General features: G+C 38.8%; 10 protein-coding genes and 1 pseudogene across 28 annotated transcripts; 5 read left to right on the plus strand and 6 right to left on the minus strand.

Annotated features, from left to right (window-relative positions):
• Positions 1-2,818: 2,818 nt before the first annotated feature.
• LOC141648464 (coatomer subunit alpha-1-like) lies at positions 2,819-8,997 on the minus strand. Of its 2 annotated transcripts, none has more exons than XM_074457136.1 (4): positions 8,728-8,997; positions 7,699-7,930; positions 6,615-7,109; positions 2,819-5,998 (listed from the first exon to the last, which is right to left on the minus strand). In XM_074457136.1, the coding sequence occupies exons 2-4, from the start codon at positions 7,904-7,906 to the stop codon at positions 3,057-3,059; spliced, it is 3,645 nt and encodes a 1,214-aa protein (XP_074313237.1). In that variant the 5' UTR covers positions 7,907-7,930; positions 8,728-8,997; the 3' UTR covers positions 2,819-3,056. The 2 variants fall into 2 exon arrangements, with proteins under 2 accessions (XP_074313237.1, XP_074313238.1); XM_074457137.1 differs by having other exon boundaries at positions 8,733-8,923.
• Positions 8,998-11,778: 2,781 nt separating this feature from the next.
• On the plus strand, positions 11,779-14,181 carry LOC141648468 (B-box zinc finger protein 20-like). 2 transcript variants are annotated; one of them, XM_074457150.1, is made up of 3 exons: positions 11,779-12,049; positions 12,798-13,226; positions 13,630-14,181. In XM_074457150.1, exons 1-3 carry the CDS (start codon positions 11,864-11,866, stop codon positions 13,801-13,803), a joined length of 789 nt encoding a protein of 262 aa, XP_074313251.1. In that variant the 5' UTR covers positions 11,779-11,863; the 3' UTR covers positions 13,804-14,181. The 2 variants fall into 2 exon arrangements, with proteins under 2 accessions (XP_074313251.1, XP_074313252.1); XM_074457151.1 differs by having other exon boundaries at positions 12,798-13,221.
• Positions 14,182-14,901: 720 nt separating this feature from the next.
• On the minus strand, positions 14,902-25,930 carry LOC141648465 (kinesin-like protein KIN-7D, mitochondrial; annotated as a pseudogene).
• A 1,063-nt stretch (positions 25,931-26,993) lies between these two features.
• LOC141648466 (G-type lectin S-receptor-like serine/threonine-protein kinase At2g19130) lies at positions 26,994-38,384 on the minus strand. 7 transcript variants are annotated; one of them, XM_074457142.1, is made up of 16 exons: positions 37,849-38,383; positions 37,608-37,705; positions 36,501-36,590; positions 36,233-36,285; positions 36,040-36,105; positions 35,727-35,780; positions 35,346-35,405; positions 35,167-35,245; positions 35,007-35,074; positions 33,705-33,761; positions 28,585-28,695; positions 28,301-28,429; positions 28,020-28,080; positions 27,596-27,667; positions 27,398-27,460; positions 26,994-27,305 (listed from the first exon to the last, which is right to left on the minus strand). In XM_074457142.1, exons 3-16 carry the CDS (start codon positions 36,514-36,516, stop codon positions 27,229-27,231), a joined length of 966 nt encoding a protein of 321 aa, XP_074313243.1. In that variant the 5' UTR covers positions 36,517-36,590; positions 37,608-37,705; positions 37,849-38,383; the 3' UTR covers positions 26,994-27,228. The 7 variants fall into 7 exon arrangements, with proteins under 7 accessions (XP_074313243.1, XP_074313242.1, XP_074313244.1 ...); XM_074457141.1 differs by having other exon boundaries at positions 27,990-28,080; XM_074457143.1 differs by lacking the exon at positions 28,585-28,695 and having other exon boundaries at positions 27,990-28,080.
• A 2,025-nt stretch (positions 38,385-40,409) lies between these two features.
• LOC141648467 (G-type lectin S-receptor-like serine/threonine-protein kinase At2g19130) lies at positions 40,410-51,719 on the minus strand. Of its 5 annotated transcripts, XM_074457148.1 has the most exons (16): positions 51,216-51,717; positions 50,975-51,072; positions 49,868-49,957; positions 49,600-49,652; positions 49,407-49,472; positions 49,094-49,147; positions 48,713-48,772; positions 48,534-48,612; positions 48,374-48,441; positions 47,071-47,127; positions 42,005-42,115; positions 41,721-41,849; positions 41,424-41,501; positions 41,011-41,082; positions 40,811-40,873; positions 40,410-40,720 (listed from the first exon to the last, which is right to left on the minus strand). In XM_074457148.1, the coding sequence occupies exons 3-16, from the start codon at positions 49,881-49,883 to the stop codon at positions 40,619-40,621; spliced, it is 1,008 nt and encodes a 335-aa protein (XP_074313249.1). In that variant the 5' UTR covers positions 49,884-49,957; positions 50,975-51,072; positions 51,216-51,717; the 3' UTR covers positions 40,410-40,618. The 5 variants fall into 5 exon arrangements, with proteins under 5 accessions (XP_074313249.1, XP_074313250.1, XP_074313248.1 ...); XM_074457149.1 differs by lacking the exon at positions 42,005-42,115 and having other exon boundaries at positions 51,216-51,716; XM_074457147.1 differs by lacking the exons at positions 40,410-40,720; positions 40,811-40,873; positions 42,005-42,115 and adding an exon at positions 42,670-44,251 and having other exon boundaries at positions 41,028-41,082; positions 51,216-51,719.
• Positions 51,720-64,058: 12,339 nt separating this feature from the next.
• LOC141648469 (protein DETOXIFICATION 46, chloroplastic-like) lies at positions 64,059-69,665 on the minus strand. The gene is made up of 14 exons (XM_074457152.1): positions 69,168-69,665; positions 68,553-68,647; positions 68,336-68,444; positions 67,687-67,742; positions 67,382-67,437; positions 67,158-67,296; positions 66,633-66,770; positions 66,252-66,320; positions 66,055-66,165; positions 65,772-65,900; positions 65,316-65,393; positions 64,663-64,734; positions 64,461-64,523; positions 64,059-64,368 (listed from the first exon to the last, which is right to left on the minus strand). Exons 1-14 carry the CDS (start codon positions 69,565-69,567, stop codon positions 64,267-64,269), a joined length of 1,617 nt encoding a protein of 538 aa, XP_074313253.1. The 5' UTR covers positions 69,568-69,665; the 3' UTR covers positions 64,059-64,266.
• A 10,485-nt stretch (positions 69,666-80,150) lies between these two features.
• Positions 80,151-86,193, plus strand: LOC141648472 (squalene synthase 2-like). Of its 2 annotated transcripts, none has more exons than XM_074457158.1 (14): positions 80,151-80,578; positions 81,570-81,612; positions 82,301-82,390; positions 82,581-82,656; positions 83,053-83,122; positions 83,789-83,932; positions 84,021-84,125; positions 84,252-84,398; positions 84,694-84,769; positions 85,182-85,270; positions 85,371-85,462; positions 85,600-85,645; positions 85,724-85,800; positions 85,946-86,193. In XM_074457158.1, exons 1-13 carry the CDS (start codon positions 80,384-80,386, stop codon positions 85,793-85,795), a joined length of 1,245 nt encoding a protein of 414 aa, XP_074313259.1. In that variant the 5' UTR covers positions 80,151-80,383; the 3' UTR covers positions 85,796-85,800; positions 85,946-86,193. The 2 variants fall into 2 exon arrangements, with proteins under 2 accessions (XP_074313259.1, XP_074313260.1); XM_074457159.1 differs by lacking the exon at positions 80,151-80,578 and adding an exon at positions 80,600-81,255.
• Positions 86,194-86,345: 152 nt separating this feature from the next.
• LOC141648471 (squalene synthase 2-like) lies at positions 86,346-91,065 on the plus strand. Its single transcript, XM_074457157.1, has 14 exons — positions 86,346-87,221; positions 88,057-88,099; positions 88,383-88,472; positions 88,595-88,670; positions 88,844-88,913; positions 88,992-89,135; positions 89,251-89,355; positions 89,446-89,592; positions 89,683-89,758; positions 89,919-90,007; positions 90,119-90,210; positions 90,457-90,502; positions 90,587-90,644; positions 90,805-91,065. The coding sequence occupies exons 1-14, from the start codon at positions 87,027-87,029 to the stop codon at positions 90,828-90,830; spliced, it is 1,257 nt and encodes a 418-aa protein (XP_074313258.1). The 5' UTR covers positions 86,346-87,026; the 3' UTR covers positions 90,831-91,065.
• Positions 91,066-91,751: 686 nt separating this feature from the next.
• LOC141648470 (squalene synthase 2-like) lies at positions 91,752-104,997 on the plus strand. 4 transcript variants are annotated; one of them, XM_074457153.1, is made up of 14 exons: positions 91,752-92,006; positions 94,409-94,451; positions 94,802-94,891; positions 94,997-95,072; positions 95,148-95,217; positions 95,330-95,473; positions 95,560-95,664; positions 95,788-95,934; positions 96,044-96,119; positions 97,088-97,176; positions 97,261-97,352; positions 97,494-97,533; positions 97,607-97,691; positions 97,781-98,104. In XM_074457153.1, exons 1-14 carry the CDS (start codon positions 91,812-91,814, stop codon positions 97,816-97,818), a joined length of 1,290 nt encoding a protein of 429 aa, XP_074313254.1. In that variant the 5' UTR covers positions 91,752-91,811; the 3' UTR covers positions 97,819-98,104. The 4 variants fall into 4 exon arrangements, with proteins under 4 accessions (XP_074313254.1, XP_074313256.1, XP_074313255.1 ...); XM_074457155.1 differs by lacking the exons at positions 94,802-94,891; positions 94,997-95,072; positions 95,148-95,217; ... (7 more) ...; positions 97,607-97,691; positions 97,781-98,104 and adding exons at positions 101,263-101,352; positions 101,461-101,536; positions 101,724-101,793; ... (7 more) ...; positions 104,322-104,398; positions 104,703-104,997 and having other exon boundaries at positions 91,760-92,006; XM_074457154.1 differs by lacking the exons at positions 91,752-92,006; positions 94,409-94,451; positions 94,802-94,891; ... (9 more) ...; positions 97,607-97,691; positions 97,781-98,104 and adding exons at positions 99,523-99,916; positions 100,666-100,708; positions 101,263-101,352; ... (9 more) ...; positions 104,322-104,398; positions 104,703-104,997.
• Positions 104,998-105,415: 418 nt separating this feature from the next.
• Positions 105,416-112,277, minus strand: LOC141648473 (SH3 domain-containing protein 2). The gene is made up of 10 exons (XM_074457160.1): positions 111,967-112,277; positions 109,383-109,499; positions 109,220-109,289; positions 108,973-109,124; positions 108,000-108,101; positions 107,673-107,873; positions 107,515-107,577; positions 106,811-106,969; positions 106,153-106,227; positions 105,416-105,787 (listed from the first exon to the last, which is right to left on the minus strand). Exons 1-10 carry the CDS (start codon positions 112,024-112,026, stop codon positions 105,671-105,673), a joined length of 1,116 nt encoding a protein of 371 aa, XP_074313261.1. The 5' UTR covers positions 112,027-112,277; the 3' UTR covers positions 105,416-105,670.
• A 4,874-nt stretch (positions 112,278-117,151) lies between these two features.
• On the plus strand, positions 117,152-119,647 carry LOC141648476 (GATA transcription factor 4-like). 3 transcript variants are annotated; one of them, XM_074457163.1, is made up of 3 exons: positions 117,152-117,264; positions 117,750-118,103; positions 118,758-119,647. In XM_074457163.1, the coding sequence occupies exons 2-3, from the start codon at positions 117,762-117,764 to the stop codon at positions 119,409-119,411; spliced, it is 996 nt and encodes a 331-aa protein (XP_074313264.1). In that variant the 5' UTR covers positions 117,152-117,264; positions 117,750-117,761; the 3' UTR covers positions 119,412-119,647. The 3 variants fall into 3 exon arrangements, with proteins under 3 accessions (XP_074313264.1, XP_074313265.1, XP_074313266.1); XM_074457164.1 differs by lacking the exon at positions 117,152-117,264 and adding an exon at positions 117,276-117,458; XM_074457165.1 differs by lacking the exon at positions 117,152-117,264 and adding an exon at positions 117,466-117,633.
• The last annotated feature ends 23,034 nt before the right edge of the window (positions 119,648-142,681 follow it).

Genomic DNA, 142,681 nt, shown 5'->3' on the forward strand with positions numbered 1-142,681 from the left:
ATGTGACACCTATTAGGTCACCAATTGACCTAATATAAGGTCAAGAGCAACCAAAGAGGTCACAAATTGACCTCTTTCACCAAAAGGTCACAAAGAGGTCACGCTAATCTCGTGCTTAATTGTTGATTAAGGCGACCCAACAAGGTCACGACCTCCCTCGTGACCTTACTTGGAGATGGTCTAAGTGTATAAGACGGTCTTACACAAGCATATGGTAAAAAGATTCTTTTGATAGCTGCTCAGTAGCTCAGCTCCTACATTAATACGGAGCACGATTCTCGTCATTTGGATTTGTTTTACATAATCTTTGTGTAGTACAGCCTTACAAAAGACTAACTCAATATTCACATACAATAAGGTCTGAAAATACTTTAATTTGAACTCAACAATCTAAGGGTTATGATAAATACAACAAAGTGGGTTATATTTAAGCAATTAAAAGAGGAAATAAATAGTTAATATATGCATTGATTTATGTGTAATTTACTCTCTAATTTCTAAATTAATGCCAAATATAAAAGGGTATTAAATGCTTAAATACAACCCAGTGGGTTGGTGGGGGCCAAAAATGAAGACGACACATATACGTCCATAACTGAAGACGGGCCAAATACAATACCACATTCCTAATAGGACAAGCAACAAGTGGGGTGGTGGAGGCCAAAAATGTCACCACTTTCAAGCTATTTGACCCGTCTTTAGCTATAGACGGATAGATCCGTCTATAGCAAAACTAGCTGTTTTTTAATACTCCCTCTCAGTCGTTATAATGTTCCCCTTTGATATGGGCACGATACTTAAGGAAAAGTATTAAAATATTAGTAAAAGAGTTGTGTGGGGTTGGTGATAGGAGAGAGGGATAAATTATTAGTAATTAAATAAAGAATTGTGGGGCCAAAACATAAAGGAAAGTAATAAAATAGGAGTAAAAGAGTTGTGTAGGGTTTGGTGATAGGAGAGAAGAATGAATAAAATAAGAGTAAAAGTTTCTAAAAATAGAAAGGGGAACATTAGTTGAATAATCCGTTTTGGGAAAGAGGAAACATTATAGTGACTGGGAGGGAGTATTCCATTACCACGCCAAACCATACTTAATGGTCAACGTCTATTCACAGTTTTCTTTATTTTATTTTTTTTGGTGTCAAATAAGCCACCAGGGGCAAGCATTACAATATAGCACGGGTGGGCCGGTGGGGGATACGAACCTGGAACCTAATAAACACTATACTTTCCATCTTAACCATTAGACTAATGGACATCTCCGATACAATTATTTTTAACGGTTATATCTCCATCTTAACCGGTTAGACTAAGACATCTTCGGTACAGTTTTCTTTATTAGAAAATTTCAGTCTCTAAAATATAGAGGGTGAGGAACTGGTCTATATGGACTTGAAACTAACCGTATAAACCCGCCAAACAAAAATGGTCGGTAAAGCATGACTTCAGCTGCTTATATTAATGCTCAAACAAGAAAACAAGCCTACCACAAACCAACTTAAATTAATACAGTAATACCTTAATTGTAGGCTGATAAATACACTCCATCAATTAGCAACGTTTCTTGATCGCGGCGAGGTTTGATTTGGCATTCATCGGAACACAAAACTTCCCTTCACTTCGGAACACCTTCTATTCTTCTCTGGTTATGTTGTCAGAATCGAAGCACAAAATAAACGATCGCATACTATCTTATAGCAATTCTACCATAGGAAGATTAGGAGCGACCATACTACAATCCAGAATGCTGTTATTCTAAATGTTGAATCATACAATCTCGCTTGCGATTCTAGCAGGTCATGGAGGTAGTGTATATACTAATATCCTGCAATATATATCATCCATGTCCAAAGCAGAAACCGAGAACTGTACTCTCATAAGTATCATTGTTGCTATGACACGGAAAAACTCCATATTTTCGTGGATGTGAAAGGCATCACATGGGAAGTGCGTTACATGTTATAGGATTAATTATTACGAACAATAAATTTGACAAACAAAACCAGACCGAATCGACTCTTGCTTTCCTAATAGAATAATTCGACCCTTATTCTTGTGCCTGGGTTATACCGAATTTTTCTACTGAGATAAGACGGTCCCCTCTGTCTTTGGCACTCAAAGATCAGAGACGTAATATAGAAATATTGTGTGTAGTTTGTTAAACGTTTGTTAATGTTGAAGAATTTTCTGTGTCTGTTTCTTCTCTTCCTCTTTGTTTATATAGAGAGGAAAACAGGGAAGGGAGGGGAGTTATTATGAAGAGTTGCAACTCTTCAAAACCAGGAATACGTTGAATTGATTTCTCTTGAAATTAATTAATTATCTTTTCAGATTAGACACGGAACTCGTAATTCCGTAAATAATTATGCAAGTATACTCTCCGTATTTTCCCGAACTTGCAATTTATTATTCAGAAATTACCCACTAACGAACCAACCTTAATTACGCAAAATGAAACCGGTAATTACTCTTAAATCACCAACATTACACACAAGGAGATGAGATTCGGCCACCTGACTCATCATCCAGACAGACGCTCAATCTCCACCACTAGGCCAAAGTATCAATATTTTCACTTTCATATTATCCTTGGGTTCTCGAACTCGACACCCTTTTCATTAAGAACTGTCCTCTCACACAATGACGTAATAGACGTCAAAAACATGAAATGGCACGACAAGCAGGGAGGGAAAACAGAACTTTTCTAACAAGATCCCTTTCTATCACAAAATTAAGGGGCTAAAAAATTCTAATAAAAATAAGGGGCGAAACCATTTTCAAGTCCCAGAAAATATGATGATTAAGCAAGTCCAAGATATGACCAAATATCTCACATAACAAAACCCAATTGATCATCCCTGATTTCCTGTGTATAAACATCTAACATAAATTACCAAAATGTCAAATTTTCAGAAAACTATTGCACCAGAATTCATGAACAGCTCGAGTAAAGGGGAAGAAGGCATACAAATTCCTGAAATATAAAATTGTTCTAGGCAAATATTCTTACCTTTGGCTAAGGGAATCAACTCTTTCAGATGTGAAAACATATCATCTTATCTTTTCTGAGATGCGGAACAAAGCAAACCAGAAGCATCGGCCCCGATCACAGCAAGCTCACAAACATTACAGATCTGCCCTTCCAGATTTGGTATAAAACGAGCACTACAATAGGGGCAGGACACGTCCTTTTGACCACGGTAAATTGGCACGTATGTGGCCCCACAGACCACAAAAGGGTTCCTGAAATCGTAGTTTAATTCAGTTGCATCAGCTGAGCTCCTCTCGGAGGCATGTATAACTTGACGGGCTTGTCTTGCTTGTTGCTCGCTAGGCGGGTTTGTTTCGAGGAGCCGTCGGGCGAAGGTGGCGGCCGTGGTAACATTCTTGGCCTTGAAGCAAACAGTCATAGCCAAATGGAGGGCAAGCCTCAAATGAGGAGTTTGCAGGTTGCAATGAGTGAAATAAGCAGCAAGCTCTTGTTGACGCTTAGAATCGTCTTTTAACTCTCGTCTCTTAATCTCCATTTTAAGACCCAGGACGTACTCCTTCACTATAATAATTAACTCTTTGACTTCATCAACTTCTCTTCTTGAGTCCACAACTATCAGAGGAATGGTATGTAAGATACCTAGGAAGATGCCAAGAGCTTCTGACAGTTTACCAGCAGTTGTGGACTTGTAACCAGACTTTAGCTTATCTTCTAATTGAGAGAAACTGAAGACCAAAGCAGGTGGACCTCTCACACTGGGGCTTAGAGTCTCGCTCAATTCTCTTTCCAAACCCAGGGATATGACAGGAGCTGATGTCAAGGCACGCAAATAAGTGTGACTTCCAGTGTGAAGATCGAGAAACATGGGTTTCAAAGGAATAAAATTTTTGATCCCGAGTTGTCGACTCAGCAAACGCATAGCAGTATCGAAGTTTCCAGCGGCAGCATGCTCGGCGGCAAGAGATGACTTTTGGGTCCAGATGTGGCTGACGGGCATACCTAGACCTGGTGCCACGAAAACCGAAGAACGGGCACTAACTGAAGCTTTAGGAGTTTCTTCCTCCAGAGGAAGATCCAAATCCTCAAGGTCCCATCCTCCATTTTCTTCACTCTCTTCAGCTCCTTCTATATCAGGATGCTCTTGGGATTCTCCATTTGTTGTCGCCTCGAAATCCTCTAAACTTTCGCCCCAATCAGCTCCAACCTCCTCTTCTTCCTCTTCAGGAGCACCCCGGCCAATCTCAATCCCACCATCAAAGACCCCCTTCATTACTCTCAGCAAAGGCCAATCTCCGGCACACATGACGGGTGGTGGAGGGATAAGGAGAGATGGAATTTTACCTTTAGGCAAAGAAGGTAGGGCATCTCCCAATTTAGAAGCCAGCCTCTCAGAAGCATCAAGAAGGCCATGGACTGAAGCTGTGATGTATGCCAGGGGTAAATGACCGGCATCCTCCAAAATCTTAACACGTTCTTGTACATCACCCAGATAAAGTGCATTATGGAATTGACCCATGATATCATTCTTTACCTCTGCTATTTTCAACATTTTAGATAACTTTTCGATATTCCCAGTAATCAGATAAAGAAATGATAGCCTCTCGAAATTTTTAGTCCTCTGGTAAGCGTATTCCACAATACCGGCATTACCCTGGCGAAGAGCCTCCAACCCTAATTTGTACCAATGATCTTTTTCATCAATCTCTTTAGCTGAAGCAACTGCGATTTGAATGTTTCCACTCTCCAAAGCTAAATTAAACCGAGTCTTTTCATCTTTTACAAAATGCAAAGCAACTTCAGGAAACCCCTTCTGCTGCAAATACGATATCATTGCTTGTCCCACGAGCTGGGAGTTTCGTATCATCGACATAACATGATCGTATCTCTTCCTCAGCAAATTTAGCTTGAATATGTACTCTGTCGCATCGATAACTATAGCCTTGTTTTTTCCATCTCGATCCAAGCAAAAAATTATATTCCCAGAAACTTTAGTAATGTAGACTAGAACATCAAGTGTCTTGATAATGCCATTATCTCCATTGGGGAGGCAGTACTTAATGTGATTCAATGTTGTATAGATGAAAACTCCGTTGTCATCCCATGCTCCACTTTTCACACGAATGGTCTCGTGGAGAGTGCACAAATGTACAAGCTCTTTAGTAGCAATCACAATGGCGTGTTTGCTTAGCAACGCAACACTCTGCATATCATTTGACCACACTACATACTTGACAAAAGGGGTTTGAAGCTCACCGAGAACAATCCTCTGCTGCAAGTCGAAAATAGCAACTCTATCCTCAGCCCTACACAGCAGGTTTCCAGTCCCGGCATAAAATATTGCATCAGTGGCAATAGGTAGAGCACTCTTCTTCACAATCTCATTTTTCAAGTTCTTAACCAATACTTGATTACTGGTTTTGTCAAGCACTGCAAACCTGTTGCGAGCAATAAAAACAGCAGATCCTCCAACTCCTCTTTTTCCCTCTTGTGCTACATCACCTCTACCAAAGGCATCCTTAGGAACAACATAGAGCTCATACGAGCCGCCATCAATATCGGAACATACAAGGACAGCATTCTCTGTAGGGCTATAAGAAAGAGTCCTGGGACCTTGATTTAGGCTTGTTGAGCCAGGTCGACGAATCGGGGCAACTTGAGTGTCTTGTTGAGTGGAAAATTCAAAATATCGCAAGAAACGGTCTTTTGCATAAAACAATGCATCACCACTGACAGAAAATGCTGGTCGTTCTCTCTCCAATTTGAAGACAATTATCCCACTGTCATGGCCGGCAGCTAGGAGATTTAACTCAGGATGAGCTGCAAGTATCCAAAATCTATCATGTTCCCGGCGGAATGTTTGAATGGCAGTCCGCTTTGTCACATCCCATACACGAATGCTTTTGTCCTCTGAATTTGAAACAATGATGTCCTGCTTGGCATGAAACAAGACACTGGAGACATTATTCATGTGCCCCCTCAGTGTGTCCACTTCCCAAGCCTTGGTATCTGAAGACGTATGTAAAATCAAGTCAGTAGTGCACGATAAACGAATAAAATCTGCAGTCATTCAAACCTAAGAGAATACGATCGAAAAAGTTAAATCAGATATCAGCTTAGTCACTCAATAGATAGGATGTCTAATTAATGGTATTCACAGTTCTTCATACAAATACATAAATAGTTCGTTCACTTCTAATTAAGTGGTGAAGAAGCTCTTAACTGTAGCTCATTTACTTATATATCCAGCCAAAACCTCCATCATTCTTATTTTACTATAGAAGAAAGTATAAACACTACCTGTGTCAAAATCATGTCCAGTACAAAAATGAACTACAAATCCAGCCATTAGATGCCCTTCTAACAGGAGAAACTAGCTCACAGAAACAAATTCACTTCTCAAAGAACAGCAATCAGAAGAGAAAATCAAGCCTCTCTCACCCTCGTACAGATTTTAAATGCAAAACAATCTGAATTAAACTCTTTGATATAATGCGAACACCAATAGGCTAGAGCCTCGTGCAAGGATCAACTTATACTACAACTATAAAGTTTGCAAGAATAACTGAAAGAGGGACATCCACCGCAGTTTTATCAAAAATCAAATCTCATACAAAATACTCACCGTTCATCCGCCACAATTTCACTTGGCGATCATCAGCCCCAGAAACAATCAGGGGAAGTGTGGGATGAAATGCCGCCCAGTTAACTCCCCTATCATGGCCTTCTAACACATACTTAACCACAGTATCTATACCCCCAAAAAGATCTGTATTCATTTGACTTAAACCCAATATGTCATCTGCAGGAGATGGACTTTTCTTCCTTAGTGATCCAATATCCCACACACGAATTGTCTGGTCAAGAGAAGCTGACACGAGGAGGTCCTCTTTAGGATGGAAGGCTGCACACATTACATAGTGATTGTGCCCTGTCAAAACAGCTAAACATGTCCGTGACTGCCAGTTCCAGATGCGAATAGTCTGGTCATCACTAGCACTCACAATCCATGGACTCTCATGGTGGAACTGCACAGTGCGAATGTAATCTAGATGTCCAAGTAGTGTAAAAAGACACCTGTGCAGCTTGTAGTTCCAAACTTTAATCTTGTAATCATCACCTGAAAGAAGCAAATAGAATATGATGTTCACACGAGGGAAACTCTATCATTTCCATTACAACTATGCATCAAATCCCAAGGAATATGATAGCTAAATAATCTAATCATGAAAGAAAAAGCCCTCAATAAAAGCATAAAAATATGAGTCACATGCGTTACACATTAGGAAAAGGGAACATATTTTTTTCCCACAAGTTCCAATATTGCAAGTGAGTGCAAAATACTACGATGAGTATCATCAATCCAACTGAAGAGTGTGAGATTACTTAAAGAGGCTCTTCATTGAGTATACGATTAATGAAAAAGACGGATTTTCGAACTAACAGTTGAATCAATTCGTGTCTTTTCAAAAGTGAGTTTCCAAAGTGAGTGAGTAACCTTTATATAAATTACAATGACTACCCATCTCAATGGCCAAGTTAACGACCAACAGTACAATTATGCTGGACGTAATGGGCTACGCACTGTACAGCACCTATGCAACATGCAACGAAACTGGGATAATAATTAAGAATGTTACAAAGCAGATACGTGTCATCAGTTGCACAAGATAGTAAATGAACAATAAACCAGGATGATCATAGCATACCTCCCGACACAAACAGTGGTTGAGAGTTGTGGAAATGAACACCGCGAACAGGGCCATCATGTTCATCAAAGCGATCAATAAGAGTACCCATCCTGTAATCCCATAATTGGATCACACCACTGTGAAGACTGGCTAAAATCCATGGCCTCTTACTATGAAAACTCAGTCCCTTAACTCTATTACTCTTCGTCTCGAACTTTGTCAACATTTTTCAATGCCAGGATATCGCTCACTGTATGATAAGAAAAACATCAATAAGGACACAAAAACAGTTCGCTCATTAATCGCTCACTGTATGGGTCATTTAATACATGCATTTCCAAGAGAAATAATGACAATGCTGGTAAATGGGATTAATCGGCTTCATTTCCCACTTGGGACACATACACAGTTTTAAGTAAAAATTCCTAATCTTCAAAAAAATAAAATAATTGATCAACAATTTCTGAAATTCCACAATCTCTCTATTGCAATTTGCAAATTTGCAAGGTTATCCACAACCTATCTTACTCTGACGCTTCACATTGGTTGTGTGTGCTCTATCCGACATATACGCTCCAATATTTCATTTTAGACCAAAAACATGATACTTTAATTCCCAAAACAAATATGCATATCCGACCCATCGACACCATATCACGTCGAACAGACGAGTCGGAGTAACATAGTCCACAAGCCTCTCATTGCATACAGCACCACATAATTAAAAATTAATCAACTGCGCCGCAATTTCAATCATTTGACCTAATCAAACTAATTGATCATCATTCAAATAGGAAGTAGCTCAATCAACAAGCTAATCAGTAATCAAATCACAAATTATAAATCGGAATTACACATAACATGCAATTCTCAGTTCAAATCAAACTTAAATTGAACAAAATCAAACTCAAATAGCACAGAATGATACATACGAAGCATTAACTATCCAGATTAAATATCGAGCTAAAAAGACATGATTCAAACGTAAACATCAAATTAATTGGAATAAAATTGGGGGAAAACAGCAGAAATTGAAGGAATAATTACCCCACTTTAGATCTAGTACGTGAAATTGAAACGTTGGATCAGGTGAACTCCGCTATTGCATCCAGAATTTTGAGATAAGTTGATTGTTAATAATAACTCATGATCGGCTCGGAATTTTGACTTTGAACTCGGGTTTGGGTCCAAGCTCGTCAAGTCTAAAAAATTGAAGTTTGACCTTGGTTCGTGAGAAGGTCGAGCACCGCTCGAGTTCGGTTTCTCTTTATTTTTTTATGGGTTTAAAATCTTACGGAAAAGCTAAAAAGAGCTGTTAATTTAAGCCTTACTGAGTTTAAAATCGGGTTTGATTTGGTCGAGCTTGGCTCAAGATTAGAGTTGACAGTTGCGGAGCCATAATTTGAACTTAGGGGGCGGATGTGTAATAATATAAGACACATTTGGAAAAAATTCGAAAAATTTAACTAAAAACATCGAAAAACTCAACCGTCAGGAGGCGACCACCCCTGCTAGCCCCCCTAACTCCACCATTGAGAGTTGAGATCTGGTTTGACCGAGTTTGAGGAATATTCTGTGACAACTAGTCTATGAGGAAAAAAAATACTATGCGTAATCTGCGACACTTTTCGTATTAGTTTTCCTATTATTTAGGGGTCTCAAATCGACTTTTCGTATCGTACCTCTCAAATTAATCCGATCCTATGTAGGTTGGTTAAGAGTCTTATGAGAATGAAGAATGAAGAATGAAGAATGAAGAATGATTATCCATATTCCACCCAAAGTACACCATACATATTTATATCCATATCCTATTCTAAAAGTTTTTATATTCCATCCATTTCATTTAGAGTGAATGAATTATTTACCGGCTAAGAGTAAAAGTGTGTAACTCATAATCTTAGTCAAGAAACACCTGACAAAATAGACCTGATCTGAATGACCCGATTCGAATAACCCAACATGTACTAGACCCGACATCCGAGTTGAGAATCCGAACATGACTCGTAACCCGAATGACCTGAAAACATGACTCGACTCGAATGTTTTTTGCTGCATACTTACGGTTATCCATAAAAAACTTGATAATAATAGACTCGAAAATAATCTAGTCTGATCCAAATTCCCATATTAACCCGACCCGAGTGACACAGTTTTCGAGGTTTAGTCAAGACTCATGAGACATGTATAGTACGGACTACGGACTTGAGGCCAATTCCAAGTTGCAGATGAGCACGGAGAACTTGTCCAAGAAAAAAGGGTAGAGGAGACAGCAAATGTAGGTCCAAATTTTGTTATAAAGATGTGCTAATAAGTTTTTGATTGTATTATGTAAATCCAGGGTACCTTGTTCCTTTATTATTTGGGGTCTTTTACAAAAGTACAACCAATATGTATATGTCCCTTTTGTGTCTCTAATGCTTTACTTTAAACACCTAGATCATCCAAATTTCACATGACATTGCCTAATTAATGGTCTATCTATTATCAATTAGTAATGTGGATCGGTCGAATTTAGATAATAAGATACTCCGTATGTGTTATGGTTTGTGCATGATTATCCTGATTATTAGCGATAATTTTCTTAACAATTTGATGATAAAATGGACCACGGTAAGGTAATGATGGTCGCACATAACTACTTAAGTGCCTTGTTGATTCGACTATCATTAAAGACATTCACATTTTCAGTCAAAACTAATAAGAACTAACAATTACTCTGATACAAGTGTATCACTCACTAAAACTACATCAAGTTTTACTCATGCTCATTTCGGCATATTTTGGTTCATCACACTTTGGAATCTAACTACTCGTCTACTTGGGTAGTTATTTGGTCTTCAAAAAAAATTTACCACCATCCAAGCACATTCACATTTTTAGGTCAAGATTAACGAGAACAACTAACAGTCACTCTTAGTACAAATCTATCACTAGCGATCGATCACGCCGTGTTTTATTCACGTTTATTTAATCATGATATTGTTAAAATCATGGCGTATTTTGGTTCACACCACTTTCAAATTTATCTACTTAGGTAATTATTTCCAGTCATGATCGCTTTTCAACTAATTATGCGCAACCCTAGGTACTTCTTAACCGATATGTGACTTTTAGGTCGGGTTTTGTAGTCGGATTAATTTTACCGAGCCTGGGAGTAACTGTTCAACTCATCAACTGTGCAAGGCCATCAACCCATAACCTAATTATAAGCAATAGTGATGGGAGCTGGCAGACTGACGCACTACATTGCCTCATTGTATAGGGAGGGTCCTTTGTAGTTTGTATTACTACCCCAAAACGTGTCCTATTCATTTAGTGATACACACTAGGGACACAATATCAATAAATACAGAAATAAAGAACTTTCCCATACTCCCTTTGTCCCCATATTCTCACAGGACTCTTTTAAAGATTACAACTTATTTTGAGTATGTAGGTAGATATCCCTAAATCTTCATCTTATTGTCTACTTGCTTATTTTTTTTGTCCTTAGCCAATTTCATTCTCATCCAAAAAACTTAAAACTTAGATGATCTGATAAGGAGTTCGAGATATCTTTTCTTATTTTTGGCAGTTCCATACTCAAAATATAATCCCGAGAACTTAGATCATTTGATAAAGAGTTCGAGACCATAGGAATATAGGAGTGTTAAGTTTTATTGCCATTACGGTCTTATAATTAGATCTAGCAAAACTGATCTGGCCTGAATGACTTGACAGTTGACCCTACCCGGCTCGACACCCGTACCGAGGATGTGAGCATGATCCGAAACCTGAATAATTTTGACCCGAGACGAATGTTTATTGTTGTAAACGGACCATTATCCCTAAATAGCTTGATAATAATAGTTTGAAAATGAACTCGAACCGACCCGATCTGACATGGATTCTTACAAACCAGAAAGCGATGACCAGAATTGACCTGACCTAAACTTAACCGTTTGACCCGTTTACCAAGTCTACGGCTATATTCCTACGTGGCTTACATTAAAGAGAAAAGAGCACCAAAAAAGTGGATGTGAACCCCATGTTAGGTTATCTCACTTTCCTTAGCCTTAGACTATATATACTCATAGCATAAGTGTATAACTCACATAAGTTATCACATACTCTTTTCTGAAGCTTCACTTTCATAGTTTATTTATAGCTTTTGGAGGTTAATATACAAAGAAGATAACAAATGAAGATTCAATGTGATGTGTGTGAGAAGCAAGAGGCTTCAGTTTTTTGTGCAGCAGATGAGGCTGCACTGTGTGATGGATGCGATTATAGAGTGCACCATGCTAATATACTTGCTAGCAAGCATCAACGTTTCCCTCTTCTTCTACCTTCTTTCAAGGATGCTCCTCTCTGTGACATTTGCCAAGTAACTTCCTTTCCTCTTCCTATGTTTTTCGGTAATTCTTTCTTTTACGAAAGGTAACGGGATCTGTCTCGAGTAGTCTCTAGAAGATGCGAACAATGGATGAGTTAAGGGGGCTAGTAGAGTCGCTCGTCCTCGCTGATAGATGAAAATTTCAAAGTTTTTTTATTAAAAATTTCCAACTTTTTTCGAAATTTCTTTTTACCAATTCAAATCCTGGATCCTCCACTGAGAACGATGGTGGCGGAATGAGGCTACTAATACGGTAATAGGGGTTGTCACCTCAATTACGATTTTTTCCAAAGATAGTTTTGAATCCTTACTCCGTCACTAATGAGAAACAACCATGGTCACTACAACCACCCTGGCAACCACTTGATTCTCTCTTTTTTCTTCAACTTTTTGTTGATGGAAACTCAATATTTTCAATGGTTGCTTCATGACAAATTAAGTTTAAAGCTGTCTATTAGCTGTATTTCGGAACGAAACATATAGACAACAGTCACAACTCACAAGTCACAAGTCACAACACCACTAGGCACTAGGAGATAAGCTTGTAAGAATGAAAATCATGGTAAGGAATATCAGAATATGTACCAAAACTCCGAGTATCTAAAATGACTTTACGAACTAAACTAACTGGTACCAACAACAGATGTAAAATACGTAAAATTATGCATTAGACTCTTACCATGACGATAAAATTACGATGATTTTGATCTAACATTTGTATGTAAATATGAATCTGCAGGAAAGAAGAGCATTTTTATTCTGCAGAGAAGACAGGGCAATACTATGTAGAGAATGCGACATTCCGATTCATAAAGCAAATGAACATACACAAAGTCACAGTAGATTTCTTCTAACTGGAGTTAGAATCTCAGCTTCATCAGCCGGATATACTAACCCTTCTCCCCTCTCAACCAGTTCAACCGAACAAAACTCGGAAACCCGAAACTCAGTCAATGCTCACAGTTATGACCATGATATGCCTTGCAACCATTCATACTATTCTAGCAAGAACATGTCCAAAACCACTTCATCAACCACAAATTATAACCAAATTACTGAAGACGGCTCGATTTCGACAGATAATACTCTATCAGAATACTTGCTGGAGAGCGTACCTAGTTGGAGATTCGAGGATTTGCTAGACGACTCTTATTCTCCTCATTGTAAGGTTTGCATAAACTAAACCTCTTTGTTAAAAGAGTAGTAGAGATCTATGTTTACTCACTCAGCTGCAAATGTCGGACACGACACATGTCAAGTGTCAGATAATGGTTCAAAATCTTGGCCGAGTTGTATCGGTTTTTCACTTTATCGATACAAGATGTCGCTCGCGGAATCACCAAGAATTACAGTGATTCATCCGCGGCGGCTGATTATACCGCTACCGCGACTATAACCGCTACCGAGATTTTGAACCATGTGTCAAATACGGAAAAATACGGTTATTTTCCGTAAAGTGAAGTGTCGGAGTAAAATAAAGAGACAAATCTTTACTACACTCCAAATTTTACAACAAAATAGATTAAATTTTATAATTATCTTTTATTAATATTATTTGTTTTCTTCTACAGACTTTTGACAACAGTAATGACCAAACTGTAAATAATCCAAACCAGCAAGTTGAAGAAGAAAGCATGGGTTCATTTTCTTCTACAGAAGAGTATTCAAGAATGTGGGAATTTCATAACCAGGGACCATTTGTGCCTTCCCATCTTCCTCCCATCTTCCATGACAGACTGTATTAACATTCGCATTTATGGGCGTCGGACCACAACTTTTGATTTTAAAAAAAGGCGGCTCCATCGGTCTTAAACAGCAAAAAAAAAAACATAATTTTGGCACCCGAAAGAAACAGCTTTCGGAATTGTACATATTTTTGCCCTGTTTTTCCTCCCTCTTTGCTAGCGACAGTGAGCTACTCGTGTTATTTCAACTGACAAAAGAACAAACTGATCCTTTTTCTCTGGAGAAAATTTCATTCTAATTTAGAGAAGTTTATCGATTTCTCATCGATTAGTTATGTTGAATCGAATTTCAACCATGTTTATATATATGTCGAGTTATTTCACCTAGAGAAGATGTTTTGTATCAACAAAAAATCACTCTAGCTTAGCAAAATGTCTTCTATTTCCTACAGTATATTTTAGAAAAGTGCCCAGATAAACTGTTACTATATCTTCCTTATCAGTTAGAATCCCAGATAGAGCAATCGAAATAATTACGACTTACGATCCATTCCGTACCTTGCAAGTTACAAAGTCCACCCTCAAGTTTATTAATAGAATGTTTAATTAGGTAAAATTTGTTGGGTAATGCTAAAAGGGATGACAGTCTGACATAAACCTAATTTACTAACTTAAAACTCAAATGCCACATCCAGAAGGACACAGAAAATAGAACACACTTAATTTATTACAAGTACTACATATAGATAACGAACGTTACGTGTGTCTAGAGTTCGTAATCAAACGCATAAGGACCATAAGAGAATGGTACCCGTAACTGTCAAACAAAAACCCTCTTCAAATGAACAACTGAGTGTACTTATTCTACAGAATCGACACTAGTTGGATAATATATGTGAAATACATGGCCTAACCCTGGGAATGGCTCGGAGCTGCAATTAGAAATTTAGAATAGATAAAAATACAACACAGAAGGATTGATTTAGGAGGCAAAGCGGAGCTCCGGGACCATTAGAAGTTCAAAATGTTTGCCAACTTAGCTCTTAAAGTCATCGAGTAATAGTACTCAAGTCATGGCCTAGGTTTGATACTTGTCTCTATCATAACTATTCTTCGGTGCTCCGAGTTTCATTTACACAAAAAAATTACTCCGTAAAAGAATGTGAATCAAGACCATTATTTCATATTGCGAATCTTGCGCTTAATGTTATGTACAAGTGTACACTTTTACATAATATATATAGTATATCACAACACTCATTTTGTACTTTCTGATGTACATTTCCCCCTCAAATTCACCTTTGTGTGTTTTTAATTTACAACCTTTTGTACCATAAAAGGGAAATTTAAGGATAAATAAAGAAGTTCGATATACCTGGGGAAATACATAGAGGTAAATAATAAAAGAATATATATGCACCAGCTATGTCTCTGAAAATCCGCAAATATGTAAGAAAAACCATGCCCTGCAATAGCAAAGAAAATCTTTAGATTATGACACAAGCATTCATACTAACTTCTGCTGTTATAGTTCCGACGTTACGCAAAAAGGATAAATATATCTGATGAAATAATATCCGGGTACCTTCAAATCACGGGAAACAACGGGCATTGCTATGAAATAAAAGTGAAAATTTGGTCTTCTAATATGAGCGGCATATTGGACACTCTGAAGAAGGTTTACTACTCACTGCAAAGATGATATAATGTCAACCACATAACTAGTATAAAAAAGGACGGGTAAAGAATTCTGAAAGCTCACAAGAAAAATGACAAGGAAGAAGAATTACTGTTGTAGGTGATTCGTAACGGACTTTGAATAGATAGGAATTTGTTTCTCCATTGGTCACGTAGTTCTCTTCTCCTTCATTTCTTGCATCCTTGCCTTAAAAATCAAACAGGAGTACAGGTATGGATTAGTGACTACGAAAAGCCATAGTGAAGAATGAAAAGAGTACATCAACTTGCAATGTACTATCAAAAAGACGACAATCAAGGTAGATGAACATATTACACACTAGCCACCATAACACATACTGCAATAACCGCTTGTGATTTTTAGCAATATGAAACGATGCTGTACTTGAACCTATTTAGCATCTAGTTTATGTCCACGGAAAAAAAAAAAAGAAAAAAAAACACTATCCAAGAAGAGGAGTAAAAGAAAGTTACCTTTAGTCGAGCAACTAAAGGTTCTTCACGGGGAGCATCTTGGATTATTTTGTTGACCTCTAAAGGTTGTGCTTCTTTGTGTAAGCCGTTCTTAACAGAACCATTGGACTCATTTGCATTTAAAATCTCTCCATTACTTGGCATCTCATTAACTACAAACCCGGGATTAGCACCTCCGTCTTTCTTTAACTTTGCAACAAGAACCCACATATTTGCTAGATCATTTTCAAGAGCCGCCTCGCGTTTCTTTGCCTCCTCAATCTTTTTCCGACATTCCTCTTCTACAGACTCCTTTTCAGCCAAAGCAGCTTCAAGAGCTGTCAAACCGTGGCAGTCAAAGTCATCATAAACACCTCCAGAAATATCACTAACTCGACCTGAGTTTTGATTTTTCCTTCCCACCTTCTGACCATTGCGGTTACTAATAGCAATTTGACTTCCCCTGGAGTGATTAAACTCACGTGCAGCCTTGAGTTCTTTTTCTAATATATCATTTTGAAGGGACAGATTTGTCACCTCAACAGCCAATTTTTTTAGCTCAACCGCGGCAGCAGAAGCTAGTTCCGTGGCGTATGAAGCTTCCTCTGAGAATTTTTGTTTCTGCACACGCAGCCCACAATTCTCTTCTACTAGCTCAACACGTTCCAGTTTTAGTTTCTCATTTTCTATCTCCTGCGAAATAGAAGGTAAATAATAAAAATCACATTTTCAACATTTTTGGTTAGTCTAAACTACAAGCTCGATGATTTAAACAACTTTTGGAAAAATCAACGATAAACTCTAGATATTCTGTCATAACCGGCTTAGGAGATTCAAAAAAAGAAAAACAGTTACCTGTAACTGAACTTGCTTTCTCAATTCCTCAATATACTCATCAGTCAGTGCCTTTTCAGACTGAAAAGACGACTTCTCACCACCAACAGAAGCCAGCTGACTCTCCAGGGCATGTATTTGCTCACGTAGTACTTTATTCTCAGAGCACTGAAACAATACATGATTTGGATTTTGAACTAAAGCTTCAGCAAAGAGGTCCACAAATAGACAAAAATCTTTGCATAAGAAAAGCGTCGTACCTTCTCTTCAAGTTGTTCTTGGAGAATCCGGTTATCAGCTGTTTTAATCTGCAAAAGAACAGAACTGTAACCTCATGGGCAAAAAATTGCTAATCACCAAGTCAGAAGTTTTTTTTTATATTCTCAGTTAGACATCATAGTTCTGCCGCGGTAGTTTCTGATGCTAGCTGATCAATTCAGCACAAAATAGGGCAAATAAACAGTAACAATGTTTAATGACTATCAAATATGTGAGATTTGTCCATTGTAAGATAAAAGAGGAGGAAAACAGATGTGCGGAGTGAGTAATGTGGCATTCAACGGAGTTTATAGTGGGAATCAATCCATGGACTTTAACTTGATGCAGTACTGCACTCAAGCTGTTGTGGAAATAATAAGTAAGCAATATGAGTTTCTAGTGAAATCTAGGTGGCGGGATTCACTTAGCTTCCCCCACCTCCCAACAATTTGAAAATTAGTTGTTTTAATGATATCCTCAAGAAACTACTTCAGTGTTGCACGCACCTCTAGCTCAAAATCTTTTTGGCTACAGTCTGCATTCAATCTTCTAACAATCTGTCAAATAATAAAGTACAACCATCAGAAGCTTGAATTGCTAATTAATATAGCTAAAATATGACAACCAAACAAGTAAAAGTAAAAGATAGAATCACAACCTGCTGCATGTCAATCAATGACGCATTAGTCATTGAAGCCTCCCCACTTTGGATAATACGCTGTTCTAGAAGCCTCATTTGATTTCTCTTTTCTTCGATTTCACATTCCAAGTTCTGGATCTGCAACAGACAACAAAACCTGCATGAGAATCAATCAAACATCTAGAGCTTTAAAAAATGACCTGCCGAGAAAATTGGCCATCAACCTGGAATTCTTGATGGTGTCGACGCACGACCCAAAAGACGCGCACATTTTTGTTTAGCTCAAAATTAAACTCAATTTGATTCGGAAGCAGACAGAAATATGCAAAATGTGTGCAACAACATTACCCAAGCCCTAATGCTACTCAAGGACTCCCATAAACGGCGATGTAAACAGGGATTGGAAATACGCAATCTGACCCATTGTTGTTGGGTTTCAGATGTACGCAGCCTCTCAACGTCACAAACTAGCAAGAACGAGAAGAGAGTCATACTTGTGTCTTTGATGCATCAGGATCATTTACAAATTGCTCCACCAACCGCTTGAGTGTGCTGGTACTGAAAGCAATATCTCCACCAAGCATCTTCACTTGTTCCACAATAAGATCCATCTCATCGGACATAGTTATATCATCCTAAGGTCCAGCAAACAATATAGATCAATAAAAAACCGAGAAAGTAGCTTATTCATCTCTAGATCCACTTAGGTCACTGAGATTTTATGTTACTCTAGCTCGGCTGCAACTCTTAAGCAGCAGACACAACAAAGTGTCGGACTTTTTTATTCAGAATAAGTGACAGTACGATTCACTTGTGCCGTAACGGAATGCCAGAGTGTTTAGCATGTGATATGGCAGATATGCAACCAAAGTGAAGAGTTAAAAGTAACATAGGCAATAAGCATACTTAGTTATCAGTACATAGTCCTCACACATTCACAATTCAGAACATTGCAGCAGTACACTTTCAGATTACTAGTTATCAGTCCACTAATTGTCAGAGTTATAAAGAACAAAAATGCACTCTGAGGCACTGGGGTCTTTGGGCCTAGACATTATGTACCAAAGTCACAGAGTTTTACATGCTAATGCATTTAAGCTTTAGATATTAGGATTTGACTCACAAAGATTTACAGAATAATAATGTGGTTACCCTTCAAGTCTTGAATTTTATGAGGTCGAGACATACAAGTGGTCAGTTTGTGCCATGAGCCCACTACCACATGTCTTACGTGGGTTTAAGAATAGTATTGGATGGCAAATAGCAAAACTCTGAGTCACATGAACTTATAGATATAGAAGTTGTCAGTTTGTGCCGTAAGCTCGCTACCACAGTCCACAGTCATGTTCTTACACAGGTTTTAAGAACAGAAACAGCAAAGAAATAAGAGCGGATATTTCTATCAAGTAAGAGTAACAGATCTATCATCTATGAATAAACAGATGCATACATTGGTTAGATTTGAGATACTCATAAGATCACCCGCTTCACTAGATTCTCTGAAAAAGCCACCAGCAGCAGAAAGTTCATTATTCCATTTGCTCAAGGATCTTTTATGTATAGAATCACCAGAAAGATCTGATAAGGCAGATGATGGTGAATCCTTGTTATTTTCAACATCTCCGAGCTCTGATTTCTGATAACCCAACAAGCCAAAAAAAAGGTATGGGATTATTTTCTAGCTTCACTTTCAAATTTAGGTAAAAATGTATTATATATTTTTCAATCAAGTTTTTAGAAGCATCTGGAGCAAGGAGGAAATGACCAGGAAAAGGGAAATATAGAGCAACTGAAGAAGTAATCTAAACTTCACGAACGGAGTTGTTAACACAAAGGATTCGTAGATAAGAACTTACAACATCAGAGTGAGTCCTCTGATGCCCATCACCAATATATGCAATAGGGTTTTTCGAGGAAACGAGAATTAGTTTGGTCAATCGCTGTATTCTACTCATAAGAGCAGACTTTGCCTCTTCTTCTTCCTCCAAGCGTGATTGCATTTTGACTTGGCCTTCTTCCAACTAGATTGAAAGTGGATATAAGTTAAACAATGCAGAAAGTTAATTCAGACATTATGTTGAAGTCAGTTCATGCACAATGAAAATGCACCTTTTGTTTCAATGTCAGTATCTCCTCGTGACTCACTCCTACTAGCATTCCTCTTCTGAGCTGATCAAGTTCTTCTCTAAGAACTGAAATCTCTCGCTGATACTTTTTAATTAAAGACTTCTCATCAATGATCTGGAGGACATAAATATGAATGATTATAAGGAGACTGATAATTAATTAAAGGCAAACATTCAGAAAAAAAAAATATGTTAAGAGTTAAAAGCAAAGCACACCATGTTCCGTGAAGCATTTATCTCTACACGCTTTGCCCTGCTTGCAAATTTTAAAGTATTATGCGTCTCTTCCATACTGCTGGATGCAGGGGTAATTGTGCATATAAGCTGCATATGTCAAAATTAGAGATTGAATCAGGACATGTATACGGCAGATAACAAATCCTAGAAGCCTGTGTTGATTCTACCGATATATCTTCAATTGAATTCTACATAAACAGAATTATGTAGGAAAAAACCCATTTATTGGCACACAATGCATTTCAGCATAGTTCTTTACACTTTAGTCCTCATATAGATGTAATTTAAGCTTATTCATTCCCATCAAGCCATTCACACCACACCACCCCAAACCAGATGAAAAAAAGAATGACAGCAAATACTAGCTGTTAAAAGAGTACAGAGTAACTTGACTTCACTATAACACTTTCAGTTACTCACTGAAACATGTCCGCGGCCACTAATAGATGACTGAAGAAGGCGAGTAAGCTTTGAATCTCTGTAAGGGACGTGGGATGCCTTGCCCTCACTGAGTTTCCCGATTACCTTCACACAGAAAGAAACATGTTAAAGTGTATGAAGCAGAACAAAAAGCAGGAGTGTCATACGTTAATATTTGGATTCAGAAAAGGTTTTTTCCAGTTTACATGAAAAAATACAAGCTACGTCATATCCTTCGTTACTTTTGGAAAAAAACAATATATTTTGGGAAACCAACCGTTCCAAGAGTCAAAAGACTTTTATTGATATATGCTCCTTCCTTTCTTCTTAATCCTGTTGTTTCAGTTTTGGAGCTCTCGGATCCAGCCAAGTCAATCAAATTCTACAATATCATACAAGTTCCATCAACCTAAATATATAAAACAACATGAAAATGAACAAGTGGCTAATTCTTAAACATTGAATGTACCAGTTGTGAGAATATCACTCCATCATAATCATCTCCAGGAGCACTGCTCTCTATCATCTACAAATTAACAGCTTTATTTAGCATACTTTAAGAAAGGCTACATAACTCTAAAAGCAAAATTGCAACAGCTCATAACATAAGATGAAAATTGGATTAGCTCTTCATGCATTGAAACACGTACTCAATCGGAAAATCTATGAAGACCTATCATAGAACTTCCACAAAGGAATACCATTTTCAGGATCAACGCTTTTGAGAGTTTATGATTTTATAATTCATATAGTTTGAGGAACCGGGGTCAATGGATAAAATGGTGGACAACGCTAATGATTTTTGAAAGTGCCAAACTATTACCAACATTAGAAGCAACTGAAGACAACACGTGTACGAATAAGATCCACAACAGTACATATAACTTACGAGTAAGTACCCAGACGATTATAAGAAATAAAAAGTAGAAAGCTAGATATTCATCGAATTTATGTCACACATTCGTACAGAGTAATGTTTTCCGTCTAGTAACTGTCCCTAAACAACTAAGCAATCATCACTGCTTACATTAGCTGATCTCAAATTATTCTCAGATTAAAAGTTTGTAGTTGTAGTTGCATTTCTAGACAAGTCAATTTACATAGTGAATATTTTATGAAACCAAAGATTCATTTTTCATTTAGCATTGCGATGTATTAGATTAAAGTGGAAATGGCGCTCAAAAGCCAAAACCCCTTCTCTTTATCATTTTTCATTCAGAGTATGGTTCATGCTCAAGTTTAATGTATTTTTTTGATAGTAGATTCATTGTTTTGGCAGGGGAAAGCCTGCTGAGAGTGCTGACACTGACCCCTTCCCTGCTTGATGGGCGAGACCCCTTGGAGACACTCGGCTAAAGATAAGGATTTGTACAGACCCCAAACAGCCTCTCTGTTACTGCACTAAGAACGACTGAATCCATTTGACGCCCTCTCAGTCTCTCACTCTGCTTGAAAAAAACAGCTCACTTGCAATACTACAAAAATTCTGATGAATTTGAAGACAACCGTGACACACAACCTGACTTATAATGAGTGATAAATGGTTTCGTGCTCCAATTACAAGTGAAACACAAAAAACAACTACCGTGCTTGTGTTTCACTTTCCACTAAGTCAATAATTCACCCAGACATTAATAAATTCTTAAAAATAACCAAACTACGCATTCTATTTGATTTTGAGATCATCTCCCAAAAACTGAAAGCATTAATTTGTTACACAGGCATAAGAAAATCCACTAACAGAACAATGCATTCCATTTGCACGTCTTACCAGAGTGAATATGGTGTGACTTCTGCTACTAAAAAGGTTAAAGTTGTTGGAACCAACATGACGATGCTCTGCCAGAATAGAAGCAACATATCAAAACAGATTCAATAACTAATAGGAAGAGTGCATATACAGTTCCCACATCCCAAAATATTAGACTAACCTTCCCCAGCAGCAATAAAAGAGAGGGCATGCCCAGGAGACAAAACAACTTCTTCCTTAATACCTTCAACATACGTCCCCTGAAATTTCAAAGGTAGATGGTGTAAACTATGTTCTGTAATATGTGAAAGGATGGTATAAGAGATCAAGCAACGTAAAATAATTAACATAGTTGCCAACCTGGACATCTTCTCTGATACGCAAATTCTGCCCAGTTGGATCAAGTAAATCATTGATAACCTGAGAGCACAGGTAATGCAATCATGATCTAGTAGCATACACAAGACTGACAAACATTTCTTCTTGGATGTTAACCAAGAGTATTCCCTACAGAAGCTGGGGCAACCAGCTTCGGGGCACTCAAGGCAAAAACGAGTGCCCTTGCTTTTCGCACCATTTGGTACACAATCATTGAAGAATAAAACAAAACACTCATTAAAGCAATAGGAAACATTCCCACGGGGAAATCAAATAGATTGGCTTAACCAAACATACTGGCCTAGCTGAGTTAAATTCTTCAGCAACTACAATATTAAAAAAGAAGCCTATGTGATATACTGACCTCGTTGTAAATCTCAAGATAGGAAACACGGAGCAGAAACTCTCGCCCAGAAGTCTGAATCAAAGACAATAACAAACAGAAGTTTTTCAGAAATCACATGTAAAGCTGTCAGCAATGCGGCACATATATAGTAAGACAAGGTATGTAACATTTGACAAGTAGCCTATTTTCAGAAGACAATTAATCAGATGTTATTTTAACAAACAACGGGCATGCAGCTCAAGATGGTATGGGAGTAACAAACAAGAAGCATGCAGCTCCAGACTCCAGAGGGTACACATGAGCCTCGACTCTTGTGATAATTATGCTTACCTCCTGTATGATGCTAAAAACATCTTTGATGGCCAGCGGTATGATCCCAGGATAACTGTCGTCCCCCTGTTAAAATTAACGGTGCACATGAGTCAGTTGCAATAAAACATAAATTTCCAGGCATAATGTACGACGAATATCACATCTACGCAATTCAACATTATTTCTGTAAAAACACAGAGACTTAGTTACTTACATGCATTGTGTGAGTCTTCCCACTACTAGTAACACCATAAGCAAACACCGTACCTACATTTAACAGAACAATTTAATATCAATGAGTATGGAACTCACTCTACGATCAATTACTTCTTGACTTAACATTCCCATCGCCTCAAAACTTAAAGATACAGCCGATTATCAACTCAAATGATTCTGCATTATAGATTTCTAAATAAGCAACCCTCAGCGGTGAAATCACATTATAAGGAAAACAGCCTTCAGTGTCGCGGTTTTGCGCATACCATTGATACCATCCATTGCAGCCTTAACAACAGGCCTAGCTGCAACATCATACACGTCCTCTGTTACTGCATTTGGTCCAAAGACCTTATCTGCAGTCAGTTAACATTGAATTACTAACAATCAATCATACAACATAACATCCCTAATGCCATCTATATCTTGATTTAAAAATACAATAAGCAAATTAAACAACACAATTCTAACTAAATGCAACAATATAAACTCAATTACAGTATCATGCTGTCATCTAGATCAATAGTCATCACCATCGGAAAGCTCAAAATAAAACCTTGTTTGCTAGCATTTATATCATATCATTAGCATTGAACTGTAAACAATCAATCACACAACTATAACATCCGGCCATCCGCATAGATCTAATCGTCAACCTCAAACAACATTACACGAATCAAGAAACACAATTATAACTCAATGTAATAATATCAGCTCGATCGCCACATTCACATTATCATCTAGATCATCACAATTGACAAGCTGAAAATAAAAAATCGAGTATCAAACTATATTACACGAATTAAACTACAAATTACAACTCCATGCAATAACATCAACTCAATGACAGCATCCACATTATCACCAAGATCATCGCAACTGAAAAGCTTCAAATCAAGAATTCGACACGAAGTAAACAAACACAACTATAACCAACCACAATCATATCAACTCAATTTTAGCATCCACATTATCATCTAGATAATCACCATTGAGAAGCTCAAACAAAAATTTGGGCCTAAATTCTTTAACCTCAAGCTACATTACACAAATTAAACAATACAATTACAACTCAATGCACTTATATCACCTCAATCATCACATCCACAATATCACCTAGATCATCAGAATTGAAAAGTTCAATCTAAAAATTCGATTTTTCAAAGTATATAACACGAATCAAACAACACAACTATAACCAAATGCAATTATATCAACTCAATTACAAATTAAACTACAAATTACAACTCCGTGCAATAACATCAACTCATTGACAGCATCCACATTATCACCAAGAACATCACCACTGAAAAACTCCAAATCAAAAATTCGACACGAAGTAAACAAACACAACTATAACCAACCGCAATCATATCAACTCAATTTTTGCATCCACATTATCATCTAGATCATCACCATTGAGAAGCTCAAACAAAAATTTGGGCCTAAATTCTTTAACCTCAAGCTACATTACACAAATTAAACAATACAATTACAACTCAATGCAATTATATCACCTCAATCATCACATCCACAATATCACCTAGATCATCACAATTGAGAAGTTGAATCTAAAAATTCGATTTTTCGAAGTATATAACACGAATCAAACAACACAACTATAACCAAATGCAATTATATCAACTCAATTACAACATCCACATTATCAACTAGATCATCGACATTAAAAAGCTCAAAACTCAAAAATCGCATTTAAACAAAGACTAAAGCAATGATCACCGAAAGCGTAAGCGGTTGCCGGATTATACTCGCAGCGAACCATCTCATCACCATCTGGATACCACGCAACTTCATCTCCTCTCTGATATTCTCTATCACTACAATCACAATCAATCATTCACAAATTAAACGCAATCAACATCAGATCTAACACAATTTCAAATTACAGATAACATAATTCACAAAATTAATGCAATTATCAATTTATCATAGTTATAATCTACAATGCAATGTGATACGTACTTCAACGGACGAAATCGGACGGTGACGGAAATGCTATCGGCATTAGAGGATCCAGAACCATCCACCGGCTCACTAAGCATGTCATCGCCGTAACTCGCCATTAATGAAGATCCGAACCGGTTACGGTCGAACCGGAATTGGCGTCGGTGAACCGGTCACTCACTACTGTTCACAATCTAGAATACGACGCCGTTTCGAACCTTAATTACAGTAAATTATAACAAAAAATCGAAAAAATTGAAGAATTTCAAAATGTGAACTCTTGAAATTGAAAAAATTGAAAATTGGATAGAATTGTGAGAAATTCAAGTTGCTAATTGCAATATTTTATTGATTAATTTATGATTTTGTGATAATGTAAGGGAATTTTGGAAAGAGAGCAGTGAAATTTAGTGGAAAATGGTGAAGTGAGGTGAAGAAGATGATGATGAATGCGTGAAGGAGAGTTTGCAGAGGTCGCGGGAAGGAGTAAGGACAGAGAAGGAGAGGTGAGACAGAGAGAAAGAGACTGCTCGGACAATCAATACTCTTTGTTTAATCAATTAATCAATTTGCTCTTTTGTTTTATCTGGAAAAATTAACATCTTTGTTCACACTCGACTAAATCGGTAATCGGGTTATTTGGGTCGGTTATTTCCTCGGTAAGATTTCCCTAATTGGATTGAGTTTTATCAGGTTTTTACTGTGTTGAGTCAATAATGAGCGTTGACCGAATTTCAGGTTTTCTTGGAGTAAGTTTTAGGTGGTCGGGATTGAGCCGGGTTTTATCAGTCATAATTCAAATTATAAAAGATGTGATGAAAAGTCTACGTTTAAGGGTAGACTTTACTCAATTCAAGGTAGGGTAGACCACCGGCCTCTTAGAGGACTTAAAGCGTCGCCTACCAACAAGGCTATATTTTAACTCAATGGGAATAGAACCCTTGATTTCATTGTCATAAGGTGAACTCTTTACCATTGACTTCAATCTTCGTTAGTAAAAATGTACTGGAGTTAAATGTCAAAAATAGTTAGTTTCAAGGAGAATTGAGATTTGGAGGTTGTAGAAAGATTAATAATTGTCACTCCTAATTATCGTTATTGTGCTAGGCGTGACTGTGGTCTGTGTGAGGTAAATGTCGTAAACTTTTTATATACTACTCCATAGTAAATATCTAAGAAAAATTGTTACACTAATGATAAAAGGAGAGACGGTCTCTCAAAAAATTTGTAAAGACGGTTTTATAATTGATTTTTTTAAACATATAGAGGTAATGGAGAGTATTATTCACCAATCACCATGGACACTAGGCACTAAAATAATCACCTCGTCGGCAATGTAATGCCCCTTACTTAAATCCTCAATCTTTGTGGACCTATTTAGCTAAATGATTTCAATTCGGATCAATTTTTGCTAATTTTTCTTCCTTTTTAACATGTTTTAAACAGATGATTATTGGAACATTTGCAAGTCTTCCAAATGTTGCCAAGTCAATAGGCACACCGCACATGGACAGCGAACTAACTGTCGTTCAAGTTTGAACTGGGCTACTAAAGCCCCAAGCCCAAACCTCTTAGTTTGTGGATAAAGGCCCATTTGATAGATGCAGTCTCTTTCTATGTACTTGACCTGACCCGAATAATCCGGCCCGTCTATTTACATTAAAATTTTGAAGGACTCAGAGTCTCAGACCATTCCATTTACAAATAAGATTATCATTTAAATTACCTTACAGAGGTGTATCGGTTACTCAACTGAGCCAATACAACGATCTTAAATGAGAATTTGTATAAATGTTTGCGGTCTTAAATGAGAATTTGTCCTACGATCTAAGCTGCTTTAACCTCGGCCAACTTAAACCGAGAGAGATCCTCTGAAAATAATACGCCATCTGGAGAAAGAATGCGTCTCAGGGAGAGAAAGAACCGTGCCTGGGAATGAATGTCAGATCAGTCGTTAGATAAAGCGTAGAGGATGATCAATATGCTAGAACAGAAAACTCGAGTAGTTAATTAATAGTTACCCATTGGAACCCAACGAGAGCGGTCCAACAGCCTACCAAACCCATTCCTTGACTTTTCACAAACTGTCAGCATAATAGACAAGACGAGATGGTGAGGTTCGAATCAACTTCCTTGGCTAGCCAAGAAAACGCCAAGGTTCAACAAGAAAGGCTCGTAAAATCGAGAAAAAATTATAACCCTGAAAAAGGAGGACGTACCAGCAATACAAGTGCACCTAAAGTAAAGCATCCACTCATTGATAGGCTGATGAATTTCAGATCCCTTCCAGCCTGCATGTCAATTCAGTACCTTTATTCGACTTTGGCATTCGGGCAACTGATAAGGCCACGAGTACAAATGCGTGATAACATGTCTTAGCAATGTCGGTCCAGAGCCTGTTTAGATTTAGGGTGCTGATAACTTATGACAAGAGTATCTGTGTTTCAACTCACTTACTCTGCAATAGAGGGGAGTCTTGAAGGCATTAGGGTAATTTCGTCATTGTTGTCATCATATTTTACGCTAAAAACGTATATATATTAGGCAGTGTTTTCTTCGGAAGAAGTAATTATAGGCATGTTACAAGATAAATGTTTCAGCAAAAAAGAGTACAGGATAGAAGTTTCAGCAATGTCCCCTCACAGCTGAGAATACATGGTGTTATACATAATGACAGGAAGAATGGAATCCAAACTTTATGCATCTGCACAAAACACAACCGTTATAATAACAAAGATGGAAAATGACAACAAATGACTGAGACAGAGGGGAGTGTGAATAATCAAATTGAGCGTGAATGATCAAATTGCTCATCAACTTCATTCTTAAAATAGAAAGGATAACAATTGACCGGGACACCCCAAAATGGAAAAGGACAACAAATGACCGGGGCAGAGGGAGTAGTAGACAAGAAACATACTAACCTCTGCTATTACTACAAGATCAGGAGTGAAAACATTTGGAACCAACCAAGGAATGGATGTTGCAACAATGCCTAGAAAAAGTCCGACAGAAGCCCCTATGACTAATAGAGCCTTCAATAAATCTCGAGCCTGTTTGCAGCATCAATATTCAAAGCATTAGTGAAACAAGAAAGCTACACAGACCATATTGGACTTTGTTATTCACAATATAAATACGAAGGTTTACTCAAAAGTCAAAACAGACAAATCATTCAGAACTACAGCAGGATTAGCAGGTTGATTACCTTAGCTAAATTTCTGTTTGCTCCATACAAAAGCTCCGGCATAAATGATTGTGAAGTCTGAGAAAGGGGTTCACCCCATACCGCACAAATGTGGAATATTTGATTCAAAACCTAATAGGCATTCAGACATTTGTGAAGAAAGGGTTTGTGTTGTTTATTTTTATTTTTTTTATTTTTTTAGAGAATAATTAAACCTGATACTATACCATATCAGAAGATTGAGATTGTGTAGAATATGAGTAATTGTATTTTATTCAACTTGTGTTTACATTGTGTATGTACTAGCTATATATACTTGAGCGTAATATCTACAAAGACGGAAATAATATGCAACAGTTATAATATCTACAAATATGGAAGGGGAAGATTATAGCTTTGATTGAGAGGATCCTAGCCAACGGCTAGTCTTTGAAGAGCAACGGCTGGATGCTTGTTAATATAAGAACTAGAACTGGAGGATTAAATTCTCGTCGCAATTTTGATTGTGAGCATCCGTAAGTAACCATACTGTGTATTCAAAGCAGGAGCCTTGTTTATTGCAATAAATATATTCAGAACCATAAAAAAAAGATTATATAAATGAGAAGATCAGAAAAACATTATGTGGAAATTCAGAATCTTATGAATAGAACTCTAGGAAGTAGCACTAGCATATGAGGAGGTACCCGGGGCAAGAGACGAAGTAGCTGAGGCATAGCTAGTCTGCTCTGTCAATGGCTGGTCGGACGAGAGTTCTGAGAAAAACATAATGCTTTCTTCATTACCAACAAACACTTGTAGAGACCGAGGAATGGGAGGCATATCCACATCCAAAAACCCTTCAAGAACTTGAACAATATGTCCCATTGATGGTCTATGATCTTCCTCATCTTGAATACACCAACATGCTAGTTTACATACTCTACTTACTTGATCTTTCTCTCCATCACCTTCTAATATAGGGTCTAGAAGGGTTAATATATCTTCTCCTTCAGCTAATTTGGTCATAGCCCAAGTCGGGAAGAATTCAAACTTTGCTGAACTAGCATTTCTTCGACCAGAAACTAGCTCGAAAAGCAGCATTCCATAGCTATACACATCTGCTTTTGCAGTGATTGCCAACCCTGAAATCCATTCCGGGGCTAGGTATCCTCGTGTGCCTCTGATTGTCGTCAACACTCGACTAAACTCCCTTCCAACAAGCTTAGCTAACCCAAAATCTGCCACCTTTGCACAAAACTCGGAATCCAGAAGAATGTTTTCTGGCTTAATGTCACAGTGTATAATACAATCCCTACATTTTTCATGTAGGTAAGCCAATCCTCTTGCTATTCCAATTGCTATTTGATACCGAAGTTTCCAACTTAAGATCTGCGAATTCTCTTTTTTAAAGAGATGGGTATTCAAAGACCCATTTGGCATATATTCGTACACCAGCAATCTTTTTGTTCCTTCTGAGCAAAACCCACGAAGGCGTACAAGATTAACATGTTGAATGTTCCCTATTGCACTAACTTCTGTTCTAAATTGCTTCTCTCCATGAGTAAAACTAATACATTCAAGTTTCTTCACTGCAATGTCAGTTAAATCAGGCAATGTCCCTTTGAAAACAGATCCAAACCCGCCTTCCCCTAACTTCTGTAAGAAATTCTTAGTCGACAATTGCAGATCTCTGTACCCAAATCTCGTTAATGAGGTCTCCATTGTTTTTGCAGCAATGACTAGCCGCCTTTTTTGTCTCCAGTTGGTAACAAATCCAAGAACTAATAGAAGTACCAAACCAATTACCAGACCCATGACAATACCAAGAACCAATATTTTATTCCCAGTAGTTGTCGGAATCTCTGTGGCCGCTATTCTAATATAAAGAGTTTTCCCAGTCGGATCAGTGTCAGCAAGTTGTTTCATATTAAGTAGTTCTCCAAACCATACAGAACAACCATCAATATCATAAGCATAAGCAGTACAAGAACAATTTCTTAGACAAGTCGATTCACATTCTTGTAAACTCGGAGTTGGAGCAAATTGTGGATGTTCTGGCAAAACCTTACTAGGACTCATCAAAAACTTATCCCCACTACTATCATTCCCATGAAACTGGCATGAAAGCCTGGTTTTTCTAGAACACCCTCCAGAATAATCATTCAAATTCCAATCGTTGGTAAATTTCGGGTCAAACCCTTGTAAGCAATGACAATACGGAAGAGAGGTTTGGTTGCAATATCCAAAAGCCCCGCAATACGAGTAGACATCACATTGCTGACCTGGCTGTGACCAGAAAAGAACCCATTGCTGAATACTTTCAACCCATGTTAATTGCTTAAGTTGCCCTGAAATATCCATAACTAGCCTTGTTTTGAAAGAAGGGTTAACAACCCAATACGTGATATAACTCTCGTTCTCATTATCGATATAGTCGAAACTATAAAGCTGTGATTTTAGAAACCTTAGTTCAGGAATCAGACTGAATATCCTTTGATCTGGAAGCCATAGACCACTAGTCCAATATAACTGAGATTGATTCCATAACATGATAAACTGACTAGCATTCGGATCGCGTTCTATGGTGAAAAGACCTGTTGTAGGATCGTCTAAGTTGGTCCAAGACGTTAGACTACTCATCCACTTGGTTTTTTTGTTCAAACCCAGCTTACCATTTGGCATAAATGTATCAGTTGGGTTGTCAAAGCTCTCCCAAAGGAGATTACCTGAACTTTGACTTGAGTTTTTCGCGTATCTTAAAACAAGATTACCATCATCTTGGAGTATTGATACTATAGAATTATTATTATTATTATTATTATTATTGGAGGTATTCAAGTTCAAGTTTGTAGACCAAATCAGAGATTCAGACTCACCAGAAACAAGTGCTAAATTTCCGTGACTAGATATTTTCAAGGAAGATGAATACTTGTCAGAAACAGGGTTGTTTCGATTTGCTACCCAAACCACAGTTTTGACGGGGATATTCTTGTACCATATGCCAATGTAGTAGTCTGAAGAGTTACCTGGTTTGAAAAATCCTAGTTCGAAGGAGCCGTTTGCTGAAATTATTGTTTGGTCACCTGAGATATACTTATTTGCTGTGATGGTGTCATCTCCATGGCAGCAAAGAAATGTTACAAGCAAGAAAACTGAGAGCTTACCAACAAATTTAGCTTGAAAACTACTCATGATAATATTCATAGCTTTAAAATTAAAATAACTTACAAAACATACTACTTGGGAGCAAGAGTTAATGAAATATATTTAGTTTCCAAGAAATTTATGTTAGTGATTAAGTAGATAACATCACCCATAACTCCATAAGCAACAAACTACGGGTCATATTTTATTTGGCAGGTGAGAAAAGTTTTGTGATATATATAAGTATTAATTCATAACGATTACTTTACTAAATACTACTCTCACATGAGAGCAGAGGACTTGCTTTATGGGAGTTTTATTATTTTGTAACCACGTTAATTAGACTTGGTCATTAAAATATATAGATAAAGCAGTCTGATTTGTAAACCCAATATACCTAATCCTCCACCCATAGGACATCAAATTGACTACAAGCAAGAAAATTTCAGCTGGAAATAATAGATGGTGTTTCTTTTGGGATTAATTTAACAAGTGTGTGTATCCATGATTCATGGTTGTTGGACTCATCTTAGATCCTTATAACAGTGGGTCGGCACCAAACACATTGTTAGTGAACCACGTAATATGTTATCTTTATTCACGTTCTTTATCATATTTCTTACCTCCGTTATAAAAGAGGTGAAAATAATCAAAAGATCATCTCATTCACACTCAAAGGCATTCGCCAAGATTATACTCATAAGCAATTATGAGTATGTTTGTGTGTGCGACAAATATTGAAATATATACTATCTTGGATATGTTTGTGTGTGCGACAAATATTGAAATATATACTATCTTGGATATGTTTGTGTGTGCGACAAATATTGAAAATGAGTATTTGTCAAAGCTTCATAAAATTAGATTATGGAGATTATAATTGTCGTGTATAATTATATGATATCTAAAAGTTGAGATGATTAATGAATGAATAATGTGTATATTGTGTTTGAACGAGTATGTTTGTCACTAATTTGTGGCGTGACAACATGTGGGAGAAGACGTTCAATTTATTATTTGATAAAATTATTCATCATGTTTAGATTTGATATTTCAGTTATGTGAAGTATGTATCTAAGAAATATTTTGATTGTGAGGGTACATAGAAAATGACGAGTGTATATTTTATACATGATTAACTAACCAAAATATTGTAGTGTATTTTGTTGGTCACGTCACTTAGCTTATACCACACTATATGAGATTATGATGATTGTTATTATATGAGTAAAGTGTGAAATTCTTTTTGTAAAATATTGTAGATTTGCAAAGAGTAAATATAAGTGAAACAATCATCGAGATTCGTTGTTTTCTAATATAAGAATGATGATGTATATAGAGACTTTAGTAAATAATATGATTTTATGTTACTCTAACTCGGCTGCAACTCTTGAGCAGCGGACACAACAGTGTCGGACTTTTTTTTCAGAATAAGTGACAGTACGATTCACTTGTGCAGTAACGGAATGCCAGATTTTTTAGCATGTGATATGCAACCAAAGTGAAGAGTTAAAACTTAAAAGTAACATAGGTGATAAGCATACTTAGTTATCAGTATATAGTCCTCACACATTCACAATTCAGAACAGTTGCAGCAGTACACTTTCAGATTACTAGTTATCAGTCCACTAATTAATTGTCAGAGTTATAAAGAACAAAAATGCACTCCGAGGCGCTAGGGTCTTTGGGCCTAGACATTATGTACCAAAGTCACATAGTTTTACATGCTAATGCATTTAGATATTAGGATTTGACTCACAAAGATTTTCAGAATAATAATGTGGTTACCCTTCAAGTCTTGAATTTTATGAGGTCGAGACATATAAGTGGTCAGTTTGTGCCATGAGCCCACTACCACATGTCTTACAGAGGTTTAAGAATAGTATTGGTCTATTGGATGACAAAAAGCAAAACTGAGTCACATGAACTTATAGACATAGAAGTTGTCAGTTTTAATTATTTAATAAAACAACATGAAAATGAACAAGTGGCTAATTCTTAAACTTTGAATGTACCAGTTGTGAGAATATCACTCCATCATAATCATCTCCAGGGGCACTGCTCTCTATCATCTACAAATTAACAGCTTTATTTAGCATACTTTAAGAAAGGCTACATAACTCTAAAAGCAAAATTGCAACAGCTCATAACATAAGATGGAAATTGGATTAGCTCTTCATGCATTGAAACACGTACTCAATCGGAAAATCTATGAAGACCTATCATAGAACTTCCACAAAGGAATACCATTTTCAGGATCAACGCTTTTGAGAGTTTATGATTTTATAATTCATATAGTTTGAGGAACCGGGGTCAATGGATAAAATGGTAGACAACGCTAATGATTTTTGAAAGTGCCAAACTATTACCAACATTAGAAGCAACTGAAGACAACACGTGTACAAATAAGATCCGCAACAGTACATATAACTTACGAGTAAGTACCCAGACGATTATAAGAAATAAAAAGTAGAAAGCTAGATATTCATCGAATTTATGTCACACATTCGTACAGAGTAATGTTTTCCGTCTAGTAACTGTCCCTAAACAACTAAGCAATCATCACTGCTTACATTAGCTGATCTCAAATTATTCTCAGATTAAGAGTTTGTAGTTGTAGTTGCATTTCTAGACAAGTCAATTTACATAGTGAATATTTTATGAAACCAAAGATTCATTTTTCATTTAGCATTGCGATGTATTAGATTAAAGTGGAAATGGCGCTCAAAAGTCATAACCCCTTCTCTTTATCATTTTTCATTCAGAGTATGGTTCATGCTCAAGTTTAATGTATTTTTTTGATAGTAGATTCATTGTTGCGGCAGGGGAAAGCCTGCTGAGAGTGCTGACACTGACCCCTTCCCTTCCCTGCTTGATGGGTGAGAGCCCTTGGAGACACTCGGCTAAAGATAAGGATTTGTACAGACCCCAAACAGCCTCTCTGTTACTGCACTAAGAACGACTGAATCCATTTGACGCCCTCTCAGTCTCTCACCCTGCTTGAAAAAAACAGCTCACTTGCAATACTACAAAAATTCTGATGAATTTGAAGACAACCGTGACACACAGCCCGACTTATAATGAGTGATAAATGGTTTCGTGCTCCAATTACAAGTGAAACACAAAAAACAACTACTGTGCTTGTGTTTCCACAAAGTCAATAATTCACCCAGACATTAATAAATTCTTAAAAATTAACCAAACAAGGCATTCTATTTGATTTTGAGATCCTCTCCCAAAAACTGAAAGCATTAATTTGTGACACTGGCATAAGGAAATCCACTAACAGAACAATGCATTCCATTTGCACGTCTTACCAGAGTGAATATGGTGTGACTTCTGCTACTAAAAAGGTTAAAGTTGTTGGAACCAACATGGCGATGCTCTCGCAGAATAGAAGCAACATATCAAAACAGATTCAATAACAAATAGGAAGAGTGCATATACAGTTCCCACATCCCAAAATATTAGACTAACCTTCCCCAGCAGCAATAAAAGAGAGGGCATGCCCAGGAGACAAAACAACTTCTTCCTTAATACCTTCAACATACGTCCCCTGAAATTTCAAAGGTAGATGGTGTAAACTATGTTCTGTAATATGTGAAAGGATGGTATAAGAGATCAAGCAGCGTAAAATAGTTAACATCGTTGCCAACCTGGACATCTTCTCTGATACGCAAATTCTGCCCAGTCGGATCAAGTAAATCATTGATAACCTGAGAGCACAGGTAATGCAATCATGATCTAGTAGCATACACAAGACTGACAAACATTTCTTCTTGGGTGTTAACCAAGAGTATTCCCTACCGAAGCTGGGGTAACCACCTTCGGGGCACTCAAGGCAAAAACGAGTGCCCTTGCTTTTCACACCATTGGTACACAAACATTGAAGAATAAAACAAAACACTCATTAAAGCAACAGGAAACATTCCCACGGAGAAATCAAATAGATTGGCTTAACCAAACATACTGGCCTAGCTGAGTTAAATTCTTCAGCAACTACAATATTAAAAAAGAAGCCTATGTGATATACTGACCTCGTTGTAAATCTCGAGATAGGAAACACGGAGCAGAAACTCTCGCCCAGAAGTCTGAATCAAAGGCAATAACAAACAGAAGTTTTTCAGAAATCACATGTAAAGCTGTCAGCAATGCGACACATATATAGTAAAACCAGGTATGTAACATTTGACAAGTAGCCATATTTTCAGAAGACAATTAATCAGATATTATTTTAACAAACAACGGGCATGCAGCTCAAGATGGTATGGGAGTAACAAACAAGAAGCATGCAGCTCCAGACTCCAGAGGGTACACATGAGACTCGACTCTTGTGATAATTATGCTTACCTCCTGTATGATGCTAAAAACATCTTTGATGGCCAGCGGTATGATCCCAGGATAACTGTCGTCCCCCTGTTAAAATTAACGGTGCACATGAGTCAGTTGCAATAAAACATAAATTTCCAGGCATAATGTACGACGAATATCACATCTACGCAATTCAACATTATTTCTGAAAAAAACAGACTTAGTTACTTACATGCATTGTGTGAGTCTTCCCACTACTAGTAACACCATAAGCAAACACCGTACCTACATTTCAGAAAACAATTTAATATCAATGAGTATGAAACTCACTCTACGATCAATTACTTCTTGACTTAACACTCTTATCGCCTCAAAACTTAAAGATACAGCTGATTATCAACTCAAATTATTCTGCAATATAGATTTCTAGATAAGCAACCCTCAGTGGTGAAATCACATTATAAGGAAAACAGCCTTCAGGGTTGCGGTTTTGCGCATACCATTGATACCATCCATTGCAGCCTTAACAACAGGCCTAGCTGCAACATCATACACGTCCTCTGTTACGGCATTTGGTCCAAAGACCTTATCTGCAGTCAGTTATATATATTCAATTATTAGCACTTTCATCAATGTATTAAAATCAACAATTAACATTGAATTACTAACAATCAATCACACAACATAACATCCCTAATGCCATCTATATCTTGATTTAAAACTACAATAAGCAAATTAAACAACACAATTCTAACTAAATGCAACAATATAAACTCAATTACAGTATCATGCTGTCATCTAGATCAATAGTCATCACCATCGGAAAGCTCAAAATAAAACTTTGTTTGCTAGCATTTATATCATATCATTAGCATTGAACTGTAAACAATCAATCACACAACTATAACATCCGGCCATCCGCATAGCCATCTAATCGTCAACCTCAAACAACATTACACGAATCAAGAAACACAATTATAAGTCAATGTAATAATATCAGCTCGACGCCACATTCACATTATCATCAAGATCATCACAATTGACAAGCTGAAAATAAAAATTCGAGTATCAAACTATATTACGAGAATTAAACTACAAATTACAACTCCATGCAATAACATCAACTCAATGACAGCATCCACATTATCACCAAGATCATCGCAACTGAAAAGCTCCAAATCAAAAATTCGACACAAAGTAAACAAACACACAACTATAACCAACCGCAATCATATCAACTCAATTTTAGCATCCACATTATCATCTAGATCATAGCCATTGAGAAGCTCAAACAAAAATTTGGGCCTAAATTCTTTAACCTCAAGCTACATTACACAAATTAAACAATACAATTACAACTCAATGCAATTATATCACCTCAATCATCAGTCATCACATCCACAATATCACCTAGATCATCACAATTGAAAAATTCAATCTAAAAATTCGATTTTTCAAAGTATATAACACGAATCAAACAACACAACTATAACCAAATGCAATTATATCAACTCAATTACAACATCCACATTATCAACTAGATCATCGACATTAAAAAGCTCAAAACTCAAAAATCGCATTTAAACAAAGATTAAAGCAATGATCACCGAAAGCGTAAGCGGTTGCCGGATTATACTCTTAGCGAACCATCTCATCACCATCTGGATACCACGCAACTTCATCTCCTCTCTGATATTCTCTATCACTACAAACACAATCAATCATTCACAAATTAAACGGAATCAACATCAGATCTAACACAATTTCAAATTACAGATTAACATAATTCACAAAATTAACGCAATTATCAATTCATAGTTATAATCTACAATGCGATGTGATACGTACTTCAACGGACGAAATCGGACGGTGACGGAAATGCTATCGGCATTAGAGGATCCAGAACCATCCACCGGCTCACTAAGCATATCATCGCCGTAACTCGCCATTGATGAAGATCCGAACCGGTTACGGTCGAACCGGAATTGGCGTCGGTGAACCGGTCACTCACTACTGTTCACAATCTAGTATACGACGCCGTTTCGAACCTTGATTACAGTAAATTATCAAAAAAAATCGAAAAAATGAAGAATTTCAAAATGTGAACTCTTGAAATTGAAAAAATTGAAAATTGGATAGAATTGTGAGAAATTCAAGTTGCTAATTGCAATATTTTATTGATTAATTTATGATTTTGTGATAATGTGAGGGAATTTTGGAAAGAGAGCAGTGAAATTTAGTGGAAAATGGTGAAGTGAGGTGAAGAAGATGATGATGAATGCGTGAAGGAGAGTTTGCAGAGGTCGCGGGAAGGAGTAAGGACAGAGAAGGAGAGGTGAGACAGAGAGAAAGAGACTGCTCGGACAATCAATACTCTTTGTTTAATCAATTAATCAATTTGCTCTTTTGTTTTATCTGGAAAAATTAACATCTTTGTTCACACTCGACTAAATCGGTAATCGTGTTATTTGGGTCGGTTATTTACTCGGTAAGATTTCCCTAATTGAATTGAGTTTTATCAGGTTTTTAGGGGTCGTTTGGTTCGCACAAAAGGTATCGGTATGGAATCAGGAATCAAACCAGGGTGGTATTGGTTTGGAACTCGATTCCTCATACCTTGTGTTTGGTTCAATTCTGTGAGGAATCGAATCTTGTTGTATGTTTATTTTATTGATAAAATTTGTCATATATTCGTATGTATTAATTTTCTAATTTAAATTTTTGTGTATTAATTTTAAACTTCTATATAATTTTTTTATATATGTTATTTTTTTTAGATATCATAATATTTTTGTTCTTAAATGTATTTAAAATGTCGAAAAAAAATCATTATTTGTATTTTCCCAGAAAAAAATCTTTGAAAAAAATAAAATTTTATGAACATTTCATTTTTTGAAGAAAAAATATGAATTTTTCCACATTTTCCTTTTGAATTCTCTTCTTTTTATTTGTTACCCATATCAATCTCTTACCCACCTCCCCCCTTGGGTATGAGAAACCCATACCTCATGGGTTTGAGGTATGGGTATGAAAACTAATTTTTTTTGCAAACAAACATAAGGTATGGGTTTAGCTCATTCCAAACCCATATCTTATACCTCCTAGAATGGGTGAACCAAACACCCTCTTATTGTGGTGAGTCAATAACGAGTTCAATTTCGTTGACCGAATTTCAAGTTTTCTTGGAGTAAGTTCCAGGTGGTTGGGATTGAGCCGGGTTTTATCACTTATAATTCAAATTATAAAAGATGTAATGAAAAGTATACGTTTAAGGGTAGGCTTTACTCAATTCAAGGGTAGGGCAGACCACCGACCTCTTTGAGGACTTAAAGTGTCGCCTACCAACAAGGGATCGCCTACCAACAAGGCTATATTTTAACTCAATGGGAATAGAACCCCTGATTTCATTGTCAGAAGGTGAACTCTTTACCATTGAGTTCAATCTTTGTTAGTAAAAATGTACTTGAGTTAAATGCCAAAAATAGTTGGTTTCAAGGAGAATTGAGATTTGGAGGTTGTCGAAGGATTAATAATTGTCACTCCTAATTATCGTTATTGTGCTAGGCGTGACTGTGGTCTATGTGAGGTAAATGTCGTAAACTTTTTATATACTACTTTGTCGTAGATATCTAAGAAAAACTGTTACACTAATGATAAAAGGAGAGACGATCTCTCAAAAAATTTGTAAAGACGGTTTTATAATTGATTTTTTTAAACATAGAGGTAATGGAGAGTATTATTCACCAATCACCATGGACACTAGGCACTAAAATAATCACCTCGTCGGCAATGTAATGCCCCTTACTTAAATCCTGAATCTTTGTGGACCTATTTAGCTAAATGATTTCAATTTCGGATCAATTTTTGCTAATTTTTCTTCCTTTTTAACATGTTTTAAACAGATGATTATTGGAACATTTGCAAGTCTTCCAAATGTTGCCAAGTCAATAGGCACATGGACAGCGAACCAACTGTCGTTCAAGATTGAGCTGGGCTACTAAAGGCCCAAGCCTCTTAAGTTTGTGTAAAAGGCCCATTTGATAGATGCATTCCTGGTTGAGATAATCCGATGTAGGAATGATCGGTCAGACGGTCTTATCCGTAAGACGAGCCTAATAACCGTAATTCCAAATAGATTATTAAAGAAACATATGAAATTCTTCATTATCAAAATAAAATAAAGAATTTAAATAAATTATTACCTATTGCAGAAGACAATCGGAATAAGTTTGAGCTCATTATTCTGAGATTAAATGGAGTTGAGATTATCAGGAAAAAAATCACCAATAGTTGAGATTATTCATGTTAATTTTTTCTAAAAGAATTAGACTTAGGGAAGTAAAGTCGTGTTTTTTTTAATTGATACCCCGTATATCTACATTACAAATTCAAGGACCCAAATCATCTCATTTACAAACAAGATTATTGTTTAAATGACCCTAAGGGAATGTATCCATTGCTCAACTGAGCCAATGCAATACAATACAAAATACAACGATCTTAAATGAGAATTTGTATAAATGTTTGTAGTGCCTTAGTTACACACTAAAGTATTAGCATCAACTAAGCTATTTTCACTTGCTGTGTAGTGTGAACGGCACGATATTTGTCCTACCGTCTAAGCTGCTTTAACCTCGGCCAATTTAAACCGGGAGAGATCCTCTGAAAATAATACGCCATCCGGAGAAAGAATGCGTCTCAAGGAGAGAAAGAACCGTGCCTAGGAGTGAATGTGCGATCAGAAAATTAGGTAAAGCGTAGAGAATGATCAAAATGCTAGAAGAGAAAACCAGAGTAGTTTAGTAGTTACCCATTGGAACCCAACGAGAGCGGTCCAACAGCCAACCAAACCCATTCCTTGACTTTTCACAAACTGTCAGCATAACAGACGAGACGAGATGGTGAGAAGGGAATCAAATTCCCTCGGCTAGCCAAGAAAACGCAAAGGTTGAACAAGAAAGAATCGTAAAATCAAATAAAAAGTTATAACTCTGGAAAAGGAGGACGTACCAGCAATACAAGTGCACCTAAAGTAAAGCATCCACTCATTGATAGACTGATGAATTTCAGATCCCTTCCAGCCTGCATGTCAATTCAGTACATTTAATTGGCAGGCATTCGGGCAACTGATAAGGCCACGAGTACAAATGCGTGATAACATGTCTTAGCAATGTCGGTCCAGAGCCTGTTTATATTTAGGGTGCTGATAACTTATGACAAGAGTATCTGTGTTTCAACTCACTTGCTCTGCAATAGAGGGGAGTCTTGAAAGCATTAGGGTAATTTCGTCATTGTTGTCCTCATATTTTACGCTAAAAACGTATGTATTAGGCAGTGTTTTCTTCGGAAGAAGTAATTATAGGCATGTTACAAGATAAATGTTTCAGCAAAAAAGAGTACAGGATAGAAGTTTCAGCTCGTACCAGCAATGTCCCCTCACAGCTGAGAATACACGGTGTTATACATAATGACAGGAAGAATGGAATCCAAACTTTATGCATCTGCACAAAACACAACCGTTATAATAACAAAGATGGAAAAGGACAACAAATGACTGGGACAGAGGGAGTGTGAATGATCAAATTGAGCGTGAATGATCAAATTGCTCATCAACTTCATTCTTAAAATAGAAAGGATAACAATTGACCGGGACACCCCAAAATGGAAAAGGACAACAAATGACCGGGGCAGAGGGAGTAGTAGACAAGAAACATACTAACCTCTGCTATTACTACAAGATCAGGGGTGAAAACATTTGGAACCAACCAAGGAATGGATGTTGCAACAATGCCTAGAAAAAGTCCGACAGAAGCCCCTATGACTAATAGAGCCTTCAATAAATCTCGAGCCTGTTTGCAGCATCAATATTCAAAGCATTAGTGAAACAAGAAAGCTACACAGACCATATTGGACTTTGTTATTCACAATATAAATACGAAGGTTTACTCAAAAGTCAAAACAGACAAATCATTCAGAACTACAGCAGGATTAGCAGGTTGATTACCTTAGCTAAATTTCTGTTTGCTCCATACAAAAGCTCCGGCATAAATGATTGTGAAGTCTGAGAAAGGGGTTCACCCCATACCGCACAAATGTGGAATATTTGATTCAAAACCTAATAGGCATTCAGACATTTGTGAAGAAAGGGTTTGTGTTGTTTATTTTTATTTTTTTTATTTTTTTAGAGAATAATTAAACCTGATACTATACCATATCAGAAGATTGAGATTGTGTAGAATATGAGTAATTGTATTTTATTCAACTTGTGTTTACATTGTGTATGTACTAGCTATATATACTTGAGCGTAATATCTACAAAGACGGAAATAATATGCAACAGTTATAATATCTACAAATATGGAAGGGGAAGATTATAGCTTTGATTGAGAGGATCCTAGCCAACGGCTAGTCTTTGAAGAGCAACGGCTGGATGCTTGTTAATATAAGAACTAGAACTGGAGGATTAAATTCTCGTCGCAATTTTGATTGTGAGCATCCGTAAGTAACCATACTGTGTATTCAAAGCAGGAGCCTTGTTTATTGCAATAAATATATTCAGAACCATAAAAAAAAGATTATATAAATGAGAAGATCAGAAAAACATTATGTGGAAATTCAGAATCTTATGAATAGAACTCTAGGAAGTAGCACTAGCATATGAGGAGGTACCCGGGGCAAGAGACGAAGTAGCTGAGGCATAGCTAGTCTGCTCTGTCAATGGCTGGTCGGACGAGAGTTCTGAGAAAAACATAATGCTTTCTTCATTACCAACAAACACTTGTAGAGACCGAGGAATGGGAGGCATATCCACATCCAAAAAGCCTTCAAGAACTTGAACAATATGTCCCATTGATGGTCTATGATCTTCCTCATCTTGAATACACCAACATGCTAGTTTACATACTCTACTTACTTGATCTTTCTCTCCATCACCTTCTAATATAGGGTCTAGAAGGGTTAATATATCTTCTCCTTCAGCTAATTTGGTCATAGCCCAAGTCGGGAAGAATTCAAACTTTGCTGAACTAGCATTTCTTCGACCAGAAACTAGCTCGAAAAGCAGCATTCCATAGCTATACACATCTGCTTTTGCAGTGATTGCCAACCCTGAAATCCATTCCGGGGCTAGGTATCCTCGTGTGCCTCTGATTGTCGTCAACACTCGACTAAACTCCCTTCCAACAAGCTTAGCTAACCCAAAATCTGCCACCTTTGCACAAAACTCGGAATCCAGAAGAATGTTTTCTGGCTTAATGTCACAGTGTATAATACAATCCCTACATTTTTCATGTAGGTAAGCCAATCCTCTTGCTATTCCAATTGCTATTTGATACCGAAGTTTCCAACTTAAGATCTGCGAATTCTCTTTTTTAAAGAGATGGGTATTCAAAGACCCATTTGGCATATATTCGTACACCAGCAATCTTTTTGTTCCTTCTGAGCAAAACCCACGAAGGCGTACAAGATTAACATGTTGAATGTTCCCTATTGCACTAACTTCTGTTCTAAATTGCTTCTCTCCATGAGTAAAACTAATACATTCAAGTTTCTTCACTGCAATGTCAGTTAAATCAGGCAATGTCCCTTTGAAAACAGATCCAAACCCGCCTTCCCCTAACTTCTGTAAGAAATTCTTAGTCGACAATTGCAGATCTCTGTACCCAAATCTCGTTAATGAGGTCTCCATTGTTTTTGCAGCAATGACTAACCGCCTTTTTTGTCTCCAGTTGGTAACAAATCCAAGAACTAATAGAAGTACCAAACCAATTACCAGACCCATGACAATACCAAGAACCAATATTTTATTCCCAGTAGTTGTCGGAATCTCTGTGGCCGCTATTCTAATATAAAGAGTTTTCCCAGTCGGATCAGTGTCAGCAAGTTGTTTCATATTAAGTAGTTCTCCAAACCATACAGAACAACCATCAGTATCATAAGCATAAGCAGTACAAGAACAATTTCTTAGACAAGTCGATTCACATTCTTGTAAACTCGGAGTTGGAGCAAATTGTGGATGTTCTGGCAAAACCTTACTAGGACTCATCAAAAACTTATCCCCACTACTATCATTCCCATGAAACTGGCATGAAAGCCTGGTTTTTCTAGAACACCCTCCAGAATAATCATTCAAATTCCAATCGTTGGTAAATTTCGGGTCAAACCCTTGTAAGCAATGACAATACGGAAGAGAGGTTTGGTTGCAATATCCAAAAGCCCCGCAATACGAGTAGACATCACATTGCTGACCTGGCTGTGACCAGAAAAGAACCCATTGCTGAATACTTTCAACCCATGTTAATTGCTTAAGTTGCCCTGAAATATCCATAACTAGCCTTGTTTTGAAAGAAGGGTTAACAACCCAATACGTGATATAACTCTCGTTCTCATTATCGATATAGTCGAAACTATAAAGCTGTGATTTTAGAAACCTTAGTTCAGGAATCAGACTGAATATCCTTTGATCTGGAAGCCATAGACCACTAGTCCAATATAACTGAGATTGATTCCATAACATGATAAACTGACTAGCATTCGGATCACGTTCTATGGTGAAAAGACCTGTTGTAGGATCGTCTAAGTTGGTCCAAGACGTTAGACTACTCATCCACTTGGTTTTTTTGTTCAAACCCAGCTTACTATTTGGCATAAATGTATCAGTTGGGTTGTCAAAGCTCTCCCAAAGGAGATTACCTGAACTTTGACTTGAGTTTTTCGCGTATCTTAAAACAAGATTCCCATCATCTTGGAGTATTGATACTATAGAATTATTATTATTATTGTTGGAGGTATTCAAGTTCAAGTTTGTAGACCAAATCAGAGATTCAGACTCACCAGAAACAAGTGCTAAATTTCCGTGACTAGATATTTTCAAGGAAGATGAATACTTGTCAGAAACAGGGTTGTTTCGATTTGCTACCCAAACCACAGTTTTGACGGGGATATTCTTGTACCATATGCCAATGTAGTAGTCTGAAGAGTTACCTGGTTTGAAAAATCCTAGTTCGAAGGAGCCGTTTGCTGAAATTATTGTTTGGTCACCTGAGATATACTTATTTGCTGTGATGGTGTCATCTCCATGGCAGCAAAGAAATGTTACAAGCAAGAAAACTGAGAGCTTACCAACAAATTTAGCTTGAAAACTACTCATGATAATATTCATAGCTTTAAAATTAAAATAACTTACAAAACATACTACTTGGGAGCAAGAGTTAATGAAATATATTTAGTTTCCAAGAAATTTATGTTAGTGATTAAGTAGATAACATCACCCATAACTCCATAAGCAACAAACTACGGGTCATATTTTATTTGGCAGGTGAGAAAAGTTTTGTGATATATATAAGTATTATTTCATAACGATTACTTTACTAAATACTACTCTCACATGAGAGCAGAGGACTTGCTTTATGGGAGTTTTATTATTTTGTAACCACGTTAATTAGACTTGGTCATTAAAATATATAGATAAAGCAGTCTGATTTGTAAACCCAATATACCTAATCCTCCACCCATAGGACATCAAATTGACTACAAGCAAGAAAATTTCAGCTGGAAATAATAGATGGTGTTTCTTTTGGGATTAATTTAACAAGTGTGTGTATCCATGATTCATGGTTGTTGGACTCATCTTAGATCCTTATAACAGTGGGTCGGCACCAAACACATTGTTAGTGAACCACGTAATATGTTATCTTTATTCACGTTCTTTATCATATTTCTTACCTCCGTTATAAAAGAGGTGAAAATAATCAAAAGATCATCTCATTCACACTCAAAGGCATTCGCCAAGATTATACTCATAAGCAATTATGAGTATGTTTGTGTGTGCGACAAATATTGAAATATATACTATCTTGGATATGTTTGTGTGTGCGACAAATATTGAAAATGAGTATTTGTCAAAGCTTCATAAAATTAGATTATGGAGATTATAATTGTCGTGTATAATTATATGATATCTAAAAGTTGAGATGATTAATGAATGAATAATGTGTATATTTTGTTTGAACGAGTATGTTTGTCACTAATTTGTGGCGTGACAACATGTGGGAGAAGACGTTCAATTTATTATTTGATAAAATTATTCATCATGTTTAGATTTGATATTTCAGTTATGTGAAGTATGTATCTAAGAAATATTTTGATTGTGAGGGTACATAGAAAATGACGAGTGTATATTTTATACATGATTAACTAACCAAAATATTGTAGTGTATTTTGTTGGTCACGTCACTTAGCTTATACCACACTATATGAGATTATGATGATTGTTATTATATGAGTAAAGTGTGAAATTCTTTTTGTAAAATATTGTAGATTTGCAAAGAGTAAATATAAGTGAAACAATCATCGAGATTCGTTGTTTTCTAATATAAGAATGATGATGTATATAGAGACTTTAGTAAATAATATGATTTTATGTTACTCTAACTCGGCTGCAACTCTTGAGCAGCGGACACAACAGTGTCGGACTTTTTTTTCAGAATAAGTGACAGTACGATTCACTTGTGCAGTAACGGAATGCCAGATTTTTTAGCATGTGATATGCAACCAAAGTGAAGAGTTAAAACTTAAAAGTAACATAGGTGATAAGCATACTTAGTTATCAGTATATAGTCCTCACACATTCACAATTCAGAACAGTTGCAGCAGTACACTTTCAGATTACTAGTTATCAGTCCACTAATTAATTGTCAGAGTTATAAAGAACAAAAATGCACTCCGAGGCGCTGGGGTCTTTGGGCCTAGACATTATGTACCAAAGTCACATAGTTTTACATGCTAATGCATTTAGATATTAGGATTTGACTCACAAAGATTTTCAGAATAATAATGTGGTTACCCTTCAAGTCTTGAATTTTATGAGGTCGAGACATATAAGTGGTCAGTTTGTGCCATGAGCCCACTACCACATGTCTTACAGAGGTTTAAGAATAGTATTGGTCTATTGGATGACAAAAAGCAAAACTGAGTCACATGAACTTATAGACATAGAAGTTGTCAGTTTTAATTATTTAATAAAACAACATGAAAATGAACAAGTGGCTAATTCTTAAACTTTGAATGTACCAGTTGTGAGAATATCACTCCATCATAATCATCTCCAGGGGCACTGCTCTCTATCATCTACAAATTAACAGCTTTATTTAGCATACTTTAAGAAAGGCTACATAACTCTAAAAGCAAAATTGCAACAGCTCATAACATAAGATGGAAATTGGATTAGCTCTTCATGCATTGAAACACGTACTCAATCGGAAAATCTATGAAGACCTATCATAGAACTTCCACAAAGGAATACCATTTTCAGGATCAACGCTTTTGAGAGTTTATGATTTTATAATTCATATAGTTTGAGGAACCGGGGTCAATGGATAAAATGGTAGACAACGCTAATGATTTTTGAAAGTGCCAAACTATTACCAACATTAGAAGCAACTGAAGACAACACGTGTACAAATAAGATCCGCAATAAGTACATATAACTTACGAGTAAGTACCCAGACGATTATAAGAAATAAAAAGTAGAAAGCTAGATATTCATCGAATTTATGTCACACATTCGTACAGAGTAATGTTTTCCGTCTAGTAACTGTCCCTAAACAACTAAGCAATCATCACTGCTTACATTAGCTGATCTCAAATTATTCTCAGATTAAGAGTTTGTAGTTGTAGTTGCATTTCTAGACAAGTCAATTTACATAGTGAATATTTTATGAAACCAAAGATTCATTTTTCATTTAGCATTGCGATGTATTAGATTAAAGTGGAAATGGCGCTCAAAAGTCATAACCCCTTCTCTTTATCATTTTTCATTCAGAGTATGGTTCATGCTCAAGTTTAATGTATTTTTTTGATAGTAGATTCATTGTTGCGGCAGGGGAAAGCCTGCTGAGAGTGCTGACACTGACCCCTTCCCTTCCCTGCTTGATGGGTGAGAGCCCTTGGAGACACTCGGCTAAAGATAAGGATTTGTACAGACCCCAAACAGCCTCTCTGTTACTGCACTAAGAACGACTGAATCCATTTGACGCCCTCTCAGTCTCTCACCCTGCTTGAAAAAAACAGCTCACTTGCAATACTACAAAAATTCTGATGAATTTGAAGACAACCGTGACACACAGCCCGACTTATAATGAGTGATAAATGGTTTCGTGCTCCAATTACAAGTGAAACACAAAAAACAACTACTGTGCTTGTGTTTCCACAAAGTCAATAATTCACCCAGACATTAATAAATTCTTAAAAATTAACCAAACAAGGCATTCTATTTGATTTTGAGATCCTCTCCCAAAAACTGAAAGCATTAATTTGTGACACTGGCATAAGGAAATCCACTAACAGAACAATGCATTCCATTTGCACGTCTTACCAGAGTGAATATGGTGTGACTTCTGCTACTAAAAAGGTTAAAGTTGTTGGAACCAACATGGCGATGCTCTGCCAGAATAGAAGCAACATATCAAAACAGATTCAATAACAAATAGGAAGAGTGCATATACAGTTCCCACATCCCAAAATATTAGACTAACCTTCCCCAGCAGCAATAAAAGAGAGGGCATGCCCAGGAGACAAAACAACTTCTTCCTTAATACCTTCAACATACGTCCCCTGAAATTTCAAAGGTAGATGGTGTAAACTATGTTCTGTAATATGTGAAAGGATGGTATAAGAGATCAAGCAGCGTAAAATAGTTAACATCGTTGCCAACCTGGACATCTTCTCTGATACGCAAATTCTGCCCAGTCGGATCAAGTAAATCATTGATAACCTGAGAGCACAGGTAATGCAATCATGATCTAGTAGCATACACAAGACTGACAAACATTTCTTCTTGGGTGTTAACCAAGAGTATTCCCTACCGAAGCTGGGGTAACCACCTTCGGGGCACTCAAGGCAAAAACGAGTGCCCTTGCTTTTCACACCATTGGTACACAAACATTGAAGAATAAAACAAAACACTCATTAAAGCAACAGGAAACATTCCCACGGAGAAATCAAATAGATTGGCTTAACCAAACATACTGGCCTAGCTGAGTTAAATTCTTCAGCAACTACAATATTAAAAAAGAAGCCTATGTGATATACTGACCTCGTTGTAAATCTCGAGATAGGAAACACGGAGCAGAAACTCTCGCCCAGAAGTCTGAATCAAAGGCAATAACAAACAGAAGTTTTTCAGAAATCACATGTAAAGCTGTCAGCAATGCGACACATATATAGTAAAACCAGGTATGTAACATTTGACAAGTAGCCATATTTTCAGAAGACAATTAATCAGATATTATTTTAACAAACAACGGGCATGCAGCTCAAGATGGTATGGGAGTAACAAACAAGAAGCATGCAGCTCCAGACTCCAGAGGGTACACATGAGACTCGACTCTTCTGATAATTATGCTTACCTCCTGTATGATGCTAAAAACATCTTTGATGGCCAGCGGTATGATCCCAGGATAACTGTCGTCCCCCTGTTAAAATTAACGGTGCACATGAGTCAGTTGCAATAAAACATAAATTTCCAGGCATAATGTACGACGAATATCACATCTACGCAATTCAACATTATTTCTGAAAAAAACAGACTTAGTTACTTACATGCATTGTGTGAGTCTTCCCACTACTAGTAACACCATAAGCAAACACCGTACCTACATTTCAGAAAACAATTTAATATCAATGAGTATGAAACTCACTCTACGATCAATTACTTCTTGACTTAACACTCTTATCGCCTCAAAACTTAAAGATACAGCTGATTATCAACTCAAATTATTCTGCAATATAGATTTCTAGATAAGCAACCCTCAGTGGTGAAATCACATTATAAGGAAAACAGCCTTCAGGGTTGCGGTTTTGCGCATACCATTGATACCATCCATTGCAGCCTTAACAACAGGCCTAGCTGCAACATCATACACGTCCTCTGTTACGGCATTTGGTCCAAAGACCTTATCTGCAGTCAGTTATATATATTCAATTATTAGCACTTTCATCAATGTATTAAAATCAACAATTAACATTGAATTACTAACAATCAATCACACAACATAACATCCCTAATGCCATCTATATCTTGATTTAAAACTACAATAAGCAAATTAAACAACACAATTCTAACTAAATGCAACAATATAAACTCAATTACAGTATCATGCTGTCATCTAGATCAATAGTCATCACCATCGGAAAGCTCAAAATAAAACTTTGTTTGCTAGCATTTATATCATATCATTAGCATTGAACTGTAAACAATCAATCACACAACTATAACATCCGGCCATCCGCATAGCCATCTAATCGTCAACCTCAAACAACATTACACGAATCAAGAAACACAATTATAAGTCAATGTAATAATATCAGCTCGACGCCACATTCACATTATCATCAAGATCATCACAATTGACAAGCTGAAAATAAAAATTCGAGTATCAAACTATATTACGAGAATTAAACTACAAATTACAACTCCATGCAATAACATCAACTCAATGACAGCATCCACATTATCACCAAGATCATCGCAACTGAAAAGCTCCAAATCAAAAATTCGACACAAAGTAAACAAACACACAACTATAACCAACCGCAATCATATCAACTCAATTTTAGCATCCACATTATCATCTAGATCATAGCCATTGAGAAGCTCAAACAAAAATTTGGGCCTAAATTCTTTAACCTCAAGCTACATTACACAAATTAAACAATACAATTACAACTCAATGCAATTATATCACCTCAATCATCAGTCATCACATCCACAATATCACCTAGATCATCACAATTGAAAAATTCAATCTAAAAATTCGATTTTTCAAAGTATATAACACGAATCAAACAACACAACTATAACCAAATGCAATTATATCAACTCAATTACAACATCCACATTATCAACTAGATCATCGACATTAAAAAGCTCAAAACTCAAAAATCGCATTTAAACAAAGATTAAAGCAATGATCACCGAAAGCGTAAGCGGTTGCCGGATTATACTCTTAGCGAACCATCTCATCACCATCTGGATACCACGCAACTTCATCTCCTCTCTGATATTCTCTATCACTACAAACACAATCAATCATTCACAAATTAAACGGAATCAACATCAGATCTAACACAATTTCAAATTACAGATTAACATAATTCACAAAATTAACGCAATTATCAATTCATAGTTATAATCTACAATGCGATGTGATACGTACTTCAACGGACGAAATCGGACGGTGACGGAAATGCTATCGGCATTAGAGGATCCAGAACCATCCACCGGCTCACTAAGCATATCATCGCCGTAACTCGCCATTGATGAAGATCCGAACCGGTTACGGTCGAACCGGAATTGGCGTCGGTGAACCGGTCACTCACTACTGTTCACAATCTAGTATACGACGCCGTTTCGAACCTTGATTACAGTAAATTATCAAAAAAAATCGAAAAAATTGAAGAATTTCAAAATGTGAACTCTTGAAATTGAAAAAATTGAAAATTGGATAGAATTGTGAGAAATTCAAGTTGCTTATTGCAATATTTTATTGATTAATTTATGATTTTGTGATAATGTGAGGGAATTTTGAAAGGAAGAAGTGAAATTTAGTGGAAAATGGCGAAGTGAGGTGAAGAAGGTGATGATGAATGCGTGAAGGAGAGTTTGCAGAGGTCGCGGGAAGGAGTAAGGACTGCTCGGACAATCAATACTCTTTTGTTAATCAATTAATCAATTTGGTCTTTTGTTTTATCTGGAAAAAATTATCATCTTTGTTCACACTGCTAAATCGGTAATCGGGTTATTTGGATCGGTTGCTTGGTTATTTCCCTTATCAGTAAAATTAATTAGATTGAGTTTTTTTGGTTTTTATCGTGTGGAGTTAATAACGGGTTCAATTTCGTTGACTGGATTTCAGGTTTTCTAGGAGTAAGTTTCAGGTGGTCGGGATGGAGATGGGTTTATCAGCTATAATTCAAATTATAAAAGATGTAATGAAAAGTATACGTTCAAGGGTAGACTTTGGCCCTGTTTGGTACTAAGCAAATTAATAATAGCAGAAGCAGATTGGTCAAACAGATTATAAATGATAGATTGGATTGACAGGTTTGACTAGTATGTTTCAATTAGCAGATTTAATAATAGTGTTTGGTAATTAGTGGATTTATGTTAATAACAATCTATATGTAAATGGTTGACAGATTCAATTTTTCCAATCTACTAATGTGAATATGCTAGGTGGAACAGCATATTGGAAAACGGTAGATTGAAGCTCAATCTACTGTTTCAATATGTCATTTACCAAACACATAAATTAATAGATTGGTGAGTCAAACATGCTAAAAAGCTTGAATATGCTGAAAATTCACCAATCTACTGTTTTCCAATACCCAACCCAAGGCTAGGGCAGACCATCGACCTCGCCTACCAACAAAGCTATATTTTAACTCAATGAAAATCGAATCTCTGATTTCATTGCCAGAAGGTGAACTCTCTACATTGAGGATTTGAGGTCAATCCTTGTTGATAAAAATGTATCGGAATTAAATGTCAAAAATAGTTAGTTTGAAGGAGAATTGAGATTTGGAGGTTGTAGAAGGGTTAATAATTGTCGCTCCTAATTATCGTTATTGTGCTAGGTGTGACTGTGTGAGGTAAATGTTGTAAACTTTTTATATACTAGTAGATATCTAAGAAGAACTGTTACACTAATGACAAAGGCAGAGATGATCTCTCAAAAAATTTATAAAGACGGTTTTATAATTGATTTTTTTAAACATATAGAGGTAATGGAGTAGTATTATTCACCAATCACCAGGGACACTAGGCACTAAAATAATCACCTCGTCGGCAATTTAATGCCCCTTACTTAAATCCTGAATCTTTGTGGACCTATTTAGTAAAGTGATTTCACTATAGGGTATTTTTGTTACGAGTTAGTCTTGTTTAAGGCGGTTTAAATATAATTATTGTTCCGGGTATGAATTCCGAAGCAGGTTTGTTTACCACGCTAGCTTTGTCGAATAATGCCTCTTCTAGCCTTTTTGCTCTCCTCGGCCTCTCCCAACAACAATGAGCAAATTTGGGCTTGGCTTTGTGCCAAGCGTACTCACTCCGACGCTCAAGTCAGTGAACTTATTGTGATTAAGTAGTATGTAGCTCGCGGACGTGTATTGTAGAGAGATGAGAGAGATAATACCAATTTAAGTGGTTCTTAGGTTAGATTCTGGATCCCTTCCTCAATGAGGATTGAGGAGTATTTATAGACTTTCACCTTTTGTCACGTAGTGGCCAAGTGGGCCAAGTGGCGTAGCAGGTGGAAAGACTGATCTACCCTCGGCCGAGGGACCCATGGCAGGCCGGCGAGCCTGGTTGACTCCATGCCGAGGGTTCTTGGATATGAGTACGCGGGTATGTGCCCCGGCTGGTAGGTTGCCATGCCGAGACCCAGGCTGGCAGGCCGAAAGGCTGCATCGGCCGGGATGTCTAAGTCATTGGCTTCTTTGTGGATGTCTTTGACCCCACTCAATATGTTGACTTGGTCGGCGGGTGCGAGAATATGCCCCATCAATTTGCCCCAGCCGTAGTCTATGCCGTGGTATGGGCTCCGATGTATGTTGAGCGTATATTCGCGCAAGTGAAAATTTTTCGCCCGGCTTCTACGTGCAGGCCGTACCATATCCCCCTCCACATGGATGGGTAATGGACATCAAATGTGGAAGAAAAGATATTCTTGGCCGGCGGACTCAAGGTTGAGAGTGTCGGTGTACTTTTGATTGCCCCCTACGTGCTACCTAGCTTGGTTAGTCATATCGCGGCGGAGAATGAGATACTTTATGATTTTCTTTGAGGAAGATGAATAGTCGAAGGGATATAAAGGGGCGTGTTGAAGACGCTTGGTTACTGTTGCATTGATTGACATTCAACTGTTGCGTCGATTGACATTCCGTGTACGCATGCCTGACATGTGTCTCTTCGTTGATTGGCTGACGCTTTATGGGCTGCGTTTTGATTGGTCCTCCTTTATGGGCTTTTGCCTATAAATACCAGACTTTTGAAGTGAAATTGGTTAGCAATTTCATTCATTCTAAAAATTTTCTTCTTTCCAAAATTCCAAGTCTTTCCCTCTCTTCCGATCTTCAGAATTTTTACGTCGGCGTAGCACTTTTCTTCAAGGTAAACCGAAAAACCTTTTCAACTTTTTGTTTTGTTTAAGTAATTGTTGTGAACCATGTCTTCTCATCGATGCCGGTCCCAGATTGCCGTGCGCGGGGGGTTCCCCGTCGCGTTTTGATGAGGAGGAGGTGGTAGCCGCAATTCCGTTAAGGTCGAGGGGCCCTAGGTCTCCTTCCCCGGAAGTTGACCGCGAGTTCGGAGGAGTGGGAGGATGATGACGATGTGGATGACGGTGATGATGATGAGGAAAGGAATCCTTCCGGGGGCGGAGAGGGCGGCAGTCTTGCATCATTACGATGCCCGTACTCACGGCGCCGATCGTGGTTTTATCGATAAGTTGGTCCGCCGCTACGCTCCGAATTTTTCGAAGAGCACTTCTTTTTTGGCAAAGGGTACAACATTGTCATCCCCGGGAGGGTCAGCCGTCTGTTGCCCTCCCCGGTCACATCGGCGTATATATGAGGCACTGGAGTATGGTCTCCGGTTTCCTCTCAATATGTACGTCTCTTCCATAATTCAGGCGATGAACGTTGCGGCGGCGCAGCCTTCACCCTTTGGCCGTTAGGACTATAGTCGGCTTCGTGTGGTTTGTGTCGCAGGGGGGTGATCCCAACGGTAAACTTATTCCGCCGAATTCATTTTCTTTGAATGAATGTTCAAGGTGGCCGGGGTGGTATAGCGTCAGACCGAGCGGGCTATCTCACCGTGCCTAAGCTCACCTCTTGCAAGGGCGGGAAGGAACGGTGGGTGTATGTCGAGGTCCCAGATGATTATCCGTTGCCTCGGTCTTTTGAGCACCATGTTAACTTGCGGTGCGAGAGCAAAGGGGAGCGTGAGAAGATGATTCCCAAGGGCAAGAATAAGATGGACGCCGGGAATGTCTATCTTAATGAGGACGAGAAGCAGGCACTGAAGCTTTTCGAGGTCGATGATGATGGGGCGCCGAAGGTTTGGTTGCCCCCGACGCAAGTCATCCAGATGGATGAGCCGCTTTGCCACGTCGGCCTCATACCGGCCCTAGCACAGGGTGAGTGGGGTCGGTGTGAGGCCCATTTCTGCTTTAATGTTTTTCGTTGTTTGTTTTTTTTTTTTTTTTTTTGACATGTCCCTTTGTCTAAGTTTTGCTTTGTTTCTTTTACAGAGCACTTTGGTCCCGAACTGTCTGAGCAACTCCTCGAGAAGATGGGGCTGGACAAAGACGGAAACGTTAAGGAGAAGAATCCGAAGGTCGATGTGCATGACCGCCGTCCGTCGCCTCGACCTCTGAAGGGCTTGGACGATACGGCGGCCCAGGCCAAGGTAGCTGCTGCCATTCCTCGCCGGGTCCGAAAAGCCAAGTCTACGGCGGCGACGGTGTCAACCTCTGTTCCGCCTCCACCAGAGGTGGAGGTCGTTGACATTGTCGATGGAGAGGATTCCGATTTGAGGATCTCCGCTTAGGCGTAAGAGGAAAAGATCTACCCATGCCACCGATGCTTCGGCTTCCGTCGCTCATGTTAATGCGCCGAGGAAACGGATCAAGCGGCCAAGAAGAGCAAGCCCTCCAGACAGGTCTAACTTGCGGCTCGATTTAGCTGGCTCATTAGATATACCGATGACCGGCTCTCGGTATGTCCATGAACGTTGACGTGGACTCTTTGGTTGAATTTTTGTAGATCAACCGGCGCGATCTGTCCCATTGCGAGCGGCGAGTGGAGAAGAGGCCTATGCGGACGGCGGGAAAAATGCCGACTCCGTACTCGCGTCGATATCCAACGACCGGCTCATAGCGGAGGGTACAAAGTCGAGCAAGAAGGTTGGGATTTGGTCCGATCTGGTCGGCTCTCGTATTAGGGAGCAAGAAAAGGCCTTGGCCGATACGGGACCGTTGATAGAGCAGCTGAGGCTCGATGTTGTTGCCGCAAAGGGGGTGGCCGGGAAGGCTAAACTTGACCTCCTTGCTGCACAAGCGCTTGGTCGAGGAAATTGAGAAGCTCTTTGTCGGCCGAGAAGGCCAAGGTAGAGGGCCGATTCCCGCCGCCGCCAAGTTGAAGGAGGAACGGGACAGTACAAGGGCGGCTACGACGTTGTTGTCGCCCAAAGGAGGAGTCGAAAAGGGCGTATCGGCTCAAGCCGAGTCGCATAGGGAGACTAGTGCTATCCTTGCCCAAAGGGAGAAGGATATTGAGACACTTCAAAGCACGATTCTCCCTCGCATGTGTGCTCAGTATAGGGACCTGACCGAAGAAGTTTTCAGAGAGGTGATAGATGAGGTCTATCCGGATGGCTCCTTTCTATGGACAAAATTTGACGAGCTGTTCGACGATAGGCTCGAGGCTAAAGAGAAGGCTGCGGCGGATAAGGCTGCCGAGGATGCGAGGGCCAAGAAGGAGGAGGAGGCGACCGCTGCAAAGGCGGCCCTTGCAGAGAAGACGAGGGCGGCCGAGGAGGAGTCTGCTAGACTGAAGGCAGCTGAGGATGCTAAGGCTGCTAAGAAAGCCGAGGATGCTAAGGCGCCAGCAGCGCATCTAAGTCGCTCACCGAGGGTAACGCCGCTGATGGCGGTAAGGGCAAGCGCAAAGAATGGCATAGGGAGACGGGCGGTCGTCACCGAGGCTCACCGGCGTCTCGGATAGCTTCAGCTATTCGGGGGCCAACTATTAAGCCTTTTCTCCCTGCCATCCTTTTGGCGCTTCAAAGAACCAGTCCGTAACCTTTTGCTTTACTTTCCCTTGTATTTTGTAAAACCTTGGTAGGTAGAGTCTTGGCTTATCCCAAAGGGGACGGCCGTCGTCTGTATTTCTCCTTCTTGTAACTTTGTTATCTTTTTCTTTAATGAGAACTCGCTTGTTTTGCCTCTGGCTTGGCCGAGGCCTTTGATTTATTCCTTCACTTGTCTTCTTGCGTTAATTAATTGAGCGCTTTTTCGTTTCTACCTTCGGCTTTAGCCGAGGCGATTTTAGGATGCGTATCTCAACCGTGTGTTTAACGTCTTTAAGCTCGGTCTTAATTTGCCGAGGATTCGTTAATTAATTGAGCGCTTTTTCGTTTTTACCTTCGGCTTGGCCGAGGCAGTTAGAATGCGTATCTCAACGGTGTTTAACGTCTTTAAGCTCGGTCTTAATTTGCCGAGGGCAGTCGCGTTTCACTCGTCTCTTCCCGGCCAGTTACCGGGGCAACGGAGTTTACGCTTTGACCGCCGTTGAACATATGTTAGCATATCGGCTCGTCCCCCCGTCACTCCCGTTAAAGGCCGGGATGAGACGAGGTTTTGGCTCTGTCTCTTTGTGTACATATGTTAGTACGCCTTCGATTGGGGTGGATTAACACTTTGATGAAAAACTTGGATGACTCCTCATTAGATATGAATATGCATTGGGGTGCCAACAATTGTTTTGGGCAACTCATTTGTTATACAAAGTATTTTTACGAGATTGTCGGTGTTCCAATGGCTCATCAAAGGTACATCTCCCATGTCCGTCAGCCGGTATGTACCCGGCCTCATTTCTTCAACTACCTTGTAGGGACCCTCCCGATTGGCCGTCAACTTGCCATGGATGTTTCCTTTGTTGGTGGCGGCTGACTTCCTTAGGACCAGATCTCCTACTTTTAAGTCCCTTTTGTGGACTCTTCGGTTGTAGGCCCTTTTCATTCGGCTCTGATATACTGCTAAGTTGAGGCGTGCCGTATCTCGGCTTTCTTCGACCAGGTCCAGGGAGGTTCTTAGGCCTTCCTCGTTTTCATCTGGGTTAAAAGTGGCCGTTCTGAATGTTGGCACCGTTGCTTCAATCGGCGGGATCGCCGGACCCGTAGACTAGGTGAAAAGGATGCACCCGTTGCTTCTTTCTCCGTGGTCCGGAGGGACCATAGAACGCCGGGTAGCTCATCGGCCCATCTTCCCTTGAGGTCTTCAACTGTCTTCTTCAAGCCGATGAGGATCGTTTTATTGGTCGCTCCTCCTTTGTCCGTTGCTCTGGGGGTGGCAGACGGAGGAGTATGCAAATTTGATGCCGAGTTCTTCCAACCAGCTCATTATTGTGTCACTCCAAAATTCTCGGCCATGGTCGAACACCATGACTTGGGGTAACCCAAAACGAGTTATGACATTTTCCCAGATCACCTTTCTTACGGCCGCCGCAGTTTTCGCAGGCACTGCCACGGCCTCAACCCATTTGGTGAAGTAGTCGACGGCGACGATTAGGAACTTTCTTCCTCCGGATGCCGTTGGAAATGGCCCTAGTAGATCCATTCCCCACTGTGCAAAGGGAAGGGGATTAAGCACTGGTTGCAGGTCTCGGGAAGGTGCGTGTATCACCGGAGCGTGCATCTGACAGTTGTTGCATTTCCTGGTTTTGTTTCTGGAATCTTCAAGCATGGTGGGCCAGAAGTAGCCGGCTCGGAGAGCTTTGTGGGCTAGTGTTCTTGCCCCCATGTGATGTCCACAGATGCCTTCGTGTATTTTCGTCAAGTATTAGCTCGCATCGGCCGGACCGACACACTTCAGAGTGGCCTTGTCACGGACCTCCTGTATAACTCTCCTTCAAATACCAAGTACCTTGCTGCGATCCTCTTTATCTTTTGTGAGAGATTGCGGTCCTCCGGTAACTCATTTGTCAGTTTAAACCTCTTTATCGGACTCATCCATGTCGTCTCAGCTTCCACGTCGCACACCATGCCGATGGTTTCGTCAATGCTTTTAGCGTTCCTGATGTCCACCAGCACGGTACGGCTGATATTATTTATGGTTGAACCGCCGGCTTTGAGAGAGCGTCGGCCGGTTGTTCTCGGACACAGGGATGTGTCGCATTTTGAATGACTTCAATTTTGAGGTCTCGCTTTTACCTTTTCCAGGTATCTTACCATCCCATCGTCCCGAGCTTCGTACTCTCCTTCGTATTGGTTAGTCACCAAGAGAGAGTCCGTTTTCAAAATGATGTGTGTTCGCCCCGCGCTCGGCTAACTCAACTCCGGTTATCACCGCCTCATATTCGGATTCGTTGTTTGAGGTCGAGAAGGTAAACTTCAAAGCGTACTCGAACTCGTCCCCGTTTGGGCTGATGATAAGGATGCCGGCTCCCGAGCCGTTCGTTGTGGAGGATCCATCGGTATATACCTCCCACATGCCGGGACACGATTCTTCCTGATACGTGCATTCGGCCAAGAAGTCTGCCAGCGCCTGCCCCTTTATCGAAGGCCTCGGTTTGTATTGAATGCCGAAGCCAGATAGCTCTACTGCCCATTTGATAAGTCCGCTCGATTGTTCGAATTTTTCCAATGCTTTTTCCGGTGGTCGGTTAAGACCGTCATGGGATGTGCGTCGAAGTAGGGTTTCAACTTCCTTGCGGCAACAACCACGGCAAAGGCGCTTTTTCAATCGGGTAGTTTCTCTCGCAACAACAGTGTATGGCTGATAAAGTAGATTGGGTGCTGCTGCTTGTTTTCTTCTCTGACGATTACGGCACTGACCGTGGCCGAGGTTACTGCTAGATATAGATATAGTGTTTCCCCCAGCGTCGGTCTGGACAGGGTCGGGAGAGTTTGCAGATGGGCCTTCAGTTGTTTGAAAGCCGTGCTCTGTTCCTCCCCCCAGCAGAAGTCCTTATTCCCCTTTAGCACTTTGAAGAATGGGGTGCTCTTGTCGGCTGACCGAGAGATAAAACGGGCAAGGGCCGCCATCCTCCCGGTCAGTATCATGACCTCTTTGCGATTCCTCGGCTCCGGCAGGTCTAGAATTGCTCGCACTTTCTCTGGATTGGCATCAATTCCCCTGGCGCTGACAAGCACGCCGAGGAATTTGCCGGCCCGGACACCGAAGTTGCACTTTGTAGGGTTAAGCTTCATCTTGTATTTCCTTAGTGAACAAAATGTCTCGTGTAAATCGGCTAGGTGCTCGCCGTCGGACTTGCTCTTGACAATAGCATCGTCGACGTAGGCCTCAATGTTTCGCCCTTTTTGATTTTGGAATATTTTGTCCACCAGTCTTGTGTAAGTCGCGCCGGCATTTTTCAAACCAAACGGCATCATTTTGTACATGTAGGTGCCGTGTATGGTGATGAATGCGCATTTAGGCATGTCTTCCTCTCGCCATGAATACCGATGGTATCCTCGAAAAGGCGTCGGCGAGGCTCGGCATGTGTAGCTGCCGTCGCGTCTATTAGGCTATCTATCCGAGGCAAGGGGTAGCAATCTTTCGGGCACGCTTTATTAAGTTGCGTAAAATCAACACACATCCTCCACCCCCCTGATGACTTTTTAACCATTACAACATTAGCTAGCCATTCAGGGTACGTACAAGGGATGATAAAGCCTGCATCTAACAACTTATCAACCTCGGCCTTGATGGCATCTTCCTTTTCGGCCGAGGAGTTTCTCACCCTCTGCTTCACAGGGCGAGCGCTGGGGAGTACGTTCAGCTTGTGAACGATGACTTCTCGGCTTACACACTGGCATCTCGGTGGCCGAGTACGCAAAGACATCTTTGTTCCTTCTCGGCGGGTCTAGGAGATCGGCCCTGAATTTTGGTTCCGGCCGACACCGACGCGATCACGGTGCGTCCTGGATCAATCTCTATTTGTTCGGTCTCAGCCCCTTCGACCATGGCGACGTGGTTGGTGCTCATCGGTTCGTCCTCCGTCGTAAGGATGGGTTCTTCCCTTTTTCCTCTTTCTTTGCCACTTTGAAGGATTGCATGTTGCATCCTCCTCGGCCGATATTTGGACGTTGACCACCTCGTCTTTTCGTTCTTTGAGACGAGTTTATGAACCTCCCCGCGGTCCGAGATATACATCGGTGTCGGGCCCGGATGGACATTACAAAGATCGACCTCACTCGGGGTGACACGACCGATGAGAACGTTGTATGCGGATGAGCCGTCGATGACCACGAACTCGGACATCACATTCTTGGCCGCGTCGGATTGGCCGAACATCACTGGTAACTTGATAGACCCCAGGGGGACCAAGCCCGCTGCCGGAGAAGTTTGTACAATGGGTTGGTGCATGGGTTAAGGTCCGCAATTTTCGGCCGAGCCCCGAAAGCACTCCCGAACATGATGTTCGTGTAAGCACCCGTGTCAATCGGGCATCTCATGACCAGGTGGTTGGCTATGTCTAAGTGGACTACGAGTGGGTCGCTATGCGGGGCGATGATTCCTTCGTAGTCCTTCTTCCCAATAGTTATGTTCGGGATGTTGGAAGGGCGGGGCCATTTGTAGTGGGCACGAAGTTGACGGCCCGATCTGATTCGTTCAGTGCCGCTTGTGCCCGTTAGCGGATCCGCCGTTCTCGTTTCCCCCGATGACAACATGAATCGTTCCTATCCGTTGAAAGACGGATTTTTATCCGAGCCATCGGTGTTAGTCTTTTGGCCTCCGGCAACATATTTGCCGAGGCTCCTTTTCGGATCGGCTCTTCAATGGCATTCTTTAAATGCGGCGATCGTTGGTTAAGTGACCGGTGTGGCCGTGGTACTCACAAAGACGGGCTCGTGTCACCGTCCCCCTAGGTTTGGGGGCCTTTCCCACTTCTCGCCCCTCGTTTCGCTTAGGAGAAGACCTCGGCGGCCGATACGACCGGGGGGTGTGATCTTTGTACTTCTTATGGTAGTATGGACACGAACTCCCCGGCGTCCGCTGGGTTCTGCTTCCTGGCGGGCCTGTCGGCCCGCGACCTATTATTGTCACGACGCCCTTCATCCGGCTTTTCCTCCCGGTGGCTCTTTCTTTCTGAGTGCCCGGCCTCGCCGTGGCCTATCCATATTTTGTGATAGTCTTCGACTTTAATGGCCTGGTCGGCCAATTTCCTGGCGGACTCAAGGCTCGTGCCACCGCACTTGATGAGCTCGTTTTCAAGTCCCTGCGGGGAGGCCTTTCATCGGTGCGAAGGCCGCTAGTTCATTTGTTCGGCTCCCTAATCTGCCGAACCCCGGCGTCGAACCTCTTCACATAGCCGGAGTGACTCGCCTCCCTCCTCGCTGATGGTTAGGAGATCCGATGTCTCAACGGCTCTCCTTTTATTGGTGGAAAGATCTTGGGCCAAAAACGCGTCTCTTAGGTCGGAATAGGAGTATACCGACCCATCGGGTAGCCCCTTGTACCAACTTTGCGCCATTCCAACCAAGGTCGTTGGGAAAACTCGGCACCAGACCTCGTCAGGTTGCTCCCACACCGACATGTGAGACTCGAAAGCCTCGGCATGATCGGTTGGGTCGCCCTCTCCTTTGTATGATATAGACGGTAGCTTTAGCTTTGGCGGCACCGGGGTCTCTAGGACGTAGGCACTGAGGGGCTGTCTGACCACGTGTCTAATGACACGCGGCGATCGGCTCCTCGCATCCCTAGTCTGGCCCCTCTCCCCGTGGCGGGAAGGGCTTCTTCTCCGACCCTGGTGAGTCGGACTCCTTCTTCGACTCTGGTGAGTCGGACTCCTTCTCCGACTCTGGTGAGTCGAACTCCTTTCGCTCGTGCGGGGCATGCCTCGTGGGTGTCGCGGCGACATCGTCCCCTCCGCGAGTGCGGGAAGGGCTTAGTTCTACCACCGACACGGGCTCCCCGGCGTCTTGGTAGGCTCGGCCTCTCTTAGTGCTTCGTTCAGGTTTCTCGGAGTCACCTTTTGGGCCCTAGCTTCTCGGACGGGTCCCGCCGCTCTTATCGGTGTGACAGTGTGAGCCGCGCAGACCGACAATCAGTCCAGGAGGCGCCGGACTTTCTTTGCATCAACCACACGTCCCATGACGGTGACTGGTCGGCGGCGGCGTGGCGTATCGGCATTATTGGCATCCCGAACTCCGGTTGAATTATCCTTTGGTGGAGGGTTGCACAATTCCAATTGTGGACGGTATCACCTGGGTGGAGGGGCTCTTGATTCGAACACCTCTTGTTCTTTTGACATCTTCTTAGCTTTTTTGGGTGGGTTTTTTTTTTTTTTTTTTTTTTTTTTTTATAGGGAATGACTAGCTTCTAGTATCTGTTTTTTCCCACAGACGGCGCCAATTGTTCGGGTATGAATTCGAAGCGGGTTTGTTTACCACGCTAGCTTTGTCGAATAATGCCTCTTCTAGCCTTGATCGCTCTCCTCGGCCTCTCCTGCAACAATGAGCAAACTGAGGGCTTGGCTTTGTGCCAAGCGTACTCACTCCGACGCTCAAGTCAGTGAACTTATTGTGATTAAGTAGTATGTAGCTCGCGGACGTGTATTGTAGAGAGATGAGAGAGATAATACCAATTTAAGTGGTTCTTAGGTTAGATTCTGGATCCCTTCCTCAATGAGGATTGAGGAGTATTTATAGACTTTCACCTTTTGTCACGTAGTGGCCAAGTGGGCCAAGTGGCGTAGCGGTGGAAAGGCGATCTACCCTCGGCCGAGGGACCCATGGCGGCCGGCGAGCCTGGTTGACTCCATGCCGAGGGTTCTTGGATATGAGTACGCGCGGGTATGTGCCCATTTAGTAGGTTGCCATCCGAGACCGGGCGGCGGCCGAAAAGGTCGCATCGGTAGGGATGTCTAAGTCATTGGCTTGCTGTGGATGTCTTTGACCCCACTCAATATGTTGACTTGGTCAGCGGGTGCAGAATATGCCCCATCAATTATATTAGTGGGTAAAGCTGGATACTAAAAATTCTCATTTTACGATAAAAAAAAGTAAAACCGTCTTACATAAGTATTCGTGTTTTGCTAATTTTTCTTCTTTTAACATGTTGTGAGAGGGTCACTATCCGTCACCGTCACAAGCAAGACGCTTTGAACAGATTATTGCACATTTGCAAGTCCTCCAAAAGTCCAAATGTTGCCAAGTCAATTGGCACGTGGACAGCGAACTAACTGTCGTTCAAGTTTGAACTGGGCTACTAATGGCCCAAGCCCAAACCTCTTAGTTTGTGGATAAAGGCCCATTTGATAGATGCAGTCTCTTTCTATGTACTTGACCTGACCCGAATAATCCGGCCCGTCAATTTACATTAAAATTTGAAGGACTCGGACCATTCCATTTACAAATAAGATTATCATTTAAATTACCTTACAGAGGTGTATCGGTTACTCAACTGAGCCAATACAACGATCTTAAATGAGAATTTGTATAAATGTTTGTGGTGTAATGCATGATATTCGTCCTACGTTCTAAGCTGCTTTAACCTCGGCCAACTTAAACCGAGAGAGATCCTCTGAAAATAATACGCCATCTGGAGAAAGAATGCGTCTCAGGGAGAGAAAGAACCGTGCCTGGGAATGAATGTCAGATCAGTCGTTAGATAAAGCGTAGAGGATGATCAATATGCTAGAACAGAAAACTCGAGTAGTTAGTTAATAGTTACCCATTGAAACCCAACTAGAGCGGTCCAACAGCCAACCAAACCCATTCCTTGACTTTTCACAAACTGTCAGCATAACAGACGAGACGAGATGGTGAGATAGGGATCAAGTTCCCTCGGCTAGCCAAGAAACCGCCAAGGTTGAACAAGAAAGGCTCGTAAAATCGAATAAAAAAAATTATAACCCTGAAAAAGGAGGAAGTACCAGCAATACAAGTGCACCTAAAGTAAAGCATCCGCTCATTGATAGGCTGATGAATTTCAGATCCCTTCCAGCCTGCATGTCAATTCAGTACATTTAATTGGCAGGCATTCGGGTAACTGAGAAGGCCACGAGTACAAATGCGTGATAACATGTCTTAGCAATGTCGGTCCAGAGCCTGTTTAGATTTAGGGTGCTGATAACTTATGACAAGAGTATCTGTGTTTCAACACATTGATAAGACACAGTACATCTCACTTACTCTGCAATAGAGGGGAGTCTTGAAGGCATTAGGGTAAGTTCGTCATTGTTGTCATCATATTTTACGCTAAAAATGTACTCCCTCTGTTCCGGTCAATTGTTGTCCTTTGGTTTTGGCACAAAGACCAAGGAAAGGGGAGGGGCCAATTATTAAATGACAAGTAGACCAAATTGAGTGTGAATGATCAAATTGCTCATCAAATGCATTCCTAAAATAGAAAGGACAACAATTGACTGAGACACCCCAAAATGGAATAGGACAACAAATGACCGGGACGGAGGGAGTATGTATTAGGGCATTAGGCAGTGTTTTCTTCGGAAGAAGTAATTATAGGCATGTTACAAGAAAAATGTTTCAGCAAAAAAGAGTACAGGATAGAAGTTTCAGCTCGTACCAGCAATGTCCCTTCACAGCTGAGAATACATGGTGTTATACATAATGACAGAAAGAATGGAATCCAAACTTTATGCATCTGCACAAAAACACAACCGTTATAATAACAAAGATACGCCAATACATACAACATTTGCTACCCAACAGATGACAACTAACATTTAAGACCGAGATAAAGTTTCAAGTTAAACAGCGTGTATGGTTTTTATGTGCGTAGCCACCTATTAGGCTACGGATCTTGAGAGTTGAAATCCCACCGATTTTTAGAAGACGGTGCTTTACATTGCTAAATCTGCCTAATCTGAAAACTTTATCGCGTAAGAGTGGAAGATCCCGATATTCAAGAAGTTTCGGCGACTAAATATAGAGACACATACTCGACCTAACAGTTGTACTTCTTAATAAGCTCAGTGGCATGGAAACAGATTACAGAGTAGTAGACAAGAAACATACTAACCTCTGCTATTACTACAAGATCAGGAGTGAAAACATTTGGAACCAACCAAGGAATGGATGTTGCAACAATGCCAAGAAAAAGTCCCACAGAAGCCCCTATTATTAATAGAGATTTCAACAAATCTCGAGCCTGTTTGCAGCATCAGTTGTCAAAGCATTAGCGAAACAAGAAAACGATACAGACAATAATTCGACTTTGTTAATCACAATTTCCATTCAAGGTTACTCAAAGCAAACAAATCATTCAGAACTCGGAACTCCAGCAGGATTAACAGGTTGATTACCTTTGCTAAATTTCTGTTTGCTCCAAACAAAAGCTCCGGCATAAATGATTGTGAAGTCTGAGAAAGAGGTTCACCCCATACCGCACAAATGTGGAATATTTGATTCAAAACCTAATAGGCATTCAGACATTCAGTTAACACATCTCGTTTTAGATTCAATAATGTGTTAAAGATAGATGGTTGATAATTTCATTCACCTGATGAGCGGCAATAGTATGTGTACCCATTGATGTAGCACAGTACACAAGAAGAGAGAAGAACGCCACCTGGAAATAGAATCGCATAACTTGCATTAGAGCATGCCAATGGGTGTGAGCTGCATACTCACTGTTACATGGACACATGGTTAGGTGTTCGATTCAGTTCAGGGCTCAATGTTTGAGCTTGTAGAAACTACATACCCTGAATAGTGTTCAAATATAGGAAAAAAAAACTCCAACCACCTAGTTTGTGGATAGACTCGGTTCAATACGAACAATGTGGTTTGAGGAACGGCCAACTGAAGCCTGTACCATGCAATTATAAGCAATTAAGCATGATAAAACTCAAACTTCGAGTGGCTTGATGAAGTGACAGACCTTTGACACGATAGTTACGAATACTGGACCAGCAATAGCAAAAATTTCTTGAAGTTCAGTGATCGTTGGAACTGAAAGAGAATACCCATTGTATCCCTTCTTATTCAAAGCATCAATCATTATATAAGCTGCGACAATCTGAAATTGAACACTCTATCAGCTGAGAAAAACATACATATGATTATATATACTTTTGGGTGTTCTTGGATTGAGGGTAATTGTTATCGAACTAATGAAAGAACCATAACGAAGGAAAGTAGGAGGTAGTAGCGGTAGCCAATAGGGGAAGGAGATGAAGATAGGCAAATAAATTGTTATAGGGCTCATAAAGGAAGTAATAGTTCCCTTCTGCTTCTTCATCCCTCGGCACCACCCCCCCCCCCCCCCCCGTTATATTTCCTTCACCACCACGGTTTCTATATGATGAGCTTCATTATTCCCATAACAATACCCTCAATACAAGGGAGCTTATAGTAGAATAGAAACAGTGAGATAAAAAAAACAAGCAAGTAGTGTGGTACACACTTGTGATGCCGCAGTTGCCCATGCTGCGCCAGCTATGCCATAGCCTAGGAACATACAGAGTACTATATCACCAATACCATTCACAACACTGGCAACTACCAAGGCCTTTAAAGGTCCCATAGAATCCTTCATGCCCAAACTGAAGTAAGACGGAGATAGATAACCGGATAAGAAGGTGATACATAGCCTATTTCCACCATAAATAGAATGCAACATATATTTACCTTGCACTTTGAGCAACCCATCCAACTAGAATAGCAGGCCATGCTAAGGCGCGAATCTGGTAAAAAAAAAAAAAAAAACTAACCAAAGTGAGGAAAAAAATAGCTGGACATTAGGAGAAATGAAAGCAAACTGTCAAATTAGAAAAACAAGCTCATTTTGTGAAGGAACTAAGAGCGCAGATGACTGCAGTAACACACGACAAACTAATAACCTTTCTACAAGTAGATGCTCATTCGCTTCAATCTCAACAAACGTGAATCTACAATACCAATAACGGAACATGTGGAATATTAAAAGTAGACACCTGAACATAAGTATCTCCTGCGGGAACGAGATGTACATTCTTTGCTCCAGCAAAAGCTGCAAAAGAGAGAGGGGGAGGGGCAATCACAATTCAGAAGAAACACTTAATACAGATTAAGAGCACAATTATAAAGGGGACTTTGGTGAACTAATATTTCCGATTCCAAAGGCACCAAGGACTCGCTATCCTTGGCTCTCGATTATGCTCAACTAGCTGCCCTTTTTTTTTGTGAGGTAGTACATTCGATGTACTTGGTGACGCAATCTTCATTATGGGTCCTCTTTGTTTACATTTCATCCCCCTAACCCCTCCGTTTGCAGGAGTGCTTGAGGCATTAGGGTAATGTTACTGACACTGTTGCTGAACTATAATAAACCAGCTAGTCTTGCTTGTGACGGGATAATCCCGTCACAAGCTTGTGACCTCTCACAAAAAAGGGAGAGGGGACAAGGTGGGGCACCCCATGTGCTTCCCACTCACCTCTCATGGGCATTTTGTGAGAGGAAACGGTATCCGTCACAATTTTGTGAGAGGAAACGGTATCCGTCACAAGTTTGTGACGGATATCGCCGTCACAAATGAGAATTTGCCATAATAAACCAACCATTTGAAGTTTTGAACAAAATGGTAAAAGCAGAAGTTTTTGTACCAGTTAAAGCAGAAGCTCCATACAATTTTGTAAACAAAAGCATCAGCACTCCACATGAAAGACCGACAAACAACAAGATCGATATTTGGTGCTGCACTTGTTTCTCATCCTGCATTACAGGGATTACACACATTCAAAACCTTCACAAAATGACAGCAGCAGCCTATCAAAGTATAATGAAATAGGAAAGTATTATACAACATGGACAAAAATTGACCTGTCTAGCCAGTGAAGTAGCAACCATATTGGAAGTCGCAATCGAAAGAAACATAAAGATATAGCTCATATAATCACATAACACAGTTCCAGGACCTGCCCATTAACACACAGAAAATTACATCAATCCCACATTAATTTCAATCACTAAAAAGGCAACAACATTACCCCAGTGCCTCAATGGCTCCCACAAATTGCGGGGTAAGGGGGTTGGATGTACACAGCCTTACCCTTGTGTTAGGAGCACAAAGAGACGGTTTCTAAATGACCCAAGATCAAAATTGTGTCGAGATTTGCATCGAAAGACTGGTACTTCACAAGAGAATTTCAATCACTAAGACTAAAAATCACACCAATATCAATCACTAACATTGTTGTTCTGTATCACACTCATACACATTAGTAAAGTCCGAGTAAGTCGCTTAAGAAACCGTCTCACTCACATTAGAATAATGCAAGACATAACATACACTCAATAAGCTAGGCTAAAATAAATAACTATTACAGTACCAAAAATGTTAAGAGGCGTCAAACCGGTTAGCTTATCGTGAAACCGTCTCATATAAGAATAATAAATAGTAAAGTACTAAAACCAAGGAGACATTGAGAAATTCACCTAAAGCAGCAAGCTCAATGGAGCTAGCTTGACCAATAACAGCAGTATCAATAAGACTCATCAAAGGCCCACAAATCCAAAGACCAGTAGCAGGTCCAGAAAACTTAATAATCTCAATCATTTGATCCCATATACTCTTCTTATTCTCATATTTATCATTATTATTAATTACTTCAAATTCTTGATCTTGGGTATTACTGCAATTAAGTTTATGGGAAATGAGGTGATTAAAAGGGGTTTTAAAGGATTTATTTTTACACAAATTATAGAATAAAACGGTATTACACCGTCTCACAGTGTGAGGCCGTCTTAAAGGGGAAAAGTGAGAGGTTTGTTTTATGGTAATGGGGATTAGTTTAGGGAATGGTAAAAGGGAATTTGGAGGTTTGAGTTGTTGCATTGTTGTTTGTTTTGTTAGAGAAGAATCTGCAGAAAGCTGCAATGAATGAATACTACAGTAGTTACTGACTTACAGCAGTAATGAAGACTTGAGATGGTATCAGTGAAGGGAAGGAGTCATAGTAGTGACTAGTGAGTGTACAGGGAGTGGGACTGGGGCTGCGCAAATTCTTGTTTCAGACGGACTATTTTCAATAAGACGGGGTTTTGAAATAATTTTAGCTTCGAATGTACGGTTTATGATGCCTTATTTCCCCAAAAGTAGTCACATTTGAGTTGTAAAATGGTCTCAAAACTCCGTCTTATTATTTCAAACGAAAATGACATGTTTGAAGCAAGACTTATTCGTAAATCTATAATGATGTGAGTCGGTTGGCCGAGTTTTCGACCCATTTTATTGTTAAGATGTACAAAAATCAAAGTTTATAGTATTAATTAACCCAATTCAAAATCAACTAGTCTTTTAAGATGGATATTTTAGGTTAAAAGGGGTTAAATACGTTGGATAAGACAAAAGTAAAATGTCGAGCGAATAACTAGATATTTGTCTATCTATACAAGTGAGGTATTACTTAACTAGTTTAGATCTCGTGCAATATATACACGGTATTTATAAAATTTTACTTTTTAGTGTACTCCGTATTATTTATGGATTTTAAATTGATAATTCACTTTTTTTTTTTTATGTTTCTCATCACTTTATTTTAATTTGAGCAATAAAAATTAAAATTGTAAAAAGTCGTGAAATGAATATCTTAATGAAAGTTTATTTTTACCGAGAAATTAATTATGTTATTTTTAAAATATTTTTACTATTAACATTTTTTGTGCAACTTCTTATCATTAAAAGTCAATGAATTTTTATGTACAATTATTTAAAAAAAAGTATACAGTTTTTTTTTATCATATAATAATGGAGATAAATTTATGTATAATGTGAAATAATATAAATGTTTTAAATATTAAATTTATTGAAAGATTATGCCATTAAAAGATTGTGTAATATATGCTAAAAATATTACATTTTATTTTAGGAAATATTATTTAGGCGGGGAAAATAAGAGCTTCGCCTATTTATTTAGTAAATAGGAGATTAGTCTTAAGCTTAAAACGGATACTTCCGATAAAAATGAGAATTTGTAATTCAAAATACATGCACAAAAAATCCATGAAATATCAATTAATCATTGCCAATTTGACACATGAATTGTCTAAGCTGTAAACAGACAAAGACACCGTTATATTATTGCTCTCACGTTGATGTAACCTACGATCTCCAACAAATTGGGACACTTTTCACCCTACCTCACATTTAAAGATGTACTAACAATTCATAAACTCCCTCACTTAAATGTGAAAAAGAAGGCGACGTGTAGACATCGATTTTGGGTCGTTGAGTTAGACACGGATATTGGTATGTCGCTTACGTAGCTCACTACCTCCCAACAATTTTTCATTGATGGAGAGGTGAAGGAAAGGGAAGGAAATGATCGTGCTAGTGAAGTAAGAAACTAAACTAAAGTAATACTCCAGTTTATTTTGATTGATAAGCTGAGCTGAATTGAACTGGATGAAATTGAAATGAGTTGAAATTAAGTTCAAAACAATATGGCCTTATTTTGAAATTTAGTTATGTCACTAAGTGAGTAGCGTAATAATACTCTATGAATGTCAGGTAATTTAGTTCGTAAAAAGGCACGGGAATTGATACTCATTGCCTGGGTTCAAGATTCATCAGCATTATATTTGTCGTTGCTACTCATCAAGTCATTATACACCAAATAAAAAGTACAATAGTACTGTGATACCCTGTTAATGTGACGAGGGAAAAAAAAGCTCACGAATTAAGAAAATACAGGTTTTTAGTACACTTCAGTTAAGTTCTGTTTAGTTTATCTATTCACAAATTAACTCTTAAGTACTTCAGTTCACTTCAGCTCAGTTCTATTAAATTCAGTTCAGCTCTTTTCAACCAAGAAAAACGTGACCTAGAATACTTATCGGACGATTCGGCTACTTAAGAGTAGACTTGGCAAAATTAACTCGGCCTGGATAACCAGACCTGACACCCGAATACAAGACCCGAACTTGACCCGAATCCGAATTGACCCGACCCGAATGTTTATTGTTGCAAACTGATCATTATCCACAAATAACTTGATAATAACTGACCCGAAAATGCCCGATCTGAGACTAATCCAACCCAAATGCAACTCAATTAACCTGTTTATCAGGTCTACTTAAAAGTTTATTCCACAAAGGGGAGAAACAAATAATCTTGGGCTAATACACTTTGGCAATCTAACTAAGGAAATTGAATTGGGCTTATATTCAGATTAACGGGCCATTGAGTGTATTCTTTGACAGGTAGACTAGTCCTTATGTATATACTCGTACTTCATAGTGATGGAGCTTCCATGGCTAAACTAGGTGTTTAATTGAGTTTGTGTCATTGTTAAGTATTCCCTGTCCGATCATTTGTAAATCTTTGGTTTAACATAAAGATCAACGAAAAAGAAGACGTTAATTATTGGATAATAATTGGATTAAATTGAGTGTCGAGGATAAAATTGTTTATCAAAAGCATTTTCAAAATAGAAATGTATACAATTGACTGAGTCACCCTCAAATAGAAAAGGTAAACAAATAACCGCAGAGTATTTGTGTTCCGCAATATGTTTCTAAGTTACAATCCCCCCTACTACTAAGAGAATAAAATTTTTCTTAGTTTTCCCGCCTAAATAAAATATCCTCTTAATTGGGCCTTTTTTAGATACTCTAATTACCTTGACAAATGGGCTATAAATTGACAATCTTGATGGGGCATATTATGCACCCCCTGACCGAGTCAACATATTGAGCAAGGTCAAGGATCAAGAGACAGTAAGTCAACATGTTAGACCGCCCCGACGCAGACGACTGTCGGTAGGTCATTGGGTCTCGGTGGGCAATCGGCCAGTAGGAGACATATCCGCGTACTCATATCCAAGACCCCTCGGCATGGAGTCGGCCGACTGCCATGGGTCCCTCGGCCGAGGGTAGAACAGTCTTTCCACCTGCTAGCCACTTGGCCACTTGGCCACTACGTGACAAAAGGTGAAAGTCTATAAATACTCCACTTCTCTCATTGAGAAGGGGATCCACAATCTAACCTAAAACTCACTATTCATCTGGTATAAACTCTCTTATCTCTCTACAATATACTTTGTCAAGTAACACACAACTTAATCCCTTTAAGTTTACTGACTTGAGCGTCGGAGTGAGTACGCTCGGTGCAAAGCCGAGCCCTCAGTTTGTTCATCGTTTTAGGAGAGACCGAGAGGAAGAGTCAAAGCAAGGAAGGACATTCATTCACCAAGCTTACGTGGTAAACTATACTGCTACTTCTGGCCTACCATGCTGGAAGATTCCAGAACTAAGACCAAAAAGTGCAAGAACTGTCAGATGCATGCTCCGGTGATACATGCACCCTCCCGAGACCGCAACAAGACTCGATCGTTACCATTTGCACAATGGGGTATGGATTTCTTGGGGCCATTTCCGACGGCCTCGGGAGGAAGAAAGTACCTAATTGTCGCCGTTGACTACTTCACCAAATGGGTCGAAAGCCGTCGCAGATGCCAAGACCACGGCGGCCGTAAGAAAGGTAATCTGGGAGAACATCATAACTCGTTTTGGGTTACCCCAAGTCATGGTATTTGACCACGGCCGAGAGTTTTGGAGTGACTTGGTGATGAATTGGCTAGAAGAGCTCGGTATCAAGTTCGCATACTCCTCCGTCTGCCACCCTCAGAGTAACGGGCAGGCGCGGAGGCAGCTAACAAGACAATTTTGAACGGATTGAAAAAGAAGGTTGAAGATCTAAAGGGAAGATGGGCTGATGAACTACCCGGCGTCTTATGGTCACTACGAACCACGGAGAAAGAAGCAACGGGTGCAGTCCATTCCACCTTGTCTATGAGTCCGAGGCCGTCCGCAATTGAAGCAACGGTCGTGCGAGCATTCGAACGCAAACCTTTAACCCAATCCAAAATGAGGAAGGCACGAGAGCCTCCTAGACACTGGTTGAAGAAAGTCGAGATACGGCACGGCTCAACTTGGCCGTTTACCAAAACAGAATGAGAAGAGCATACAACCGAAGGGTCCACAAAAGGGACTTAAAAGTAGGAGATCTAGTCCTAAGAAAGTCGGCCGCCACCAACAAAGAAAACATCCATGGCAAAATGACGGCCAACTGGGAAGGACCTTACAAAGTGGTTGAGGAAATGAGGCCGGGTACATACCGGCTAACCGACATGGAGGGAGTGCCTCTAATGAGCCACTGGAACACAGACAACCTCAGAAAATACTTCATATAGCACCCCAACACATGATTATTTCTAACGAAGAGTGTTCCAAGTTTTCCATCAAAATGGAGTGTCCCTCCCATAGTCCTACAAAAGAAGACATATGTACACAGCAGACAGCGCCAAAACCTCGATCACCTCGGCCAAAACCGGGAGTGACGGGGGAACGAGCCAAAATGCTAACATATATACAACAGTAGTCAAAACGTTAACTCAGTTGCCCCGGCCAAAGCCGGGAAGAAACGAGGGAACCACGACTTGCCCTCGGCTAATTAAGACCGAGCTTAAGAACGTATAAGTACCGTTGAGACGCAAATCTGACACCTCGGCAAATTAAGACCGGGCGTGGACGAGGACGCGATCAATAATCGTCTATAGATACGACGCTGTCGCTGCAGAACCCCGATTCCCTCGGCCAAGGCCGGGAAGCGTGGGACACAACGACCGATACGCTAACATGTTCACGGCGGCTGTTGGGAACGCAAAACGACCGCCTCGGGCGGTGGAGGAAGCAACCGACAAGCCAACATGTTCAAAAACGTTAAGTACAGTTGAGATACGCATTCTAACCGCCGGCTAGGCCGAGCCGAGGCGAAGCGAAAAAGAAGCGCTCAATTAATAACGTAAGAAGACAACTCAGACAAAAATGAGAAAAAGACCTCGGCCAAGCCAGAGGCAAAGTAAACAAACTCTTATTAAAAATGTTTACAGGTTACAAGGAAGAAGTCGACGGCCGTCCCCATAGGGATAGCCTAAACACTACCTACCAAAGTTTACAAAAAAGAAGGAACAACAAAAGGGTACGGGACATAAAACTTTGAAGTGCCAAAAGATGGCGGGAGGAAAGGCTCAATAGTTGGCCCCGAACGACTAAAGCTATCCGAGATGCCGGGTGAGTCCGGTAACGGCCGCCCGTCTCCTATGCCTCGTTCTTTGCTCACCACCGGGCGGCCGCAACAACATCATCTTTGATAGGCGACCCGAGAAGGAGACCGCGGCTTCGCGTGCCCTTGCGCTCTCGCCCTCTTCTTTGGCCTCCTTCGCCTTGGCATCCCGGTCCGCCTTCTCTCCTGACCTCCTCCTCCTCCTTCTTCACCTTTGCCTCCTCAGCGGCCTTCGCCTCCGCGGCCTTCGCCTTAGCATCAAGCTTGTCATCAAGCAGCTCGTCAAATCTCTGCCACGGGAAGGAGCCTTCAGGAAAGAGCTCCCCGATCACTTCCCTGGCGGCTTCTTCGGCCAGGTCCCGGTATTGGGCGCACATGTTAGGAAGAATGACGCTTTGGAGCGTCTCAATGTCCAACTCCCTCTGGGCGATGATAGCCTCCGTATTCCGAAGCACCTTCCCCTGGGCCTTAAACATGGACTTCCATTCGTCCCTCTTCTCAGCAGTGAAGTTGACGACAGCCTGAAGCTTGTCACGCTCCTCCAGCAGCTTAGCAGCTTCAGCCCCCGCAGCCTCAACCTTAGCTCTCTCAGCAAGGACCGCCTTTTCAGCGTCCTCCCTAAGTTTTCGCTCAGCAAGGACCGCCTTTTCAGCCTCGACCTTGGCCCTCTCAGCTTCCTTCTTCGCAGCGGCGAGCTTAAGCTGAGCCGCTCAAGTGTGGGGCAACTTCACCATGACCTTTTCTTGCTCCATAATATGAGCAAGCCACATCAACCCACTTCGCCAAAGCATCCTGGACAAACTTATGCCCTCCGACCTGTGCGGGCGGGGGAAGGCTTCGAGGAAGGAGGAGACGAGCGGTGGCATCTTTACCACCCGTCTGCGCAGGTCGCTTCTCGATCGTCGTTCGGCGGGACCGGTGAGGCGGCGGTTGATCTACAAAAAATTCAATCAAAGCATCCATGTCAACATTCATGGACATACCGAGAGCTTTGTCATCGGAACGCCTAATGAAGCAAGCTAAGTCGATCCACAAGTTAGATCCGTACCAGGCTTGGCCTTCTTGGCGGAGGACCCATTTCTTTCCGGCCTCGGTAGCGATGGAGCGATGAGAGCAGCAGCAGCAACGGCAGCAACGGCGGCAGCAGTCTCCTTTTTCTTACGTAAGAGAGGAGATTCCTCCGCCAAGGTGACCTCCTCACCGGTAATATCGACGATCACCACCGTCTCCTTTTGGACTGAAGGGATTGGAGGTTGAACTGAAGTTGACGCCGTCGCCGCCGAAGACATTGCTTTTCGCTTTCGGCGCGGTATGTTACCGGCAACCTTCGCCTGGGCCGCCGTCACATCTAGGACCTTCAACTGCTAGTCCATAAGGTCGTTTGGCGCCGATCTGCGATCACGTGTATCGGCCTTCGGATGCATCTCAACAACGTTCTTGTCTTTGTCAAGTCCCATCTTCTTGAGGACTTCCTCAGACAGATCCGGGCCAAAACGGTCTGTAAAAGAAACGAAGCAAGAGTTAAATAAAAGAAATAAATCAAAGTTCAAAAACAGAAACATTAAAAGCAGAGATGGGCCTCACACCGACCCCACTCACCCTGTGCTAGGGCCGGTATGAGGCCGACGGCGTGAGCGGCTCATCTTGAAGAATGATCTGCGTCGGGGGCATCCATCCCTTCGGCGACCCATCCTTCTCGATCTCAAAGCGACTTCATTGCCTTGCCGTTCGTCCGCATTAAGAGGGACCTTCAAGGCGTCCATCTTAAGCTTGCCCCGGGAGACATATTTCTCACGCTCCCCTTTGCTCTCGCACCGCAAATTGACGCGGTGCTGGAAGGACCGAGGCAGTGGATAATCCCCTGGAACCTCAACATATACCCACCGTGCTTTCTAGTCCTTGCAGGAAGTAAGCTTGGAGACGGTGATATAACCTGGCTCGGTCTGTATGCTATACCACCCCCTGCCACCTTGAACATTCAGTCGAAGATGATGAAGCCGGTGGAATAGGTTCACCGTTGGGGCCTCCCCCTTAAACTGGCATAGCCACACAAAGCCAACAATCGTCCGAATGGCCAACGGATGCAACTGTGCCACAGCGACGTTCATTGCCTTAATTATAGCAGCAACGTATGCATTGAGAGGAAACCGGAGCCCATACTCCAGGTGTCTCATGTATACGCCGATACAACCCGGGGGAGGGCAACAGACACCTGACCCTCTTTAGGAATAACAATCCTATACTCCCTGCCGAAGGAGAAGTGATGTTCAAAAAAATCAGGACCAGAACAACTGGCGAACTTATTGGTCCAAGCACGATCAGGGCCGATCTTACAGGCGTCGCCGTGGTCCAGGAGTTGCGGCCTCTCCTCATCGGAATGAGTCTTTTCCTCATCACCACCGTCATCATCACCATCACCATCATCCGAGAAATCCTCCAAATACTGATCATCAACCTCAGGAGAAGGAGACCTAGGGCCCCCAGACCTTATCGGGACGGCGGCTAGTGCCTCATCTTCATCAAGGCGCGACGGGGAACCCCCCGGCGCAGGATTACTAGGTCCGGCATCAGCAGAAGACATGTTCACAACAAAAACTTAACAATTAAAAATTGGAAAATTTGTTTGTTTACCTTGGGAAGAGTGTTACGCCGAGTAGCGCTTCGAAGACTAGAGAGAAGTTTCGTCAAAGAAAACTAAGCGAGAAGAAGAAAATTTTTTGAGAAAATGAATTTGGAAGGCCAAATTCAGGGGCTAACTCTCCTATTTATAGGGCAAAGCCCACTCAATCCGACCAATCAGGGCAAAGCCCATGAAGCGTCAACCAATCAACACCGAGACACGTGTCAAGGATGCAGCCACGGAATGTCAATCGTCACAACAGTTACCAATCTTCTTTGACACGCTACTTGGCGGAATGCCAATCGACGTATCTTCTTCAACACGCTCCTTATCTACTTGCCAAACGGCCAGCTGATCAACCAAGCTTGGCAGCACCGGCCGGGGGCAATCAAAGCATCCGACACTCTCAACCTTGGACCCGCCGGCCAGCGACATCTTCTTATCCACATTTGATGTCCGTTACACATCCATGTGGAGGGGGGATATGGTACGGCCTGAACAGAAGCAAGCCGAGGAAGAGGAAGTCGGGGAAGAAAATTCAACTTGCGCAGAATACGCTCAACACTCACCGAAGGTCCATACCACGGCATAGACTACGCTGGGGGCAAATTGATGGGGCATATTCTTCACCCCCTGACCGAGTCAACATATTGAGCAAGGTCAAGGATCAAGAGACAGTAAGTCAACATGTTAGACCGCCTAACAAGCGCGACTGTCGGCGGTCACTGGGTCTCGGTGGGCAATCACCAAATAGGGAGACATATCCGCGTACTCATATCCAAGACCCTCGGCATGGAGTCACCGGCTGCCATGGGTCCCTCGGCCGAGGGTAGAACAGTCTTTCCACCTGCTAGCCACTTGGCCACTTGGCCACTACGTGACAAAAGGTGAAAGTCTATAAATACTCCACTTCTCTCATTGAGAAGGGGATCCACAATCTAACCTAAAACTCACTATTCATCTGGTATAAACTCTCTTATCTCTCTACAATATACTTTGTCAAGTAACACACAACTTAATCCCTTTAAGTTTACTGACTTGAGCGTCGGAGTGAGTACGCTCGGTGCAAAGCCGAGCCCTCAGTTTGTTCATCGTTTCAGGAGAGACCGAGAGGAAGAGTCAAAGCAAGGAAGGACATTCATTCACCAAGCTTACGTGGTAAACTATACTGCTCCGGAATCTACACCCGGAACAAATCTTAAATAATATTTCCTTCCCTATTTTAAAACTACCTCAAATAACATTTTCTTTTCTATTCAGTTTTATTATACTATCAAATTTTCTCTCTTTTTTTACTCATTGAAAATAACCGTGTCTTTTACAATTTCCCCACAAACAGAGAAGATGAAATACGTTCAATTGGAATATTAATTACGGAGTTGAAAAGATTTAACTTTATCACATTATAACGATTATAACCCTAATTAAATATATTGCATTTATAGAGTTCTATTTGCTCGATTGAAAAATTCAATACCTTTTGTTTTAAGAAAGTTGTCTGTTTCAAGACCGTTATTGTTCATGATTAAAGATTCGAATTTTCGACCACCCTAAATATTGCCCTCTTTAAAATTATAATTTGTTCGTACTCTTTTGTTGCGTTGCAAAAATAAATGTGTGAAGAATATGAATTTTCTAAACTTTTATTGTTCCTATTACTCCCGAGCTATCATTATTTGAATTCTCCGCGTTATAACTGCAGTAATTCCTTTAGCAATGTCTTAACGTTAAATATAGTTATGTAACTTTTATATTTTATTTTACTCTATAGATATGCCAAAACTTAAAATGCCGTACATTTGCACGGGTCCTGCCCTAGTTAGCTTTACACGTGCTCCCTTAGCTATTAGCTCACTTTCATTCTCAAGGGTTTGTTGGATTCTTGTACCATGATGACCTAGATCAATTGATAATCGGTAAGTATAACTTAATTAAAAATTTTGAGCTAAAACTTTATGAATACAACTAGATCGGTAAAATTGATCTGACTTGAATGACCTGACCTGACCTGACACTTGAACCGAAGATCCAATTTGACCCAAACCCGAATTTACCGATCCAATATAACCCGACCCGAATTTTTATTGTTACAAAATGATTATTATTCACAAATAACTTGATAATAGTTGACCCGAAAATAACCCTAACCGACCCGAACCTGAAATAACCCGACCCGAAATTTAGAGACCCGAAATAACCCGACCCAGAATTGACGCGATTTAATAATTCTATATTTCACTAAAATTCGAACTAAACTAAGGCCATGTTTGGTAAACAGCAGATTAATTTCAGCAAAAGCAGATTATAAATGGTAGATTTTATCAGAAGGTTTGACTAGCATATTATAATTAGCAGAATTAATTTGAGTGTTTGCTAATTGGCAGATTACGATTAGTAGATTGTTAGTTTTCTTTGTAAAATGGAGAAAATTTTCCTATTTTACAATATTCTAACCAATATGCTGGGGTAAGCAGCGTATTCTTTTAAGAATGAATCGAGTTCCATATTATAAAACAACATATTGACCCCAAATATGCTGTTTCAATATATTGTTTACCACAAACACTAAAATTAGCATATTAAACATGCTAAAACTGTTATATATGTTAAAAATTGGTCAATATATCGTTTACCAAACAGTGCCTAAAATTAATCGTACCTATCGACAAGAAAAAATGAAAATGAGATGATCTAATGGGTCCCATAATCATAACAACCCGTATTAAAACGATGCCGTATAGATCTCCAATCTCAACGAACTCAAAATAAATACAAATAATTACACAAATTCGATCATCATCGTCTCAATTTTTATAATTTATGCATATTTTTTTCACAAAATTCGATCTTTTTGTAATATGAGTTCAATATTTATAATACAATCCCATTAATTAATTAATTAATTTTCTAATTAATCTGCCATAAATTTGCATCAAGATTGAATTTTGATAAAAACCCAGATAAAAAATGGCGAATTTAGGCGCAATTTTGAAACACCCAGATGAAATTTACCCACTTTTGAAGTTAAAAATGGCGGTTAAAGAAGCAGAGAAACAAATTCCTGAAGAACACCACTGGGGTTTTTGTTACTCTATGCTTCATAAAGTTTCGAGGAGTTTTGGTCTTGTTATTCAACAACTTGGTACTGAATTACGCAATGCTGTATGTTTTCTTAATCTCGATTTTCTTATGAGACGGTCTTTTTATTGGTTAAAGACGTGTTTATTGATAGTACACAGTAATAAATGAGTGGTTAACTAATAAAATGACTGTGTGACGGTTTTATTTTATGTACATTATGTTGTGGAATGCTATGATGCTTAGATTCTTTTAGAAGTATCCAACACGGGTGCGTGTCCAAGTGTCGGACTCGGCCATTTTAATGATATAATAAAAGTGTGACCTTTAATTAGCTGTTCAATTGCTAGTTTGATGTGAAATGTGTTGATTGAATTAATGGGGAAATTATTTGCAGCATGCAAATGTAGAACACTGAAGCTAAATCACAATTTTTGAAAACAGTTTAATTAGTACTCCATACGTTCCAATCATTTGTTTACCTTTGATTAAAATATTCAGACAAAGAATAAACGGTAAACAAAGGATTCGGACGGAGGGAGTATGTCTGAATTTTTTATTCACAAGGTGCATGCAGCATGGAATTTGTTTATATTAGCTAAATATGAAATTATGAAGGATTTATATGATCACTGCTCACTCAGTTTTGTATGGTTTGCTTGAGTTGAGTGTTCGTACCTACGAGATACGCATACAAGCCCTCAGTCCAGTGGCGGAGCCAGGATTTAAGCTTAGAGGGGGCGGATGAGTAATAATATAAGGTATACCTGAAAAAAACTTCGAAAATCTCAACCGCCAGGGGGGGCGAGGGCCCCTGCTAGCCCCCCTAGCTCCACCACTGACTCAGTCTCCGCGACAATTATATCTTCTGATGGATGAGGGAGTCATATAAATTTTTCCATGGTTGTCTGATTGGCAGTATGCATTTGCCTGCGTCATTTCCCTTCTTTTTAGCGAAAAGGGAGGGTTCGTGACCTGACTGACCTCGTGGGGGTCTGCTGTGTACTGCATATTGAATCACTGTTGACTGCATTGCCTACCCTGAGCTTAACAATTTTACTTCTTCGCATTGCAGGTATGCGTCTTTTATTTGGTACTTAGAGCCCTCGACACTGTAGGTTTGTCTCTTCCAGCTTAAGTGCTAAATCTTACTAAGCTGTATCAGGCTCTTGTTTGTGGTTTATCTGTTTTGGGCCATCCAATTTTCCTCAGCTGCCTTTCTGTTTGAGTGGTGTCTCATCACTGGTAACACTCAGACTGTTTATATTACCAGTGTATTTGTGTCCAACACTGGTACAAGGGTACGACACATAAAAGAGTCGAGTATGAGGCTTAGGCATGCTCCTGTGTGGCGTTCCTTTACTGGATTCTTAGTGACATAGCTTCGTCTATAGTTTTATAGTGAGTGGAAGAACCTGCTACCGATGATACCCACTGTATGATAGACTGGCAATAAGGGGAAAATAATGAAGAAAACATTTAGCACAAATGTATGGAAATACTGTTTTTTTTTTTTTTTTTTTTCACTTTTTCTTTTCGCATTTTTGAGGTGTGCGTTCACCCATGGACGGTTCTAAAGGATGATTCATGTCAGCCGACCCCAAATCATTTTGGGATTAAGGCTCTGATGTTGTTGTTGTTTTTGTATGGAAATACTGTATTACTTTATGAATGTGGTTTATCATGTACTCTGTAAGTTTCATTCATTAGACGACATCTTTATTGAATTACTGTTTGTAACGCCTTCTTGTCTGTGAAATAGTGTGGATGTCTTTTTTAAACGCTGTTTAAATGGTGTTTGTACAGAGGATGATACGAGCGTAGCCACAGAAGTCAAAGTTCCTATTCTGAAAGCCTTCCATCAGCACATATATGATCGCGACTGGCATTTCTCTTGTGCGTGAACGAACTTTGCTTCTACTCTCTTAACCTGTCTAAACCATTGATTTGACTTGGCTTACTGTTAAAATCTTATCCCAATTAATCATAAGAGGACATAGCCTGATGTCTAAGTTTAATGAGGTGCACAATACTTTCTTTTGATTAACAAGTTTAAGATGCTTATATATTTTCTTTATGTTATAAGGTGGAACAAAGCATTATAAAGTTCTCATGGACGAGTTTCACCATGTCTCAACAGCTTTCTTGGAGCTTGACAGAGGGTAGGTTTTGTATCTTATGGATCCTCCTTTACATAAGTCTACGTAGAAAGTGGTTTCATTCTGTACAATAGCCTAGTAAACATGAAGATGCAATTTAATTTCCATTGTTCATGCAAAAAATGAGCATAAAACATATATTCTTGTAGTATGCAGTATGCATACATAAAACAGCTGTTTTCGTAGCTGAAAATCATGCATCATCTATATTCCTGTAGTATGCAGTATGCAGTATGCAGGAAGGCATGATTGAGTGTGAACTTAGAAGCTACACTCATAACCTTAAATACGATCTAGAAGATGGATTTTGAAAGTGTACAAACCCACTAGTCTATTGTTACAAATTGTTTCCTTTCTCATGCTTGCCTATCTAAACTGAGACGCTTGTTGCATATGCAGTTATCAGGAGGCAATTGAGGATATCACCAAAAGGATGGGTGCTGGAATGGCAAAATTTATCTGCAAAGAGGTTTGTGATTGTGGATTATAGTACTGTTGAGGTCTGTTCCCATATGTGTGTGAGAGGCATTGTACCACAGTGGTAGAAAAAGAGTGAAGGGACTGGCTTATAAGTAAATGGGCTACTTCTCCTATCACCAATTGGTTTTAGGATGGAACCTCAATTGCTTGTGGGCCGGTCTCATGCACCTATTTCCCTATTTCTATAAGCCTGCTGCGGAGAACTCAACAAGTACGCTTTTATTACAAGAAAATTTGGTTCGAAAACACAGTACTTGCTGTATGAGGGGTTCGGAAAGGAGGCTGAGTCGCTGAGATACCTGTTTTTCCCTATAAAAATTGATTTTTCTTGACTTAATACTTTTTTTACTAGGTCATCTATTCGTCCTTTAAATTTTAGATGCCATAAAATTGTTTCCAGCTAACCAAGGTCCTTAACGGTTGATATTCATTGCCGAGATGGGCAATAAAATTGACATAAATCAGAAGCATTTTTTTTTTGCTCCCAAGGCAGCTAAAGCATGTCAGTTAGCGATTGTTTTAAGTAATTATGTAAGCATCAAAGCATGTCATATATTAATTGGGAATGTGAAACTAAATTTCTTTGGTATTTGGGTATTTATGTGTCATTTCATGGTAAGTGTATACCTTAATAAGTTTTTTGTGCGAATTTCAGGTAGAAACAGTTGACGACTACAATGAATATTGCCATTATGTCGCAGGACTTGTTGGCCTAGGACTATCAAAGCTGTTCCATAACTCTGGCTTGGAGGATCTGGCATCAGATAGTCTATCGAATTCAATGGGTTTATTTCTACAGGTTTGTACATCTGAGCTTAACTTTCTTTGTTCAGAGATGTTCTGCAACTGTGATGTTGCATTGTGTAATATCAAGCTTTATTGTGCAGAAAACAAACATCATTCGTGATTACCTTGAAGATATAAATGAGATACCAAAATCTCGCATGTTTTGGCCTCGGGAGATATGGAAAAAATATGTCTTGAAACTTGAGGTCAGATTTTCTGTATGCCAATTCAAACTACATCCCCTCCTCCCCGGAAAGAAAAGCAAAAAAAAAAAAAAAAGAGCAACCTTGCTTGCAATTTTGACCTGGTTTCTGTTAAAATTTGTTGAACAGGATCTGAAGTACGAGGAGAACTCTGAAGAAGCAGTTCAGTGCTTAAATGTTATGGTGACCAACGCTTTGTTGCATGCGGAAGATTGCCTCACATACATGTCTGCTTTGCGGGACCAAGCTATATTCCGGTTTTGTGCTATTCCACAAGTATGAGATCTTCTGTGTTAGCAATCTAGCGGATATGGTTATATGATCTCGTGCATTTTGTGTTTTTCAAGTGACCCAATAACAATGCTTCCGAAATGACCCTAACTGATAATAATCTTAAAATAACCATGTTTATCAGTTCAATCTGAACCCTCTAATTTACCGGGTATCTGTCAATCTGTCATGTGATTACCTCTTTTTGAAGAGGCACATAACACCTTCTCTTAGGGTTTTGGCTTGCTTCATTACTCTTTTCTCTCCTTGCTATACGAAACTCATACCGCCATTGTTCTAGATCATGGCCATTGGAACATTGGCTTTGTGTTACGACAACATTCAAGTCTTCAGAGGCGTCGTGAAAATGAGACGTGGTAAGTTTTATCGCTGGCAGTTTCTCTTTCGACAAACAATGTTTCAGTAGTGTATCATGTTTTCAATTTTAGTCCCTAATCCCTATCGCTCCTTGTTCAGACCATCTGACATTAGAGCTACTTTTATTTCAAATAGCATGCCCGAGGCAAGAGGCTTAGTGATCAGCTATTTACCTAAACGCCTGCAGGCGCCTCTTTGTACATAAAGGCGCATCTAGCGAGGCACATAGCCGTGCAATTTCTTTGTTCATCTTCTAGCCCGTTTACTCTGCTAAGCTCAAATCCTGGCTCCGCCACTGGCCTCACGTCTTATATAATTAAGAGCTACTTATAAAATCTGAACACAGCTCTTCCATCATCTGAAAAACAATGGCCTGAATGAATTGATTTTTGTATATGTTATGTTTTCCAGGTCTCACAGCTATAGTAATTGACCAAACAAATACAATGGCTGATGTTTATGGCGCCTTCTTCGATTTTGCCTGCATGTTAAAATCTAAGGTAATGTCTCATCGACGTTAATAGCATGCCATTTCTTTCAATAACTAGTGATGCTTTTACTGTTGCGTCATTTAAACATGCTGTGGTTTTACTTACAAAGGTTGATAAGACGGATCCAAATTCCACAAAAACACTGAACAGAATTGAAGCGATCCAGAAAGTTTGCAAGGACTCGGGAACCCTAAGCAAAAGGTATGTTAACACACTTATTCCCTCATCACTAACTTTTGTGGTTATACAGAAGTAAGTTATTGCAAGACTGATTTATAGGAAACTTACTTTCGCCTTTATACGTTATCCCAACAAATTTTGCGGGTCTGTATTGTCAGGAAATTATATGTCGTGAAAAACAAGTCGGGATTAAGTTCAGCTGTGGTGAGAACTGAGAACTCAAAATTTTTTTCCTACATCCTGCGGGACAATTTCATTTACTAACCTTAGTAACTTATGCAGATGTTTGTGATTATCATTATACTGGCAATCATTCTGTCCCGTCTGTCTTCCAACCGGCAAAATAACTACTAACTCAGGTATGTTATGTAAACGAGTTGGCGTATATTGTGATAAAATATTGGTTAAAATTGACCTCAGTCGACTATTAACGTCAAATGGGACAGACAACAGTAATGGGATAAGCTAACAATTCTGCAACGTTTGTGCATACTGGTTTCACAGGCTCGACTTTCATTCGGGTATGGTTATCAGCCGATTATATGGAGAAGCGTACTCAACTCAGAGCACAAATGTGGGATTATTGCTATACTATGGCTGACATATTTATATGGTAGAAACAGATTTGAAATGAATGCAATGACATCCTGTATTGCTTCTGATTCACCTGTTGAAGAGAGCGAAATTGCTTCTGTTTTGTGCAACTGATTAACCTTCGCTCAGAAACTAATTTAACATTCAGATTTTTGCCACGTCCATGGAATAAAACTCCGTCACTAAGATGAAGACGGGTTTTGAACATGATGAGTCACTTTTCAACTATTTCTTTTCTGCATTCCCCTGCCTTGGTATACAATTCTCTGACTCGGACACCCGTCACTCTATATGCTCCCTTATCGGCTTGAACCTTAACTGTCTCTGAAAATGTTTCCGCCATTGTTCTCAATCCAAGTGGGCTGGTTTTGCAACACCAGGCCGCTCCTGAGTTTTTTTTAGCTACGGATCTGAGGGGTTTCCCTTTTCTGAAAAAAATATGGACGACATTCGTACACAAGATGAGGTATTGAGGATCAGATTGGATCCTATTCATCGGCCAGGGCACAGTTTCCGAAAACTGTTGAGGATCCTATTCATCGGCCAGGGCACAGTCTTGTATAAGGCTGTTTTACACTAACATATATTGTAAAACGGATCTAAACACGACCTTATTAGTCGGTAAAAATAATAGTAACTAAAAGATCTCCTTTTACAATAAATTTGTGTAAAACCGGATTACAGAAGAAGTATTTGTGTTTCATAAAATACTATTGATGAGATGATACGTACTCCCAACTCCCAAGTTATTTTCACATGATTCATTATTTCAACCGGATTCTCCGGCGGATATGATTTTCTTATTAATGCAAGCTAATTAAATTATTGCCTAAAAGTTAAGAGCATGAAGTCTTTTTAAGACGGTATTATTCGTCTTAAGCTTAAGACGAGTCAAGTAATAATCCCAAATTTAGAGTAAATTAATTATAACCCCAATGAATGCCATAAATTTGGCATCAAGATTTAATTTTGATAAACACCCAGATTAATAATGGAGCATTTGTGTGCAATTTTGAAACACCCAGATGAATTATACCCACTTTTGAAATTAAAATTAGCTTTTAATCAAGCTCAAAACCAAATTCCTGAACAAGTTCATTGGTGTTTTTGTTACTCTATGCTTAATAAAGTTTCTAGGAGCTTTGCATTTGTCATTCAAAGTCTTGGATGCGAGCTACGTAATGCTGTATGTTTTCGTTCTTTTGGTCTCAATTTCGCTTTAGTTCAGTTTAAATCAGTTCAATTTAGGTCTTATATTTCAGTCAAAAAGAACGAGACCTGAAAGGTCTGTGAGAGTTTTTGGCATGCAAAATTTTAGGATTTTTCTTATTAAAATGCCTTGGAAAGTTACAAACAAAAATCTATTGATCTTGCATTTTTTTTTAAAAAAAAGCGAGGGGGTTGAATACCCCCGGGCCCATGCATTCCCGCACCACCACATGGACCATGTAAGCCACCCCTTCGGGGGCTGCAGTGGCCAATTGATCATCGCCCCAGCTGGTAGTCGAACCCGAGACCTCTCAACCCCTGCATTTCTACAAGTTTCAAGGTTTAACCCGGTTACCACTGGACTAACACCACTTGGTTTGATCTTGCATTCTTGATTGGTCGGTTTTTCTAACGTTTGCGCAGTAAGCACATATAATGATCCAAAAATGCATATGAGAAAGTGTAAAAGTCCTTAAAAATATTCCTATTTTCACTTTGATCAATTCTCAATACAATTGGTCTCCCTTGTGACGGGTTACCATTTGTGGCGGATATTTTGTGAGTTAAAATGGTAACAAAATGGGTTAGTGGAGAAAGGGGACCACATGAATAGTGTTACAGAGAGAGAAAAAGTGGGTACTTTGTGAGGTAAAATGGTATCCGTCACTCAAGAGTGACGGATATGTGCCGTCACAAACAAGAATTTGTGTTCTCAATATATGCATCATGTATTCATGTGTCCACTAGGCACGCGTTAGAAAATCCGTTCTTAAATAAGTGCTTTTCAATAATTCTATTTTGTTGCATTGCAGGTATGTGTCTTTTATTTGGTACTTAGAGCCCTGGACACTGTAGGTTTGTTTTCTCAGCTCAAGAACTACTGTAAATACTGTCATACTTTAGTCATGTTTGTGATTAATTTATTGTGTATCATCCATTTTAAGTTTGAACTGCGCGGTTTTCCTCTATGTGTCGCGTTTGATATGTTTTAGATGGATTTAGAGGGGTCTAGCAGGGACGGTTGCCCCCTAGTATTGAGATAAAAAATATTACTCCGTGACAAATTTGAAAATATGTCAGTACTGTCGGTTAATGAGACTCCGTATTAAATTAGATTGGTTTCAATGGTGTTGTACAGAGGATGATACGAGCATAGCCACAGAAATCAAGATTCCGATTCTGAAGGCCTTTCATCAGCACATATACAATCCTGACTGGCATTTTTCTTGTGAGTGAACTGAAGTTTCCGCCTTAAGAAATACTCAGTCATTTGCTTATTCCTTTAGTTTAGTCCAACAGATTAATAATATCATTTAGCGGATGCTTGTATTGTGTCTGTTTTGTTATAAGGTGGTACAAAGCACTATAAAGTTCTCATGGACGAGTTTCATCACGTCTCAACAGCCTTCCTGGAGCTTGACAGAGGGTAGATTTCCTATCTTATTGATCCTCTTTCTATAAAAATGTGCATCGGAGGCAATTTCTGTTGCGCTTCTTTTTACTGTACAGTAAAAGTCCGATAGCCATCCTCACAGTAAAACTCCTACATTCATGCGCGCTTTTGCCAGTCTGAAGTGTGATTTTTTTTGGCATTTGCAGCTATCAAGAAGCAATTGAGGATATCACCAAAAGAATGGGTGCAGGAATGGCACAATTTATTTGCAAGGAGGTTCGTGATTATTAGGAAATCAAATTATTTTATACGGAGTAAATAATTTTCACCTTAATTAGAATTCACTAATTGCAGGTAGAAACAGTAAGCGAATACAACGAATATTGCCACTATGCTGCAGGACTTGCTGGCCTTGGGTTGTCGAAGCTTTTCAATAAAACCGGCTTAGAGGATTTGGCGCCAGAAAGTCTTTCCAATGCAATGGGTTCATTTCTTCAGGTTCTTACTGTTAAGAATATTTCGTAAATATTTCCTTATTTCTTGTATTTCCTAAATTCCGTCTTGGCGTCTTCTAAATATATCTTCCTGTCTCGTCTCAATCTTCTCTGTGTAGAAAACAAACATTATACATGATTACCTTGAAGATATAAGCGAACTACCAAAATCTCGCATGTTTTGGCCTCGAGAGATATGGATTAAGTATGTCAACAAACTCGAGGTTAGTTTAAACTACCCCCTTCCTCGAAAAAAAAGAGAGGAACTTTGCTTGGAATTTTAACTCGGTTGCATGTTAAAATTTGCTGATCAGGATCTGAAGTACGAGGAGAACTCGGAGAAAGCAGTTCAATGTTTAAATGACATGGTGACCAATGCTTTGTTACATGTGGAAGATTGCCTCACATACATGTCTGCTTTACGGGACCATGCTATATTCCGATTTTGTGCTATTCCACAAGTATGAGATCTTCTGTGTCTGTGTTAACAATCTTACTGATCCGGAAAATGCTATATTCCGGATTTTAACTCACACTGTCATTGTTTCTAGATCATGGCCATTGGAACATTGGCTTTGTGCTACAATAACATTCAAGTCTTCAGAGGCGACGTGAAAATGAGACGTGGTAAGTCACATTGCTTACTGAAAATTAATTACAGTCCTGTAACTGGTGTAATTGCATTCTGCATCTTTTGATTAATGAAAATTATAAGCTTGTTTGCAAAAAACAGTGCGACTCATGTACATGACGTTCGCTGCCTGCCTGCCCATGCTTTGTTTTCTAGGTTTGGCCGCTATAGTAATTGATCAGACAAACACAATGGCTGATGTTTATGGCGCCTTCTTCGATTTTGCCTGCATGTTAAAATCTAAGGTAATGTCTCATCTACTGCAATAGCATGCCTTCACTAACTAGTAATTGCTTTTACAGTCTTACACTCTTACTGTTGCATCGTATAAACTTGTCGTGGTTTTGCCTACAAAGGTTGACAAGAGGGATCCAAATGCCACAAAAACACTGAACAGAATTGAAGCGATCCAGAAAGTTTGCAAAGACTCGGGAACTCTAAGCAAACGGTATAGTTTTAATACATTTATTCTCTCAGCATGCACTGATTTTTGTATAAAACCGTCTTACAATAACACATTTTTTCTCTTAACACTGATTCTTCTCCATCGTTACTGATCTGTTGACCGCTAAGTAACTATTTTATCTTTAACCGTAATGTGGTGTTACATTAAGTTAGTGTAAGATTGTATTAGACGAAACCTAATGCTTTCAACTTAATAGTTATCCCAATAAATTTTTTTATGCATTGCCAGGAAATTATACGTCGAGAAGAATAAGTCGGGATTAAGTCCAGCTGTGGTAAGAACCCTGAAATTTTTTTTCTACTGTCCGCGGGTCAACCTGTTAATTATATTTGCTAATTAACCTTAGTAACTTGTGCAGATGTTTGTGATTTTCATTATACTGGCAATCATTCTGGTCCGCGTGTCTTCCAACTCAGGTACGTTGCGTATGAATGCCAAGAATACTGGCTTTTATAACAGTGGTGTTTCGCTACTGCTACCATCATTTGACTGATAAGGCGGGGGTAATTGACCGACATTTGGCCACTATGATAAGTGATACTAAACTTGTAATGTTTCTGCATTCTGGTTTTACAGGTCTGGCTTACATTCTGGTACCGTAATGGCGTAATCAGCTTGTTTAAATGTTTGAGACCTCCTACGGCTGTCCCAAACTCGCGTGTTTCTTGTAATGTTTGAAAGAAGATACTTATGTCAGCTCGTAAAATTGAGTATAGACTTCATAAATCAATTTAGTCATATAGAGGTTCTTAGCCACACTTTCGCACCACTCGTGTATACCTTAAAAACTCTTCTAATGGTTATTGCATTCAATAATTACTCTTGCCTTGCACGCACGCTTAATTGTGTTGTTTTATGTTATGAATGAAATCTGATTTTGGTTCGATACCCATCCTGATTTTTTTTTTTTTTTTTTTTGACAACAAGCGATGAATAACTTACATTATTACGAACAATACAAAGTAAGCTATTCGACTAAGTAGCCCCAGACTTAGTCTAGGCAGCCGCATATCACGCTGGTTCGTTAATGCATACACGAAAACTCAAATAAAGTCGTTTTATGCCTACAAGGCTACAATAAACTCGAATCTAAACTAATTACTCCCTCTGTCCCGGTCATTTGTTGTCCTTTCGTTTTGGCACAAAGACCAAGAAAATAGGAGATAGTCAATTACTAAATGACATGTGGACCAAATTGAGTGTGAATGATCAAATTGTTCATCAAATGCATTCCTAAAATAGAAAGGGCAACAAATGATTGAGACACCCCAAAATGGAAAAGGACAACAAATGACCGGGACGGAGGGAGTACATTAATAGCATATATACAACAGTCTCACGCAAAACTAACAATCGCAATTACATTTATTTAGATATATGAGTCAAAGTGGAAGAAAACGAGGATCCAATAATGACAAAACAATACTATTTCTACATGAAATCACGTATACTCTGTCAGAAATAGTATTTTTAATTCAATTTTTAATTAAGTTATAAATTTAAGTCATAAATAGCTTAATAAACCCCAGTAAATGTCAAAATTTGGTATCAAGATTCAAATTTGACAAAAACCCAGATTAAAAATGGAGAAATTATGTGCAATATTGAAATACCCAGATGAAATTTACCCACTTTTGAAGTTAAAATTAGCTGTTAATCAAGCTCAAAACCAAATTTATGAAGATGTTCATTTGAATTTTTGTTATTCTATGCTTCATAAAGTTTCTAGGAGTTTTGCCTTTGTCATTCAACAGCTTCCTACTGAGTTACGCAATGCTGTATGTCTTCTTTTTCCATCTTTTTTTTAATGAGAATGATAGGGGTCAATGGGTCGTGTTACACTGGTATCGAGTCATACATAGACTTGGACTCGATACCGGTAGGCTGTACCACCTTCTAAAGAAAGAAAATTTGGGGGGAAGGTTATTATATTTTACTAATAATCGTCGACATTTTTTAATAACTTTTCTAATTTACCTTTCACTTTAAACCTTCCATATTTTAATATCTTTTTTTCAAATATGACATTTTTGTCACCAGACTCACCACCGCTTTAATTCCGCCACCAAATTCAAGGAATCGACGACAAGTAATCTAAACTAATTTAATTTTTTTAAAATTTGTAATTAGTTAGTAATTTTACGTGGTTTAGAATAGAATCGTTATTGTTAGCACGGATTAGTGATTATCGATTACCGCGGCAAAAATTAATCTAAGTCGGAAAATGATTTTTTTTCTTTCAAAAAAAAAAATCCGGACGAAAAACATTTTCGTCCAGACGGAAAATATTTTCGTTCGGAATTTTTTTTTTCAAAAAAAAAAACAAAAAAAAAAATTTGGACGAAAATATTTTTAAAACCGTTACTAACTTGATCGTTGTTACCGTATGTTTAAAACCGTTTTAATCGAAAAGTTCGTAAATTAAATTACGATTTTTTTCCGAAAAACCGTCTTTTTTTGTTTTAGAAAAATTAGGGAGAGAGACAAGGGGAAGTTAATGGGAGGGTAAAATTGGAAAGATGTGTTAATTGTCGACGATATTTAACACGACCGGTGTTCTTTTGGCAAACAAAAGTTTTGGACTTTTGGTGGTGGTTATAATTAAGGAAAATGAGCTTTATTTCTTTGAGGATCCATTTTTACTAGAGATGGAAGTGGCTCGTGCCTTATGTTGGGTCAAAGTGTGTTCATGTATGGAGGAGAAAATGGCATGGTTTAGATATGACTCATATGAGAAGGTAAACTTCGTGTCGTGCCGGTAAAATAAAAATGGTCGCTAAGCACGGTTCATGGCGTGTCGTGCCGAGGTGGGGCGTGTTGTAACCGGGATAGGCACAGTCTTCTTTCTCAAACTTCAGCCCATACACGACTCATGGCCTATGGAGTGACTTACAGTGTCAATCCCATGTCGTGCTAAAATGGGCCATGGGCCGTGCTGGGCTTGCCAGCCCAACAACCCGAGTTTTCACTTCTCCCTAATTTTCACCCATCACAAATTCTTGTTTAAGACGAAGTTATCTACTCCCTCCGAATTATAGTGTTTGCCCCATTTCATTTGGGCACAAAAATTAAGGAAACTAATAAACAATGAAAAAGTAATGTATAAGTTGGTAGTGGGTTGTACTTAAAATGGAGGAAACTAATAAACAATGAAAAACTAATAGTGTTTTCCCATAATTGAGTGGCAAAAGTTGTAAATACAAAAAAGCCATAAGGACAATATGGTAAAAAAGGTGTCCAAAATGGAAAGTTAAGAAATGCGGCAAACACAAATGTGTTGCCATTAAGAGGAAATGGGGCAAAAATAGGAATTTGGAGGGAGTACTATTTTGGGGTTAGTTTGGGTCGGCTCGCAGGCTTCAGGTTTTTTTTGTATTTGTTGGTCAGGTCATTTTTTTTTTTTTTTTTTTTGGCCAGGTCATTTTCGATTAGTAATTAAGAGAGAAAAAAGTACATTTTGGATTATTACCTTTTTTATAATTTAGTTTTTTTTTTCACCAAAAAAAATTAATTTAGTTTTTGTGAATGATTTTTTATTTTAACATAAATAATATAAATGCGATGAAAGTTAACTTATTATATTTGATAAAATTACATAAACGGATATGATTTTATTTTTGTTGTAATAATTGAAGGAGTAAAAAGGGAAGATAAAAAAGTTTCAGCTAGTTACTTTCGTGCATGGTACTTCTTAAGCGGTCCATTTTCTCTCCATTTACTAAAAAGAAATGGAACTCTTTTTAAGTATCTTTATTTCAGCTAGCCGAGTTGCCAAATAAGCTACCTAGTGATAGATGAATCATCTCAACCAAAAACTTAAGGTGATTGTTGATGCCCAACTATTATATCCTATGACGCTCTCTCACTCGAATGCCATTAGACTTAAAGAGTGGTTAGTGCACAACCAAAGAATATTCTTAACACAAAGTACTTGCTAAACACTTGTACAAAATGACGAGTATTAGCTAGTTGAAAATTTGGTCAAATAAGCTACTTTAATCTAAATAACGTACCAAACAAAGTCTTATACTCCCTCCGCCTCTATTATTTGCTTACCTATGATTAAAGATAACCCTCACTATAAGGTAAACAAATGAATAAGACGGAAAGAATATATAGGTGGTGAAACTCGATTATAAAAGTAACAGCTTTTTAACAATTCTGTTTTGTTGCATTGCAGATCTGTGTCTTTTATTTGGTACTTAGAGCTCTTGACACTGTAGGTTTGTCTCTTTCAGCTTAACAACTCTATATTTTCATGCAATGGCTAGAGAATGGAATCAGTCTAATGCAATTTTTATCTATTTGTTTATGTAATTTTCGAGTATGACGAATTTGGTAACGTAAAATGAAAGTAATTCTCGAGTATGACAAATTGTAAATAAGAATACTCGAGAATTTTCCAACAAGATCTCTTCTTTTTTCTATAAGTTGCGTAAATGAAAGTAATTCTCGACTTAAACATTCAGTTCAGTAAGCGTAGGCAAGCAGTGTTGTATATAGATTCGCTTCTTTGGAATGTAAATGGAGGGATTAGGGAGCATTACATAGTTTTAATGCTGCTGCTGTACAGAGGATGATACGAGCGTAGCCACAGAAGTCAAAATTCCTATTTTGAAAGCCTTTCATCAGCACATATACAATCGCGACTGGCATTTTTCTTGTGAGTGATCTGAATTTTACTTCTTGAGAAAAAATAATTTGCTTCTTTTAGTTTAATTCATTGATAAAGTATGCTTAGCTTGTATTTTGGTTGTTTTGTTATAAGGTGGTACGAAGCACTACAAAGTTCTCATGGACGAGTTTCATCACGTCTCAATGGCTTTCCTGGAGCTTGACAAAGGGTAATTTTCCGCTGTGCTTTTTTATTATGAAGATGCAACTTAATTTCCGCTATGTTAAACTTACTGTATATGCAGCTATCAAGAAGCAATTGCGGATATCACCAAAAGGATGGGTGCAGGAATGGCCAAATTTATACGAAAAGAGGTTCGTGATTGCGGACTTAATAAGGTTTCTATACAATAATACTAACAATTTGGTTGGTAAAATTAAGAAAACAATTTTGCCTTAATTAGAATCCACTAATTGGCTATTGCAGGTAGAAACTGTTAACGACTACGATGAATATTGCCACTATGTTGCAGGACTTGTTGGCCTTGGATTGTCAAAACTTTTCTATAACTCCGGCTTAGAGGATTTAGCGCCAGAACGTCTTCCCAACGCAATGGGTTTATTTCTTCAGGTTTTTACTTCCGGTTTCAACCTTCGTTACTTAATTATGTGACGTTACTGACGTTGCATTGTGTAATGGCTAGCCACATTGTGCAGAAAACCAACATTATCCGTGATTACCTTGAAGATATAAATGAAATACCAAAACCTCGCATGTTCTGGCCTCAAGAAATATGGAAAACGTATGTCAACAACCTTGAGGTTAGTGTTCCTGTCCTGGTATTATATCCAGGCTGCGACATTGCATCAGAATTATTACAATTGCATCTTAAGTCTCTGTCGGCTGTATCTTAGAACTCATTTGTATTGAAATTTGTCGTGTAGGATTTGAAGTACGAGGAAAACTCTCAGAAAGCAGTCAGTTGTTTAAATGACATGGTGACCAATGCTTTGTTTCATGTGGAAGATTGCCTCGCGTGCTTGTCTCCTTTGCGGGATCATGCTATACTCCGATCCTGTTCTATTCCACTAGTATGTGATCTTTTGCGTTTTAACATAAAACTTGTTACGTTTGATTTATCCATCTCAGACCGCGTGACTTAAATCTTATTTGGGCATCTACATATTGCCATTGTTCTAGATTATGGCGATGGGAACATTGGCATTGTGCTACAACAATATCCGTGTCTTCAGAGGTGTCGTGAAAATTAGACGCGGTAAATTTCATTTTAACGGTTTTTTCTTCTGTCTAACAAAGTTCAGATAGTATATGATGTTTTCAAATCTTATGGTACTACTGCTAGAGCTGGCCAACAGCACGGCCAGCCCGACCAGGCCCGACCCGTCCTCAGCCCGCCATCCCACACGGGCCGCCCCTGACCAGCCCGGCCCGCTCCTACCCTGGCCTGGTCCGGGTTCCATTTTCCCAGCCCGGCCCGTCTATTTTAGGAAAAATAAGAAAATTATGTTAGGCCCGCCAGCCCAACCCGCCTTGAACCAGGGCCCGGGTCAAGCATATCCTAGCCCGGCATGGCCCGACCAAGCCCGCCCATCCCATTGGCCTGGCCCGGGTCTGTCCAGAAGAGCCCGGCCCGCCCCTCGGCCAGCCCAGCCCGAGTACGATCTAACTACGGCTTGTGGCCGGCTAGGTAGCACGGACACTTCTCCTAATCAGCCGTCCCGTGTCCGACACCGTGTCCGACACCGACACTCCTCGGACACACGTCGAAACGTGTCGGACACCTACAAAGCCGTGTCTAACTTTCTACATTTATTCGAGCACGTGTCCGACGCGTGTCCATGGTATTTCGGCCGTGTCCGACGCGTGTCCATGACATTTGGACATCATTTGGGCTGAATGATGTTCTTTAAGCGTGAAGTGAGCTGTCGAAAGAGATTGATTAAAAGATTCGTTTGGATGGTAAATGAAAACGAGTTATAATCAAGGGCCAGTTTTAGCTTCACTTATTTAAATTTAATATCAAATACTTTTATAAAAATAAAATCAAACGTTTATAATTATAAAATATATATTTTATTAAATTTAAATAACGTGTCCCGTGTCCTAAATATCAAGGGATGCCGTGTCACGTGTCCGTGTCGTGTCCGTGTCCCGTGTCCGTGTCCGTTTTGGTGCTACCTAGGTGGCCGGATGCTTTGATATATGATTTACTTTACTTTCTAGGTCTCGCTGCTATAATACTCGAACGGACAGATACAATGGCTGATGTTTACGGAGCTTTCTTCGATTTCTCCTGCATGTTAAAATCAAAGGTAATCTTTTACAGACCACAAGAGTACATTGTTCTTTCTTGTTACATCATATAAAACATGCCGTGGTTTTGCCTGAATACATAGGTTGACAAGACGGATCCAAATGCCGCAATAACACTGAGCAGGGTTGATGCAATAATGAAACTCTGCAGGGACTCCGGAACTCTGAATAAAAGGTATTTTAATACTCTTACCTTAGCACTCAGCAGGGCAGCCCTCGTGTTCTTGGAACGCCTCACGTCTTTTTAAGAAAAATGCTTACCTTTCATTTTCCTCCTACTTATACCGGGAAATTTTGTTGATTTATGTATTTTCAGGAAATTATACGTTGTGAAAAGCAAGTCGGGATTGACTGTTGTGAGAACACCCTTCGCTTTTCTAATCCTTTTTACGAGTCAGTTATATCTGCTAACCTTAGTAACTTGTGCAGATGCTTGTGATGATTTTCGTTATACTGGCGATTATCTTTGCCTGGTGGATCTTCCGACCAGCAAATGAATCATTTGACAATCAAAGTGAGACGGAAATGATATAAATACGGTGGAGTATCAGTCTACTAGCTAACGACTAGTCGACTACTAACATCTTTGCATTCGTTTCACAGGTGTGGCTTCAGTTCTGTATGAAGGCGCTAATGCATGACAACACAAAAACTTAAATAAGAACGTAGTACGGCGTATTACCACTTACCTAAAAGAGGTGCATGATAAATACTCTCTAGGTTGTAGAGAGTAATCATCGCACACAAGATCAATTACTCCGACTAAGATAAATCTACAAGGAGTTTCTATTCCCTCCATATCGATAATTTGTCTGTCTTTAATTAAAATATTTCTTACAATACAAAGAATAAGAAAGGTAAACAAATAATTGGGATAAAAAGAGTATTTTATATTGTTATCCGATTAATACTAGCCTTGCATAGTTGTGTGACTTGTGTCATATGTGGTACAAACTAGGAACAATTATGTAATGAGAGGAATGACATTCCTTTTTTTTTTTTTTAAGATAAAAACGGGTTCACTTATATTATCCCTCTTGCATAGATGGACAAGTTTTTTTGTTAATTTCAATGCATTTTAGTTTTGTCCTAACTATCTTATTTGACTCGTTTTAAGCTTAACATAGATATATCTGTTTTAAACAAGAATTTGTGTTGTTGTGATCGTTGTTCGGTTTAGTTCGATTTAGCTTTATTAAGTTTATTTCAGTTCAGTTAAGTTGATCATTTCAGCTTCATAAATTTCAGTTTAGTTCAATTCAGCTATTTTTAGCCAAAAAATTTCGGGCCTAAGTCAATTGTCCAATATCTTCCACTGGTCCAAGCAAGCAGCAATTCTCCCTTGTGACAGTCACAATTTGCGACGGACAAATGTGACCACTTTTTGATAAAATGTAACCACTCAAGTACTGTTCATAAAATGTCACCTAAAAAAATGGTCACATTTTATCAAAAAGTGGTCACATTTAGCTCATCGCTAATGTGAACAGTGTTTATGACGGAATAGTACCCGTCACAAGGGAGAATTTGCGCCAAACAAGTTGGTCTAGCACGCCAACTTATCCAAGTACGACACGGCTCAACGTGCCAACGTGCTTAGGCCATCAACCATGCCATCTGAGATTTCGACGGCACCGCACGACATCCGCCTAAATGTGTCCGTGCTCATATCGTGTCATTTTGAAGTTGTAGCACGGTGAGTCGTCATGGGGCACGACCCACTTCCAACCCTGTTATTATGGGGGAAAAGCCGGGATTAGATTTATCAGCTTGTCTTGCTTTACCTCCATCTTAATATTATAAATAGACCTAACCAAATCATTGGGTCAGCCAGGCTCGACCAGTTCCACTACACACAGGTAGAGCTGGCCATCAGCACGGACTGACCCGGCCCGCCTTGACCCGTTATTTTATGCAACTTGACCTGACCCGGCCTGGCTCGGCCTTAGCCCGGCGTTAACCCTGGCCTGGACCGAATCCTGAAATTTCAGCCCGACCCGCCCCGGGCCTGCCATTTAGCAAAAAAATAAAATAAAATGGTAAGGCCCGCATGTCCGGCCCGCCTCGGGTCAAGCATATCCCAGCCCGGCCCTCCCCCTGGCCTGGCCCGGGCCTCATCAAGAGAGCCCGACCCGCTTCCTGGCCAGCCCGACCCGGCCCGAGTACAAGTCTACACACAGGATATATTATATATAGGACAAATTTTTGTTTTTTCTCTGTACAAAAATCGTTTTTGTCTTATTCATATTACATAAATATTTGACCTGTTTAAGACAAATATCCTCGACTTAAATAAGAAATTGTCAAATTGAGAAGTGCCAACAAAATAAGAGGCTCAAAAATCAGCATTGATGGGAACAGTAACCCCAGCTCTTTACCGACATAACAATATACGGAGTACTATTATTTCAACATGAATCACCCGTATATTATGGCAAATATAGATTTGTTAATACAAACTCAATTAATTATAGTGTTGTCATACCGAATTGAATGTCAAAAATTGGCATCAAGATTCAATTTTGACAAAAACCCAGATTAAAAATGGAGAATTTATGTGCAATATTGAAACACCCAGATGAAATTTACCCACTTTTGAAGTTAAAATTGGCTGTTAATCAAGCTCAAAACCAAATTCATGAAGAAGTTCATTGGAGTTTTTGTTATTCTATGCTTCATAAAGTTTCTAGGAGCTTTGCTTTTGTTATTCAACAGCTTCATTCCGAGCTCCGCAATGCTGTATGTCTTCTTTTTCCGGTCAATAGTTTACGTTTACGTTTTATTTATTACTCCCTCCATTCAACTCCACATTACAAGTTTGCTTTTTCACATTTGCCATATATAAGAGAAACTTGTAATGTGGAGTTGAACGGAGGGAGTATGGAGTAATGGATGGTTTTACACCGTGAGATGGTCCATTTCCGTAAAAAAATCATTCATTTGTTTCTAGGAAATTAGTTATCTTTTTACATTATGAGCGTCTCATGCAATAATCACACTATGGAAGAATATATGGGGACAAAAAGTTTTGAGACTTTTGATTGTTGCTATATTTAAGGAAATTGTGCTTTATTTCTCAAGGATCCACTTTCACCCATAAGAGGAAATGTTTTGAGACTTTTGATTGTTGCTATATTCAAGTGGTTTATATGAGAACCAATTGAGTTGGGAATTTTGATTTATCAATGTAAAGTCATGTAGTCATGTCATGTGTGAGGTCTAAAAATGTTTTGGGAGTAAATTCTTAAAACTTTTTCACGAAAAATGAGATAGCGTCACCAAGTGATATTGAGTTTTGATACCACCCTCTCACGTGTTCACGATAAATCCTACCCATTTCTCTCCCCATTGTGGCCTTATTGTGTAGGGCCTGCGTGATGTATGTGAGAGGGTGATACTCAATCTCAATATCACTCGCTGGTGTCCTATCATTGTATCAAATAAAGTTAAGAGCTTTTTAACAGTAATTCTACTTTGTTGCATTGCAGGTATGTGTTTTTTATTTGGTACTTAGAGCTCTAGACACAGTAGGTTTGTCTCTTTCAGCTTAAGAACTCAATCTTGTCATGCTGTATTACTGTATTAGTCATGTATTTGATTAGTTTAATTTGTATCTACGAGTTTTACCGCGCTATCTTCCTGTTTGCTAGGGGATTCAGATGTTGTAGATGAGTAATCACCACTTTTCTAGTCCCATGTGATTAATATAAATGCCTAGCCTATGTTGTTGGTTTGACTCGGTTGTAAGTGTCCGACCAGGACATGGTGTTGCATGTAGGATACGGTTATATTTGTACTTTTTCTTCTAAAATAAAGTATCGAAGAGTTGTGTTATGTGAATTATGTCGGAATGCCAAACACCCAACAAGGTGAAGGTTGAACTAACATAACTAACTGAAACTAAAGACGTACTCCGTATTAGATAGTTCTTAATTCTAAAATTTGCTAGAATATAAGTGATTCTCGAATTAAACATTCACTTATACGGGTAGTTAGCCAAGGCAATTGCTCTTTTATAAATTTGCTTGATTGAATATAAATGGAGGGACAAGGGAGCATTACATAGTTTCAATGCTGCTGTACAGAGGATGATACGAGCATAGCCGCAGAAGTCAAAATTCCGATTCTGAAAGCCTTTCATCAGCACATATATGACCCTGACTGGCATTTTTCTTGTGAGTGGTCTGAATTTTGCAGTTGACATATATAATTTGCTTCTTTTTAGTTAATAATTAATAATTCCATTTAGTGTATTCATTTATTTTGCTTGTTTTTGTTATAAGGTGGTACGAATCACTACAAAGTTCTCATGGATGAGTTTCATCATGTCTCAGCGGCTTTCCTAGAGCTTGACAAAGGGTAAAGTTCTTAACGAGTTAACGTATGGATTCTCTGTGATAAACGTGTTCATTGAAAGCACTTTCATAGTTTCATGTTGTACAACAGCCTAGAAAATATGAAGCTTCAACTTAATTTCCGCTGTGCTTCTTTTTTATTATGAAGATGCAACTTAATTTCCGCTGTGTTAAACTTACTGTATCTGCAGCTATCAAGAAGCAATTGCGGATATCACCAAAAGGATGGGTACGGGAATGGCCAAATTTATACAAAAGGAGGTTTGTGAAATAAAAAAAAACAAATTACTTAATACTTGTATAGTCGTATATGAAAACTGATATTTCCATGTCGGAATTTATTGATAGATGAATCAACTCAACCAAAACCTTAAGGTGATGGTTGATGCCCAACTATTATAAATATTCCTATTACGCTCCCTCACTCAAATGCCCGTCGGGCTTGAAGAGTGGTTAGTTGCGTACCGTGTGCTGGGTTTCCACTTCGAGTTTTTGAGAAGTTTTGAGGTTGCCAGGATTTGAACCTGTGACCTTCGGTCACACTGGCTCTGATACCATGATAGATGAACCAACTCAACCAAAACCTTAAGGTGATGGTTGATGCCCAACTATTATAAATATTCCTATTATTTATAACCAAGGCATCCATTCATCCTTGAAAAGTTGTACTAGCATGCTATTAGCCATGGTTCCAGCAATTGTGGAAACACTTGATTATACTGATCTCGAGTGTGAAAATTGATGTTGCGAGTATTTATGTGCCATTTCAGGTGTACGCACACCTTAATTCAAATTCACTAATTGCAGGTAGAAACTGTTAACGACTACGATGAATATTGCCATTATGTTGCAGGACTTGTTGGCTTTGGATTGTCAAAGCTTTTCCATAAGTCCGGCTTGGAGGATTTAACGCCAGAAAATCTTTCCAATGCAATGGGTGTACTTCTTCAGGTTTTTACTTTTAGTCTCAATCGTTTTTATTTAGTTGTGTGACGTTATTGACGTTGCATTATGTAATGGCTAGTGATACTGTGCAGAAAACCAACATTATTCATGATTACCTGGAGGATATTAATGAAATACCAAAATCTCGCTTGTTTTGGCCTGAAGAGATATGGAAAAAATATGTCGACAAACTTGAGGTTAGTGTTCTTTCGTGGGATTATATCTAGGCCGCAACATTGCATTACAGTTATCCCAATTGCATCTTAAGCCCCTGTCGGCTGTATTTTTGCAGCAAAGATTGAGATCAGGCCACCATGACTAACTTCCAATTAAAGTAGTACATCGAAATTTTACATTCATGTTTTTTTTTTTAATGATTGCGATTACCTTCACTAAAAACAATTTTAACCCACTGCCTCACAGTCTTACCTGTATGAGTAGTGTATGACGAGTTAAAGGTTTCGGATGTATGCAACTGTATCCGTGTGCTGAAATATCACATCCCAGTAAAAGAAAAAAATCAAAACCAAAGAGGAGAACTTGTATTTAAAAACTCGTTTATATTGAAATTTGTCTTGTAGGATTTTAAGTACGAGGAGAACTCCCTGAAAGCTGTCAGTTGTTTAAATGAAATGGTGACCAATGCTTTGTTTCATGTGGAAGATTGCCTTACATGCTTGTCTGCTATGCGCGATCAGGCTATATTCCGATCCTGTTCTATTCCACTTGTATGTGATCTTTTGTGTTATGCTGTACTATCTTCTTTGCATTTTTATTATCTTCATTTCTGTTGATGGTCAACCATGTTTGCTTATCCTTATACCATTAAATTCCCGAATTTCAACATGAAACTTGTTACTGTTTGATTTATCCAAATCAGACCGTGTATTTTAAATCTTATTTGGGTCTTCTTCACTTTTGTATGCTTCCCTTTGGTTTTGGCTTACTTCTTTACTATCTTATCTCCCCCTTCTATGTAACTCACATATTGTCATTGTTCTAGATTATGGCGATGGGAACTTTGGCATTATGCTATAACAATATCCAGGTCTTCAGAGGTGTCGTGAAAATAAGACGTGGTAAATGATGTTTTCTTCTATCAAATGAAGTTTCAGTAGTATATGATGTTTTCAAATTTTGGGATAGGCATAATATTAAATCTCAGTTTGAGCTACTATTGTTGTATCGGCTGTCACGACCAAATATTGCGAAATGTGTCCAATATTGCCTAAAAATGTGGTAAATTACGATACTATGTCCTGTGGATGATTTGATATATGATTTACTTTCTAGGTCTCGCTGCTATAGTAATTGAACGGACAGATACAATGGCTGATGGTTACGGGGCTTTCTTTGATTTCTCCTGCATGTTAAAATCAAAGGTAAACAATCAATCTCTTATAGGCCACAAGATTACATTGCTGTTTCTTGTTGCATCATATAAACTTGCTGTGGTTTTGCATGCATACATACATAGGTTGACAAGACGGATCCAAATGCCATAATAACACTGAGCAGGGTTGATGCAATAATGAAACTCTGCAAAGACTCCGGAACTCTGAATAAAAGGTACTTCAATACTCCTACCTTAGTTTACAAAAGCGCGTGTTGGCCCCACCTAGGTGCCAAGATCCCTCATGATCTCTAATCGGCTCACGTCTTTAAAGCATGATGCTTACCATCTTACATTCCTACTTATCCCGGAAAACTTTGTGGTTTATGTATTTTCAGGAAATTATACGTTGTGAAAAGCAAGTCGGGATTGACTCTGGTGAGAACACCCTACACTTTTCTTATGCATTTTATGGATCAGTTATATCTGCTAACCATAGTAACTTGTGCAGATGTTTATGATTTTCATTATACTGGCGATTATTTTTGCCCGTCTATCTTCCAACCGGCAAATGAACTACTAGTTCAGGTACATATGTTTTGAATATTGGCCAAATTCATAAAGGTTTCTTTTTAGCTTATTGCAATATTTTCTGATATGTACAAAAATTCTAAAGAGTAGCGATATTTGACTGTTACAAGCGACAACTGACTGATAAGGCCGCTAATTGACCGATATTTGACCATTGTGGCAATTCATAAAGATTTCTTTTTGATCTTTGCGAGGAATATTTTAATCAAAGGTAAACAAATGATTGGGACGGAAGGAGTAAATACGAAGGAGTATCAGGTTACTAGTTAACAACTAACATCTTTGCATTCTGGTTTCACAGGTGTGGCTTTGGTTCTGGTACAGTAACCAGCTAATTATATGGAGAAGTGAGCTCTCCAGAGGCACAAATGTGTGACGACACAAAAACATAAACGAGATCGTTGTACGGTGTGTAACCGCTTACCTGAATGAGGTGTATAATAACACTACTTTGTATGTTGTACCATATAACCGTCTTACACAAGATCAAGTGATCAACTACTGTTACGAAGACAAAGCTAGTTTGAAGCTTTGTACTTCATATTGCTATACGAATAATATGATGCCGGACCTCAAATGAATAATATGATGCCTTACATAGTTTTTTTTTTTTCTTTTTTTTTTTTTTTTTTTGTGGCACAAATAAATTTGAAAAGATCGAAATTACACACTTTTTTCAACAATGTGTTTTGTGGCGGAGCAGGTAGGTGTTAGCTCGGACAGTCGTTCCTGCACTAATCAACCAACTGTTTTTGCATCGAGTGCCCAGATTAATCCCTCCGATTTCCTCCCACTTCATATATACGGAGTATCTTTTAAATTCAGGATCTTTTGTAGATTAATTCTGATCTTCCGCTCCAAATCATTTAAGTCGAACAAAGTACAAAAGAAGCGATCCAGGACAAACATAATCTAGTTTTTATTTTGTGCACTGGAATACATATATCATAGGTCGAAAACTAATCTACAAAAGATCGGTGTTTGGGATAAAAAAAGATTGGGCAAAACACATGGTAACCTGACAAAGTACAATAGAGAGGTTTTGAATCATCAATTACACTTGCATAACATTACTAATTTCTCTGCCACCTTCAAGGAAACAAAAAAAAATACAAGGGTAAATATTAATGAGGATAATATAAGAGTACAAAAAATTTACTACAGGCTACATGATAACAAGCCAGTTGGGTTTGTACATATTCGAGATTCGATAAAGCGATTCACATCAACAAATTTCAAACAAAAATATCATTTTTTAGATGACCGGTTTCAAAAAACTTCAGCGATCTTGCTGGCTAGAACACGCTCCCGTCTTTCGATGTATCCAAACGGAAACCAACCAGCTCTGCCTTTGCATTCTCCTTCGGCCCAGCCATTGTTGGAAACCTGCAATAACGCCAACATTGTAAATGACCCACAGAAAAATGATGGATAGTGTTTTAACCGCGAAAAACAAGCATAGAGGATCCTAAGGCATGTCATGTGCTAGTCCGGTGCCTCAAAGGCTCACGTCTCCAAGCGTATGATAAGAGATAGGAATCGGGGTCAACCGTACAAATCCTTTTCCCATATTTGTAACACATAATCGTTTTCAAATGACCCGTGATAAAAATTAATTAGAGAATGCTGTCTACCGGATGAGTCCAAGCTCATTGCGAACTTAAAAATGACTCCATGATCTAATATGAAACGCAAGCCAAAAAAAGCAACTACAACCACAGAGTTGGCAAACAAGAACCAACAATACAAACCTTTCGTATGACGACATAATCGCCCATAGACAAACTCAATTCAGTGTCAGATTCAGCTTGATACGGGCATGTAACCTGCAAACAGAAAGAAAACCTTACTTCAAAGCAAAATGTTGCTTAACAGGTTGCCTTACTACAGCGTTTTTGTATGCATACAGGTTATACTGTTATAGAAGGGCAAATCTCTTTCAGCATACAACCACCAACATAAACAAGAACCAATACAACCCATCAAACAAAACCAGTTCCTCCCCAGAAAATTACGGTTCGGTCCCATACTCCCATAAATGCAAGACTGCGGAACTGGGGACCATTCTCGAGTATTCTAAAAGCCAATAAATCCCGACCCTTACCGCCACACAGTAGTATACTAGACATATATATCAATCGCCAAACATGGATTAGCATAGTCGCCCCAACAATACCCAACAAATATTTGCACAAGTATTCAGGTCACCTGCCCACATCAACAAATTTGAAATCGAAGGACCATTCTGAATAGAAGGGAAAAAAACCATTGCCACTAATTCGGATCAGTGAATAAGTTGGTTTTCCACGATGTACGTAATGTTTTCAGTGGATTTAGAGGTTTCAGACTTTTGGTTTGAGACAAGCATCTAATATGAAAAAAGAAGGAAATTAACTTCCAACAACTAACCTCTCCAAGAAAGTAACCCATGCTGTCAGTTGTAACATTTTGAGCATGAGATGCAAATACACCATTAACTTCTTCGTACGCTGGTGGTGGTGGTGGTGGTACATTGTTCTCAAGAGGAGGGCTGGGAGCAGCTTCTATCCGCTGTCTCTCTGAAATCATCTATAGATAAACCACAGCGTACAATTTTACAAACTCGATACAAGCAACCAAAATCCTGAGCGAAAACATACTTCATTATGACATTCATTACACCCCTTCATCTCATTTACACTGTCCCATTTGATAAGACATAGTATGTAAGATTTAATGATAGAATATCATCAATATCCCTTTTGCTCGCAAAATTTACATATCAAGATGCCACATGACTTTTACCTTACCCTCCCCACTAAGTGTATTGATGGGATAGAAGGGTATCTTATGCAGTAATTAACTAGAGATAGTACGGGAGTTCACTTTTTTATATCCTAGATAAGAAATGGGCCAAAAAGGAATTGGGACAATGTAAATGAGATAAAACTCGGAATTCGGCCGCGACACTGCATAATGAGCTACCAAGGTTTAGAAGATTAATGCAACCGTATTTTGAATCCGTATCGATTGCATTTATAGCTGCGACGACTTATTTGGAGATCAAGTCTCAAACCGAGAGTTAATAGTTAATACCACTGCTGCAATAATAGATTAAGGCACAATAACGGTACCTCGCCTTCAAGCTGTTCAAGTATCTGGAGCGCTCTCTGATGGTAGAGACGTTCTGCTTCTACCTATTTCATTGAAAGCAGAAAACACGCCAAGAAGTCAGTCTTTGAATTTGTGTAATATCCTTAAAAGACAAGTCACAATAAGAATTTCCCATCACCATGGCAATGAGTCTTTGAAGAGTCTGCCTCTGTTGCTGAGCTTCAACAGCAGCCATAGCAGAAGCAGCCTCCTTTCCCAAAATTCCCATGTTTGACTTCAAGTCTTGAAGCTTTGATTCAGCTGCTTCCAACTTCATAACAATTTCTGGATTTCCCCCTGTTTCCCTAACTTTTGACTGGCGTCTGGAAACTTCGATTGCCTATCTAGGTCCAAAAACAGACTGAAATCAAACTACAATTTCATTTTGAAGAAGTTAACAGTTCAATAGGCAACCTACTACTTCAGGCTCAATATTTTAGTAAAAGAAGTGTAGTATCGGAGATACCTGCGCTTCAGCTTCTTGTCGCATTCTATCATAGCGTTGAGCAAGATGTCGAGCATCCTCCAAGGGAGCTCCCATGACCATTGCTCTTAAGGGTTCTGCCACCTACAAAATTGCAGACGACTTATAAATGGACAGTATAAGGCCCAAGGTGACATAAGATTGACAGTAACCAAGGCACTAAACTCATGCCGTCACTAAAATACCCTTCAAAATCAGAGTACAATTTAAGCAGGAAAGAGGGCTCCGGAAATCTTTGACAAACTCTAGGGTACTTCACACATCGACATGTCAAGTTAATTTAATTTGCACTTCAAAAATATTTTATCCCCTCTGCTAGTGAATATTACTCTTTATTTTAGCCTGCAGTACGGTACTATTGTAGAATCAACTCTGAGACCTTGCCCTTGTTTCATTTGGGAAACAAATAGAGTAACTTGAAATAATTAAAGTCCACGCCAAAAAAAAAACCTTGGAATAGTGACTCAAAAACTTCTTTGGCAGATACTCGTGTCTATGAGAAAAAAAGAGATTTAACTTACACATACAATAGCATTAAGCATCACGCCTCCACTACAAAACTAACGGCAAACCACTGTTACAATACAGTAACAACTACCACAAAATGCAGAAGTTTGTACCTGGGTTTACAGGTTGAAGATCATGACGCTTATTGACGCCCCATGATTTACATTGGTTCCGTTAATTTTACTGCTATACTTAGTTTCAGTCAAGTATGAAGCTAACTCTTACATAGTAGGCAGTATAAATCACTGTTATGACCCAGTAAAAACTCACAAAAAATTATATGACAGGGTCCATGTGAGATAGACGTGTTAAGCCTATCATGAACGAGGTAAATATGCGGATTTGGTTTTGTCTCACATCATCTTGGCGTCTAGTACGACTGTACAAGACTTGCAGGTCAAATATAGGGAAAAGAAAACCAATTATCACTCATCAAAGAAAACCCAACCTGAGTGCCAAAAGCTTTTAATAAGTTGCCTCGCTCCTTCTCCATCTGTGCCCGGGCTCTGGAGAAACTAACAGCAGCTTTGGATAATGTGCTGCCACTTGTGCATGTATTCTCAGAGCCATATTTTCTACCATCTTCAGACAACTTTGTTCCTGGCAGAGATAAGCCAAGTGAAGACCAAGATGTTAGATATTAACCAAAAACAAAGTCTACAAGCAGTTTCAATTAATACAAATATAAGAATTACCAATTTCAACTTGCTTTGAACCAGTAACGATGTAGCCTTCAACTCCACGTACAATGTCTCTTTGAAAATGCTGATAAAAAAAGGGGGGGCATTAGCAAGTAGGAACTCAAGAACCAATCAGATGTTATATCCACTTTAAAATTGTTCAAAGAAAGATGGAAACCTTAGCCGCTCGTGTCGATATGTAAAGCTTCTCAAGCTTCTGATGCTGGTGAAGCTCTGCCTCGTCAGTGACCACATTATCTGAGCTATATCCTCCACCAAACTGCTTGAAAACAGCCTACAAATTATCACAAATACAGAATATAAACAAGTCTAAGATGAGTGGTTTGGGTTCATAAATGCAATTGTCCTGACTATTTATTTATTAACGGCTCTTTCAAACGGGAAGCAGATTATCACTTCTACTTTTTACGGTACAGGGGGATGGGGCAGAGGGGTCAAAAGGACAACAAGTAACATCAATGAAGAATTGTTGATGTAAAAAAAATAGTTGATGAAGAAGTTCCAAACTTTCCATTTCTAATGAAGCCAAAGAGTCGCTATTCTTTCACTTTAATACCGTATAGTACGGTGAATTTGAGTATCTGACCAACAAAATGCTAGTGTTCCTACTGAAGCTTCACAACCGTTAAAGCATCTTGTACCCGTCACTGCTTACAAATTTGGTTTCTTAGTTGGCAAACAACCTGAGTATCTGACCCTCAGAAACATAAGCAGATAGCCAATTTATAGAACTTCTTTTACCTTCCCTTAGAAATGTAGATGTGACTCAAAACCTTCTAGTGCATACCTTAAAACTCCACAATCATTTTAATGATATATGACACCTTCATAGCCTCTCTATTGTGTAGGTACCCAAGTTACTTCGTAGTTTGTAGATGGTATAACATTCATCTCAAGCTTAATTTCAAACGATTGACGTGCTTAATTCTCAATTCCATGTTCTCCATTCAGAAAATTCCCTCCGTAATTACAATCTCGTAGTTATCTAATGCTCAAAAACACCAAAATTCCATTATGACATGCAATGTATCAGACATCCCCTAGCTCGTATTTTACCGTCATTGTTTATAGAACAATGACACACTTAAAGATTAACAACATGCGAAACCTAATCGATGAACCATTCGATTTAACAAAAGCCTTGAGATATAGACTTTATCTATATTAACACAAACTGGGTCGTGCAGCGAGGCAAAACTAATAGACTTACTTTCTTACAGCTTACTAACCGGCCAACCAAAGCCTTGACGTTCCAACATTCAAATCGAGAAAAAACTACCACGGGCAATACATGGAAATCCAACGATTAGCGAAAAGTCGAAGAAGATGATCCCTAGAATGCCTCTCGTACAGGTTAAACAAAAAAGGCACCCATATCACTCCGTAGTTAAATCATCAATCCACAATTTGTGACATCAAGATCACAGTTTACACAAAAAGTCCTTCGTTTATCCTAACATCAAGCATTTTGATTCTATAATCATCACCAAAATAGCTGCTTTCAAAAACTTTAGTTGATGAAGAAGCTTCAAATTGTCCATTTCCAATGAAGTCAAATAGTCACTATTCTTTGGCTTTAATATTGTATAGCATGGTGAATCTAATTTGAGTATCTGACCAGCCCAATGCTAGTGTTCCTACTGAAGCTTCACATCCATTAAAGCATCCTGTACCCGTCACTGCTTACAAATTTCGTTTGGCTTAATTTGATAAACAATCTGAGCATCTGACCCTCAGAAACAATTCATATAGCCAATTTACCGAACTTCCTTTACCTTTCCTTAGAAATGTAGATGTGACTCAAAGTGTAGTGCATACCTTTAATTTCCACAATCATTGTAATATAGATCATAGCCTCTCTATTCTGTAGGTACCGAAGTTACTTTGTAGTTTGTAGAAGGTATAACATTCAATCATTCATCCCAAGCCTAATTTTAACATTTGAGGTGCTTAGATCTCAATTCCAAGGTCTCCATTCAAAATTTCATTATGATTATATATGCCTCAATAATCAGGAGTATATCGTAGTTATCTAATACGCCAAAACAACGAATTTACATTATGACATGCATCATTGCATGTCAGAGTCAGACATCCCTTAGTTCGTGTTTTACCCCTCATCGCTTATATAGAACAATAACGATTAACTAAAAGCCAATAACGATGATCTCTAGGATGCCTCTTGTACAGGTTAAACAGAGAAGGCAACTATACCACTCCAGCATTAAAAGCTCAGTAACTCGAAAATGCATACATCAAATCCACAGTTTGTGACATCAAGATCACAATTTACACGAAACGATACTCCATTTCTCCTAATAACTACCATTTCGCTACCATAATCATCAACAAAATTAGCTGCATTCAGATAATCCAAGATCCCAATAATCTATCCATTATTTAAAAAACTAACATTATTTCGCTTCTAAATCAAAATTTGTTTACATATTCAAACAAACAGATCAAATTGAATAAACCACCAGCAAATTCAATCACATCAATCAATTAAACTCAAAATCCGCAAGAACCCATCGAAAAAGATGAAATATTTCCGATTAAAATTCAAAGATCAACACTCAGAAATCAAAAACAAAGGATACCCACCAAGAATTAAGCTCAAAGATTCAGATTAAACACAGTAATCGGATCTAATTAAGCTAAAAAAATCAGGGATCAATAATTAACAAATTAGGGTTGAAAATGCAGTATAAAAAATGGGAAAATGGAGAGAAATTAGGTACTTGTTGTTGCTTAGCAACTGTTTCTCGAAGCCTGGAAGCTTGCTTTTTAATGGCTTCCATAAAATCTCCGAATTAAATCTTTGTTTTTTCTTGAATTATCAGTGCTGTTGTTCTTGTTGATTAAGCTGAAAAATTAAAAGTTGTAGGAGACAAAAGGGTAGAAGTTGGAACTAAGAAGCAAACGAGAAAGAAACTACACAAGTTTGAAATTGAAATTTTGGGGTTATGATTCGGAATTGGGTGTGATCGAGTCGATTTGAGTTTGAATGGAGTTGGGGATAGCTCGAAAGTAAAAGACCTATTTAGAGGTGCGCATAATTGGGTTCGGACCGGAAAATTGAACCGATTCGAAATTAAAACTTTTGTCTATTTTTGGTCCAAACTTTTTAAGGATTTCGATTTTTTATCCGAACTCGGTTTTATCGGTTCAGCCGGTTTGGACCGGAATTTAAGTTTTACCTTTTTCTTAGGTTAGTTTACATGAATTTTGTATAGAGGTTGTTTAAGTATGTTTAATTTATCGTTATAATACTATATTAATACACTATATTAATACATATTTCTTCATTTTTATAAGTATAAATTAATAAGACATTTATAAAGTTAATGTAAGTAGGCGAGTACAGACAAATTTCGGTCTAACCGGTCCAATTCCGATCCGGTATTTTTTTATTTCGGGATGGTCTCCGGTCCATCATTTTTTCCCATTTCGATCCAGGCCGGTTAACATCCCTAGTCACGGTTATCAAAATTAATTAAAATATGAAACTGTAACTATAAATGTTAAAAACATTTTCAAAATAAATATAAATGATAAATTAATATTTCGTAACAAAAAATAAGTCTGAAAATTTATAAATATTATTTGGGTCAACATCCATTTATTATAGGTGGATTACATACAAAAAAAAATATAAAAAATATAAAAAAATCTTAATGAGTTTCATAGTATAAAAAAATGCTACCAAGATACTCATACATGATTTTTTTGTTGTAAGGAAAAGAACTAGGTTGATCGTCAAAATTAGGACAAACTTATCTCGTTGTTTGGATGAACGAGCAAAGTAAAAGCCAATGACTTTCAACCTACTTGAAAAAAAGACTCAAATGCGTCAAAACGGATATAGAATTAGCTACTTTATTGGCTTAAGGGAAATAATTAGTAAGTTCACTTTCGTGGTATTAGAAAGTTCGATTCTAGTATTGACAATTTTACCACATCAACTAATAGAGTTAATAACACAAAAATTATCTCCCTCAATAGCTAAAAAGTTAAAACCCAAAGTTTTAGTTACGATTATACTTTCTTTAGGAGTAAGTGTTTCAGACCTCTTTGCTATAAGAACACCAACTTGTCCACAAGATTTAACACTTAATACTGCTAGTTTGCTGCTTAGAGCTACATTTTTAATCTCATTTTGAACCAACAAAGTTAATCTTAACAAAATTATTTGATGGCTTCTTATAAACAATGTTATCAAAACAATTACTCTGTATTATGATCATGATCTTCATGTTTATAGGGTTTAGAGGAGCACCTGAGCCCTAAATCCTTGAGGGAAACTTTGTTTTCTAGGTTAAATGAATTACAAAAACTTTATAATATTTAAAAAAGGAAATTTAAATCAAATATCCTACTTGATAATTGATATGTATTGTATCTTCTTCTTTAACATTAGATTAAAACCGTTATGTTTAAAAATTGGAATGCTCTTTATTTATTATATTTTATTTTTGGGTGTAAATCATTCGATTTAGTTTGGGTAGGACCACTAATATGGTAAGGCTGATATGAGTACGACTCTTGCATGAATAGTCTACAAGTAATAAGTGAGTGATCCTCTCATGCTTGGCAATTTGGCATAATGGCATGCGTGCAAATCGATTGCAAATTCGCAATGATAATGCTTTTATCCTAAGCTTGGTCTTCAAAAAGACCAAAACTAGCTACAATTGGATTGATTAATTTCTATTTTTGTTTGTCAAAATTCGGCTATGAAATTGTTCAGTGTCTCACAATAGCTTTTTCCTCTTGATATTTTGCATATGTAGAAAATTAGAAGTACTTAAATATGCTATTTATGAGTTTTCAAATGTCGGAATCGCATATTACATACAACAAAATTTTGAACATTTACTTTAATTTTTTAAACAAGTGGCAAAATACATAAACATTTCAAACAAAATGATCTGAAAAGTGAATAAAAAACTTTAAAACCTGTTATACAGAGTAATCATTACGAGTCCGTAGTATATACTCAGTATTTCCTATAATCATTTAATAAAAAGTAGTAATATTTTGATCTCATGTTAAGTAGCTAACTTGATGAATTTTTCGGGTGTAAATCAGGATATTTATCATTGGCAAAAAATGAGTAATTCCCTCGTTATAAATGCTCGTATAAAAAGAGAAACGATTGATCAAGATTCAAGAAGTTTGTTACGTATCAAACCGGCCCCTAACCTTAAGCTAACTTAATGATATGAGAATTGAATGGACACTCAAGGGAAGTGATGGAAGGCCAAAAAAGCCAAACTTTACGCATACTACCAGAAATACAAAAGCAGATCAAGATAAAAGGAAGAAAACGTTGATTCTTATGTGACTCGACATGTGATTTAATTTTACAAGAAACAGAAAACTAAATAAATTGTTATAACGTGTGTCAAAAGGTATATATTAATAAGCTCAATATGAAAAAAATTATAAGATATTTTCATTAAATATGGTAAAAATAAATTTATACTTGTAATTACGATGAAAATATTTTATAAATCTTTCCATATTAAACTTATTAATATGTGTTATTAGAATAAACGTTAAAAAAATCGATCCGTTAAATGGATGGAGGAATGGCGAGCACCATTGATTCACAACTTTAGTTAGACATATTGAAAAATCTACGTGGTACTGTGGATTTGGTCTATTTCATAGGCCTACACATTTGGACCCTCTCAAACATTAGATTTATAGCCTATGTTATTATTCTACTATTTATTTAAATCAATTGGCTTAGTAATTCAATCTACGTATAGATAATTCGTAATTATAGTTTTTAAATTTTGATCTTAGAAATTTAGATGGAAAGGATATAATATTATAATGAAAATTATAAATTAAATTATCAAATACAAATATGTTATCGAGTTTTCTATATGTAGATCGAATTACTTTAGTCTCTACTTGTCGGCCCTCGTACAATCAAATACAAAAACATTACTTAGGTGACTCCCCAGTCTCTATTCGCTAGCCACCGTACCGCCAACCACCTGCATCGGATTAGCGTCACCCCGCGCACCTCTCCTTTTAGCACCACATGCTTTACGTCCTCTCCATTCTCGTCAGCCAATCGAACAGAATCCGACGGCACACCGGCGTCCTTCTCGCTGGCGGTGCCTGCCCATGTCGTCGGCGTCATTCGATTACACCAATATCCACACGATCCCACACCAATTAACATTAATTAATTTGAACATAAACCCTAATTGAAAAATACAAAATTATAAAAAGGGGTCAATTTGATTAATAGTACTTGATTAGTGAATAAAATTACTTGTTCTATATTCGAAAAATCATTCATAATAGAATAGTTTGAAGGGTTGAAGGAGGTAAGGATGTAAAAAACTAACAATAGAGAAAAGGTAAAGGGAATTATGTTGGATGTTTTTTTAGTAAAGGGGTCAATAAATGGAAAGTTTGGCGCAAAAAGTACTGAAATAAATAAAATGTGTATTGCGAAAGTAAAAATTTCGATATCATATTTGTATTTGATAGTTTATATTCAATGTTATTTTTAATATTTTCTTTATAATATTATGACATTTCCATCTGAATTTCTGATAAGATCAAATTTTAAAAACTATAATTACGAATTATCTATATGTAAATCTAATTTCTAAGTCAATTGATTTAAATAGTAGATTTACTTATTAATTAGGTGACATGTCTTAAAGTAATGCAAATCTTGTGTCTCATTTTGTGTCTTATCTCGTGTCTCCAATTACTTCTCTTTTTTTATTATTTTGAGTGTGATTTGTCATAAGATTAAAACCGTGAAACATAAGATAAGAACTCATTTATTTTGGTAGAGAAGGGAATCTCCTTTCTTATAGGTCTTATAAGAGACGGTCTCTCAATAAGTTTGTTGAGAGACTATTTTATAATTTTAAGAAAAAGTAGTATTAAAGGTAATAAAATAGGTACAAATCATGATTAAGGATAAAATTGGTACATTTATTATGTAAACAGGTACAAAATTATTATGTCACGATCAATAACTCCAAAAGAATCACGAAATACAAATAAAAGGGTACATAAGACTGGTCTCTCTCTCCCACGTTTTAGTGTACAAAGATATACTATCTTGTACCTATTTGTCCACACTTTCTAACGAGTTGAGATCATTTATCCCACTTTTATGTCTTCAGCTAGTCTTGTTTGTGACGGGTTAATCCCGTCACAAGCTTGTGACCTCTTACAAAAAGGGAGATGGGACAAGGTGGGGCACCCCCATGTGCTTCCCACTCACCTCTTAATGGACATTTTATGAGAGAAAACGGTATCCGTCACAAGCTTATGACGGATATCGCCCGTCTTCAATGAAATTTTGTGTTGTATATAAGTGTGAGACAGAACAATCGATCTCGTTTTCTATTTTGTAGTTACTCACCATGGTAACTACAACACCTATTTATCTAATTACCGTGGTTTAACTACAATGCGTTTATATATCGAGTATGTCTATTGAGAGATTATTTTATAATTTTAAGAAAAGGTGGTACTAAAAGTAATAAATAGGTATAAGTCATGATTAAAGATAAAATGGGTACATTTATTATTTAAATTGGTACAAATTTATCGTGTTACGATCAACTACAAAAAGGTTACGGAATACAAATAAAAGAGTACGAAAAGCTGGTCTCTCAATAACTTATTGAAAGTCCGTCTCTCCCAAGTTTTAGTGTTATCTAATATACATACAGAAATAATAATTAGTAATTCACTATTCACTCTTATCCAAAATTCAAAATGAAAAAAAAAACATATCAATTTTGGGTGCACATCAATTTTGTATGAAAAATTGAAGATAAATTCATTAATTTACCCACCTATCCCGCCCAAATTAAAGATGAAAACTTTAATTATATAAATAATGTCATCTTTATTTAATTACTTCCCAAACCAAAAACGGTCCAATTCCTACCCACCTCATTTCTTCCTTTTTTTCCCTTCATCTCTCATCCACAAATCCCCACTTTCCTCCTATTCACAATCAACAACAATAATTCAACTCTTTGGTAATTCATCATTTCTCATTTTTTTTTTCTCATTTAATTAATTATTGCATTTCATTGTTATATAACAATCATTTTAATCAGCTGGTCTTACTTGCGACGGTCACAATCTTATAATGTCTCACAAGTCACATCCCTTTTCATTTTTAACATTATTTAGATCAGGTGTGAGTTGTTACAAGCCGTGACCATTACAAGTAAGAATTTGCGCATTTTTTAAGAGGTCTTAGCCATGTAATTAAGATAGAGGTATCATGACAATAGACTACGGGTTCAAATGTCTATAGTGGCCAATTGGCCATGCGCTTCATTTGACGACACAAAAAAAAAAAACGACTTGTTACTTCCGCATAGAGTTTCAATCTTTTATATGTAACGTTCTTTAATTTTGCATCCCATTTAATTTTTTTTGTGTTTTTTTTTTTATATATATAACTTGGGTTACTTATAAAGTTTCAATCTTTTATTATTTGTTTTTGTTGTTACAGTATACGTAAATAATGGAGTGCATGGGCGTCAAAGCGTTAAAATCAAGTTTTGCGTCGGAAAAAGCCATGAAAAGCGTCAACCAACAAGTTATTTCAGACGATATTTGGTGTGTTACGGGTGATGATTTTATAATTGACGATTTTTTCGACATACCAAATGAAGAAAACACGAATGATGACGATAATAATAATAGTAATAGTAATAATAAAGATGACGGATTTTGTTTGGAGGAAGAACAAGATGAAGAAGAAGAAGAAGAAAAATACTCTAATTCGAATTCATCGAATTCTTTATCGTCTTCTCATGACCTTGTTGATGATTCCGCTCATTTTTCCGCCCACCTTGCTATTCCGGTAAGGGTAATTTCGTCATTTCAATTCTTTATGTTTGTTACTCCCTCCGTCTGGTCATTTGTTGTCTTTTGATTTTGACACAAAGACCAAGGAAAGAGGAGAACCAATTACTAAATGACACGTGGACCAAATTGAGTATGAATGACCAAATTGTTCATCATCAAATGCAATTCTAAAATAGAAAGTACAATAATTAACTAAGTCACCCAAAATAGAAAAAGATAACAATTGACCATAATAGAGGAAGTATAAATTTAGTGAAATTTATCATCGTCATATTTTTATAATATAAATTGTTAGTATAAGGCTGTTTTACACAATTTTTAAAAATCTTTTTCTTAGTTTTGGTTTTTCATTTAAATTATTCTAGTAATATTTTTTTTCTTCCATTCTACTATATTATTGTTAAACCGTCTCACAAAATAGTAAATACCAACACATATCATACATTCATATATAGTGGAGCGTTGTGGAAAACATGTTCACCTAATTCATATAGTGGAGCCTTATGGAAAACATGTTCACCTCAATTAGGTTAAACAGAGTGACAAAAGTTACTTTAACAGGTGCACGTTAGAAAAACCGTTTGATTAATAACAACTTATTTATTTTGATGGGTGGGTTGTTGACTTGTCGGTGTTTTTCTATTGGTAGGATGATGATATGCAAGAACTCGAATTATGGTCACAATTTATGGACGATTCTGTCCCTGAGCCAAGTCTTCCATTTCCAAAGTCAAGTCTTGATGCTTACTTTAAGAAAACCGGGTTTACAATTGTAAAACCGGTCCAACCGTGTACAAAAGAAAGTGTTGCAAGCGTGTCACGTTTTCCAACAGCGGTCCCGGTTAAAAAAAGGAGCAAACGGCCTAGGGCAACTAGGAACCAGTCATGGTTTACCGGTTCTCACCCAAAATCACCGTCATCAACGTTGTCGTTTGAGTCAACTTCTTTGTTTGCACGTCCGGTTCATGAGATGGGTTTTTGTTACACCTACGGAAAACCGGCTATGAAAAAGACACGGAAGGAAATTATGTCGGTGAATGGTGGGATTGGAGCGGTTCAGAGGAAGTGTAACCATTGTCAAGTGACGAAAACCCCACAATGGCGGGCTGGTCCAAATGGCCCAAAGACATTGTGTAACGCTTGTGGAGTTCGGTTCAAATCAGGTCGGCTTTTTCCAGAGTATAGACCAGCCTGTAGCCCGACATTTTCTAGTGAGGTACATTCTAATAGTCATCGTAAGGTGTTGGAGATGAGGCACAAAAGGGAAATTGTGGAGGCCAAGTCACACGCTGGTTCGACTTAATAGTTTTCGAGTAGTTATAGTTTTCGAGTAGTTAGAGGGCTAAAGCGGCATGGATAACCGAATTTAGTTTAGTTCGGTTTGAATTTAGGATTAGCCCGTTCAACTGTACAATTTTTGAGGCAGACTGCTTACGATGTAAGTTAAATTTAATTAAGTTACTCTTTAGACAAGTTAGTTGTAAAATAGACCGTATGATGTAAGTTAAATTTTTAGCTTAATAATACAGTAATATTTACGATTTTACAAAATTCAAGCTAAGTTTAATCATAGCTAAACTAGTTGTTTAGAACCTTAGACTTTAGCTAAGTGTAACGTTTTAAAATTATTGCATTTTTGATTAATATATAGTGAGTATTTTGCTTAAGCGTCAAAATCAACTTTATTTGGATGGATTGCCGGATTGGTGTATTTGAATTCTCTCTTAGGAATTTAAACGTTAATGCCTCAAGTTAGGCGCCTAATGAACACCCGAAAATTCAAAAGTTTGGTATCTAGCTCTCGATTTTTTTTGTCTTAATCAGGTGTATCCCTACTGATAACTAAACAATCTTCATCGAAATATTAAAGACAAGTTCCTTTATTACAATTTAGTAGGTAAACCTCTTTTAAGTTTAATTTTTTCATTCGCAAGAGTCAGGATGAACTCCTGATCATTTATTTAAGAGATGAGAGCTCTTACCACTCACACCAATAAACTCTAAATATTCAACTCCCTAAATTATTAGAAAGTTGAAAATGTGTGCTAATCAATTGTCTAGTCAATAGGCGCTTCTCTACACAAACAAAACAAAATGGAGCCAATTTTTTTTTGAAATTTATGCACTGACCTAAATTCAAAGACCGGAAAAATAAATGTATATTATAGATCGACTTAAGTCCCTTTTTGGACACAAATTGGACTATACCAGATTTTATTATGAAGTTCAATCTGGTATTGAACTGAAAATTAATACTCCATATTTTTTAATTAGTATTCTACAATTATTATCGGACTCAAGTAGCAAGTAAATATCCACTTATCACTATTTCATCAACTAAGGTGCTTACAACTTTAGATAAAAAAAAGCACTACCAAAAAGTATAATTTACGCAAATTTTCATTTAAGAAGGTCAATCTGCCTTAAGTTTAAGACGGGTTAAATATATACCAAATTACATAATAAATTATCCAGAAAATACAAAAAAAAATTATCTTTATTATTACTGTGTGATACATTTAACCCTTTTTTAAAGTTTAAGATAAATCTTTAACAAGACTTGTTCAATTTTTTTTTTTGAGCACAAGAGGAGCAAAGTCCTGGCTAATTTATGATTATGTTCATTCATGACTTCAAGAGCCGGGTAGAAAGCAAAGAGGTGCATCCACCATGGTGGCATGGTGGCCTACGTATCATCCAACAAGTAATGTCAAGCACGTACCGACGTACGACGACCTTCTAAATTAATTTCAAAAATGTCAAGTAATGTCAAGCACGTACCGACGTACGACGACCTTCTAAATTAATTTCAAAAATGTCAACCATTCTCATTCCATTATTTTATACGGATACACATACATACATGATAATCATCCACATGCGACTACATTGGAAAATGTATCATTTCTACCTAAAACGATAAGCAAATTCTTATTTTGTTTTCCTGAAATAAGACGGATAAAATGTTGGAATTTTATAAGAGAATGTAACCATTTAATCCACAAAATATTATAATTAAAGGTGTCACTTTTTACCCTGAAAATAATGGGAAAAATAATGGTAACATGTTATAAGAAAATAAGAACATTCTATTGTAAGATGGCAACATGTTTGTCTTATTTCTTATTTGAGACGACAAACAACCCTAAATAACAAGCTATAATTTATTATTAAGGAGTACCCGATTTTTGTCCGAGACTAGTTTATCGTATGTTTCTACTCAAAATTTGAGTCACTGCTTTATCTGGCCCGAGGAATTGTCCGTATGATTTACAAACGTTTTTGTTCCAGAACCCCGAAATCCCGAAAATCGTGTATTATACACTTAAATTTGAGCCGTTTGAGAGCTCGTACCGAGTCATGTTTCTTATACTCCCAGTTTTTCCACCACGTGTATGGGGTCGCTCTATCAGTTACCGTATTCGATTTCAGCCATAGATAACAAGTTATCATCTATTTTTATGGAGTACTCGATTTTCGTCCGAAACTAGTTTATTACATACCGGCAAACCCAACCGTCCTCTCTTTCTTCTCAAAATTTGTGTCGCTGCTTTATCTGACCTGAGGAACTATCCGTATGTTTTACGAACATTTTTTGTCCCGGGACCCCGAAAACCGTGTATTATACTTAAATGTGAGCCGTTTGGGAGCTCGTACCGGTTTATGTTTCTTTTACTCCCAGTTTATCCACCACGTGTCTAGGGTCGCTTCATCAGTTAACGTATTCGATTTCAGCCCTAAATAACAAGCTATCATCTATTTTTAAGGAGTACTCGATTTTCTTCCGAGATTTGTTTATCGCATACCAAGACACTCAAACGTCCTTTGTTTTTTCTTAAAATTTGTGTGGCTACTTTATCTTACCCGAGGAACTCGTCAGTGTGATTTACGAAACTTTTTATCTAGGGACCCCGAAATACCAAAACCCTATATTATACACTTAAATTTGAGCCGTTTGGAAGCTCGTACCAGACCATGTTTCTTTTACTCCCAAGTTTTTCCGCCACGTGTCTTGGTTTGTTCATCAGTTACCGTATTCGATTTCAGCCTTAAATAACAAAATTATCATGTATTTTTAAGGAGTACATGATTTTCGTCCGAGACTAGTTTATCACATACCGGCATACTCAAACGTCCTCTGTTTCATCTCAAAATTTGTGTGGGTCTTTATCTGACCCGAGGAACTGTCCGTATGATTTACGAACCTTTCTGTCACGGAACCCCGAAATCCCGAAAACCGTGTATTATACACTTAAATTTGAGCCGTTTGGGAGCTCGTAACGGGTGATGTTTCTTTTACTCCTAGTTATTCCACTACGTGTCTGGGGTCGCTTCATCAGATACCGTATTCGATTTTTGACTCTAAATTAAAGTTATCATCTATTTTTAAGGAGTACCCGATTTTCGTCCGAGATTAATTTATCGCATACAGGCACACCCGAACGTCCTCCGTTTCTTCTCAAGATTTGTGTGGCTGCTTAATTTGACATGAAGAACTGCCCGTATGATTTACGAACCTTTTTGTCCCGAGACCCCGAAATCCCGAAAACCGTGTATTTAATTTTGAGTCGTTTGGGTGCTCGTACCAGGTCATGTTTCTTTTACTCCAAGTTTTTCCACCACTTGTCTTAGGTCTCTTCATCGGTTACCGTATTCGACTTCAGCCCTAAATAACAAGTTATCATCTATTTTTAAGGAGTACCCGATTTGCTCCCGAGATTTGTTTATTGCATACCGTAACACTCAAACGTCCTCTGTTTATTCTTAAAATTTGTGTGTGACTTTATCTTACCCGAGGAACTATCCGTATGATTAACAATGCTTTTTGTCCTGGGACCCCGAAATCTCGAAACCGTGTATTACACACTTAAATTTGAGCTGTTTGGGAGCTCGTAACGGGTCATATTTCTTTTACTCCAAGTTTTTCCACCACGTGTCTTGCGTTCATGAGTTACCATATACGATTTCAGTCCTAAATAAAAAGTTATCATCTATTTTTAAGGAGTTCTCGATTTTCTTCCAAGATTTGTTTATCGCATACCAAGCACACTCAAACGTCATTTGTTTATTTCTTAAAATTTGTGTGGCTGCTTTATCTAACCCGAGGAACTGTCCGTATGATTGACGAAGCTTTTTATCCCGGGACCGCGAAATCACAAAACCGTGTATTATACACTTAAATTTGAGCCGTTTAGGAGCTCGTCCCGGGTCATGTTCCTTTTACTCCATGTTTTTCCACCACGTTTCTTGGTTTTTGCATCGATTACCATATTCGATTTCAGCCCTAAATAACAAGTTATCATCTATTTTTAAGGAGTACCTAATTTTCGCCCGAGATTAGTTTATCACATACCGGCATACTCAAACGCCCTCTGTTTCATCTCAAAATTTGTGTGGTCGCTTTATCGACTCGAGGAACTGTCCATATGATTTACGAATGTTTTTGTTCAGGGACCGAAATTTCGAAAATCGTGTATTATACACTTAAATTTGAGCTGTTTGGGAGCTCATACCGGGTCATGTTTCTTTTACTTCAAGTTTTTCCACCACGTGTCTTGCGTTAATCAAATACCGTATTCGATTTCAACTCTAAATAACAAGTTATCATCTGTTTCTAAGGAGTACTCGATTTTCTTCCGAGATTGGTTTATCGCATATAGGCACACCTGAACGTCTTATGTTTCTTCTCAAAATTTGTATGTCTGCTTTATCTGACCCGAGGAACTGTCTATATGATTTACAAACCTTTTTGTCCCGGGACCCCGAAATCACGAAAACCGTGTATAATACACTTAAATTTGAGCTGTTTTGGAGCTCGTAACGGGTCATGTTTCTTTTACTCCTAGTTTTTCCACCACGTTTTTGGGTTGCTTCATCAGATACCGTATTCGATTTCAGCCCTAAATTAGAAGTTATCATCTATTTTTAAGGAGTACTCGATTTTCGTCCGAGACTAGTTTATCACATACAAGCACACCCGAACGTCTTCTGTTTCTTCTCAAAATTTGTGTGGCTGCTTTATCTGACCCGAGGAACTGTCTATATGGTTTACGAAGCTTTTTGTCCTGGGACGCCGAAATAACGAAAACCGTGTATAAATGTATAATACACTTAAATTTGAGCTGTTTTGGAGTTCATAACGGGTCATGTTTCTTTTACTCCTAGTTTTTCCACCACGTTTCTGGGGTTGCTTCATTAGATACCGTATTCGATTTCAGCCCTAAATTAGAAGTTATCATCTATTCTTAAGGTGTACTCGATTTTCGTCCGAGACTAGTTTATCACATACAAGCACACCCGAACGTCCTCTATTTCTTCTCAACATTTGTTTGGCTGCTTTATCTAACTCGAGGAACTGTCCGTAATATTTACGAAACTTTTCGTCCCGGGACCCCGAAATCCCGAAAACCGTGTATTATACACTTCAATTTGAGCCGTTCGGGAGGTCGTACCGGACACTGTTTCTTTTTCTCCCGTTTTTTCAATCACGCGTCCGAGGTCATTTTAGGATTAACCTATTCGATTTAGCCTCAAATAACGAGCATTAATCCATTTTTTACGATTATCCGAGGATCGACGAATGCTGGTTTATGGCATACCGGCACCCCCAAATGTCTTCCGTTGCTACTCAAATTTTGCTTGGCCGCTTTATCTGACCCGATGACCTTTCTATGTGATTTAGGAGAATTTTGTTAGGGACCCGGAATCCCGAATATCCGTGTATTATACACTTCAATTTGAGCCGTTCGGGAGGTAAATCAGGACCCTGTTTCTTTTTCTCCCGGTTTTTCAATCACGCGTCCGTGGTCATTTAAGGAGTTAACCTATTTGATTCAGCCTCAAATAACCCAGCATTAAACGGGCATTAATCCATTTTTCACGATTATCCGAGGTTCGACGAATGCTAATTAAAGGCATACCGGGCCCCCAAATATCTTCGTTGCTAATCAATCTTTGTGTGACCGCTTTATCGACCCGAGGAACTTTCTACGTGATTTTAGGATAATTTTGTCCCGAGGACCTTCTATTTGAGCCGTTCGGGAGGTCGTACAAGACCCTGTTTCTTTTTCTCCGTTTTTTTCAATCACGCGTCCGAGGTTATTTCAGGAGTTAACCTATTTGATTGACCTCAAATAACAAGCATTAAACGAGCATTAATCCATTTTTCACGATTATCCGAGGTTCGACGAATGCTGGTGAATGGCATACCGGCACCCCCAAATATCTTCTGTTGCTACTTAAATTTTGCGTGACCGCTTTATTTGACCTCAGAAACTTTCTATGTGATTTCCGGAGAATTTTGTTCCGGGACCCTAGAATCCCGAAAATCCGTTTATTATACACTTCAATTTGAGCCGTTCGGAAGGTCGTACCGGACCCTGTTTCTTTTTCTCCCGATTTTACAATCACGCGTCCGAGGTCATTTCAGGAGTTAACCTATTCGATTCAGCCTCAAATAACGAGCATTAATCAATTTTTCACGATTATCCAAGGTTCGACGAATGCTGGTTTATCGCATACCGGCACCCCCAAATGTCTTCCGTTGCTACTCAAATTTTGCGTGGCCGCTTTATCTGACCCGATGACCTTTCTATGTGATTTCCTGAGAATTTTGTTCCGGGACCCTGGAATCCCGAATATCCGTGTATTATACACTTCAATTTGAGCCGTTCGGGAGGTCGTACCGGACCCTGTTTCTTTTTCTCCCGGTTTTTCAATCACGCGTCCGAGGTCATTTAAGGAGTTAACCTATTTGATTCAGATCAAATAACCCAAAGATTAAACGAGCATTAATCCAATTTTTACGATTATCGGAGGTTCGACGAATGCTAATTCATGGCATACCGGCACCCCCAAATATCTTCCGTTGCTAATCAATCTTTGCGTGACCGCTTTATCTGACCCGAGGAACTTTCTACGTGATTTCCGGATAATTTTGTTCCGGGACCCTGGAATCCCCAAAAACCGTGTATAACCACTTCTATTTGAGCCGTTCAGGAGGTCGTACAAGACCCTGTTTCTTTTTCTTCCGGTTTTCCAATCACGCGTCGGAGGTCATTTCAGGAGTTAACCTATTTGATTCAGCCTCAAATAACAAGCATTAAACGAGCATTAATCCATTTTTCACGATTATCCGAGGTTCGACGAATGCTGGTTTATGGCATACCGGCACCCCCAAATGTCTTCCGTTGCTACTCAAATTTTGCGAGGCCGCTTTATCTGACCCGATAACCTTTCTATGTGATTTCCGGAGAATTTAGTTCCGGGACCCTGGAATCCAGAATATCTGTGTATTATACAGTTCAATTTGAGCTGTTCGGGAGGTCGTACCGGACCCTGTTTCTTTTTCTCCCGGTTTTTCAATCACGCGTCCGAGGTCGTTTGAGGAGTTAACCTATTTGATTCAGCCTCAAATAAAACCCAGCATTAAACGAGCATTAATCCATTTTTCACGATTATCCGAGGTTCGACGAATGCTAATTAATGGCATACCGGCACCCCCAAATATCTTCCGTTGCTAAACAATCTTTGCGTGACCGCTTTATCTGACCCGAGGAACTTTCTAAGTGATTTCCGGAGAAATTTGTTCCGGGACCCTGGAATCCCAAAAAACCGTGTATTATATACTTCAATTTGAGCCGTTCGGAGGTCGTACCGGACCCTGTTTCTTTTTCTCCCGGTTTTTCAATCACGCGTCCGAGGTTATTTCAGGAGTTAACCTATTCGATTCAGCCTCAAATAACCCAGCATTAAACGAGCATTAATCCATTTTTCACGATTATCCGAGGTTCGACGAATGCTGGTTTATGGCATACCGGCACCCCCGAATGTCTTCCGTTGCTACTCAAATTTTGCTTGGTCGCTTTATCTGACGCGAGGAACTTTCTATGTGATTTCCGGATAATTTTGTTCCGGGACCATGTAATCCTGAAAAACCGTGTATTATACACTTCAATTTGAGCGGTTCGGGAGGTCGTACTAGACCCTGTTTCTTTTTCCCCAGGTTTTTCAATCACGCGTCCGAGGTCATTTCAATAGTTAACCTATTCGATTCAGCCTCAAATAAACAAGCATTAAACGAGCATTAATCCATTTTTCACGATTATCCGAGGTTCGACGAATCTTTGGTTTTGCATATCGGCACCCCCAAATATCTTTTTTTGCTATTCAAATTTTGCGTGGCCGCTTTATTTGACCTGCAGAACTTTCTATGTGATTTCGGGAGAATTTTTTTCCGGGACCCTGGAATCCAGAAAATCCGTGTGTTATACACTTCAATTTGAGCCGTTCGGGAGGTCGTCATCGGACCTGTTTTTTTCTCCGGTTTTTCAATCACGCGTCCGAGGTCATTTTAGTAGTAACCTATTCGATTCAGTCTCAAATAACGAGCATTAAACGAGCATTAATCAATTTTTCACGATTATCCAAGGTTCGACAAATCCTGGTTTATGGCATACCGACACCCCCAAATGTCTTCCATTGCTACTCAAATTTTGCGTGGCCGCTTTATCTGACCCAATGAACTTTCTATGTGATTTCCGAAGAATTTTGTTAGGGACACCTTTGGAATCCCGAAAAACCGTGTATTATACACTTCAATTTGAGCGATTCGGGAGGTCGATTGGACCCCTGTTTCTTTTTATCCCGGTTTTTCAATCACGCGTCCGAGGTCATTTCAATAGTTAACCTATTCGATTGACCTCAAATAACCCAAAGATTAAAACGAGCATTAATCCATTTTTGACGATTATCCGAGGTTCGACGAATGCTGGTTTATGGCATACCAGCACCCCCAAATGTCTTCCGTTGCTACTCAAATTTTGCGTGACCGCTTTATCTGACCCTAGGAACTTTCTAAGTGATTTCCGGAGAATTTTGTTTCGGGACCCTTGAATCCCGAAAAACCGTGTATTATACATTTCAATTTGAACCGTTCTAGAGGTCGCATCTTGGACCTGTTTCTTTTTCTCCGGTTTTTCAATCACGCGTCCGAGGTCATATATGGAGTTAACCTATTCGATTCAGCCTCAAATAACCCAACATTAAACGAGCATTAATCCATTTTTCACGATTATTCGAGTTTCGACGAATGCTGGTTTAGGGCATACGGGCACCCCCAAATGTCTTCCGTTGCTACTCAAATTTTGCGTGGCCACTTTATCTAACCCTAAGAACTTTCTACGTGATTTCCGGAGAATTTTCTTCCGGGACCCTGAAATCCCGAAAAACCGTGTCTTATACACTTAAATTTGAGCCATTCAGGAGGATCGTACCGGACCCTGTTTCCTTTTCTCCCGATTTTTCAATCACGCGTCGGAGGTCATTTCAGGAGTTATCCTATTCGATTCAGCCTCATCTAACGAACATTAAACGAGCATTAATCCATTTTTCTCGATTATCTGAGGTTCGAGGAATGCTAATTAATGGCATACCGGCACACACAAATATCTTCCGTTGCTAATCATTCTTTGCGTGACCGCTTTATCTGACCCGATGAACTTTCTATGTGATTTTCGGAGAATTTTGTTCCGGGACCCTGGAATCTCGAATATCCGTGTATATACACTTCAATTTGAGCCGTTCGGGAGGTCGTACCGGACCTCGTTTCTTTTTCTCCCGGTTTTTCAATCACGCGTCCGAGGTCCTTTAAGGAGTTAACCTATTTGATTCAGCCTCAAATAACCCAACATTAAACGAGCATTAATCCATTTTTCACGATTATCCGAGGTTCGACGAATGCTAATTAATGGCATACCGGCACCTCCAAATATCTTCCGTTGCTAATCAATCTTTGCGTGACCGCTTTATCTGACTCGAGGAACTTTCTACGTGATTTCCGGATAATTTTGTCCCGAGGAACTTCTATTTGAGCCGTTCGAAAGGTCGTACAAGACCCTGTTTCTTTTTCTCCGTTTTTTTTTTTTCAATCACGCGTCGGAGGTTATTTTAGGAGTTAACCTATTTGATTCAGCCTCAAATAACAAGCATTAAACGAGCATTAATCCTTTTTTCACGATTATCCGAGGTTCAACGAATGCTGGTGAATGGCATACCGGCACCCCCAAATATCTTCTGTTGCTATTCAAATTTTGCATGACTGCTTTATCTGACCTGAGAAACTTTCTATGTGATTTCCGGAGAATTTTGTTCCGGGACCCTAGAATCCCGAAAATCCGTTTATTATACGCTTCAATTTGAGCCGTTCGGAAGGTCGTACCGGACCCTGTTTCTTTTTCTCCCGGTTTCACAATCACGCGTCTGAGGTCATTTCAGGAGTTAACCTATTCGATTCAGCCTCAAATAACGAGCATTAATCAATTTTTCACGATTATCCGAGGTTTGACGAATGCTGGTTTATGGCATACCGGCACCCCCAAATACCTTCCGTTGCTACTCAAATTTCGCGTGGCCGCTTTATCTGACCCGATGACCTTTCTATGTGATTTCCGGAGAATTTTGTTCCGGACCACGGAATCTGAATATCCGTGTATTATACACTTCAATTTGAGCCGTTCGGGAGGTCGTACCGGACCCTGTTTCTTTTTCTCCTGGTTTTTCAATCACGCGTCCGAGGTCATTTAAGGAGTTAACCTATTTGATTCAGCCTCAAATAACCCAGCATTAAACGAGCATTAATCCACTTTTCAGGATTATCTGAGGTCGACGAATGCTAATTAATGGCATACCGGCACCCCCAAATATCTTTCGTTGCTAATCAATATTTGCGTGACCGCTTTATCTGACCCGAGGAACTTTCTACGTGATTTCCGGATAATTTTGTTCCGGGACCCTGGAATCCCCAAAAACCGTGTATTAACCACTTCTATTTGAGCCGTTCAGGAGGTCGTACAAGACCCTGTTTATTTTTCTCCCGGTTTTTCAATCACGCGTCGGAGGTCATTTCAGGAGTTAACCTATTTGATTCAGCCTCAAATAACAAGCATTAAACGAGCATTAATCAATTTTTCACGATTATCCGAGGTTCGACGAATGCTGGTTTATGGCATACCGGCACCCCCAAATGTCTTCAGTTGCTACTCAAATTTTGCGAGGCCGCGTTATCTAACCCTAGGAACTTTCTACGTATTTCCGGAGAATTTTCTTCCGGGACCCTGAAATCCCGAAAAACCGTGTATTATACACTTAAATTTGAGCCATTCGGGAGGATCGTACCGGACCCTGTTTCCTTTTCTCCCGTTTTTTCAATCACGCGTCAGAGGTCATTTCAGGAGTTAACCTATTCGATTCAGCCTCATATAACGAACATTAAACGAGCATTAATCCATTTTCACGATTATCCGAGGTTCGACGAATGCTAATTAATGGCATACCGGCACACCCAAATATCATCCGTTGCTAATCAATCTTTGCGTGACTGCTTTATCTGACCCGAGAAATTTTCTATGTGATTTAGGAGAATTTTGTTCGGGACCCCGGAATCCCGAATAACCGTGTATTATATACACTTCAATTTTGTGCCGTTCGGGAGGTCGATCGGACCTTTTTTTTTCTCCCGGTTTTTCAATCACACGTCGGAGGTCATTTCAGGAGTTAACCTATTCGATTCAGCCTCAAATAACGAGCATTAAACAAGCATTAATCCATTTTTCACGATTATCCGAGGTTCGACGAATGCTGGTGAATGACATACCGGCACCCCAAATATCTTTCTTTGCTACTTAAATTTTGCGTGAACGCTTTATCGACTCCGAGAAACTTTCGATGTGATTTCAGAGAATTTTGTTCCGGGACCCTAGAATCCCGAAAATCCGTTTATTATACACTTCAATTTGAGCCGTTCGAAAGGTCGTAGCGGACCCTGTTTATTTTTCTCCCGGTTTTGCAATCACACGTCCGAGGTCATTTCAGGAGTTAACCTATTCGATTCAGCCTCAAATAACGAGCATTAATCAATTTTTCACGATTATCCAAGGTTCGACGAATCTTTGGTTTATCGCATCGGCACCCCCAAATGTCTTCCGTTGCTACTCAAATTTTGCGTGGCCGCTTTATCGACCCGATAACCTTTCTATGTGATTTCCTGAGAATTTTGTTCCGGGACTCTGGAATCCCGAATATCCGTGTATTATACACTTCAATTTGAGCCGTTCGGGAGGTCGTACCGGACCCTGTTTCTTTTTCTCCCGGTTTTTCAATCACGCGTCCGAGGTCATTTAAGGAGTTAACCTATTTCATTTAGCCTCAAATAACCCAGCATTAAACGAGCATTAATCCACTTTTCACGATTATCTGAGGTTCGACGAATGCTAATTAATGGCATACAAGCACCCCCAAATATCTTCCGTTGCTAATCAATCTTTGCGTGACCGCTTTATCTGACCCGAGGAACTTTCTACGTGATTTCCGGATAATTTTGTTCCGGGACCCTGGAATCCCCAAAACCGTGTATTAACCACTTCTATTTGAGCCGTTCAGGAGGGCGTACAAGACCCTGTTTCTTTTTCTCCCGGTTTTCCAATCACGCGTCGGAGGTCATTTCAGGAGTTAACCTATTTGATTCAGCCTCAAATAACAAGCATTAAACGAGCATTAATCCATTTTTCACGATTATCCGAGGTTCGACGAATCTTGGTTTATGGCATACCGGCACCCCCAAATGTCTTCAGTTGCTACTCAAATTTTGCGAGGCCGCTTTATCTAACCCTAGGAACTTTCTACGTATTTCCGGAGAATTTTCTTCCGGGACCCTGAAATCCCGAAAAACCGTGTATTATACACTTAAATTTGAGCCATTCGGGAGGATCGTACCGGACCCTGTTTCCTTTTCTCCCGTTTTTTCAATCACGCGTCAGAGGTCATTTCAGGAGTTAACCTATTCGATTCAGCCTCATATAACGAACATTAAACGAGCATTAATCCATTTTCACGATTATCCGAGGTTCGACGAATGCTAATTAATGGCATACCGGCACCCCCAAATATCATCCGTTGCTAATCAATCTTTGCGTGACTGCTTTATCTGACCCGAGAAATTTTCTATGTGATTTCCGGAGAATTTTGTTCCGGGACCCCGGAATCCCGAAAAACCGTGTATTATACACTTCAATTTGTGCCGTTCGGGAGGTCGTACCGGACCCTGTTTCTTTTTCTTCCGGTTTTTCAATCACACGTACTAGGTCATTTCAGGAGTTAACCTATTCGATTCAGCCTCAAATAACGAGCATTAAACGAGCATTAATCCATTTTTCACGATTATCCGAGGTTCGACGAATGATGGTGAATGGCACACCGGCACCTCCAAATATCTTCTGTTGCTACTTAAATTTTGCGTGTCCGCTTTATCTGACCTCAGAAACTTTTTATGTGTTTTCCGAAGAATTTTGTTTAGGGACCCTAGAATCCCGAAAATCCGTTTATTATACACTTCAATTTGAGCCGTTCGGAAGGTCGTACCGGACCCTGTTTCTTTTTTTTCCCGGTTTTATAATCACACGTCTGAGGTCATTTCAGGAGTTAACCTATTCGATTCAGCCTCAAATAACGAGCATTAATCAATTTTTCACGATTATCCAAGGTTCGACGAATCTTTGGTTTATCGCATACCGCACCCCAAATGTCTTCCGTTGCTACTCAATTTTTGCGTGGCCGCTTTATCTGACCCGATAAACTTTCTATGTGATTTCCTGAGAATTTTGCTCCGGGACCCTGGAATCCCGAATATCCGTGTATTATACACTTCAATTTGAGCCGTTCGGAGGTCGTCGGGACCTGTTTCTTTTTCTCCGGTTTTTCAATCACGCGTCCGAGGTCATTTCAGGAGTTAACCTATTTGATTCACCTCAAATAACCCAAAGATTAAACGAGCATTAATCCACTTTTCACGATTATCTGAGGTTCGACGAATGCTAATTAATGGCATACCGGCACCCCCAAATATCTTCCGTTGCTAATAAATCTTTGCGTGACCGCTTTATCTGACCCGAGGAACTTTCTACGTGATTTCCAGATAATTTTGTTCCGGGACCCTGGAATCCCCAAAAACCGTGTATTAACCACTTCTATTTGAGCCGTTCAGGAGGTCGTATAAGACCCTGTTTCTTTTTCTCCCGGTTTTCCAATCACGCGTCGGAGGTCATTTCAGGAGTTAACCTATTTGATTCAGCCTCAAAAAACAAGCATTAAACGAGCATTAATCCATTTTTCACGATTATCCGAGGTTCGACGAATGCTGGTTTATGGCATACCGGCACCCCCAAATGTCTTCCGTTGCTACTCAAATTTTGCGTGGCCTCTTTATCTGACCCGATGACCTTTCTATGTGATTTCCGGAAAATTTTGTTCCGGAACCCCGGAATCCCGAATATCCGTGTATTATCTGATTCAATTTGAGTCATTCGGGAGGTCGTCTAGGACCTTGTTTCTTTTTCCCGGTTTTTCAATCACGCGTCCGAGGTCGTTTAAGGTGTTAACCTATTTGATTGACCTCAAAAACCAAACATTAAACGAGCATTAATCCATTTTTCACGATTATCCGAGGTTCGACGAATGCTAATTAATGGCATACCGGCACCCCCAAATATCTTCCGTTGCTAATCAATCTTTGCGTGACCGCTTTATCTGACCCGAGGAACTTTCTATGTGATTTCCGGAGAAATTTGTTCCAGGACCCCGAAATCCCAAAAAACCGTGTATTATATACTTCAATTTGAGCCGTTCAGGAGGTCGTACCGGACCCTGTTTCTTTTTCTCCCGATTTTTCAATCACGCGTCCGAGGTTATTTCAGGAGTTAACCTATTCGATTCACCTCAAATAACTTGACAAAGATTAAACGAGCATTAATCCATTTTTCACGATTATCCGAGGTTCGACGAATGCTGGTTTATGGCATACCGGCACCCCCGAATGTCTTCCGTTGCTACTCAAATTTTGCGTGGTCGCTTTATCTGACGCGAGGAACTTTCTATGTGATTTCCGGATAATTTTGTTCCGGGACCATGTAATGCCGAAAAACCGTGTATTATACACTTCAATTTGAGCGGTTCGGGAGGTCGTACTGGACCCTGTTTCTTTTTCCCCCGGTTTTTCAATCACGCGTCCGAGGTCATTTCAATAGTTAACCTATTCTATTCAGCCTCAAATAAACAAGCATTAAACGAGCATTAATCCATTTTTCACGATTATCCGAGGTTCGACGAATGCTGGTTTTGCATATCGGCACCCCCAAATATCTTTTGTTGCTATTCAAATTTTGCGTGGCCGCTTTATTTGACCTGCGGAACTTTCTATGTGATTTCGGGAGAATTTTTTTCCGGGACCCTGGAATCCAGAAAATCCGTGTGTTATACACTTCAATTTGAGCCGTTCGGGAGGTCGTACCGGACCCTGTTTCTTTTTCTCCCTGTTTTTCAATCACGCGTCCGAGGTCATTTCAGTAGTAACCTATTTGATTCAGCCTCAAATAACGAGCATTAAACGAGCATTAATCAATTTTTCACGATTATCCAAGGTTCGACAAATCCTGGTTTATGGCATACCGACACCCCCAAATGTCTTCCGTTGCTACTCAAATTTTGCGTGGCCGCTTTATCCCATATACTCTTCTTATTCTCATATTTATCATTATTATTAATTACTTCAAATTCTTGATCTTGGGTATTACTGCAATTAAGTTTATGGGAAATGAGGTGATTAAAAGGGGTTTTAAAGGGTTTATTTTTACACAAATTATAGAATAAGACGGTATTAAACCGTCTCACAGTTTGAGGCCGTCTTAAAGGGGAAAAGTGAGAGGTTTGTTTTATGGTAATGGGGATTAGTTTAGGGAATGGTAAAAGGGAATTTGGAGGTTTGAGTTGTTGCATTGTTGTTTGTTTTGTTGGAGATGAATCGCGAAAAGTCGCAATGAATGAATACTACGTGAGTTCTTGACTTTATGCAGTAATGAAGACTTGAGATGGTATGGTATCAGTGAAGGGAAGGAGTCATAGTAGTGACTAGTGAGTGTACAGGGGGTGGGACTGGGGCTGCGTAAATTCTTGTTTCAGACGGAATATTTTCCAATAAAACGGGGTTTTGAAACAATTTTAGCTTCGAATGTACGGTTTATAATGCCTTTTTTTCCCCAAAAGTAGTCACATTTGAGTTGTAAAATGGTCTCAAAACTCCGTCTTATTGTTTCAAACGAAAATGACATGTTTGAAGCAAGACTTATTCGTAAATCTATAATGATGTGAGTCGGCTGGCCGAGTTTTCGACCAATTTTATTGTTAAGACGTACAAAAATCAAAGTTTATAGTATTCTGATAAATTAACCCAATTCAAAATCAACTATTCTGATGGATATTATAGGTTAAAACGGGTTAAATACGTTGGATAAGACAAAAGTAAAATGTCGAGCGAATAACTAGATATTTGTCTATCTATAGTTCTATACAAGTGAGATACTTCTACTTAACTAGTTTAGATCTCGTGCAATATATACTCGGTATTTATAAAATTTTACTTTTTAGTGTACTCCGTATTATTTATGGATTTTAAATTGATAATTCACTTATTTTTTTATGTTTCTCATCACTTTATTTTAATTTGAGCAATAAAAATTGTAAAAATTCATGAAATGAATATCTTAATGAAAGTTTTATTTTTACCGAGAAATTAATGATGTTATTTTTAAAATATTTTTACTATTAACATGTTTTGTGCAACTTCTTATCATTAAAAGTCAATGAATTTTTATGTACAATTATTTTAAAAAAAAAGTATACAGTTTTTTTTATCATATAATAATGGAGATAAATTTATGTATAATGTGAAATAATATAAATGTTTTAAATATTAAATTTATTGAAAGATTGTGCCATTAAAAGATTGTGAGATAATATATGCTAAAAATATTACATTTTATTTTAGGAAATATTATTTAGGCGGGAAAAATAAGACTTTCGCCTATTCATCCCCCCTACTACTAAGAGAAAAAAATTCTCTTAGTTTTCGAGTAGTTAGAGGGCTAAAGCGGCATGGATAACCGAATTTAGTTTAGTTCGGTTTGAATTTAGGATTAGCCCGTTCAACTGTACAATTTTTGAGGCAGACTGCTTACGATGTAAGTTAAATTTAATTAAGTTACTCTTTAGACAAGTTAGTTGTAAAATAGACCGTATGATGTAAGTTAAATTTTTAGCTTAATAATACAGTAATATTTACGATTTTACAAAATTCAAGCTAAGTTTAATCATAGCTAAACTAGTTGTTTAGAACCTTAGACTTTAGCTAAGTGTAACGTTTTAAAATTATTGCATTTTTGATTAATATATAGTGAGTATTTTGCTTAAGCGTCAAAATCAACTTTATTTGGATGGATTGCCGGATTGGTGTATTTGAATTCTCTCTTAGGAATTTAAACGTTAATGCCTCAAGTTAGGCGCCTAATGAACACCCGAAAATTCAAAAGTTTGGTATCTAGCTCTCGATTTTTTTGTCTTAATCGGTGTATCCCTACCGATAACTAAACAATCTTCATCGAAATATTAAAGACAAGTTCCTTTATTACAATTTAGTAGGTAAACCTCTTTTAAGTTTAATTTTTTCATTCGCAAGAGTCAGGATGAACTCCTGATCATTTATTTAAGAGATGGGAGCTCTTACCACTCACACCAATAAACTCTAAATATTCAACTCCCTAAATTATTAGAAAGTTGAAAATGTGTGCTAATCAATTGTCTAGTCAATAGGCGCTTCTCTACACAAACAAAACAAAATGGAGCCAATTTTTTTTTGAAATTTATGCACTGACCTAAATTCAAAGACCGGAAAAATAAATGTATATTATAGATCGACTTAAGTCCCTTTTTGGACACAAATTGGACTATACCAGATTTTATTATGAAGTTCAATCTGGTATTGAACTGAAAATTAATACTCCATATTTTTTAATTAGTATTCTACAATTATTATCGGACTCAAGTAGCAAGTAAATATCCACTTATCACTATTTCATCAACTAAGGTGCTTACAACTTTAGATAAAAAAAAGCACTACCAAAAAGTATAATTTACGCAAATTTTCATTTAAGAAGGTCAATCTCTGTCTTAAGTTTAAGACGGGTTAAATATATACCAAATTACATAATAAATTATCCAGAAAATACAAAAAAAAATTATCTTTATTATTACTGTGTGATACATTTAACCCTTTTTTAAAGTTTAAGATAAATCTTTAACAAGACTTGTTCAATTTTTTTTTTTGAGCACAAGAGGAGCAAAGTCCTGGCTAATTTATGATTATGTTCATTCATGACTTCAAGAGCCGGGTAGAAAGCAAAGAGGTGCATCCACCATGGTGGCATGGTGGCCTACGTATCATCCAACAAGTAATGTCAAGCACGTACCGACGTACGACGACCTTCTAAATTAATTTCAAAAATGTCAAGTAATGTCAAGCACGTACCGACGTACGACGACCTTCTAAATTAATTTCAAAAATGTCAACCATTCTCATTCCATTATTTTATACGGATACACATACATACATGATAATCATCCACATGCGACTACATTGGAAAATGTATCATTTCTACCTAAAACGATAAGCAAATTCTTATTTTGTTTTCCTGAAATAAGACGGATAAAATGTTGGAATTTTATAAGAGAATGTAACCATTTAATCCACAAAATATTATAATTAAAGGTGTCACTTTTTACCCTGAAAATAATGGGAAAAATAATGGTAACATGTTATAAGAAAATAGCAACATTCTATTGTAAGATGGCAACATGTTGTCCGTCTTATTTCAGACGGCAAACAACCCTAAATAACAAGCTATAATTTATTATTAAGGAGTACCCGATTTTTGTCCGAGACTAGTTTATCGTATGTTTCTACTCAAAATTTGAGTCACTGCTTTATCTGGCCCGAGGAATTGTCCGTATGATTTACAAACGTTTTTGTTCCGTAACCCCGAAATCCGAAAATCGTGTATTATACACTTAAATTTGAGCCGTTTGAGAGCTCGTACCGAGTCATGTTTCTTATACTCCCAGTTTTTCCACCACGTGTATGGGGTCGCTCTATCAGTTACCGTATTCGATTTCAGCCATAGATAACAAGTTATCATCTATTTTTATGGAGTACTCGATTTTCGTCCGAAACTAGTTTATTACATACCGGCAAACCCAACCGTCCTCTCTTTCTTCTCAAAATTTGTGTCGCTGCTTTATCTGACCTGAGGAACTATCCGTATGTTTTACGAACATTTTTTGTCCCGGGACCCCGAAAACCGTGTATTATACTTAAATGTGAGCCGTTTGGGAGCTCGTACCGGTTTATGTTTCTTTTACTCCCAGTTTATCCACCACGTGTCTAGGGTCGCTTCATCAGTTAACGTATTCGATTTCAGCCCTAAATAACAAGCTATCATCTATTTTTAAGGAGTACTCGATTTTCTTCCGAGATTTGTTTATCGCATACCGGCACACTCAAACGTCCTTTGTTTTTTCTTAAAATTTGTGTGGCTACTTTATCTTACCCGAGGAACTGTCCGTGTGATTTACGAAACTTTTTATCTAGGGACCCCGAAATACCAAAACCCTATATTATACACTTAAATTTGAGCCGTTTGGAAGCTCGTACCAGACCATGTTTCTTTTACTCCCAAGTTTTTCCGCCACGTGTCTTGGTTTGTTCATCAGTTACCGTATTCGATTTCAGCCTTAAATAACAAAATTATCATGTATTTTTAAGGAGTACATGATTTTCGTCCGAGACTAGTTTATCACATACCGGCATACTCAAACGTCCTCTGTTTCATCTCAAAATTTGTGTGGGTCTTTATCTGACCCGAGGAACTGTCCGTATGATTTACGAACCTTTCTGTCACGGAACCCCGAAATCCCGAAAACCGTGTATTATACACTTAAATTTGAGCCGTTTGGGAGCTCGTAACGGGTGATGTTTCTTTTACTCCTAGTTATTCCACTACGTGTCTGGGGTCGCTTCATCAGATACCGTATTCGATTTCAGCTCTAAATTAAAGTTATCATCTATTTTTAAGGAGTACCCGATTTTCGTCCGAGATTAATTTATCGCATACAGGCACACCCGAACGTCCTCCGTTTCTTCTCAAGATTTGTGTGGCTGCTTAATTTGACATGAAGAACTGCCCGTATGATTTACGAACCTTTTTGTCCCGAGACCCCGAAATCCCGAAAACCGTGTATTTAATTTTGAGTCGTTTGGGTGCTCGTACCAGGTCATGTTTCTTTTACTCCAAGTTTTTCCACCACTTGTCTTAGGTCTCTTCATCGGTTACCGTATTCGACTTCAGCCCTAAATAACAAGTTATCATCTATTTTTAAGGAGTACCCGATTTGCTCCCGAGATTTGTTTATTGCATACCGTAACACTCAAACGTCCTCTGTTTATTCTTAAAATTTGTGTGACAGCTTTATCTTACCCGAGGAACTATCCGTATGATTAACAATGCTTTTTGTCCTGGGACCCCGAAATCTCGAAACCGTGTATTACACACTTAAATTTGAGCTGTTTGGGAGCTCGTAACGGGTCATATTTCTTTTACTCCAAGTTTTTCCACCACGTGTCTTGCGTTCATGAGTTACCATATACGATTTCAGTCCTAAATAAAAAGTTATCATCTATTTTTAAGGAGTTCCTGATTTTCTTCCAAGATTTGTTTATCGCATACCGGCACACTCAAACGTCATTTGTTTATTTCTTAAAATTTGTGTGGCTGCTTTATCTAACCCGAGGAACTGTCCGTATGATTGACGAAGCTTTTTATCCCGGGACCGCGAAATCACAAAACCGTGTATTATACACTTAAATTTGAGCCGTTTAGGAGCTCGTCCCGGGTCATGTTCCTTTTACTCCATGTTTTTCCACCACGTTTCTTGGTTTTTGCATCAGTTACCATATTCGATTTCAGCCCTAAATAACAAGTTATCATCTATTTTTAAGGAGTACCTAATTTTCGCCCGAGATTAGTTTATCACATACCGGCATACTCAAACGCCCTCTGTTTCATCTCAAAATTTGTGTGGCTGCTTTATCTGACCTGAGGAACTGTCCATATGATTTACGAATGTTTTTGTTCCGGGACCCCGAAATTCTGAAAATCGTGTATTATACACTTAAATTTGAGCTGTTTGGGAGCTCATACCGGGTCATGTTTCTTTTACTTCAAGTTTTTCCACCACGTGTCTTGCGTTAATCAAATACCGTATTCGATTTCAACTCTAAATAACAAGTTATCATCTGTTTCTAAGGAGTACTCGATTTTCTTCCGAGATTGGTTTATCGCATATAGGCACACCTGAACGTCTTATGTTTCTTCTCAAAATTTGTATGTCTGCTTTATCTGACCCGAGGAACTGTCTATATGATTTACAAACCTTTTTGTCCCGGGACCCCGAAATCACGAAAACCGTGTATAATACACTTAAATTTGAGCTGTTTTGGAGCTCGTAACGGGTCATGTTTCTTTTACTCCTAGTTTTTCCACCACGTTTTTGGGTTGCTTCATCAGATACCGTATTCGATTTCAGCCCTAAATTAGAAGTTATCATCTATTTTTAAGGAGTACTCGATTTTCGTCCGAGACTAGTTTATCACATACAAGCACACCCGAACGTCTTCTGTTTCTTCTCAAAATTTGTGTGGCTGCTTTATCTGACCCGAGGAACTGTCTATATGGTTTACGAAGCTTTTTGTCCTGGGACGCCGAAATAACGAAAACCGTGTATAAATGTATAATACACTTAAATTTGAGCTGTTTTGGAGTTCATAACGGGTCATGTTTCTTTTACTCCTAGTTTTTCCACCACGTTTTCGGGGTTGCTTCATTAGATACCGTATTCGATTTCACCCTAAATTAGAAGTTATCATCTATTCTTAAGGTGTACTCGATTTTCGTCCGAGACTAGTTTATCACATACAAGCACACCCGAACGTCCTCTATTTCTTCTCAACATTTGTTTGGCTGCTTTATCTAACTCGAGGAACTGTCCGTAATATTTACGAAACTTTTCGTCCCGGGACCCCGAAATCCCGAAAACCGTGTATTATACACTTCAATTTGAGCCGTTCGGGAGGTCGTACCGGACACTGTTTCTTTTTCTCCCGTTTTTTCAATCACGCGTCCGAGGTCATTTTAGGATTAACCTATTCGATTTAGCCTCAAATAACGAGCATTAATCCATTTTTTACGATTATCCGAGGATCGACGAATGCTGGTTTATGGCATACCGGCACCCCCAAATGTCTTCCGTTGCTACTCAAATTTTGCTTGGCCGCTTTATCTGACCCGATGACCTTTCTATGTGATTTCCGGAGAATTTTGTTCCGGGACCCTGGAATCCCGAATATCCGTGTATTATACACTTCAATTTGAGCCGTTCAGGAGGTCGTACCGGACCCTGTTTCTTTTTCTCCCGGTTTTTCAATCACGCGTCCGTGGTCATTTAAGGAGTTAACCTATTTGATTCAGCCTCAAATAACCCAGCATTAAACGGGCATTAATCCATTTTTCACGATTATCCGAGGTTCGACGAATGCTAATTAAAGGCATACCGGCACCCCCAAATATCTTCCGTTGCTAATCAATCTTTGTGTGACCGCTTTATCTGACCCGAGGAACTTTCTACGTGATTTCCGGATAATTTTGTCCCGAGGACCTTCTATTTGAGCCGTTCGGGAGGTCGTACAAGACCCTGTTTCTTTTTCTCCCGTTTTTTCAATCACGCGTCGGAGGTTATTTCAGGAGTTAACCTATTTGATTCAGCCTCAAATAACAAGCATTAAACGAGCATTAATCCATTTTTCACGATTATCCGAGGTTCGACGAATGCTGGTGAATGGCATACCGGCACCCCCAAATATCTTCTGTTGCTACTTAAATTTTGCGTGACCGCTTTATTTGACCTCAGAAACTTTCTATGTGATTTCCGGAGAATTTTGTTCCGGGACCCTAGAATCCCGAAAATCCGTTTATTATACACTTCAATTTGAGCCGTTCGGAAGGAAGGTCGTAGGACCTGTTTCTTTTTCTCCCGATTTTACAATCACGCGTCCGAGGTCATTTCAGGAGTTAACCTATTCGATTCAGCCTCAAATAACGAGCATTAATCAATTTTTCACGATTATCCAAGGTTCGACGAATGCTGGTTTATCGCATACCGGCACCCCCAAATGTCTTCCGTTGCTACTCAAATTTTGCGTGGCCGCTTTATCTGACCCGATGACCTTTCTATGTGATTTCCTGAGAATTTTGTTCCGGGACCCTGGAATCCCGAATATCCGTGTATTATACACTTCAATTTGAGCCGTTCGGGAGGTCGTACCGGACCCTGTTTCTTTTTCTCCCGGTTTTTCAATCACGCGTCCGAGGTCATTTAAGGAGTTAACCTATTTGATTCAGCATCAAATAACCCAGCATTAAACGAGCATTAATCCAATTTTTACGATTATCGGAGGTTCGACGAATGCTAATTCATGGCATACCGGCACCCCCAAATATCTTCCGTTGCTAATCAATCTTTGCGTGACCGCTTTATCTGACCCGAGGAACTTTCTACGTGATTTCCGGATAATTTTGTTCC

This window comes from Silene latifolia, chromosome 3 (genome assembly GCF_048544455.1).
Source record: "Silene latifolia isolate original U9 population chromosome 3, ASM4854445v1, whole genome shotgun sequence".
Lineage (NCBI taxonomy): Eukaryota > Viridiplantae > Streptophyta > Magnoliopsida > Caryophyllales > Caryophyllaceae > Silene > Silene latifolia.

Bases quoted from the DNA above. Each gene is read 5' to 3' on its own strand.
- LOC141648464 (XM_074457136.1), bottom strand. From the start codon at position 7,906: ATGTTGACAAAGTTCGAGACGAAGAGTAATAGAGTTAAGGGACTGAGT. The intron at 7,110-7,698 runs GTATGCTATGAT...TGCTTCTTTCAG, and splicing joins ACCACTGTTTGTGTCGGGAG to GTGATGATTACAAGATTAAA. The intron at 5,999-6,614 runs GTGAGTATTTTG...ATACGTCTTCAG, and splicing joins GAAATTGTGGCGGATGAACG to ATACCAAGGCTTGGGAAGTG.
- LOC141648469 (XM_074457152.1), bottom strand. From the start codon at position 69,567: ATGCAACAACTCAAACCTCCAAATTCCCTTTTACCATTCCCTAAACTA. The intron at 68,648-69,167 runs GTGAATTTCTCA...GTTAATGGGCAG, and splicing joins CATTGAGCTTGCTGCTTTAG to GTCCTGGAACTGTGTTATGT. The intron at 67,743-68,335 runs GTACAAAAACTT...TCTCTTTTGCAG, and splicing joins TGGAGCTTCTGCTTTAACTG to CTTTTGCTGGAGCAAAGAAT.
- LOC141648476 (XM_074457163.1), top strand. From the start codon at position 117,762: ATGGAGTGCATGGGCGTCAAAGCGTTAAAATCAAGTTTTGCGTCGGAA. The intron at 118,104-118,757 runs GTAAGGGTAATT...TTCTATTGGTAG, and splicing joins CCGCCCACCTTGCTATTCCG to GATGATGATATGCAAGAACT.
- LOC141648473 (XM_074457160.1), bottom strand. From the start codon at position 112,026: ATGGAAGCCATTAAAAAGCAAGCTTCCAGGCTTCGAGAAACAGTTGCT. The intron at 107,578-107,672 runs GTGATGGGAAAT...TCAATGAAATAG, and splicing joins TTCAAAGACTCATTGCCATG to GTAGAAGCAGAACGTCTCTA. The intron at 106,970-107,514 runs GTACCGTTATTG...GTTTATCTATAG, and splicing joins TTGAACAGCTTGAAGGCGAG to ATGATTTCAGAGAGACAGCG.
- LOC141648470 (XM_074457153.1), top strand. From the start codon at position 91,812: ATGGAGAAATTATGTGCAATATTGAAATACCCAGATGAAATTTACCCA. The intron at 95,665-95,787 runs GTTAGTGTTCCT...TTTGTCGTGTAG, and splicing joins CGTATGTCAACAACCTTGAG to GATTTGAAGTACGAGGAAAA. The intron at 95,935-96,043 runs GTATGTGATCTT...CCATTGTTCTAG, and splicing joins GATCCTGTTCTATTCCACTA to ATTATGGCGATGGGAACATT.
- LOC141648471 (XM_074457157.1), top strand. From the start codon at position 87,027: ATGGAGCATTTGTGTGCAATTTTGAAACACCCAGATGAATTATACCCA. The intron at 89,593-89,682 runs GTATGAGATCTT...CATTGTTTCTAG, and splicing joins GATTTTGTGCTATTCCACAA to ATCATGGCCATTGGAACATT. The intron at 89,759-89,918 runs GTAAGTCACATT...TTTGTTTTCTAG, and splicing joins CGACGTGAAAATGAGACGTG to GTTTGGCCGCTATAGTAATT.
- LOC141648472 (XM_074457158.1), top strand. From the start codon at position 80,384: ATGGCGAATTTAGGCGCAATTTTGAAACACCCAGATGAAATTTACCCA. The intron at 84,399-84,693 runs GTATGAGATCTT...CCATTGTTCTAG, and splicing joins GGTTTTGTGCTATTCCACAA to ATCATGGCCATTGGAACATT. The intron at 84,770-85,181 runs GTAAGTTTTATC...TATGTTTTCCAG, and splicing joins CGTCGTGAAAATGAGACGTG to GTCTCACAGCTATAGTAATT.
- LOC141648466 (XM_074457138.1), bottom strand. From the start codon at position 31,749: ATGAATATTATCATGAGTAGTTTTCAAGCTAAATTTGTTGGTAAGCTC. The intron at 28,430-29,249 runs GTACCTCCTCAT...TGCTGCAAACAG, and splicing joins TACTTCGTCTCTTGCCCCGG to GCTCGAGATTTATTGAAGGC.
- LOC141648467 (XM_074457145.1), bottom strand. From the start codon at position 45,160: ATGAATATTATCATGAGTAGTTTTCAAGCTAAATTTGTTGGTAAGCTC. The intron at 41,850-42,669 runs GTACCTCCTCAT...TGCTGCAAACAG, and splicing joins TACTTCGTCTCTTGCCCCGG to GCTCGAGATTTATTGAAGGC.
- LOC141648468 (XM_074457150.1), top strand. From the start codon at position 11,864: ATGAAGATTCAATGTGATGTGTGTGAGAAGCAAGAGGCTTCAGTTTTT. The intron at 12,050-12,797 runs GTAACTTCCTTT...ATGAATCTGCAG, and splicing joins CTCTCTGTGACATTTGCCAA to GAAAGAAGAGCATTTTTATT. The intron at 13,227-13,629 runs GTTTGCATAAAC...TTTCTTCTACAG, and splicing joins CTTATTCTCCTCATTGTAAG to ACTTTTGACAACAGTAATGA.